This window comes from Lytechinus pictus, chromosome 3 (genome assembly GCF_037042905.1).
Source record: "Lytechinus pictus isolate F3 Inbred chromosome 3, Lp3.0, whole genome shotgun sequence".
Taxonomy (NCBI): Eukaryota; Metazoa; Echinodermata; class Echinoidea; order Temnopleuroida; family Toxopneustidae; genus Lytechinus; species Lytechinus pictus.
Genome location: NC_087247.1, coordinates 16,393,715 through 16,507,680, shown reverse-complemented (window position 1 = coordinate 16,507,680; position 113,966 = coordinate 16,393,715). Strand labels below are relative to the sequence as shown.

The window sequence follows — 113,966 nt, the reverse complement described above, 5'->3', positions numbered from 1 at the left end:
GCCCCCCCAAAAAAAAAGTCCCCAAAAAGAAAAAAAAGAAGGGAAAAAAGAGAGGAGAAAAGGAAAAGCGAAGGGAGGAAATGGAAGAATTGGAAGAAAAGTAGCTTTGTGGGGCTTTCTTTTTATTCTTTATTTTTTTCTCGAAAGAGAAACTCCTTCACTCTTGCTCTAAATTTATATATATGAATTTTGCTTCCGCACTGCGCGCGGTTAAATGACAAAATTGCAGTTCTCCTTTGTATCCCCTCACCCTTTCTCTAACCCTGTTTTTCCACCTCAGCTATATTTGTTTCTTGCCAGTTAAAGTTCAAATGTATACATTACAGGGCATGGAGTTTCAACTTTTTGCGCACTATTTTCCTTGTAATGAAGTTCAATAATCTTCGAAAATCAATTGAATTAGAGCCGATGGGGTATTAGAGATATCTGCATTAATTTTGATGAAACGTCCACCCTTTGAAATTTCAGAGCTTCATTGCTCAGGGCGGGGAGGAATATCTTCCTCCCGGCATATACCCTTCTTCTCCTCTGTTTTGCGAGTTAAAGATATAATTAATATAATAAAGATATAATCTTTCCAAGGGACGCATTTATTTAAACTTAGAGAACCCTTATCTCGGGACCCTTTTCTTTGAAAAAAAACTTGATAAAACGCTTTAGCTTCCGCGCTTCGTGCGGGGTAATTATTATTTCAATTTCCTCCATTTTATCCCTTTTTTGTGCGTTTACAATCACTTTTGAAAACAAGGTTCAAATCACAATATAGTCAACTGAATTGGAGCTAGGTACCAGAGACAAGAGAGACGGTTCCTTTTCATTTTGATTTATGAAACACCGAAAGCCTCCCTGCAGCCACCCCGTAATATATTATAAGGTCTTTGAGCCACACCCACACCTATAGGAGCGCGCTTCGCTTCGCTTCCCGCGCTCTGCAAGTGTTGTATTTGGTTGGCACGCTTCGCGTGCATTTACCGCCCCCTCTAAAATAAAATCCTGGCTACGCGGTTGCCCCCCTTTCCTCTTTCTCCCTTCTTGTTTTTTTCCTCTTGCCCCTTTTCTTCATTTTCCCGACGGCAGCGCAGATTTACCAACGATATCAAGAATAGTGGGGGGGGGGGGTGTCCCACCCCCAAATACAGCGACGGTCCTGTATATCCGTATAATTATGTGCCCCGCCTTGGAACAATCTTTCATAAATTTGGAGGTAATGGTTAAAACTAACATATACTATTTTGAAATTTTCATTTTTTTTTTCCGAAAACATTTCTGGTACCCATCAAGACATTATTTTCTCTACAGGTGAGATAATGTATAATTCTACAGTGCGTCTAACAAAAATTATACACTTTTGAAATAACTGCCCTCCCCCCAAAAAAATGTCACTTGGGGGGGGGGGGAGGCCATACGACACCAAAAAGTTGGAAAACTATTCAAGCATGAGTGAGCACTATACCCACCTAAAACAATTAGGCTGGGCAGGAATTAGACTTCCAATTTCTTTCAAGTTTTTGAGAGGCGAGTCCCTTGGAACTTGCAAAGTTGAGGGTGTTGTGATGATTAATTATCAATCATGATTGATTTTGGTAGTTTGAGCAAATTTCATGACTTAGATTGAAATTTAATACACGAGCGAACATGGATTGAAATTTTTAGTCCAGCAATTTAACTTTATCATTTGGATCTCAGCAGTGTGTTCATGGGACTCAGGAGAATATGGGTGAGGTAGCACTCGAGTGGGTGAAGTAGGTTGATAGGATAAGGCTCAACAAAACATTTAGCCTCTCTCCTACAGGTCTCCCCCCCCCCCCCTGTTGAGATCGAGACTGATTGCTATTACATGTACGCATGAAGTCCAGAGCGGACTGTCAATTCAATAATAAATTCTGAAAATTAGGTCATCAATCTTTACCTATCAATCATTTAATCAACAATTTATCAGTTATTCACTAGTCATCAGTTTTTTTCAATAGATTATCAATTTTAGCTTTTTAAATGAATTATTCCATAAATCATCATAATCAGCCAATTTCTTAGTAATCATTCAACGAAAAAAAAACCTGACTCATGAACCATTGGTAAGTTGGCAGTTCGGTTTTGAATACCATCCAGGAGAAAGAGAGAGGGGTATGGATGGGGGTGGAGTGGTGGGTAAATGACTCTAATTTGTAAAAGAACACACAAAAAAGAAGAATGCTCTTTTAATCAAGTCTTATCCCTTCTCGCCCCCTTGCATGTAACAGGTACCATCACATTACTCTGACTCTCACCTGCTCACGAACTGAGCTGCTAACAGGGGCGTCGATCCATTTTTCAGATTGGGGGGGCAAAATCATTAACGTTCCAAAGGCACTCGATCGTACAAAACACCCACCCACACACACACACACACACACACACACACACATATATATATATATATATATACATATATATTATATACACACACACACACATATATATATATATATATATATATATATATATATATATATATTATATACACACACACACACACATATATATATATATATATATATATATATACATAAATGTGTGAAGTTATACATGTACTACAGCTTTGGCAACTCTTTTATATTTAAATATTGTGTGAAAGAAATGGATGAAGAGAACAATGGTAGGCGTAGCTTAAATCAAGGTTCCCCAGAGCTATCTACCCTTTTTGGAAAAATTGGTGATGCCGAAAAAATGTCTCTGCCGGGAATCGAACCCGGGCCCCCAGCTTTGAACGCCGGTGCCTTAACCACTAGACCACAGAGACGGGTTAGTGGCTAGGGCGACCCCGATCCGATTGACCGTCAGATAGACAGATTTTCGACACCATACCAATTATAATTTCCTTTGTCGGGTGAAGGTGGGTTTTGAACAATGACAAGCCGCCATGCCTCAGCTGGATCAAAGCTATTGCTTTGATACAGTACATGTATGGGAGAAAGTATACAAATGTGTGAAGTTATACATGTACTACAGCTTTGGCAACTCTTTTATATTTAAATATTGTGTGAAAGAAATGGATGAAGAGAACAACGGTAGGCGTAGCTTAAATCAAGGTTCCCCAGAGCTATCTACCCTTTTTGGAAAAATTGGTGATGCCGAAAAAATGTATCTGCCGGGAATCGAACCCGGGCCCCCAGCTTTGAACGCCGGTGCCTTAACCACTAGACCACAGAGACGGGTTAGTGGCTAGGGCGACCCCGATCCGATTGACCGTCAGATAGACAGATTTTCGACACCATACCAATTATAATTTCCTTTGTCGGGTGAAGGTGGGTTTTGAACAATGACAAGCCGCCATGCCTCAGCTGGATCAAAGCTATTGCTTTGATACAGTACACGTATGGGAGAAAGTATACAAATGTGTGAAGTTATACATGTACTACAGCTTTGGCAACTCTTTTATATTTAAATATTGTGTGAAAGAAATGGATGAAGAGAACAATGGTAGGCGTAGCTTAAATCAAGGTTTATATATATATATATATATATATATATATATGACTCATGAGACACAGACACGTATCTCACTACACAGATAGTACGAGTGCCGAGAGTGAGCTCAAATTTCTTTATATTCTGAGCTGAAAACTTGATATTCTAAGCATTTTTGGTACCAATGATTAAGATTTGTATCTAAAAGAAGAATAGATGCGAGCGCGAAGCGCGAGCTGAAAATTTTGATATTTCGATCTGAAAAAATGAGTTTACTGGACGTTTTTGATAAAGAACAAGCTATATATCCAAGAAAAGATTATTGCAAATTGAAGCAGTTCTTTTGAGGCTTAGAACTGAAAACGGGACATTTACATTCACCAATTTAATCATGTAAAGTATGGGTTTTTGCTACAGAAATGATGCGAGCGCGAAGCGCGAGCTGAAATTTTTTATAGTCCAATCTGAAAAGCGGACATTTTGAGCACGATTTTAAATAAAGAACGAGTTGTGTATCTCAATCTCGCTTGCTGAACATTACAATCTTGTTTTTTTTTATGCATATCCGGAATTATTGGGGGGGGGGGCAAAATGATATGTTTGCCCCCCAATATTTTCATTGGTGGGGCGATCGCCCCCCTGCCCCCCCAGGATCGACGCCTCTGGCTGCTAAGATCCACATGATAGACTCAAAATGCTACACTAAAATTACAATTCCTGTACACTCATACCTTTAATTTCAAGTATGAAATTTGCTTGAGGACGTTCCATAGTTAAAATGAAATCCATGTCATTTTCACCAAATTTTGCAGAGAGTTACTTTGGTATATGCATTATGAAAATGCAAAAAATAATAAAGGTTCATGTGCTCATTTTTTTCTACGGCACTTCAAAGTCGCCGTATTTGAATGATGTGAAATGTTGCGCAATCAAGATAATTATGCCTCTCTTAGACCTCACGAATTCACCAAATGAGTTTTAAATCATATTTACTCTGTCCAGGGGCGTCGCTGGGCCTTTTCCAGTAGGGGGTGTGGAGGCCCTGATTACCGACAAATATCAGTACCGATTACCAGGCGCGGATCCAAGATTTCGTGGGGAGGGGGGCCCAAGTTTGACCTGATTTTTGGCGCCCATGTGTACTTTTCGAAAAATGGCGCCCCCTCCATTCCGGCCAGGCTAACTTAAATGTAACTTAAATGCCTTAAATGTATTTTGAATTATCTAATTACATAATCACATTAAAAAAAAAGGCAATTAAAGACCACTTTTTTAATGTGTTCTTGAAAAAAAAATCCATGAATGTATAATGTAATATCAATGGGAGCGCGAAGCGCGAGCGATTTTGGGGGGTCTGAATTTGGTTTAGCTTCTCACCAGAGTAGGCCCTAGCTACTAGAATATTGTGTGAACGGGAGCTGTAGTTTCCTTACTAGTTGTTTAGAATAGCCTTCAATAATATCAATGATAACCTCTTGGGAATAATGCAATCTCGAAGCAATCGACTCAATCTCCTTATCAGTGGCGAAGCTGTGATTTATTCAGCAGGGTTGCACGGGGCGGGGGGCTTGTTGAACTTTTGTAGAGGGCGCCAAGATAAAAAAATAAAAATAAAATGGGGGGGGGGGGTAGAAGTTAAAGAAATTCCGAAATTTTATTCTTAAAAACACATTGAGGTATCTCACAAGGCCTAAATAAATAATAATAACGCGAAGCGCGATATATTTGACATAATATTTGGAAAATAATATTATATTTCACCATAATCCCTTTCTTTTTTTCTCTTTTTTTTCTTGGTCGTGATTTTTTTTTTATAGGCGGGGGCAGAACGCCCATGTCCTAACAGTCATTTTCTAGCTTTACTTTAAAAACAACATTAATGTGCAATAATCTCATAAGCCCTATGCGAGATAAAAAAAATAATTAGATTTCATGTATTTTGACCTGAAAAATTGAACATTCTGGGCAATGTTTGTGAACCTGAACAAGATGCGTATGTAACTAAATAGTTACTACGAGCGCGAGCAGAAATTTTTAATGTGCGTTCTGGCCTGGTCGAAAAGGGACCTGTTAAGGAAGTTTTGCAGTTAGCCATTATGACGATACATATTTCAACGATTAAATAATGCGAGCGCGAAGCGCGAGCTGAACATTTTTTATATTCCAACCTAAAAAATTAGATTTAAAACCCCCAACGGGACACTCGATTCATGTTTTGTCACTCATGAAAAGTGATGGGTAGTTTTTGGTATCTTCCTACATTAATAATGCGAGCGCAAAGCGCGAGCAGAAAATTTTTGATATTCTGATCTGAAACTGGATAATTTTAGCACGTTTTTAATAAGATCAAGATGCGTATCACAATAAACATGCGTGCACGTGTTTTAGAGTTAGACAGAATCTGGGCATTCTGAATACATTTCATTTTTCATCATGAAAATCAATAATGCGAGCGCGGATCGCGAGGAGCTGATATTTTATTATCATTTTAAACCAGGATCGAGACATTTTAGGCCTAAGGACATTTTGTCATTAAATAAAAATGATGCCTATCTTCTATTCCTCTTCCTAAAACGTGTCGATATTTTTTTTCTGAAAAAGGGACAATTTAGTTATGAATTCATAAAAAAATTTATTTCATATTTATTAATCTAATAAGCCTAATGAGTGCGTGAAATTTGTTGACAGTGCATGAGGCCTGAAAAACTGGATATTTTATATTTTTTGTAATCATGAACAGCATTCATGGGTTGATACATTTATAGCAAATAATGCGAGCGCAAATCGCGATCCGAAATTTTTAAATGGGGGGAATTCAAATAGTTTGTTATAGAATATATAGGTACAGTGGCGTACCGTGGGTCACGGCATTGGGGGGGGGGGGGAGGGGCAACACCACAAATTTGATGTCACTTAGGGAGTGCGCTCAGTTGCCAGGTATGCTGACCTAATAGAGAAATTTTAAGGACATGTAATGCCATTAAACGGATAAGTATCTCACTGATTAAATAATGCGAGCGCGAAGCGCGAGCTAAAATTTTTTGATATTCAGACCTAAAAGGGACATTATAAGCAAATTTTTTGTAATCGTGATACGTACAAACAATGCGAGCGCGAAACGCGAGCTGAAATTTTTGTATATATTGACCCCAAACAGGGACATTTTAAGGACTATATTTTAGGTATCCATTAAGAGTATAAATATCTCAGCATAGTCATCTAATGATAGTGGCATCCTTTGTAGTCTTTTTGTAGCACTTTTTGTAGTCATTGTAATCATGGTTATCATACGCATCTCACTAATCAAATACTGCGAGCGCGAAGCGCGAGCTGAAAATTTATGAAATTCAGACCTGAAGAGGGGCATTCTACGGCTTGTTTGTAGGAATTCACTAAGTCCTTACGTATTTCACTTACCAAATGACGCGAGCGCGAAGCGCGAGCTAAAAAAATTTGATATTCAGATCAGAATAATTGACATTTTAAGGACTGATTTTAGGAATTCGTGAAGAGCAGACATCTCACCAATCAACTAATGCGAACGTTAGCACGGACAGGAAATGTTTTATATTAAGACCTTAAAATTGGGCAATCACTTTAAGTAGTCATGAAAAAGAAGCAAATGTCACTACATAAAACAATAACTCGAATTGCGAGGAAATATATTTGGTGTATATTGATTTGAAAACGGGAGGTTTTAGTACAACAGGATTATACATCTCGTTAAACAGTCTATGCGAGCACCAGGAACAATGAAGACATAGGCCCTGAGCAAACTGTTTCATAAAGTCATGAAAAAAATGCTTCTTATGTAACATAATTATGATATAATATAACATTATAATAAACAATAATTTTTGCTTTCCACATTACGTTTCTCTTCCTTTCTCCCTCTTTTTCTCCTTTTTCCCGTTATTATTATTATTATTATTTTTTTTTTTTTTGGGGGGGGGCAGCCGATGGGGGGGGGGGGGGGGGCACGTGCCCCCATGCCCCCATGCCCCCTGGTAGTTACGCCACTGTATATGTAAACAGAACTCACCAATCAAAATGCGAGCGCACAGCGCTAGCTCATAGGTCTTCATATTTGACAATCGAGACACCTGAAAAGGAATATTTTGAGAATCTTATATGAAATACACAAAAATAATAGGTAGGCCTACAACATTTTAAAGTTTCGCTTAATTTCACAAACCAGTTATATTCACATCCTTGTCGGTATGCAAATGAGGAGACTGATGACATCACTCACTCACTACTTCTTTTTGTATTTTAGTATATGAAATATGAAATATTCCATTTTTCTCCGTTGTCGTGTGAAACAACGATTAATTCCTCCCTGAACATGAGCAATTAGCATTGTTTAATACTAAATGGTTCAATCAAGTTGGTCCATATTGTAAAATCTGTAAAAAATGAAATATTGTATAATTCTAACAATAAAAAACAAAGGAATCAGTGAGTGAGGGACATCATCGACTGTCTCATTTGCATGTCACTGAGTTGTGCATATCACTGTTTTGTGAAAAATAAGCAAAATTTTAAAATGTCATGATTTTCTTATTTTACATCCGATTTTGATGAAATTTTCAGCATAATGCTTGTTTGATTTTTTTCTATTTATTCAAATCAACATTTTTTTGGGGGGTGGACTTGTCCTTTAAGAAATAAATGCGAGCGCGAAGCGCTAGCCGAAAACTTTTTTAATGATGAAATGAAAAGGACATTTTCAGTTGTTAGATTAGAATATGAAATATTTTTAGCTTGTGCTTCTCGTTCGCATAAAAAAAACTGTGAGGTCGGGATGCGTACATAATTAAACAGTGATGCGAGCGCGAAGCGCGAGCTCAATTTTTTTATATACTAACTTAAGAAGGACTCTTTTAAGGTATAATTCCTATTCTAAAAGTTTTTCCTTTTTCTCTTCGTCTTTTTTTTCTTTTTCTTTCCTTTTTTTTTCGCCACCATGGGGGGGGGGGGCAAAAACTATGCCCCCTGGATCGGCCTATGTATATTTGACTTGAAAAACACTAACATTTTAAGGACTTATGTACGTGTGATCGATGGAGAGGATACACACCTCACTAATCAAATATTGCGAGCGTGTAGCGCCAGCTGAATTTGATATTAACCCCTTTTCTGACCCTGAACAGGATACCTATCTCGCCAAACAAACTTCAAACTCGAGCACATTGATCTTTGTCTATTATCGTAAAAACGGGATATTTTAAATCAGCCGCATTAATTTAACCTTTTTAGGCAAGAAATACATTTCACTATAAACAGGCAATACGAGCAATGTTGCGCCCCCGGTCGAACATGAATTTGCATGGAGCCACCTAAGTTCAAGGTCAATTTGGCGCCCTCGGTTGAACATGAATTTGGCGTCATGTGAAATATCACTTTGCCCCCCCCCCTTCTGAAAAATGTATTTGTCGCCGTATGGTCAAACATCAAATTAGCGCTCCCCTATTTCGAACATCAATTTGGCGCCCCGCTAGTTTGGACATCAATTCGGCGCTCCCCTAGTTCGAACATCAATTTGGCGCCCCTCCCAGTTCAAACATCAATTTGGCGCCCCCATCTAGTTCGAAAATTAATTCGCCCCCTCCCCCTTGTTCAAACATCAATTCGGCGCCCCATAGTTCGAACGTCATTTCGGCGCCCCCCTCGTTCGAACATCAATTTGGCGCCCCAAGTTCGAATAGCAATTCGGCGCCCCCTAGTTCGAACATCAATTTGGCGCCCCTAGTTCAAACATTCAATCGGCGCCCCCCGATGTCGAACATAAATTTTGCGCCCCTACGTCGAACATCAATTCCGCGCAACCCCCCCCCCCTACGTCGAACATCAATTTGACCCCCAGTTCGAACATCATTTTGGCATCCCTTCGAACTCAATCGGGCTTCCCTACTTCGAATATAATTTCGCACCCCTAGCTCGAGTATCAATTTGGCGCCCCCCTAGTTTCAGTATCAGTTTGGCGCCCCCTAGCTCGAACATCGATCCCCCCCCCCCTAGTTCAAGTATCAATTTGGCGCCCCCGGTTCGTACATCATTTTAACATCCCTTCGAACATCATTTTGGCGCCCTCCTAGATCGAATATCAATTCGGCGTCATACATGTAGGTCCAACATCAATTTGGCGCCCCATAGTTCGAATATCATTTCGGCACCCCCCCCCCTCCTAGTTCGAGTATCAATTTGGCGTCCCCTAGTTCCAACATCAATTTGGCGCCCCCTAGTTTGAACATCAATTTGGCCCCCAGTTCGAACATCATTTTGACATTCATTCGAACATCATTTCGGCGCCCTTTAGGTTCGAACATCATTTTCTTTCCTCCTCTTCCTCTTTTTTTCTTCTCGTCCTTCCCCCTTTCTCTCTCTTTTTTCTTCTCTTCTTTCTTCCCTCTTCCTCTTTCTCCTTTTTTCTCCTTTTCCCCTCTTCCTCTCTCTTTTCCCCCATCTTCTCTCCCCTCTTTCTCTTTTTTCTCCCCCTCCCCCTCCCTTTTCTTCTCTTCCTTCCCCCTCTTCCTCTTTTTTTCTCTTGCTTTCCCCTCTTCTTCTCCTTTTTTTCTTCTTTTCTTTCCCCTCTTCTTTTTTCTTCTTTTCTATCCCTTCTCTTTTTTTCTCTTCTTTCCTCCCTCTTCCTCTCTCTCCTTTTTCTCCTTTTCTTTCCCCTCTTCCTCTTTTTTCTTCCCCCTCTCCCTCCCCCTCCCTTTTCTTCTCTTCCTCTTTTTTCTCCCTTTCTTTCCTCTTTTTCCTCTCTCTTTTTTTCTTCTCTTCCTTTCCCCTCTCTCTCTTTTTTTCTCCTTTTCCTTTCCCTCTCCTTTTCCTTCTCTTTCTTTCCCCTTTTCCTTCCCTTCCTTCCCCCCTCTTCCCTTTTTCTTCTTTTCTTTCCCCCTTTCCTCTCTCTTTTCCCCTCTTCTTTTCCCCTTTCTCTCTCTTCTCTTCTTTCCTCCTTCTTCCTCTCTCTTTTTTTCTCCTTTTCCTTTCCCCCTCTCCCTCTCCCCTTTCCTCTTTTCTTTCCCCCCTTTTCCTCTTCCCTTTTGCCCCCTCTTAATTTTTTTTCTTTTCTTTTCCCCTTTTTTTTTCTTTCTTTCCCTCTCTTCTTTTTTTTTAGCCGAAGGGGGGGGGGCCAAGGCCCCCTCGGCCCCCCCTATGGATCCGCGCCTGCCGATTACCGACGTCCCCGGCGACCATGAATCCTGTTCTTGTTCTTGTTCTCTTTAGTCACATTTTCTTTCGTCACACCAAGGAGCAGTTCCAGCTTTCATAAAGGCGGGGGGGGGGGGGCGAAAATATTTTCATCCTACGTCGCGGCAGCCAAATCTGTTTTTTTTTTAAGGGTTAGTCCTAAGTAAATTTTCATTCTTAGGAGCAAGATAAGGTATTTTATGTGACCTGGATATAAGTTACCATGCGAGCGCAAAGCGCGAGCTAATTTTTTTTATATTTTATATATTTAGACCTTAAAATTGAACATTGTGACCACTTTTGTTGTCGTAAAGTAGAGGGGTATTTAACTAAACGTCCATGTGAGCGCAAATTGCGAGCTGAAATTTTTAATATACTGGCCAGCAAAAGATTAGTTGAAGACTGTTCGCAGTGAACCGTGAAATAATAAAATTTTCACCTTTCCAAAAATGCGAGCGAGAAGCGCTAGCTGAAAAGTGTCATATTTTTACCTGAAAACTTGATTGTAACCATGAAGAGGATAATTACATTAATCAAATAATCGTCACGAGCGCGAAGCGCGAGCTGAAAATTGTGATTTCGACCAGAAAACTGGACATTCTATGCACTTTTTGTAAGATAATGGGTATATAATTAGACAATTCATGCTAGCACGAGCTAAAAATTTTAATTAAGTGTTCTGAAAAAGGACATGTTGATTAACTGTTTGCAGTGACTCACTAATATAATACATTTCTTACTAATCAAATATAGGGAGCGCAAAGCGCGAGCTGAAAAAAAAAAATATTTCGACCAGAAAATGAAGAGGATGGATATAATAACCAAACAATTGATGCGAGCGCGAAGCGCAAGCTAAATTTTTTTTTAATCCGACCAGAAAACTTGACATTCCAAACACTTTTTGCATGAATGGTATGCGTATATTACAATTCATGTGATCGTTATCCGATACCCTTAAATAACTGTTCTGGGAAAGGACATATTAATTAACTGTTTACAGTGACTCATTAATAGAATACATATCTCACTAATCAAATAGAGCGAGGGCGAACTAAAAATTTTGGATATTATAAATTGAAAACCAAACATTTTACACGTTTTTAAATTAAAACAAACTTAGTTTCTGCATTTGTAATTGAACAAACTGTGTATCTAAAAAAAAAAGAATATATAATGCGAGCGCGAAGCGCAAGCTCAAAATTTTGATTTCCGACCAGAAAACTGTACATTCTAAGCACTTTTTCACGAATTATATGCGTATAACAATTCATGCAAGCGCGATCTGATATTTTTAATTAACTGTTCTGAAAAAGGACATGTTTATTAACTGTTTGCAGTTTTGATACATTTTTTACTAATCAAATAGAGCAAGCGCGAAGCGCGAGCTGAATTTTTTTTGATATTTTAACTTGAAAACTAATAATTTTTACACGATTATACTTTTCAACAATATTAGTTCCTGCATCTGTAATTGAACAAGCTGTGTACCTTAAAAAAAATAATGCGACAGTGAAGCGCGAGTTGAAATTATCGGTATAGTACTGACCCGAAAGTAAAATTTTAAGCACTGACCAACATGAACAAAAATTGTGGAGAGAATATTGATCTCACCAGCGGCGTAACAGGGGTCGGTGGCCAGGGGGGGGGGGGGGCAAGAGCCAAAAATTTCCCGGTCATATCATCGTATGAACAGGCGTAATGGTGTAATGAGGCGACTATTTTGAGAAGGCCAGATATTGCGTATCGGGCAATTTTTTTTTTTTAAGTTGCGAGCGAGCTAAGCGAGCGAGCAAAAATTTTGACCTTTTTAATACAAAAGTCAAATTTTGTGATAGATTTTGACATGATATCCAGAGAATAATATATTTCACTCTTCTCTCTTTAGATTTTTTTTTTGTGGTCTGTACACCACTGCACTGTAAAAAAGAAGTGCTAATTTAGCACTTACAGTGCTTGTATAGTGACTGCACTACGAGTGCTGATTTTCTAGTTTAAATTTGAACTGGAAAATCAGCACTCGTAGTGCAGTCACTATACAAGCATTGTAAGTGCTAAATTAACACTTCAGTTTTTACAGTGTGTGAACAGGATTCTTTGCGGCAGTAGCGTGAAGAGTAAAATAAAAAATGAGGGGCGCAGTATAGCACATGTGCTAAAAAGCTGCTTTATATAAGTCCCGAGCGAGCGAAGCGAGCGAGAAAAAAATCACCTTTTCATGAGAATCTAACTTTGAGCTATTTTTTGACATAATTATTCAGTAAATAAAATCATATCCTACACTTTTCCTTTGCTTTTCTTTCCTCCTTTTTATTTGTTTGTTCTTGTCTGTAGAAATTTTTGGAGCCATGGCCCAACCCTTCCATACGCAGTGCTGTGTGGTTGGGGTCCGGGGCGGAACCCCCCGGAACTTCTCGATATCAAAGCCATTTAAACCTCGCAGATTGCCGCTATTTTAATCAAATCGCGGGCATATACAGAATATAGCTTATACACAACACATTTATTCAACCCAGTTGCGTAATGAACCAAATATTTTGAGGGGGCAAAACATAGCAATGTGGGAAAAATTTGTAAAAAGTCGCCAGCGTGCAAAGCGAGCTGGAAAAAAATTACCTAATGAAATTAAATTCTAATTATGTGATATATTTTTCCATTATATTCAGCAAATAACACATTTCATTGTTTCCATTCATTTCATTATACGTTGTCTCCTATAATTTCTTTTATTTCCTCTTGGGTGTGGAACCAAGCCCCCCCCCCCCCCCGGGCCTGTACGCCAGTGATTGAACGTAAAAATTAATGCAGGAAGGGTCCCTACAGGGGGGGGGGGCGTTATAGAGCCATTTGAAGGTTATAAATGAGAAGCCCCTACTGCGTGGGGTCTGGGGCAAAGCCCCGGTAGCTTATTTGCATAAAATTTAACAAGCTTATAGCACAATGTTGTATGCAGTCCATCTTTCTTCCCGCTCTTTAATTTCAATCATCGGCAGCCCGGTCGTTTTAATATTATTTTTTTCTTGTCCCTTTTCTTTGTTTTCCAATTTAGCTTTTGATTAATTACATTCTACCTTCGTTTCCCGCTATTGTTTGCCATTTTGTCATCTTATTTCCCACCGTGCTATTGCATTACATATGCCTATTTCGGAATGATTTGTTCTTTCTCAAATTTTCTTCTTTCGTACATTTTCCCACTTTCCTTCCTTTTCCATTAAAAAAAACAATGTTTTTTCTTCGTTTTCTTTTCACTTTTCCCTTTCCCTTTCCTTTTCCTCCTTTCCCTTTCCTTCCCCTTTCCCTTTCTTTCTTCCTCCTTTTTTCTTTTTCCCGTTTTTCTTTTATTTTCCCGGTGAAATCCGCCAGGGGGGGGCAGCTTGCTCCCCCCCCTGCCCCCCCCCCGCCTGTTACGCCACTGCTCACTGAATATATGATAAGAGTGCGAAGCGCAAGCTGACAATTTTTTAGACTAAGATTTTAAACCAGGCCATTTTTATCACTGTCGGTTAAGCGCGACCTGACATCTTTTGATATTTTTACTTTAAAAAATTAACATTTTGACTTAAAATTTAATAGCTTTACACCTTTTTTTTAATAAAAAGAACAAACTCAAGTGCGGCATTTGCAATTTAACAATCTGTGTATCTTAATGCGAGTGCGAAGCACGAGCGAAAATTTTCGATATTCTGAGGGAGAATTTAAGCACTGTCCAACATAAAGAAAAATTTGGAGAAGATATATGGATCTCACTATGTGAGCGCGAAGCGCCAGCTTAGCTTTTAATGTAGATTTAGACCCCAAAAACAAGACATTTGAAGCGACATAACCTTAAACAGAATGGATATTTTAACAAAAAATATATTACTATATGATGCCAACGCGAACAGTGAGCTGATTTTTTTTTCCGATGTGAAAAATGAATAAGCCAAATAAAAGACATTGGATATCCAATGAAACAATGCGAGCTGAAATTTTTATATTAAGACCTGACAATTGGACATTCTGAGAAGGATGAAAGATCAATATATAACTATGTAGGCCTATCTCAATAAACAGTTATTACGAGCGCAAAGCGCAAGATGATTTTTTTTATCCAGACTTTAAAAGGCAAGACTCTTTTTGTACTTCTTGTAATAATTAAAACGAAGGGTATCATGCTCAACAAATTTTGATATTCAGAATTGATCAAAACTGGACGTTGTGAAACGTTTTTCAGTAGGTCTAAAGAACAAACTTTGTATCTCAATATATAATGTGAGCGCATAGCGCTAGCTGATGTTCATATTGACCCTATAGGGAACCTTTTAAGTGCTGTCCAAGACGTAATAATAATGTGAAGATGATATGGATCTTACTAAATGAATGATGCGAAGTGCAAGGCAATTTTTTTTTGCGATTTAGGACTACAGCCGGGCAATTTTTATTCTTGTCGGTAAAAGCGCGCGTGACTTTTTAGACGATGTATACTACAAAATCTGGACCTCTAATCACTGTAGGTAGATGAAGCCCTGGGAACAGCCCTGGATGACCCAACATTTATATACATTCTAATCACTGTCGGTGCATGAGGCAGTTAGAAAATTCCAGCGTGAACAGACAGTTTATCATTTTTCTGAAAGGTGTCGATCTCACTAAATGAATAATGCAAGCGCGAAGCGCGAGCTGAAAATTTTGGATGATTTAAACCTAAAATCGGGACATATGATCATGCACTGTCGGCAGATGAAGCCTTTGGAACAGCCCTGGGTGACCCGGCATAATCACTCTCGGTACATGAGGCAGTTGGAAAATTCCAGCGTGACCCAACAGTTTTCTGACAGGTGTCGACCTCACTAAATGAATAATGCGAGCGCGAAGCGCGAGCTGAACATTTTTTTGCGATTTAGACCTACAACCGGGCAATTTTAATCACTGTCGGTACAAAGCGCGTGTTCACTTTTTAGGCGATTAAGACAAAAAATCGGTAAATTCTAATCACTGTCGGTAGGTGAAGCCGTTGGAACAGCCATAGGTGACCCGACAGTTTATCATTTTCCGACAGGCGTCGGTCCAACAGTCTTTCCTTTTTTATTTATTTTTTCTTCTCTCCTTTTTTCTTCCTTCTTTTTCTCTTCCTTCTTTTTCTCTTCCTTCTTTTTTTCTTCTTCTTTTTTACTTCCTTCTTTTTTCCCTCTCCCCTCATTTCTTTCATTTTTTCCCGACGCTCGCGCAGATTTACCGACGATATCCAGAGTAGGGGGGGGGGGGGTGTCTTACCCCCCCCCCCCCTTAGCGACGGCACTGACTCTGTCGATATCGCATCAAACTTTCAGGATATGTAACTCAGTGGGTACCAAAGTAGGAGAATATCTTTTAATTGGCAAAAATATATCTTGTTCAAGTCAGCAGCACCCTAATTTGACAAGAATGGTGCATAAACTTCCAAAAAACAAATCTTCAAAAGACGTGAATCTACTCGAAAATTAAAAAAAAAGTATAGTCTAAGCTGCACTTTATTAAAAATCCATGTCATTTTCATCAAATTCGGCAAAATTGTAGAGGAATGCATTGCAAAGGTGTAGGGAAGTTAAAAATAGGGTATCCATGTGCTCGTTTTTAAACCATCAGTGTCCAAAGTGTTGCGAGTTGGCTTTAAAATCGTCTAAAATGCGCCGAAAACATTATTATTATTATTTATTCAGCATTTCAAAATACATAAATCAAAGTACAATACAAGTTACATAAACAATAGGACATACGTGACATAATACAAAGGACTTGGAATAGAAATGAAGGGGCTGCCTGGGTTTGGAAAAGGTTAACTAAATTACCATGACCCACAGGTCTTCCTTCCCACACCCATTTACCTCCATCCAGGTCAGTATAAGAATATGAATAGAATCATATTTGATTTGATTTTGATTTATTTGATTTGATTTTGATTTATTTCATTCTTCATAAAAACACATATACTGTATAAAGTCAATACATATAAGTAAAAAACAATGATGAACATATAAATACATGATTATAGAAAAAATAACATAAGAGAACAAAGAAAACAATTTATGTCGAATGAGGGGTCAACAAAAAAGAGCAATTTGCCTTGTTGAGCGTTGACCCCAAAATAAATACATCATAGTAAGAAGGGGGGGGGGGGACAAAAAAGAAAAAGTTGTGGTAAACATACATGTATAATATCAAGTTACTGAGTACAAGTTTGATAAAAATAGTCGAAAGGAACGTTTAAAGCTATTAACAGAAAGTTGATTCTTAGGATGATTTGGAATAGTACTCCAAAGATGAGGACCTCTATAAAATACAGTATTCTTTGAAAAATTTGTTCTGACTTTAGGAAGATGGTATTTTACAGCATTGCGTGTATTATAATTACGTACATTACAATTAAGGACAAATTTAGATGCTATCAGAGTAGGTAAAAAGCCTTTAGACAACATAAACATAAATATGGCAACATTCAATTTATTAATGTCATATATGTTTAACAGATTCAGCTTAGAAAATATTGGCAAGGAGTGGGCATTATATGGTGAATTAGATAAAATTCGTACAGAATATGAGAGTATACAACTGAAACTGGTAACAGTTAATTTGGCGAAACAATAACCATGGATCCATCAGCAATAATCATTTCAATTGATTCATTGCAATTTAAATAATAAAAGAAAAGAAAAAAATAATAATGCAGTCATTTGACTTGATTATGTACAGTTTCGAATCTTAATTGATTACTTTATTATTGGAGGACACTCTGCAAGAGCTTGTCTATACGATTAGATAAGAAATGACGGTATACAGAAGAATTTGAAAAATAACTAAATTAATAAATTAAATACAAATCATCTATTGTAAATTGTAATCGACTTCACTTTGTATTCATTAAATTTAATTTTATTATGACCGATTGAACCTAAGAATAATACCAGATGACATAAGAAATATTCCCAATTATTATGAGTTAATATTATGGATTAGAATCATCAATAACATTTCAATTATAAAATTATGTGTACAATAATGTTCAGAATAATAAAAAATATTTACAATGTATAACAATTTATGAGTCAATAATATTCAGCATATCATATTTAAAAATGTACATTAGTAAAATTTCAGAGTAACGGCTACAGCAAGAACCGAATGTCATAGTCAATGATCAATAATTGTATAATAACTGCAATTGTTGCATTATATATAAATTCGACTTGTTAGCTTGTATCAGTACAGGAACAGTTAGAATTTCATGACGAAGAAGCGTGAGGAGCTTCATGATATTACCAGACAGTGGCGTAACTACGGGGGGGGGGCATGGGGGGCACGTGCCCCCAATCGGCTGGCCAAAAAAAAAGGGGGGAGGAGAAAAAAGGAGAGGCGTAGTAGAGGAAGAAGAAACTAGTGTATATTCTATTATATTAAGTTATATATAATATATTATTTTATAATATATATATCATATTACATAAATATCTTTTTCATAACTTTATGAAACATATTTTGCTGAGGGCCTATGATATTGTGTTCATCATTCCTGGTGCTCGCAATTTCTGTTTAATGAAATATATAATCCTGTTGTACTAAAACATCCCGTTTTCAAGTCAATATACACCATACACATGTATTTCCTCGCACTTCGAGTTATTGTTTTATGTAGTGACTTGCTTCTTTTTCATGCATACTTAAAGAGATTGCCCACTTTTAAAGTCTAAATAAAATGTATTCCCAGTTAGTTCTTGCGTTCGTGGATTGGTGAGATATGTTTGCTCTTCATGAATTCCTGAAAACAGTCCTTAAAATTTTCCCTTTACTGGTCTGAATACTCTATCAGAAATTTTCAGCTCGCGCTTCGCGCTCGCATCATTTAGTAAGTCTTAGTGATTTTTTACAAACAAGCCTGAGAATGCCCCTCTTCAGGTCTCATATTAACAAATTTCAGCTCGCGCTTCGCACTCGCAGTATTTGATTAGTGAAATTCATATCATGTTCATGATTACAATGAGTGCAAAAAGTGCTTCTTGTGTTTAGGTGTAATTCTTACAAAATCAGCAAGCGCTTGACGCACGCATTAGATGACTGGTGAGATATGTATGCTCTTCATTAATTCCTAAAAACTATAGTCCTTTTGCCACAGTTTGGGCTAATATATACAAAAATTTCAGCTCGCGCTTCGCACTCGCATTGTTAATTTAGTGAGACAGGTACATATCATGATTACAAAAAATTGCTTATCTCCCCTTTATTAGGTCTGATCGAATGTCAAAAATTTTCAGCTCGCGCTGAATCAGTGAGATACATATCTGTTTAATGACACAGTCCTTAAAATGTTTCTATTATAGGTCAGTATACCTGGCAATTGAGCGCGCTTAGCGCGCCCAGTAAGTGACTCAAAATTGTTGCTGTTGCCCCCCCCCCCAATGCCGTGACCCACGGTACGTCACTGTTACCAGATATAATTTCATCTTTGATGTGAGAAGGAAAACTCTCCCAAATAATAGGAAATCTGTGCACTGCCGTATCATGGAGACGTTCGGTTCTTGCTCTGAGGTGTTGAAATAATATTGTATGTTCACTCTTCCTTGGTCTTATAAAGTTATCCTTAACTGCCTCACACAACACGATATCATATAGGGTTTTTACAGCAAAAGAAATCATACGATATTGATTCCTTCTCGATTCTAAAGTGAACCATGAAATGTTTTGCAAACGCTCAGAATAAGGCATTTCTTGACGCCTCTGTTTTAAGATCACTCGAGTTAGTGCCCTCCTCTGAACTTGTTCCATGGCATCTACATGCTTTCTTGTGTATACATACCAAGCTGGAACTCCATATTCCAAGATGGGCAACACGAGAGATTTATACAAACACAGCAATGCTTGTTGGAACACACCCCTGCCTAACCTAGAAATCATACCAAGCATTCTGTTAGCCTTCTTGATGGTAATATCAACTTGATCATCCCATGTCAGATTTGAGTTAAGCGTTATTCCGAGATACTCGATAAAATTTACTTGATCAATTGGTTTGCCATTTACTGCGTAATTTGACTTTTCAATATTTTCTTACGGGGCGCAATTCTTAGTACTTTTGTCTTTTTAGCATTTAGCTGCATTTTATTTTACATGCAAAAGTCTGATAATACCGTGTAAAATGCGAATGGTTCCGCAGTTCTGCTCCCAACACTAAAAATCCATGTCATTTTCATCATACTCTCTATATTTGTAGAGGAATATATTCTAAAGACGTTGAAGTATTAAAAATATGCGGTCCATGTGCTTGTTTTTAAACTACGAGTGTCAAACATGCCAAAAGTGTTGCGAGTTGGCTTGAAACAGTCTGAAATGAGCCTAAAACGGGCAAAAGTCTGATAATACCGTCTAAAATGCGAATGGTTGCTTAGTGTTGCTCCCAAACATTGAAAACCCATGCCATTTTCATCATACTTTGCACATAGATACTTTAGCACCTGAATATTCAAAATATGCGAAAATTAACATGGGTCCATGTGCTTGATTTTGTTTGCTATAGAGCTTCAAAGTTCAACCAAATGGAATTCTTAAGAATTGCGCATTCAAAGGAATATGGCATTTTTAGATCTCACGAGATCACAATGAGTTTAAATCTCTGTTACTCAGTCAAAATCCATGAAAATTCATCGAATTTCGCAATATAAATAATCTACTTATATGGTTATTAATAAATTGTTTGCTCTTTTAAGTCGTACAGCAATCTCAGTTCTTGCGCGAAAGATAAAAAACTCAACCTGAAATTTCAATAACAAACTTGAGAAGTTTAAGAAATGCTGCTCTGTTTTATGCAAAACCCATGTCATTTCCACCAAACTTTGCAAAGTTGTAGAGTAAGGTATACCTAAGAGGTGCGAACATTAAAAATATGGGTTCGTGTGCTTATTTTCAAACTATCAGCACTTTAATTAGAGCAAATGTGCTTTTCAAAACATACCAAAACGCGCCAAAAGCTTTGTATCTTTGTGAGGAAAAAATCCAAACCACTCTACCATATTCAAACTAGTGGTCATATTCGTCATACTTTGCAACACTACAGAGTAAAGTATTTTGAAATTGTAGAGGGATTTTAAAAATGGTCCATGGACTTATTCCAGTTTATTAGTTTCATAAAATAACACATCGGATCTGCAGTTAATGCAGAGGATAATTAAGGAAAAAAAATCAGCTCATACCTACGGCTGCATTATGTTCACCCATTGTGACGTCAGCGCGCACTGCTGAGATCCACATGCAGAAAGTCAAAATGCTGCACTAAAAATTGCCACTCATGTTTACTCATGCATTAAATTTCAATTCGTGAAATTTGCTCAAACAACCAAAATTGATAACGATTGATCATTAATTTATCACGACACCATCAACTTTGAAATTTCCAAGGGATTCGCCTCTCGAAATCTGAAAGATATTGGAATGCTTATTCCTGCCCAGCCTAATTTTATTACCCTTCGTTTAAGTTGGTAGTGCTCACTCAAGCATAAATAGTTTCCCAACTTTTTGGTGTCATTTGAAAGTTGACTTTATTGGCTTTCCGCATATATAGGTCTTTTCCCCAAAATTGATTTTTGTTTGGTAGTCATTTCAAAAGTGTATTGACTTTTTGAGACGCACTGTATACAATAGGCCTACTTATATCCCTTTTCATGCCATCTCATCAAGAAATTCAGCTCAGGCTTTGCGCTCGCATGAATTATTAAAAATATATTAACCCATGCATCCTATTCATGATTACAAAAATGCTTAGAATGTCCAGTAATAAGGCCTGAAAAAAAAAAATTCGCACTCTATACGTATCAAATTAAATGAGATTTCCCATTAAGGCCAAATCGGGGGAACTTTTCTACTTGGTGTCCAAGCAATGATCGGCTGACGACCCACCGATTCCCGGGCGGTCTCCCACCGGCCTATTTTTAAGTAATTGCCCGGTCGATTTCTGAGCTGCCAGCAGCCGGGCACTGGCTCTACAGCGTTTGATCCAACGAGTCAAATTTTTGACCTTTTCGACGGCGACCGCTCGATTACGTCGGCACGCGGACTGCGACCCCGGGCACCGTGTATTTAGGGTGGGAGCGAAAAGTGAGCAGACGCGCCGCTAGAATTTTAACTCCGCGCTAATATCTTGAGCTAATTTTTTGGGGTTGTGACCAGAGCAAACTGATTGGGGATCAAGTTTGAAAGGGCCTTTACGAAAGTGACTGGTGCGTATTTTATGGACCTATTACAATTTGGGAGAGATTAAAGAGCGCCATCCAATGAACGTAGAGGACGTGCCTATGGGCCATGGACCTATATAGAGTATACATATATACATACCTATATACATGGACCTAATAGGTCCATGCTATGATGGAATAGAGGCGCCGATTAGGGACGCTGGAAGTTTGGGTTGAAGCAATTTTTTTTCCTTCTTATTTGAGTAAAGTTTTTTCCTTATTCCATTGAGACAGGTTTTTTTTCGCTCCTTAAAGATGATTTGTCAGTGGACCAAGGTTTTTTTTTTTTTTACTCTGATGGTGAGTCAATTTTTTTTTTTTTTTTTTTTTTTTTTTTTTTTTTTTTGGGGGGGGGGGGGATCTTCCAGCCCCCTACCTGGATATCTAAAGTGCGTCCCTTAGTGATACTGATGGCACGGTTCTAGAAAAGGTTCGGGGGCGAAGGGGATTATAATGCTTTCTCATGCTTTTCAAACATAATTTAATACCATTAATTATTCAATTTGTCAAAACTATTGGGGGAGCAAATCGATGTTTGTCCCTCCAATATTTTCATGGGGGCGTTCAGAATGATTTGACTGTATTCTCTACTCTATTGTTTAGACTTAGGCCTATGTGTTATTATACAAGGCATATCCTGAGGGCACTGATTACTTGAGATACTGGTGTTGATGTTCGAAACATGAGCCACTGGAAAAGGGAGAAGCTGATTCAATTTCAGAGAAAATGAAATTTCATTGATTTTTACCATGCGCTATGAAGAAAGAAAGTTCGCATATGACACCACAAATCAAATAACTTTTTAATCTTTTTCAATGGATTTATCTCAAACCTTCGGCAATATTTTCATTTTTTCTGCTATTTTCAGAAGAGACTTTTTGTCAGGGTGATCTTCCCCTTTAAGACTATAAGGCAGCGCCGTTTTTCTTTTTCCCCTTTTTTCTTTATTTCCTTCCTTTCTTCTTTCATTTCCATTCTTATTTTTCTTTGTTTTTTGTTCTTTCTCCCTTCTTTCCTGTCTTTTCCTTTCTCTTCCCTTCCTTCCATTTCCTGTCTTTTTAATTCCTTTCTTCATTTTTTTTCTTTTCCTTCCTTTCTCTCCCTCTCTCTTTCTACCTTCTTTTTCCCTCTTCTCCTTAATTACTGGGAGGGTTTTCAAGCAGCATGGTGACGAGGCCGTTTTAGCCTTGGACTCGCGTGTGTTTATCATTGCCCTTTGCTATTTTTCCATGGGGAGTGTGCAAGAGGGGGAGGGGAGGAGATATATGTAGTGATTGAGTTGCGGGGGGGGGGTGGGGAGTTGAACATATTTTCTTTATTTTAATCAAACATTATCCTGGACAAATAATTTGCTAAAGTGCATTAAATTTGTATTTTTGATTGCAAAGTCAAATACCCCATTCTATACACGAGACATAAAATCATAAAATACAGAGTTTCACAATTCTTCATGCATGCACATACAAGTTAAAGTTTATTTTGGCCTTTTCTTACATGATAAAATCAAAGAACATTTATATGACACACAGAATTTATTATACATGGACACATATACCAATAGTTTCTCTACTCAATCTATATCTGAAATATGATCCATTCCGTCTTTCCTAATGTATTATGCAACACATTTGTACAAATTTAATTGAAAAAAAAAACTGAAAATCAGAAAAATGTACATGTATGTCAGTATATATGTATATATATATATATAGTAAATAGTGGTAGTAAAATACGAGCTGTGATTGACTAGATTGGTACCACATGAACTCCCTTCAAAAAGTTATGTTGTACATAATGTACAATATAACTTTCGATTTTTGGAGGGTAAAACTCATGTTAAATGAATGGGGAGAATATCAATGAATGGCAATGCACACTTAGCCAGTCAGTCCTGCGCGTCTTACTAAGCGCATGCAATGCGTTGAGTCTTAATTTGTATAGTGACGTCACATTTTCCAGACTTTTGCAACTTTACATTATGGACGGTACAGTTTGTATGGTACGTGTGCAACGGTACATTCAGCCTCCCATTTGCTCACGTACAACTAGCTAAGTAGGCATTGTACAATTTACTATAATAAACAGTGAACATTCTATCATACAATATTACTGGACTATATGAAATCCAAATAAAAGATTATCCCTCGTGCAGGTCTATTTCACCTCAGCCTCGGTGAAATAAACCTGCACGCGGGATAATTTTATATTTGTTGTACATATAATCCAGTATATTGTACAATAGATTGTACACTATTTCTATAATATATATATATATATATATATATATAATTTACCAACTCTAATGGATAAAAAAAAAACACCATGCTGCATTTCATTCTGTATCTTAACTCTGAACTTACTTTAACTAAGCATTGTCACTTTGTGCACAGAATGATTTGTTTATCTTGCAAGCCAGACAAGATATCTTTGGTGGTAACCATCTTCAGATAGGATGAATAGAACCATAGCACTTACAATAGACACTTAGGAATTCCAATAATTTGAATGGCTGCAATGTAATACGAAATTATATCTACTGCTCCACCGCAAAAGTCCTGATATTGCTTTATTGACAATATAACAATACCAAGATCTAAAAATCAAGTTTTCGAGTCATTGAAATTCTCAAAATAGCAGTATGTCACAAATAAATATATAGTGACTAGTAAAAACTAGATGAAAATTTTGAAGTATGATTTGAGCTAAACTGAGGGATTAAATAGGCCTACATGTTGTGTTTTCAATATTTAATGTTGATTGCAGTTTCACATTAACAAAATGCAAATGCTGCCATTTACAGGAGCCAGAAACCATACTTGAAATACCACTAAATATGTCTTCGAGAGTTTCACATTAGAATGGACTTCAATGGCAGGATTTCAAAATGTTTCTTCTAAGCTATTTATGAGCTTATGTTAACAGTAAAATGTCTGTATCATTAAATTAGATATTTTAATTTGGTTTATCTATGTTCCAGTCTGCACAATGGTTTGTGAGGAAATGAGTCAATGTCCACCTCTAAAAGTCTCATTAGAACGCTTGATGATATCCCATACCTCTTTTAGCACTTTGTGCCATCATTATTAGGGGCATATGGTACACCACAATAAAATAGATCTTACGCTAAGCGAGTCTATAATCTAAGTTAACTATTTTCTCTCGCTTACTATCATTAATTGCTGTCAAGAAAGAAGCATACATACACAGTATACAAACATACATTATACATTTGTTTATATGATATATATATATATATATATATATATTAAAAATATATACATAATACAGGCCACTACATACAAATCTCTTAGAACTCTTAACTAGTTTGCAATTATTCTGTTGTCTTAGATGCATTATCAACACAAATTTAAATTTATTTTGTAAGTTCAATGTAACCTATATTCATGGCTGGTCTACCATGTTGGGGTTTGGTAATATTTCCTCCCCAATTCCAATTTTCATTTCAGCCAAGCGATCCTATCCAACCCTTACTTAAACAGAAGCATGGATTATATATTGAAGTCAATAGTAGAACACTGGATGAAGTTAAAATTTATGTTTATACATAGATTTATGTGTAAAAAAAAAACCTTATTAACCCTTTGAACCTGATCGGCCTTGCAAATACAGGCCTAGCAATGAACTCACAAATACCCGATAGACCGGAGCCATGTGACTGAAAAAAAAAAAGGAATCTAAATGTCAGGTGATCTTTTAACAAGAAATTTGACGTGTCCAAAGGATACAGATGCCCCCGCTTAACGCGATCAGAAATTCATTCAATATGATTGAACTTAATATCATGCAGAAACCAATATGCATAGGGGAAAAAGTGTCAAGCGTTGATCTCAGATGTAAATAATGCATTATAGCCATCGCGGCGAGATTACCAGTTGTAACAGGGCCCTTTGTTAGCGCAGTGATAGCGAAATGTTATGTTAACAGCGTTTCTGTGCGGCTGATACAGGTCTACAAGATGCTTAACAATTTCAGCCGGGCCGGATACCAGTGGGGGGGATGCCATTGGGGCTTAAATCATGGGACTTTACGAATGCGGTGGATATATGTAAATAATTCAGGGTTTGGGTCACTGCCACCCCAAATAATTTAGGGTTCAAAGGGTTAAAGTAAGTGCTTTAAATTGTTTTAATTTAATCTTATTGAAACTGTTCACTGTCTTGGAGTTTTTTCTAATACTTGAAAGGACTAAAATATTTGCTGATTCTAATCCACCTCAATAATATAATGAATGATATTGACAAGTATAAACTTGTAACTTAAGCACATTATCTGGCATTTTACAAATTGACAGTTTAGGAACAAAAAGTAACTCAACTTGACAATTACCAAGCTTTGTAATATGTGGCTCAGAACACAAAGCTAAGCATAGATCATGCAGATAATTCATAAAATTTCTGCACTCAAGGATCCATGCAGGAAATTGTAAATATCATCCATATGATTGATGTATAGCTTGTGTTATCATGCTATACAGCCCAATGACACAGATTTTAGTAATTGACTGTGCAGTTGATTTGATTGACTGCACTCAATCCTAATATCAATCCTAATATCAGCCACATGAACAATCTTAAACTTTGTGTTACACGCCCCTGGGTCATATAACACATTGTCATATCCTTCCAAACATGAACTATGCAATATTTTTTTTTAATAATTTGTGTACGAACAAGGAAAACTTAAATTCCATCTACAATCATTATCAAGTTCGATGAAGCCAATGATACAACCTCATTCAGCTGCTTTCATTAATACACTTTTGTTTTCTAATACATGTATTTAAAAAAAAATATTTTCTTTTCCTAAATATTCCATTTGTAATAGATTATAGATACTTTCTATCTTTTCAACCAATCAAACCTTTTCTCTCCTTTACTTACCTCTCACTCTCTCCATGAAAATATGTTGAAACTTGTCAACATTTTACAAAGCAGCATATTATTTGGTTGAAAGTGGTTTGCATTCATTTTAATCAACTTGTATTGTAATCACAATCTTAAAAAAAAAATCGACAATAAGCTACTTGAGTCAACTAATTTGTAAGTTTCATGCTTAATTATGACAGCAATATAAAAAATGATAAAATCAAATATATTCTAAGTTCCTTAGATTTGTCAAGGAAATCTAAAATAAACTATACACTAATATCAAGATGAAAAAAAAATGGAAATGGGGAGTGAAACCTTGGAACAAGTAAGCTTGAAAGAAAATTAAAGAATAAGATATATGAAAGTTTGGGAGGAAAAAAAAAAAAAAATATGGGCATGAGAATGTAGAGGATTCAAATGTAATTACATGATGTTACCCTATTCAAGTGTGGGGTGACACAATAGTTCATCCCGCTTCCCCACACTCAAACAATAGACTCAAACAATAGGCTCAGCTGCTTGAATTTACCCCCCTGGTTGAAAGTACCTCTTACTGGTCAGACAACCAACATGTGTGATGTCACAGATACATGCAAACTTTCCCCTTTAAGGGTTTGCCCACCCCCCCCCCCCAAAAAAGGAATAAACATGAATTCTTCACTGCACTGTTGAAAATTATACCTCTGTGCCGGACCAAAAATATATTACAGATGGATTCTAAACTTCCTTAAAACTTATGCCTCTGTTATTGTGAAACAAACTAAAGTATAACACATCTAACTTTTGAAATCCTCAAATATTTACCTTTGACCATGGGACACCATGTTCTCACATATTATTGATCCTTTACAGTTTTATAGTTATAGGGATAGAGATATATACCAGTGTGACCTCACAACCTTGACCATGAGACCCACAAATCTTTTCAGATCATTGTCCCTTAGATATGCCAAAAAATCTGTCTATTTTGGTCAGGAAATGCTCTGTTCAGACCTGCCAACCTCTGGGAATGAAAAATTGTATTCTGTGATAAAAAAACTTTATTTTTCCCCCAAAAGGTGTATTTTATAATAAAATGCGTAGCGCACTCGCTCATTGCGGCGCTCAAGCTGCATGCAAGCTAAAATGCGCACTGCTCTTGAGGATGGAAAAAAAAAACATTGAAACATGTGTATATCTCACCCAGGTTTTAACAAAATGATTGAAAAAAAAACAAGTTACCTGAAAATTACATTGATCTAATAACCATATTTGTGTAAGTTTTATGAAATAGAGACATATAGATATGATTTTTCTCAATAAATGACGATTTTGTTTTGGTTGCAAAACGTAATAAATACGCCAAAAACGAACTGGTTGGCAGGTCTGTCTGTTGAGACTTCGCAGTATCCCCTCCCTCCATAGATTGAATTATCCCATACGCACCGCAGTGGTGGTAATAGACATACCATGATACATGAATGTTACTGGCTGGCGCACGTATAGCTGCACATGACAACAAAGCAATTTATGCAATTCAAAAAGGGTCTCTAAAGAGCATCTAAAGCCATGTACAAATTTAGGAATGATGGGAATATGGAAGCCAAATGTGCATCTCAACTTCAACTGCATGTGCAAAAGTCAAAGTATGAAAGTTGGTGATGGCCATTATTTTTACTCTTAAAACACATTTTCAAGGTAAAAACTGATTTCTTCCTCAATTACACCCCGCCCCCCCCCCTTCCACCAGTATTCAATGAACCAAAACTCCTGTATAGTAAGAGTTACTGAATTTCATTTCATAACATACATTATTTGCCGTTATGTATTATGGAACATCAGGAAAATTTTTGCTTATATACTTTGGCCCTTCATATTCTACTACTGCGCTAGACTACAAATCAGACACATCCGAGAATGAATCAACAATGGTACACCAGGCTTCGTGATCTGACATGAGAGTTGGTAAATCATCTAACAAATATTCTAATACTCGTAAAATCATCCACACCTTTACAAATGTGACCAGCCACCCAAAAAAACCCAACAATAAGCCATCAGAGAAGGAAGCTGTAAAGAGCCAAAATAGTCATTTGGTCTTCAAAAATTAAAATATGGTCTTATCTGAAACTGTGATTATTCTTCTACATACTGTCAAAAATGTTTTCAAGTTGTACAGTTTAATAGAAAACAAGATTCAAGGCTTTCATGGACAGAAGTTTTAGTGGACTGCTTAGAAGTTTCAATGAGTTTGCACAGTGTGCGCATCTCATGAACACCACACTTCAATCATTGTTTTCTCCTTATTTATTTTTTTTGGAGCTCCCTATGAGTTACTTTTTCATTGAATAAAGTATTTGTGTAGGTTACTGTCAAGCAATTTTCACAAGTAATCATTTTAATGCTTAACCCTATATGACGCATGTCAACCATGACGTAAAAAGTTAATCGACCCTAAATGACCTTTGACCTTGGTCATGAGACCTGAAACCAAGGTAGGATGTTAAGTAATACCTGATTACCCTTATGTCCAAGTTTCATGGACTAGGTCCATATGCTTTCTAATTTATGATGTCATTTAAAAAACTTAACCTTCGGTTAAGATTTGATGTTGATGACACTGCTGCCACCGCCGGAAAAGCGGCGCCTATAATCTCGGTCTGCTATGCAGGCGAGACAAAAATGATACTTTTATGAATTTTTCCGGCATACAGAACTTGCATTGGATTTGAACATGAAATCATGTTTTTGAACAATTTTTTTTTTTTTTTTTTTGGGGGGGGGGAGTACGTGGGCAAAAACAGCCCCCCATGCTGTAGAGCTGTAGAGAAGGGTAAGATATGTTTTTCAAACTCAACTCAACGAAAATCTGAAAATTCTTTTTGGGGGACTAATTATTTGTTTTGGGGATGGCTGGTCATAAATGTCTTAGTGAAACATCCCTGTAGCTATACTAGTAGTAAGAATAGTGAGTATCAGCAGTGATACAGCTGCATGGATCATCCCTGTAGCTATACTAGTAGTAATAATAGTGAGTATCAGCAGTGATACAGCTGCATGGATCATCCCTGTAGCTATACGAGTAGTAATAATAGTGAGTATCAGCAGTGATACAGCTGCATGGATCATCCCTGTAGCTATACTAGTAGTAATAATAGTGAGTATCAGCAGTGATACAGCTGCATGGATCAGGGGCCAATTCAAAAAGCTCAATAATTGATTATAAAGTTGAAAGTATGATTAATTACACAATTGCTGGTAACCATCAGCCCTATGACTAGTTTTGAGTTTGGAGGTCCCAAAATACAATACAGGCAAAAATCTTCAAGGATGAAGCATTGATAACTCACAAGATTTGTCACAAGGTTTTTTTTTGTAAGTTCCTATACATGTAGCTCATGCTTATGTACTTGTACAATCAATTCAAATACAGTCTTTATACTTTCTTTGTTCTTAGATTTGGTTGGACGGGGGTGTGCGGCTGAAGGTTCAAAACCCATACCCATATTCACTGGTCATTTTGGCTGAATCGGTACCGATTATTAGGGATTTATTAAAATTTGACAAGCAAAAAAAAAAAAAAAAAAAAAAAAAAAAAAAAAAAAAAAAAAAAAAAAAGGTTATCACCAAAAATTGGAGAATATGGACCCATGTTTAAGGCCAGTATCTCAAAATTGGGGGCATGTTTAGGGATTTTCCAGCATAAAAACATACCCCAAATTTAGGGATTTCTTCAAAAAAAAAGCAACCCATTCCAGCGGCACATCCCTGTATGCCTTATTTCATGAGTACCCCCTCTCCCCCAGTTTATACCAATGTCTAGGTGGTATACATGTAAGTCTCCTGCATGCCAGCGCATGGACCACTTTTGACACAAAATCAACCTCATCACTTGTCCCATGCCACTGTTGACCCTTTTCCTTCTTTTTTTTAAAAATCAGAATTGGTATGGGTACAACAATTGATACAGAGAGCCTTAACATGTTCTTAGATCATCATAATCACATTAGCACTGCATTATGATATTTGCACATAAACTTACCTCTTCCTATCAGTTACTAAGGACTATTTAAAATATCATACTCAGAGTACTCCTGCCTGAAAATAAATACATCTGATAAATAGAGCAAAATTCACCAAGAAAAATGCTTAAAGTTCCATCAAAATCTGACAACAACAAAGTCATTGAATTTCTAAGTTTGGCAATATTTTGTATAAAGCTATGCACGGCATCATATGCCATGGGTGGGCTCATGTCATGTCCCCACTATACGTGTTCTTATCATATTACATGAAATCATAATTTCATATTTTTATATATAAGAATGATATGCTCGTCTCCCTTGTAACAAAATGAGCTGCAGCAATCATAGTAGTCAATCCATTTTTTTTTATTCCTGGAGGACAAAATTTGAATGAATATAATTTCATATATAATATATTCTAAAGAAAAGCGTGGGAATATGACATCATCAGCTTGCTCATTGCATATTCATCAAGACATGGAAAGAACGGTTTTGCCGAGATAATGCAAAACTTTAAATTGTCATGACTTGTACAATTTATGTAATTTTATGTGTTTATTTTTGGTAAGATTTTACTAGATCTGTTCAAATCATATCATTTTCAGCCTGGAGTACCCCTTTAATGTTGCATTTGGGTCTATATGTCTATTCTATTTCTTCCCTGAACAGTTGCGTAACTACTAGCTAATAACAAATAACCATGTATGTAAACAGAGTTGTAAATTGGCAAGAACTCCATAATACAGCTTCAATGAATCAAGTCATCTGTAATGAACTGCTACAGACGACTACTTATTCACATCAGTTACAAATGAGCTTGCTTGTACATCCATCACAATAAAAAAGAGAGAACAAATTAGTCTATGTACATATTTTACAGTAGTTTGCATGACCATCCGTCATATGTATGCCCTTTTTCTCTTCCGATGCCTGTCAGATTTGTGATTACCATTGAGAAATAGCAAATCAGAAGCAAAAATTTTCGTAGCTTGTAACAGTTAATATGACTGACAGTTGGCTGCATGAAAATACTCCTGAGAATGCAGTAGATTCCCAGTAAACAGTATTACCACAGCAAGCCAGAAAAGGATTCATGAAAAATGGTTACTATTAAATACTTTAATTGAATGACATATATTTGATTTTGGTTAAATCAAAGTACACCATGCCATCATCAATTAAAACAGGCTTTAACAGGCCAATTTTCCACTTGTGCATCAAGTATGAATGATTCTGTGGAGTCAACAAAGCCACTAACCAAAACAAGCCATTATCCCAACAACCTTTTCTCTTTTTGTTAATTCAGCTCATATTTCTTGGTTAATTACAGAATCACAAGTTTAAAGCTGCTAGTTACCTATTTGTTTGTTTTCCAATGCTGAGATCACTTGCATCACTGCCTCCTGACTTCTCGATTTCAACAGGATAAAATCTACTTGCGAGGGTGCCATTTACAATGAAATATACCCAATATGAGAGAGCATATCTTTGATATTTTCTTCACAGAAATTGTGGGTGCATACAAAAACTGCAAGGAACCTGGTAAAATCGTACATTAAACACGTTTCTAAAGTGCATGTCTGATAATGATTGTCTCGCATAACATCAGAACACAGCAAGATCTTTTGAATTAAAAAAAGAAAACGTTCCTTTCACGAATTGCAAAGCGTTGTAGTTGTTCCATTAGAATTCCATTATGATATTGAATATCTAACTGGAAGGCTCTCCTCAGTGCAATATCATACAATGATCAAGGTACATAACAAAGCAGGTTCACTCTACCAAGTATATTCTTGAATTCTATCATATATCCAGGCATACTTCAATACAAGTCCACACTCTCTCCTTGGTATACAGGTGGTATAGTATAAACAAGAAAATCAAAAAGCATAAGAACAAGGAAAAAGTAATATTGAGAAGATGACTTTCATTTCTCTGGTTTAAACTCTTGTGTCTTTCTGGTGTTGTCTAAAACCGAACGACAATCTGTTAGTCTTTCAAAGTTTTATATCTCTTATTCCACCTCCATTTCTTGTTGGATTCCTTCATTCCAATGTTTCTGAGTCTTTCACAAAGAGCTGTTTATATCCAAGATAGCACCTAGAATGGTAGAAGAGAGAGATTAAGACATACTAGAGCAGACTTTATCAGGGGGAACCATCTGAGTAAGAACTCTATCCAACCATTGCAGAGGTCCATTCAGATGAAGCTCAATCCAACATGGTGTTGAAGTGACTGTCTGACGGCGATACTCTGCTCCCCATCCTTTAACAAAGCTCATACGGATGGTGCACATCCTTGTTAACTCATACACTGCCTCAAATCCTCGGTTTACATTCTGAGAGAGCTGGGCTGCAAACTCCTGATTGTTGAAGATCTTCAAGTTGCATCCTGAAAAACGACACAAAACGTTGAATATCAGTACTGGTCTGATAGAATTCAATATTATATTGAAGTATGGGTGGCCTTCTAAATAATTGATTTCAAGGTTGCAGAGAGCAATAATAACTACATAATGTCGTGAAAATCACAAGCAACTATAATCATATCATAAATCAGCAAAGAAAGCTAGACATTGTTAAAGGGAGCCATGCATTTTGTAAGGTAAAGCTGAAAATACCAACAGGAATAAGCACAAAAGGGCATATGTTATCATACATGTACTTTAGAGGCAGACAAAAATGCTTGGTGATCATTTTGTGACGGACTGACGACATTTGGATCCCTAAGTCTCGCCTTCACCTCTGGTGGGTGAGACAACAAAAAAGAATCCTCAATGAACATAATAATACCCAGGAAGTTTAACCAAATACTTTCAATAATAGCATGTACCAATGTCTAATGTTGATAGGTTTTATTGTGAGAGATGATTCTTTGTAAAAGAGATTCTTTTCACAAAGAATATGGTCTACACAGTCTCTTCTCTTTTTATATGAACCAGAGTTTTAACCCTAAGATGACTGTTCCTACACCACCGTGCATAATTTTTTTTACTGTGCTGCTCATTGACTTTTTATTTTCCAAAGTCTTGTGCATCTTTTGAGACTAAATTTGTGACGCCAGGAAATGCGGTTAAAAAATATGATTTTGTGTAGCCAACACAAATTGTGTTTTCAACCAAACTTCAGAAATTATTATTATTTTTACTTTTGCTGGTTTTAATGGATTTACTTTATGCTGCTTATGACCCAAAAGGGTCCCAAACAAAGTTAATTGGAAAAGGTTAAATTTAGTAAACTAAAACAAATGGAGCGCCTCTGGCAGTCTCGCCTGCATTACGCATTTCAATAAAGCAGCAGTTCTGACTTTGATAACTACTATAAAATAAGTATTAAAAAACCCCAAAACATTCATATAACGATATAATACTATGTTCATTGACCCTAAATGATATTTGACCTTGATCATGTGACCTAAGACTTGTGATACTAGATTACCCCTTTGTCTATATTTCATAAACTATATCCATAAACTTTCAAAGTAATGATGGCAATTCAACAATCACCCCCAACATGGCCAAAGTTCAATGACCTTAAATAACTTTTGACCTTGGTCATGTGACCTAAAAACTCACACAAGATGTTCAGTGATACTTGATTACTCCAAGTATCAAGAACTAGATCCATAAACTTTAAAAGTTGTATCGGTAATTCAAAAAATACCCCCAACTTAGCCAAAGCTTTTATGAAAGTTATGAGATTTCAAAAAACTTAACCTTAGGTTAAGATTTTGATGTTGATTCCCCAACATGGTCTTAGTTCATAGACCCTAAATGACCTTTGACCTTGGTCATGTGACCTGAAACTCAGGCAGGATATTCAGTAATAAAGGTTAATACCTTATGTCAAAGTTTCATGAACTACGTCCATATACTTTCTAAGTTATGGTGTCACTTCAAAAATTTAACCTTCAGTAAAATTTGATGTTGACGCCACCACCGTCAGAAAAGCGGTGCCTATAGTCTCGCCGACCAGCTTTGCAGGCGAGACAAAAACAAAGAAAATACTGAAGTATTCACAAAACAATAAAATACAAAGGGAATTAATTGAGGTTTGGCAATTTCTTTTTTATATATTTGTAAGAAATGTAAAAATTATATAGATATCACCACAAATTACATTCAACTAGTTATATATAAGCCAAAACATATGAAAATACAAAATTAGGGCAAATTTCATACACTTATTAGCATATTAACTTAAAATATTTTGTGAAAATTTTACGAGTCTTGTAGTTTACAGCATGCTCTCCACGGCGGTTGCGCAATTGGGGAGGTGGGCTGACCCCCCCCCCCCACCCACCCCCACGTATAACCTGGTCTGGAATAGCCCAGTTAAAAAAGGGTTAAATAAAACAGGCCCCTGAATGAAAAAAAGAGTTCTCACCTGGTGGAATCTTACACACTGTAGCAGGATGCCATCCATATCTCTGATTACAGTTAGGACTTTGAACAAAGATACTGCTATCACTCAAACACTCTGCAAACACCTCTCCACCTATGTAGTACAACCGCACGCCTTTTCCTGGAGATAGAAAATCATTACCAATCATCAAATGGATGCACACAATATTATTGAATATGTTGAATAGTTTGCAGTGATTTCATATGTATACAAATTTCTTTAAAGACTAGTAAAGCCAGCCTAATTTACTTGTGGGATCAAACAGACTGTCTATCTCATGTGTTTGCCATATTAAAATTATTTGTAAGATAGCCCAACAAAACTCATGTCCATCTTAGTTGTATGCAGTATTTTACAGCCTTTGGATCTCCCATCATTTTGTCTGAAGAATATGGGATTCCAACTCAAACACAAGACCAAAATCCTTCTTGTAAAGGTGCCTTAAGTCTCTTGGGTACAGATTTATGAAACATCTCTGAAGATTACCAAGTTATCAATTCAATTCAAAGCTTGAAAACAAAATGTTTAACCCTAACTCTCCAGGGTTATTTGGATTCTTGTCGATGCGGGGGGGGGGGGGGGATGGGCAGAAAGCAAAGTTTCTTACTTATTTTTTCCATTACTCTTTCAAATTTCTTATGTATTTATTTATTACTTGTTTCAAAAAAATTTGTCAGTGACATTATTTTGGTCATAAAATAGCATCAAATTAAATGAATCTTGTCAATAAAAGCAAAATAGTCACTCATTTATCAATTTCAGCTGGAAATACATTTTGTTTTGACTTAGAACATATCACGTTTTTTGAACAATTTTGGTGTGACATGCACTTGCATGATACTGCATATTTTCATAACCTCGTAATAATAATAATAGCCAATTTTTATATAGCACTTTTCCCAGAACGGCTCAAAGCGCGTTACAGCATATTATTACCCCCGTCATTGGATTCACTTCAATCCCGCACAAAAAGTGCACAATTTCCACTCCCTGGGGAGCATTCCTTGCATTCATCGCAGCCTCATTATGGCAAATTCAAACATACAATATCTTTCGCATCCTACCGGGTACCCATTTAGCACCCGAGTCGAGAGCGGCAAAGTGTGGATTAACGCTATGAATGATGGAAAATTTTGTCTTGGTGCATTCCTTGATTTAAGTAAAGCCTTTGACACCATTGATCACAGTATACTCTTAATTAAACTTGAATATTATGGCATTTGTGGGATGGCTTTAAATTGGTTTAAAAGCTATCTAGAAAACCGGTCACAATTTGTGGTTATCAACGGTGTCAGCTCAGAATATAGAAATATTAAATTTGGAGTACCGCAAGGATTGGTTCTTGGTAAGTTGCTTTTCTTAATTTATACTAATGATGTTGTTAATTCTTCCAAAATGCTTGCATATTCTTTATATGCTGATGACACCTGTTTATTACTTTCTCATAAAAACTTGCAAAGTCTTATTTAGGAGGTAAATACTAAAATTTGTCATGTTTTTGCCTGGTTTTGTTGTACTAAGCTGTTAATGAATACAAGTAAAACAAAATATGTTTTATTTTTAGAACAAAGGGGAAGAGGGTCATTGATAATATAGATCCAATAATAGTTGGTGGTCGACAAATTGAATTCAGCTCAAATGTGCAATTTCTTGGTGTCACAGTTGATGAATATTTGTCATGGAATTATCACCTTAATAATGTATGTTCTGAAGTATCTAGTAATGTTGGTGTGATATCAAAAGTAAGATATTTCTTACCTCAACGAACATTGGTTTCTTTATTTAATGCTCTAATTGTGCCACATTTAATGTATTGCAATATTGCTTGGGGGCATACATATAGGACTCATGTACGTAAACTACAAGTTCTTCAAAAGAAAGTAATAAGATATGTTACAAATTCAAATTATCTGGCTCCAAGTTCCCCACTTTTTTTGAAGTTGAATATGTTACCATTTAATGAAATGGTCTTGTTGAATTGTGTTATTTTCATGTTTAAATACCAATCCCTGCATTGTTCTTTTTTACAAGAAACTTTTGTGGTTAATTCTAAGATTCATAATTATAACACACGTCAGAGACATCTTATTCACCAACCCTTTGCTAGAATTAATGCTACGTTGAAATCTTTCAGAACAAGAATGGAATATGTGTCCTGCTGATATAAGAAGTAGCAGTACCCTGTCTTGGTTTAATAAATTATGTCATAAATACCTACTTGATAAATTTAAGACCAGTTGTTAGTTGCACCGGGGGTGACATGTTTGGAGTGTGAATGTGTGCGTTTGTCTGTGTGAGTGTGCGTATGCTTGCGTGTGGGTAATGTTCCTGTTGTGATCTTTAAATACCTTGTACTTGTTTGACTTCGAGAGAAAAATATAAGTAAGGCATGTTTTGCATGTTCCAGTCGTGTAGGATGATCTAGTGTAGATAAGATTCTTACCAATGTGTCTGCGTGTTTGCTCAACTTGTGGATCTCTGTTGACATTAGAGAGAAGACCAAGACAGAATCTTTCTGAGCTTGATGGGTCGGTGAATCCATCGATGGTTAGTGATGGTTGTGATGCATGAAACGTCTCACCAACTCGCTGATTCATCTCGTAATAGGCAATAGAACACCAGAACGGAGGCTCGCAGTACGACACTGGCTGCAAATCTGTCAATAAAACAAAAATACAGTTTCATGACAGCACAAGTTACAATTGTAGAAAAATGGTTGTTATCTCATCGTTTTACATCTTTGGAAAATAAGATTGGGTTTTGTACGTCCAAAATCTTGTTTTCAATTTAAAGGAAGAATAAACCAACATCTCCACGTTCATTGGATAAAGTGTTAAATGGATGTAATATTTTTCTCATTCTACCAAATATTTTGGGATTTAGTCCAGGCTACGCCCCATAGAAGAGGGACCAATATGTTTTTTCTTTTTCATACATACAATGTTTTTTAATGGTTTCTTGTCAATTCAAGGGGGTGCTGATTTCAAATCTGAATGAAGCCAATTGCGTAACCTTGAGCATTTCCTGCAAATTTGGCAATATCCAATATGGCCACCAAAATATGCAAATTAGCCATAGAAATAAGGAAATTGCACACACAATAAATATTAAAAAGTCTGTAATTGTGATACATGAGCGAAATGTCTGAAAAACAAGTTGTCATTGAAAAAACTTAATCTTGGTTAAGATTTTGTTTTGATTCCCCCAACATGAACCGGATCTATAAACTTTCAAAGTTTTGATGGAAATCAACAAATACACCCAACATGGCCAAAGTTCATTTATCCTAAATGACCTTGGTCATGTGACCTAAAACTTCTGCAGGATGTTCAGTAATACTTGATTACCCTTATGTCCAAGTTTTATGAATTAGGTCCATATACTTTTTAAGTTATGATGACATTTAAAAAACTTAATCTGAGGTTAAGATTTGATGTTGGCGCCTAGTCTCGTTCTGCTATGCAGGTGAGACAATAAAAATGGAGACAAATGGGGGTCAGAAAATCAAAAGGTTGAATATCTTTATTTGTCCTGAGAATTGATTTTCAAGTCAGGGTAAATGCGATTAAAACAATTGACTTACCAAGGGATTCGGTGGACTGTGGAGCAGTGTTGTCTGTTGAGACACAAAAAAAAGACAAATCACTCATTAAATCAGATTTTTCTTAGACAATGAAAGATTTAAAGGTGAATATTTGAAACCTTAATGATAATTATGATGGTAACTATCAAAGATTTAATTTCTTGGCAATGTCACTACTTCAGTTTGGATTAAAAAAAACACTCTTTCAAGTTAAGATTATGGAATTTTCCTTTTAAAAATTTCATTGGCTGGAGGCGAACTTTTAAAGAGGAGAACATACATGTAAGTCATACTCTAATTTCAGTTGCATGTGATATCAGGGTAGAAAATTCTTATTTTTTTTACAGGTTATTTTTTCCATATTGGTGCAATTGCTTTATTTTGATGCCGTTTCATTCAATGCTAACTGTTTTTTGAGCAACAAGCAATTATGCTATAAGAGCACTTCTCATTAATCTACTGTATGTAGCAAAATAATTTTTTTTAAAACTGTTTGTGGTAGATCTTGGGGGTGATTTTAGGGGTGACTTGGGCAATCATGAGGGCAGAATTACCTATCGCCCTCATGTATTTTTTTCCACTGTGTGATAAACGCATCACTACATTTATCAGATTATGCTCAGAGAAAACACTACTGCACATTCACCTATTGGCATGATTTTAAGGCCACCGCACACCTTACGACTGTTCACGATCCTATTTTGGAACAATCGCATTTTGCTCATTTTCTGAAAATGTGAATGGAACATATTTTATTTGAGGTTAAATTTAATTTAAAAAAATACTAATATAACCATTTTGAAAGATTACAAGCCCTTATTTTGGAGTAAAAGCCAAATTAGTTTCAAATCGTAGCCAATTGTACTACTGCTATGATGTTATTATTACGACTAGATATTAAATTCGCTTTTACATGTATTCTAAGAAGGATGATAGCATAGTCACAGATTTGAACACAGGTATTCGTACGATGATTTAGAACATTACACAGTAAGATATTCCAAGTCTCAATATTAGCATCAAATTCTACTACATTTTATTCTGAAATCGGGTCGCAGACCAATCGTAAGGTGTGCGGTCGCCTTTAGTCAAACTTAACACCTAAAAAAAAAGCAGTGTTACAGATTTCAAAATGAAGGAATAAACTCACTGCTGTTTGTTGATGATGTATCCATATTCTGTTCACTAGTCTCGCCATCATCACTCATATAGCCTGGAGGTGGGGTTTCTAAACAATGCAAAGAAACATTTCATTCATCAAAACAAAATTATACAGACTTACATACATTGTCACTTCAAGGTAACAACACATTAATGGGTAGAGTCACTTCAAAGTCAATTGACCACAACAGAGACATAATTCATGATTCTATTGGGGGGGGGGCCTTCCTCTAACATTACATATTTATTTTTATTTATTTTAATATTCATTTGGTATTATTTATACTGGGTAACCCAATCAGTAGTCAAATACTGTTGTACTTGGGGGCCCTGTATAACATAAAACAAAACAAAATACAAGCATACATACAATACAAATGGAAAATACAAATCCTGAACATAAACAGATGGAAATTTCAAGTATAAATCTAATAACAGAAAATTGTGTATTAAATTGAGAAGAATAATTTAAACCAGAGCTACAAGTAGAAAGCGATAGGGGAAAGATAGATAGAAGGTAAGGATGAGTTGAGGTAAAAAGAACACGGCAGAGAGCTAGAGCGAGAAGGCACATCACCATTTACACTAGAATGCAATATTATAATATCTTTCAGTTCTTAACTGCATGGATCCAGGTTTAACATACCAGATCGACCGCGGTCAGGGACCAACCGAACTCTGGACCTACTTTCAAATCAAAACCCAAAAGGATTCAAGAAAGAAAGAAAAAAACAAAACAAACACCTAATGAATCCCAAACCCAGAAGGTCCCCGACCACAGCCGTCAGGAAGCAGTTCTGGTAGTTTGTAGTGAAACAAGGTAAGAAAAAGGAGAAAGATTGTCATGTACACTAGTCCAAAAATACAATTCTTGCTTATACAGTGCGTATCAAAAAAAAGTTTACACTTTGAAAAGCCCTGGGCATTGAAAAATATGCAACATGTGGATAATTTTTTTCACATATATTCTTGGGTTTGGGTCTCATCTATCCAATAAAAGTAAACAGAATGTTACACTTGAGTGAGCACTGTCCATTTTTGTAAAGCTCACAGAAATCTGTTTGCGCAGAAATGCTCATTTTCACTCTGAGTCAAGGGGAAAGGGCGAAATCAAGCTTACCCTCCGAAACATTTCTCATACATTTCCCTTGCACTTTTAGTCAATTAAAATAAAACGGATACATTCAAGCATTTTTTAACAATTTTGCCACCCAAATTGAAATTTCAACACTTAGTAAGCACAACCTTTACCCTTTTTTTTGCCAGCTGGATCTGAGGACATAACTGAATCTTAACAAAAGTTTATATCAGACATCTCTAGCATTTTTTCACTAACTTTTTATCATTTAAAGTGGGTTTACATTTCATATTTCATGTAATACTTGTTTCTCCACACTTTTCCCAAGCTTGACAATGATTAACTTAATGAAAATCAAGCCTAAGCCATTTCATGTAAATCACAGCTCATTGTAAAGCAAATGTCGTCACGATGGCCTCTCGTCACGATGGCCTCGGTTTGTGGGGGAGTGGGGTGGGGCACAATGCACTCTTCGAAGTGTTCTGGGCAAGGAAACAAGTTAAAAAGGTAAAAGATATCTTCAAATAAATTTTACTAGCTATATTCAATGTGTTCCTCATGATTAAGGTCTACTTTTATTCGCATAACTATTTCAAAGTTCTGCGCAAATCATTTTTCACCAACTTTTCAAAAGTAAGCTGTGCTCACTCAAGCGGAAATATTTTTCGACAGTTATATCGTCATTTGCTTAAATGGATCTTTACCAATGTCAAAATGTGGAAAATCTTCAGGATATTACGAATGTATAATTTTACACAATTTTTTCTAAGTGTAAACTTTTTTTTGATACGCACTGCATATTAAACTGGGTGTATCTATGCCTCCAATATGACGATGTAAAAGAAGATTTTGACATGGATTTTTTAAACTTCATTAGGAAGTTGATTCCACAGGCACTCCATGATGGGAGAAAGCTCTTTTACCAGCTTTGGTGCGTGCCTGTGGAACCATGATTCCACGGTTCAATGCATTTCTAGTATGATGGGAATGGACAGAACTAAATCTCGGGAACAAATACGAGAGGTAACCTGGGGCTTCGCCCTGCATAGAATTAAACATAGTTTTGCACATTTGAAATCGCCATCATTCTTCAAGTGGTACCCAATTTAATCTTGCAAACACTTCTGCAGTAGGTGTATTAAAGTCTACCTGCAAGACCAGTCGAGCCCTTCGTTTGTGCTGTTTTATCAAAGTGTCCTTTAAGTTTTGGTTACAGTTGGTCCAGGCGTTGCAACAGTATTCGAGATGCGGTAAAACTAATGAATTTGCCAATAGTTTAGCACTTGAACTGTCATGTACTTCCGTAATCTAGCAAAAAGTGCAAACCGTCTAGACGCAACTTTTTTTACTGGTTTCATTGACATGAGTTCGCCACGTGAGTTGTTCATCAAAATGTACTCCGAGATATTTAAAATTCGTCACTCTTTCAATTCTATGTTGTTCAATGACAAGGTTTAGATCACAATTCTTGAGTCTTTGTTGGGTTCCAAAAACCATGTATTGGGTTTTTGTTAAATTGAGTACCAAATGATTGTGCATTAACCAACGACTCACATTGTGTAGATCTTCATTCATGACGGAATCAATATCCTGACTATGTGTATCACTATATATGAGAGCTGCATCATCTGCGTACAACACGACATACAATCAAGGCTGACTCTTGGGCTTAACCCTATATAGCCTGGGCTATTTGAAATTGCATAGCCCCCCCCCCCCCAGATCTCAGTCATTGACCAAGTGATTATAACGAAATTTAGCATGCACATTACCCAGGACGTAATCTCCAAAATTAATCAAATTTATTTTTGAAAAATTAATCATGTTCATGCATGAAATCTGGATTTCACTGTATATAATATAAAATTTGTATACGGTACCTTTAAATATACCTCCTTCTTATCAAATGTATATTAATAAAATTATACCAAAATTTTTCTCATTTTCTTGTGTACTTTTTTCTTTTTTGTTGTTGTTGCTTCTTTGGTCTTTATTTCTTTACCGTAAATAGAAATTCTCTGTGACACTATTTCAGTCAAAAGCATGAAATCAATTGCTTTTTATCAGCAAAAGTAAAAGTAACAATGCATATGAATTTTGGCTACATCCAGAATTTGCATTGGATTTGTATATGAAACACATTTTTGGGGTAATTTTTGGATCTGGCATGAAATTACAAAATAGTGCATAACTTGGAACAACAAACCCCGGCATCGCAAATATATACCCCTTTCATAAACCTATCCTCCAATTAGCCGCCTAATAGTAATGCGGATAATTCAATAAAAATTGCGTTCACAAACTCCGAAAATTATCCGCATTATTTTTACGAGCGCCCGTCCTGAAAAAGGCGGATAATCGTCATGACAACTGGACACGCCCCCTCCGATGCGGTTGTGTTGGAAAAGGGTGACCTTGTGACCGCACCATGGCAATTATCCGCATTATTTGGAAATACGTTCATAAACTCAAAATCTTGTCCCGATGCTGCTATTATGCAGATAATTGCAGCATCAAAATAATGCGGATAACTCTGGTCCTCCTCCGATTTTACGACCAAATTATGCTGCTATTAGCCGCATAATTGGGTTTATGAAAGGGGTATTAGTCTTAAGAGTTGTGTGAGACTTGAAGGAAGAGTCATGAAACGTTACAGTGCTCAGGATCTCTGTGTTACAGACTTATTGCCAAAAATGTTGAGGGGGGCGGGGGCAAAACAGCCTCATCCTCCTCCCTAGTCTTGATAGGGTTAAAAGAATGACTTACCAATTGGAGCAGTTGTTGATACTATCCCTAGTATGTTAACAACTCATATATATTCCATTGCCAAAAGCATCTACTTCAAAGTAGTTTCTTTTATTTTAAGACTTCAATTACTTGCATGTGTCTTTATAATTCATGAGGATATAGTGAGCAAGAGATGAACACAGGCCAAGTTGAAAATGTCATAGTTAAGCTTTAGGCTTTCTTACGCCAGACAGGGATTATCATTCATCTATCTCGTTACAGAAGAACTTTAATAGGCAAAGAAGAGGATTTGTTAACACTATAAATGATACACATACAATGAAGAATCCAACAATTTTAACAATACAAAGGTACCTGTCTGAAACAAGGCATAAGCGATGTTTTGTCTCGCTCACTTGTGAAAATGACCAGAAATATTGCAATTTGCAAGGGCACGCAACAGAATTGTATCAAAAGTTCACTGTGAAATAACTGGGATGGAATAACATTTGTTGTAAGAGTCTTGCATGTAAACTTTGATGTTGACCTCAAAATGACCTTACCATGTGACTTCCGAACACAATTACATGCAGGTCTCCAAAGTACAGCTACAACCCAAGTTTGATTTGAAATTGATTTATGGAGAGTTATGTGTAATAAGAGTCTTGCCTGTAAACTTCAATGTTGACCTAAGGTGACCTTTGACCTTTCAATGTGACCTCCTACTGCAGCATAACATGCAGGTCCTCTAAGTAAGTCTTCCATCCAAGTTTTATTGAAAAAAGACTAACGGTTGCAGAGTTATGTGTCATAAGAGGGTCATTCCATGTCAATTCACCCATTGAGTTAACTGCACCGTCTCAGAATTCGTTCATTTTTGGTATATAGGGAGTTTGACACAGTTGTTTTCACGTTGTTTTCAAGAACGTGCGTGACCATTATCAGAGAAGGTCATGACTTCAGTAAAAACAAGTGGAGCGCCTCTGGCAGTCTAACCTGTATCACGCGTTTTCAATATAGCAGCAGTGCTGACTTTGAAAACTACTATAAAATAATTATTCACAAAAAACACAATTCATATGATAGAATACTATGTTCATTGACAATAAATGACATTTGACCTTGATCATGTGACCTAAGACTTGTCAGTGATACTTGATTACCCCTATATCCATATTTTATAAACTATATCTATAAACTTTGGAAGTTATGATGGTAATTCAACAAATACCCCCAACATGGCCAAAGTTCATTTACCTTTGACCTCTGTCATGTGACCTGAAACTCGCACAGGATGTTCAGTGATACTTGATTACTACATGTATATCCAAGTTTATTGAACTAGACCAATACACTTTCAGAGTTATAATGGTAATTCAACAAATACCCTCAACATGGCCAAAGTTCATTGACCTTAAATGACCTTTGACCTTGGTAATGTGACCTGAAACTCGCACAGGATGTTCAGTGATACTTGATTACTCTTATGTCCAAGTTTCATGAATCAGATCCATTAACTTTTAAAGTTATGATGGTAATTCAACAAATATCCCCAATTTGGCCAAAGTACATTGACCCTAAATGACTTTTGATCTTGATCATGTGACTCAAAACTCAGGCAGGATGTTCAGAAATACTTGATTAACTTTATGTCCAAGTTTCATGAACTAGGTCCATATACTTTTTAAGTTATGATGTCATTTCAAAAACTTAACCTTAGGTTAAGATTTGATGTTGACGCCGCCGTCGGAAAAGTGGCGCCTATAGTCTCGCTCTGCTATGCAGGCGAGACAAAAATTGTTATTTTGAGAGGCACTTCAAATAAAAAATATTTTTAACATCGTGGGCAGTGCCACAGGTGGGGGTTGGGGCATGGTGTGGGCAATGGATGAAATTTTTCAATAAGTAAAAGGTACCACATGCGTGTCTGTGTCAAAGAATGCTTCATGAATGAGTTGTTTATAGAACTAAATTGGACCTAAGACTGTGGGCTGATTCATTCATATGCAGGGTGTTGCACTTGGAGGGATGCATAATACAAGCATTGATTTAGGAAAGATTTTTCATTTGGGACAATACAGTGAAAGTTTTAATCTCATTTCATATAGCTTCTTTTGAAATAGAAATCAAAGAAGGGGCTTACTTTCATTTCTAAGGAACATATAATACTCCACCCTAGATGTTATTGAAACCCTTTTTGGGAGGTCTTCGTAATTAGGTCAACTATTGGCTTAGAAGACGATCTTCCAAACGAACAATCAAATGATTCAATTGTTTTTTCAGAAAATAATCGAATGGTAAAATTGAGATTCTTCTCAGGCCTACTGTATACAAACTATAGTGTCATAGAAATGAGCTCCTGAGGTTGTTTAGAATTAAATTGTGAATTGTGAATTTGATCGCTTGTCAGCTGATGTACATATTATATAGCTTGAATGTTTTTTTTTCAAAATAATTGTAATGACTTTGGCCTACTGTGAATATTGTATGATCAATGAATTAGTTTACTAACCTGAAGGAAGTGAGTGTGTATGACTTGAACTCTGTGTGTCCATACCAACCAGAAATGTTGCATTGTCAGGTACTGTGTTGTTAGAGAGTTCATCAAGAGGCGGTAGTCTTCTGGAGACATCTAGAGATAGATCTGTTTGTCTGGGTACCAGCACAGGAGGAAGCACTGTAACAAAGAACATGGTTAGACAACATTTTCAAGACATAATAGTTTGTCCCGCATAACAAAAATAACATTATTTAACCCTCACGCAATTTATGTTAGAATAATTCCATTTCATATAAAAACTAGAGATGCTCGACGGGTCGTGCGGCCCAGCACATGTATCCCCCAAACCCATCGCGTCATCCGTCATTGCGATATATAGAGCTCACACAGAAATTTGACAAATAAATACAATTATCATGGCGACAACGACTCTGCCCACATTTTGCCCGTGGGTACCAAACTTGATGACAATAATATGACGTAGCTTCGTGACTCTGCAGAACCTAAAGTATTGTCCAGTATCACCTGTTGGGGAATACAATTACAGAGTAATCTGGATATATTTTGTAAACCTAAAACTAAGACCCCCCACCAAAAATGATAGGCATCTTCGCTTCACTTTCTAATATTGCTTCTGTGTGCCAACTGTTCTGACAAACTGGAAAAAAAGCAGAAGTTACAGGTTTTACCAAATTTTCCACAAAAATATGGCTACCATGGCAACCATGTCTCCACCCACTCCAAAATCATTAGGCGGCTTTGCTTTACCATAATGGACCTTCATGACAAATTTGAAGATAATTGGAGAAGAAATGCAGCCAGTAGAGCACTCACAAAGAAATCTCTGCTATTTCCACAAAAACTCAATGTTACCATGGCAACGATGTCTCCGCCCACAATAGGCGGCTTTGCTTAATGGACCTTCATGCCACATTTGAAGATGATCGGAGAAGAAATGCAGCTGGTAGAGTGCTCACAAGGACATCTCTGCTATTTCCACAAAAACTTGTTACCATGGCAAAGATGTCTCCGCCCACACCAATATCAATAGATGGCTTTGCTTAACCATAATGGACCTTCATGCCACACTTGAAGATGATCGGAGAATAAATGCAGCTAGAAGAGCGCTCACAAGGACATCTCTGCTATTCCACAAAAACTCTTGTTACCATGGCAACGATGTCTCCGTCCACACCAAAATTGATAGGCTTCTTCGCTATACCATACTCAACCTTCATGCCAAATTTGAAGATGATCGGAGAAGAAATGCAGCTGATAGAGTGCTCACAAGGAAATCTCTGCGGAAGACGCGGCGCGATGAGGCCAAATCCATAGTATCCTCCGAACTCTGTTCGGGGGATACAATAATTCCTGATTGTACAGGAATAACCTAAAGGTGTTACTCTCAATGAACATATATAATTTTTCCTCATTTTCAAATCAACATTTATATAATATTGACTGGCCTTGAGAGGAACATGTTGCCTGCAACAGAATCATATTAGCACGAGTCTTTGGACGAGGGCAATATGGTTCTTTTAAGGGTGACATATTTGGTGTTTCCCGAAAGAAGAGCCAAGTCAATATTACTATTATTACCTAAGGCTGTACAATGTGTAATTCAAGCTTCTATTTGGAACAATTTATAAGCCTGTTTGCTTATCACTACTTTTGATTTCAGGTTATTCACGACCTAATAGAAATAATAGGCAAGTAATAAGCAATTGTGACATAATTGTTACCTTGCAGTCATGCATCATGCATGGCGCGCACATACACTCAACGCGTAGAAATCTTGCGCTTGGGTCACGTTTGTGTATGCACTGGCCGCGCCGCGCATTATCTACAATGTTGGTTGAACTTGCTTCATAAACTGGTTCCAGCCAGATTTCTGAAATACTGATATTAGTGATCGAAATCGGCTCCTACTGAGCAAGCGCACTAGCAGACATGGCCCATATCGCCCTCTATTTTGTACAGGATTCCTATGGGCAAAGCCCGGGGAGGGCAACATGGGAAATGTTTACCTCGTTGGTCTTTGATTGAAAGTAGCGATCTGGGGCCTGCATACTCTCGGTTTCAGGATTCAAGGAAGGAAAAAAAAAAAAGAATTGTTTTGTATCTGAGCTTGTTATGAGAATAATTTGTTTAATTCACAATTATGTGTGTACTGTGTGTCTGTATGAAGATGAAAGAAAAAAGTCCACACAACCTGGGAACAATGCAATTCATTTATTTTTCTCTGTCAATAATTTCATCTTTACAATGATAGTACAATTTATATATTCACTACATACAACATAAATCAATTTGCTCAATATAATAAAAGCAACAAGGTCTATGTACAATGTACAAAGTGAAACTCAGTGGTCGTGGCTGCAGAATTAATATTTTTGAAGTTTGTTTTATCCATTTTAATAATAATAATATAGGGTATTTATATTGCGCACATATCCACCTTGTTAGGTGCTCGAGGCGCTCCTATATTACCCGGCTAAGCTAGGCGTTCATAGCGCACACGGCTTTTTGAGGAATTACTTCCTACCGGTACCCATTTACCTCACCTGGGTTGAGTGCAGCACACTGTGGATCAGTTTCTTGCTAAAGGAAATTACGCCATGGCTGGGATTCGAACCCACGACCCTCTGTTTCAAAGTCTGAAGACTAATCCACTGGGCCACAACGCTCCATTTTAATGTTTTTCTTAATTTTTTCAGGCCACCAAAAATAATATATGATGGTTTGGTGGCCCAAACAGGCCACAAACAAAAAATGTTAATGTGGAGCCTTGACTTAACCCAATGTAAGTAAAGGTAAAGTTGATGTCCTTCATCGTGTCCGTGACATAACAATTGAAATATTGCTGTACTTGTTTAGGGGGTCAATTCAGGGATTACTTGTCAAGGCAAGGGTACCATTTGGTTTCGAATACTTATTAAGGGTAGGGTTTCACATACAAATACTTGTTAAGGGATGCATTTTCAGAATATGGAAAATACTTGTTTAGCGTGCTTTTCGAAACCCCATGGTCACGCCTGGTATCCACCTAACAGAGGGAGTGCACCCCCCCCCCCCCCCCGCACTGGGGTAAATGTGTAATTATACAGAGATTTTCAGTTTATTGTGTTTTACATATGGAGCATAATGTGAGGGATCAGGTTTTTTTTTAGATACAGTCCAATGACAGCTAGCGTCCAATCCATAAAGATGGCTCGAGGTACTGATGCTATATTTAGAGACCATAATTGTATACAGAAACAAAAATGAAATTTCCTGTTATCCAGCTAAGCATGAGCAGGTGTATTAGCAAAGGGTGGCAAAATTATCCTCTGCTTCCTCAACAGCTATCAATTTATGAATATTTCCCGAACTGTTTCTATACTCAACCCGAGGTCAATGTTTCCGCTTTGCATTTATCTGGCACCACTAACTATTTTGTTGGTTTCCCATGGCTGTGGCATCCAGTCTTGCCTTCCAATCAAGAAACCAAGGCAAGGCAAACATTTCGGTCAATTAAGACATGGACAAATGGCTGTGTCAACCTGTTATAATCTGCAATCACATTAGAAAAACACTTGACTCACTGAAGTTGCAACATAATCTGTTTTGACATTTTCTGGAAGGGGCAATGATAGTTTACAGTATCATACCCTGTTTAGATCTGTCTCTCTATAGTGTCACACTAGACAAACATCTGGAATGAACACGGCATGAAATTCCTTATCAAAACACAAGGTACACATGATGCGAGGGCCGTTTACATTAATCGGGAGATGCGTTGTGATTGTACCTATTCCAGTGAGGGGAAGACGCGCACTCAATCAATTCTGAAACATTTCTTTTTTTTTCATCTTTTCCAACAACTCCCATGTATTTTTCTGCTTTTATTTTAATCTTCTTTTTTTTCCTATAAATTTTTATGTATCTTATTGTTTTAATACTTTCATCTTTTATTACTTCTTACGTATATTTTGTTCTCTCGTCCCATTTTCTTCATTATGATTTCTTACATATTTCTATACTATGTTTATCTTCTTTCACTCTCTTTTCTATCAAATCTTATGTATTTCTATTTTTCAATTTTTCTCTTCTCTTTTCTTCAATCAATTATGTATTTCATGGAGATGAGTGTTCTATCATATTTCTTTCTATCAGTTCTTTTTTGTATTTCTTTGTTTTATTTTTTCTTTCATATTTTCTTCTACCAATTCTTATGTATTTCTATGTTTTGATTTACTTGCAACTTTTTCTATTAATTCTTAGATATTTCTTAATGTTTTTCTTTCATCATATTTCCTTCTATCAATTCTAATGTATTCTCTTGTTTTAATTCTTTCATCTATCAGTTCTCATGTATCATATTTTGTTCTCTCCTTCCATTTACTTTTTTCATTTTTTATGTATTTCTATGTGTTTTAATTCATCTTTCATTCTATTTTCTTTCAAATCTTATATATTTCTTTGTTTTTAATTTTTAATATTTTTCTACAGCCAGTTTTGTTTATTTTTATGTTTACAATTTCTTTTATCTTTTGAGCTATTAATTATGTATTTCTTTGTTCTGATTTTTCTTCTTTCTTTGTTCTATCAATTATTTTGTATTCTGTTTTAATTCTTTGTTTTCTACGAAATCTTATGTATTTCTTTGTTTTCTCCTTCCGTTTTCTTTTCTATAATTTATAATGTATTTCTTTGTTTCATTTCTTCTTAATCAATTTTTTTATGTTTTTCCTTGTCTAATGTATTTTGTTGTTTATAATTACCTCTTGATTTATCTTTAATTTCTTCTTCTCTTCTTTTGTTTTTTTCCTTTGGTCACTGTCAGTCAACGATGGAGACCATGTGCTCAGATAAAGGACTTCCATTTTCTATGCCGCGTTTACATACAGTCCAACAGTGGATCACGCCATGTACATAGCCCACTAACCCATTTGCTAAAACGTAGTGTGAAAACAAAGTTGGCTAAGCTTAACCCTGGGAAATTGGTGGGGCTAAGACCCCCCCCCCCCTTTAGCCCCCCTATACCCTTTTTTACACATGCTAGAATTTCCTTAACCCCGTACTACAGTGCGTATCAATAAAAACGGGACAGTTTTGAAAAGTTAATCAAAATTTGATTTCAAATTATGATGTCTATATTTTGTTGTTCATAGATGCTCTGAAGTCTTATCTTTCAAATACAAGTTTAAAAAATAAGATTTATTCATGCTTGAGCGAACACAGAAAATTTTTGTTGGGGGTTAAAAAAAAAATACTTGCGCCAAAATTGCAGAAAATGAGAAATATAATCAAGACTTGGTAATGAGCAGACTCCTCTAAACGTTTTCATTATTTTTTCCCATTATTTTCGAATGCTTTCAATATAAGCTTTGTTGCACACAGTGAAAGGATTTGAATGAATATTTACATGCTCTCCCATTAATACATGTAATGCAAATCCCGTAACTTGGGTTGACAAAAAATAATAATATGAAGGAATATACTCAATGCTGATATAAGGTGGTTCGTGAACCACTAGTCTCGCCTGATTTTGCAATCAATTAAATATGCAATAAATCTTTTGACCCCGCGATGACCTTTGAAATAATCATCCTCGTGAACACACATGTGATATTACCCAAGGATCATTTGAACCAAGTGTGCTCATAATTGATGCAGAAATAAAGAAATGAGAGCAAGTTAAACAAAAACTTAAAAAAAAAGGATTGACATGTTTGAACTTTTGACCCCTAAATCAAGGCTTGACATTAGCGGTGGCCCGGGGCCACCAGAAATTCACCTCGGGCAACCATTATTGAAAAAATGTTAAGTTTTGGTGGCCCGAATGGGGCAACCAATAATTTTCAAAGCAGCCCAATTTTTCTCCCGATTTTGCATGCATTTATCAACTTTCTACAGTTCAAATTGCAAGCCAATTCGTAATGCGCCCTTTTTGTTAATCTACACACAAATACACACACACAAAGATTGCATAGTCATGAAGGAAAGGAACATGACAAAGCAGTGGAGAATATCCAGCTGGCCGCGCCGGCCGTTTGGCATTAGCTTTGCATGCATGAAACCAATGCAGCTAGCAGGCTATTCAGATTCAGGGAGCTGCGATACGAAATGTCGCTAAGAAATCTTCCACAGAACTTTGAAAATCTACTTCAAAGTCACATTTTACACCAATGAAATGCCCTTCCACAGTCCATATTACTAAAATCTGGTGTAATCTGATTATTTGCAAGCATTAAAAAGAGGAATTATGACCTCTCTTTTGACTCAAAAAGACAGATTTCCAAATACATTAATGCACATAAAACACATAGGTAAGTACATCACAGTCCCACGTGTGCATTTGTATGTATGTTGATACTTGGTTTCTTTCGAAGCTGTGTCTTTTCTAGCCAAAAATAAACAGACAGTTTCTTCCTTTCTTGTTTATAAATGACTTCTTAAACCACTCTTGGCGAAGTAAATACTTTTGGAAGGCATTTCATTGATACGAAATGTGAATTTTTCTAGCATTTTGGCAAATATGGGGAAGGACTTTTCTCACACTGTTTTTTCCAGATATAACTTTTGCCGTTTTTTTTTTCCTTTTTTTTTATATTGGTTAAACCAATTATACCCCTTCCCATTGAATATGCCTGATTAAAGAATATGTTTCTACTGAAAAATAATAATAATTTACCCCATTTTTATTAATTTTGTTTTATTAATTTTTCTTTCATTTTCTTTTTTTCTCTTAATTTTTTCTTTCCTTTTTTTTTCTTTTTTTTCTGTTCTTTGTTTTTTCTTTCTTTATTTTCTTTCTTTTGTTTTATTTCACTTATTTATTTTATTATTTTTGTTTTCTTTTTTTAATATACTATTCTAAAAATTATTTTTGTTTGTTTCCCCCTTTTATGCATTGTTCTAATTTTGCAGCATATTTTTCTGTGATTTTCTCCTGCTATAATATGCTGGAAAAGAGAAAATAAACTGGATTTGGGACCTGCACAATCTCGGTTTTAGGATTAAAAAAGGAAGAAAGGAAAAATCGTTGTTTTGTACATCTATCTGAGTTTGCTATGCACTATTTATTTACTTTACCATTATGAGTGTGTGTCTATACAGAGATTTAAAAATAGTCCACACAACCTGGGAACAATACAATTCTTTTATTCTCTTTCAATCATTTCATATTTACAATGATAGAACGATTTATATATTACCACAAATCAATTAGCAAAGTAAAATAACAGCAAACAAGATTTACATACAAGATGTACAAAGTGAAAGTAACTTAGTGGTAGTGGCTGCAGAATTAATATTTCAAAAGTTTGTTTTATTCATTTTTAATTAATGTTTTTCTTTATATTTTTCGGGCCACCAAACTTTAATATCGGGCCACCAAAAAAAATTAATTGAAGGTTTTGGTGGCCCGAACAGGCCACCACCAAAAAAAGTTAATGTGGAGCCTTGCCTAAATGACCTTTGACCCCATCATCCTCATGGACACACACATATGTGACAGGATCTGGCAAAACCCTTAACTTTGACCTAAAAATGAAATATGAGATTTTGATGCAATGTGATTCTCCTGATGTGCAAAGATCACTTCCCGAAGAATGGTTGTGTCCTCACCTACGCTTAGACCAGTATAACAAGGCAAAACGGTCTTGAAAAACCACATCGCAAGGTGGTTTTCATCACACGTTTAAATTAACTGCTTTCCACTAAACTGGTTTAAGAAGATGAGAATGGGTCATACAGGACTTTAGATTCTCAACTAAATCAAATCACACATGTCAAAGGTGGAGGTTACTGTGCCAACTATGAATTCAAGCTCATGTCAACTCCAATAATTACTGATATCCTTCTCCCCTTCATTATGAAAAGCAGTATCCATACACTGTACTTGCCAATCTAATTAAAGCTAGAGGATGTTTTTCTTCTGCAGATCTTCCTTTCTCAAGAACTCTTGCATAGCAGATGTATTTTTAGTGAGGATACAATATCTCAGCAATAATTACTGATCTTTTTATTTTCTTTTTGTAAATGATTGGTTAGTATAGAGAGGAAGGGCACTTGTTCCAGGGTTGATGAAATGCTAGCGGTAATGAAGTAATTATATGCAATGATGACAGCTTCCTTCTCACAAGGATCACTTGTATCATGATTTGCTGAATGAACAAGGTGATGACAGAATATATTTCAAACAAACCAAGTAGGCCTACATGCATTTTCTTCACTTGTTTTTAGCACCAAAAATAGGCCGATGTACATTTGGTGCAGTGGAAATTTCATCAGTTTATTTTTAAATAAGGATAGATACTGTTGGTCTGTTCAGACTTAAAACGATTTTCCTAAAACTTGAGAAAGAAATATAGTGTATCGTTCTAACATCCTGAACTATTTACATAAATTTTTTTTTTGCTTGATGACAATAGTAGTCTTTGTTCTTTAAAAATCGTTCCCAGGCCCTTTGAGATTAAACAGGATTGAATTACACAGTACTCTCACTTGTAGATTTAAGATGATTTACCTGGAGTCTCGACTCGTGCATAGTGGTAAGGGTTGACACAGACTTCATCTTTTTTTAGATGAAAGGCATATTCACAACGTTCAACAGCTTTGAGCTCATGGTGACTTTGAAGATCAGGCCAACGCCATAGTCTACAGTATATCACATGGGGAAGTCCCTTCCTATGAGACACTTGCAAACGTCCATCAAGTGATCTATACAGAAAATCAACAATCAGAAAAAGTTGAAATTAAAACAGATATCAACATGAAAACTTATCTATTCATAGTATTTGACAGAGGTTAATGTTTCATTTACACTTATTCTCCATATAGCAACTACCCCTGAAATCTGACTTAACAAATAGATGAAATATCAAGTTCAATCCTTTATTACAAATCAATTAACCATCAATTTTAAGTTTACCATCCTTGTAATTACCATGGCAATATAGTTGAAAAGTTACAATCAAGGGTGAATTTTTACATCAGGGTCTAGTTTCAAAAAGACTTATTATCTGGACCTTACATTTATTATTTTAAGAATCAACTGATATTAGAGTCACTGGGTTCTTTATTAATTCTCACTGAGGAGGGCCGGGCCACACAAGTTTGGAAGTACACGGGCCAGTAAATGCAAAACAGTATGAATTCACAGTCCCAGAATTTAATAACAAAAGTGATCATTGACGTAGAGCCAAAAACATTTAGGGCAAAACATGGCATATGTATTATAAAGCAAACTTCCAAAAAACGATATTGAGTGAGGAAAGCAAGCGAGTGAATTATTACTTTTTTTTAATAAAATAGAAATATACATGTAATTCTGTGAAAGAATTTGACATAATATTCAAGAATAATTTCCTCTCCTTCATTTTCCCTGTTTTTCTTTGTAGTGGAACTCTGGGGGTCCCCAAGCCTTCTCCACCCATTCCTTTGCAAGTGATAAGACAGTTATATTTCATTTTCAGAAAAAGACCTAATATCATGGATTTAAAGATCCAAAATAAACGTAATGTCTATGACTCAGGCCTAACGTTACTTTGCTGAAAATAAACTTTTAAATGTGTGTTCTTTACTGTACACGATTCTCAATTATTGTTATTTTGTATGACCTTTAAAAATAATAGTACCATAAAAAAAAAATGAAAAAACAAAGAAAATGATAAAAAAAATTTTGTAGAGGCCTGCTTACAGTCAAATAATTTCACAATTATATTCCGATTTTACTCCAGAATTTCCGTCTAGATCTCTACACCTTTTGAAATTGTTGATTAATTTTGCGAGTGCGTGTGAAGTTTACCATTGTTTCTTGTATGTCTTGCCACAAAAGCACATGGCATCATAAATAATACCCAGGATTGTTTGATCAGAGTCTTCCAAAATTGGATGTGGTCCAAAACAAATTTAATTTGACTGTTTTTTTTTTATCATTTTCAGGTATTCATTGAAAATATGATTTTCATAAGTAATAATTTTTGGTTGATTTTATTCATATCTTTATCTTATTCAGATCCGTTTTTTTTTTAAAGAAATTTTTATTCTTTTTTGCCTACCCATTAAATAATGAACGCACCCATCCTGGTCGTGCACGAGAAATTTTTGTTTTTTAGTCATTCACAGTGAATACTTTTCTATTTTGTTGTACATGTGCTTATCATTTGATATTAGCTTGGAATCATGGAAAAAATTAATCATTTTTTTTCGGGGGCTCCATTTTCAATTTTTTGTAAAATTTTTGGGGCTCCATTTCTACCTTTCGGGGGCTCCTTTTTGCATTTCGGGGGCTCTTTTCAAATGCTACTTTTTTGTGTTTTGAGGAATACCTGTTCACTTATTAATGAATTATTACTTTATTGTTTAATATTGTATGATTTTTTAAGTTATTTTTTTCATGCTTAGAATCTTGGATGTGGGTGTGTGTGACTGTGAGTTGAACTTGGAAATAAATGAATTCAATATCTAATTTCTACTCCGTCTATTCCAGCACAATAACCTGTACTCGGCCATGTAATAAAGGCCCACATACCCTTACTTTTCCTGAAGTTCTTTGAAAACGCAGACCTCCACAAAAATTGCATTTCTCTATGGGGGAGTCTAAATTCGGTGAGAATGTATTCATTAAGAACTTAAATATACATGACAATAAAGAAATCATCAAACTTTAATGGCAGTTTTGAATATTATACCCGAAATGTAAACACTTGTCTGAAACGGAAAATGACCATCATTGAGGCCTTTACTGGGTGAATTGTCCTGCAGAGCTCTGGCAGAGAGACAGAGCTCAGACTGGCTAGCTAGTACAAGCGCCAATGCGTGCGTGAGTCTCCCGCCGGCCTTGTAAAATAGATGGAGCTTTGTTTGATGATTTATTGTCTGATATTTACCTCATCCCCTAGGAAAATAAAACAAATGATTTTTAAGTTATAATTAACAAATGAGGTAAGTTATTTTGGATGTTAATAGGCCGTTTTGAAAAGCAAAGCTGAATGACAACTCACCAATGCTAGGTTACTAGACTCTGGGAGGATTTATCTCCTGTGTAATTCAAATTATTTTATCACAGAATTATGATATAACTAGGGGATCAATGTGCATTAGAAATTGCACATGGTGGTAGTCATAATGGACCCCTATACATGCAACTGTTTCCCGACCGTTGCGTTGATTTTTTGTTCATACCATGTGTACGGAAAAACGTGGTACAGAAAAAAAGACGCAAGTTCGGAATTTGAAACTGTGCTCCTCGCTATTTTCAAGGCTTATTCATGATTTTGAGTGCGGATTTTGGATGATTTTTAAATGGTAAGCGGAGCTCGAGCATATGGCGCTCGTGGGCCGCTGAGTTGTTATCGCTCGGCAATAATTTCGGGGCGACATTAAGATTTTATGTCACCCCCGAAAGCATGATTTTGGGTGATTTTGAGGGCGACTTTTGGCATTTCCAGGGCGAATTTGCCCGCCGCCCCCGTGTATTTTTTTCGCTGCTAGAAATGAAAGCAGAAATCTTTTTGTGGAAAGGAGAGTGAAGGGGGGGGCAGTGGTCATGGGCAATGAAAGGAAAATGATGGGATGTGTGTGGGGGGGATTGTCAAAAAGAAGTCAAATGTTCGGAGCGAATGAAACAAATGGATGGATGGGTCTACCACTGATGTAACGGTGGCTACATAATCTTTCTTTATGGCGATCGGGAAATCCACCTTAGGTCGGGAGGGGTACATGATTCAATAGATTTCAATTGAAGTACACATTCAACATAATGACAATACTTTATGAAACATAATTCTGATCATTGTATAAATACATAAGTGGAATTGAACAATTCATCCAAAGATATTCCTTTTAAGTAGGAATAATATATGGCAGTTAAAGTTGATTTGTTTGAATGTTTTGGAGGATGTATTTTGTTTGTTCATACATAAGTTGACATTGAATATTATATGACACCTAGATAGATCCTTGTGATTTGATTGGTTGTTTGATATCGTTCATTCAGTCCATGTAATGACGTTATCAACCGTGCAATTTTGGATCCATACGATTTTGTCCATTGCACGCGCACATCGAGACTGCAGCTGCAGGCACCAGCAGTGCGCATGTTCTGACGTAACAATCAACAGACCGAATTTGCACTGCATGAGCATGTTTTGCATCGAAATTCATAAATTTCATATGAAAAAAAAATCATTTTTTGGTGTCATATAAACCAAATAATGAATGTTTTTTCATTCGTGCAATGGACAGAATACTTCATTCGGTGAAAGATGAAGTAATGATCCATTCAACTCGGCTACGCCTCGTTGAATGGATCATTTCATCTTTCACCTCATGAAGTACCGTATTCTGTCCATTGCACTCATAAACATTCATTATTTGTATATTATTTGAATATCGCTGGATAAATAATATATTGTTCAATTTCACTTTACATAGTTTATTTCGGAATTATGCTTCATAAAGTGTAAGCTTTTACAACAATGCCGGCCTAATTACTGAGTGGACATTTCTGAATTGAGTTGGAATGTGAACCAGAACGCCCCAAACCGATGGGCCATGGTAAAATTACAAAAAAATCCATGGAAGAGCCAATCATTGCATTTGAAAATTCCCCAAGTTCCTGCCCTTGCTGGGTGTGTGCCACATGCATGACCTGTTCACCTGTTGTTTGAGTGCCAATCAACTGATTTCGTACCCTCAAATTTTCTCAATTTTGATTACACTGAATGGGGGAGGTAGGGGCTATAAAATTAAAATCTTTCGGACTCACCCCCTGCTTTTTTCATTTTAAATAATCTGTTCGTGAACTTCTCTAACTTTAAAACTGGACTTCTATTGAAATTTATTAAATCACGTACCTCTCGCCACCCGTGGTGCAAAGAAAACATTTTCAAAATCACCAAAATTACATGACAACTAGAAGAATGACTAAAAACATTTATCATGCTAGTTCATTATTTCATGGGTGAGTAAAGAATACAAGATTATTTCTCAAGATTATTTGTAATGGAGACGCAATTATCGAGCTAGTTCGTAGGATTTATCTCTAGATTGCTATCCGAAGGCAACTTGGGATTATTTGCAAAATAGCATGCTTTTTTTACGAATTATGCCGCTAATTCGCAGGTGCAGACGCACTTGGGATTATTTATTCACGGCGTCAGACCATAATGCATCGATGCCTCGCTCGAGCAGGAATTGCTCTTCTTGCGATGGTGGAGAGAAGCATTACATAGACATAAACGGTGGTGCATTCAGCAGCAATCTAAGCTCTTTGGTATATATTATTCATAGCTACCGCGCTCACCAGAATGCCTTTCTTGGATCCAGCAAATGAGTAATACAGAGATTTTTTTCCTTGGGGCAATTTTCTATCAAATTTACTATACCCTCTGCATAGTTAAAGGTCAAGTCCACCTCAGGAATTCATTAAGAATAATTTAATGATTTCAAGTTTATAAAGAGTACTTCAAGTACTTGACTCCTACATGTAAATCTAATTCATACCGGTGATACTACTTCAAGTACTTGACTCCTACATGTAAATCTAATTCATACCGGTGATACTACTTAAAGTACTTGACTCCTACATGTAAATCTAATTCATACCGGTGATACTACTTCAAGTACTTAACTCCTACATGTAAATCTAATTCATACCGGTGATACTACTTCAAGTACTTAACTCCTACATGCAAATCTAATTCATACCGGTGATAGTACTTCAAGTACTTCACTCCTACATGTAAATCTAATTCATACTGGTGATACTACTTCAAGTACTTGACTCCTACATGTAAATCTAATTCATACTGGTGATACTACTTCAAGTACTTAACTCCTACATGTAAATCTAATTCATACCGGTGATAGTACTTCAAGTACTTAACTCCTACATGTAAATCAAATTCATACCGGTGATACTACTTCAAGTACTTAACTCCTACATGTAAATCAAATTCATACTGGTGATAGTACTTCAAGTACTTAACTCCTACATGTAAATCAAATTCATACTGGTGATAGTACTTCAAGTACTTAACTCCTACATGTAAATCTAATTCATACTGGTGATACTACTTCAAGTACTTGAGTCCTACATGTAAATCTAATTCATACCGGTGATACTACTTCAAGTACTTAACTCCTACATGTAAATCTAATTCATACTGGTGATACTACTTCAAGTACTTGACTCCTACATGTAAATCTAATTCATACTGGTGATACTACTTCAAGTACTTAACTCCTACATGTAAATCTAATTCATACCGGTGATACTACTTCAAGTACTTGAGTCCTACATGTAAATCTAATTCATACTGGTGATACTACTTCAAGTACTTAACTCCTACATGTAAATCAAATTCATACTGGTGATAGTACTTCAAGTACTTAACTCCTACATGTAAATCTAATTCATACCGGTGATAGTACTTCAAGTACTTAACTCCTACATGTAAATCAAATTCATACCAGTGATAGTACTTCAAGTACTTAACTCCTACATGTAAATCTAATTCATACCGGTGATACTACTTCAAGTACTTAACTCCTACATGTAAATCTAATTCATACCGGTGATACTACTTCAAGTACTTGACTCCTACATGTAAATCTAATTCATACCGGTGATAGTACTTCAAGTACTTAACTCATACATGTAAATCAAATTCATACCGGTGATACTACTTCAAGTACTTAACTCCTACATGTAAATCAAATTCATACCAGTGATACTACTTCAAGTACTTAACTCCTACATGTAAATCTAATTCATACCGGTGATAGTACTTCAAGTACTTAACTCCTACATGTAAATCAAATTCATACCAGTGATACTACTTCAAGTACTTAACTCCTACATGTAAATCTAATTCATACCGGTGATAGTACTTCAAGTACTTAACTCATACATGTAAATCAAATTCATACCGGTGATACTACTTCAAGTACTTAACTCCTACATGTAAATCTAATTCATACCGGTGATAGTACTTCAAGTACTTAACTCCTACATGTAAATCAAATTCATACCAGTGATACTACTTCAAGTACTTAACTCCTACATGTAAATCAAATTCATACCAGTGATACTACTTCAAGTACTTAACTCCTACATGTAAATCTAATTCATACCGGTGATAGTACTTCAAGTACTTAACTCCTACATGTAAATCAAATTCATACCGGTGATACTACTTCAAGTACTTGTCTCCTACATGTAAATCAAATTCATACTGGTGATACTACTTCAAGTACTTGACTCCTACATGTAAATCAAATTCATACCAGTGATACTACTTCAAGTACTTAACTCCTACATGTAAATCAAATTCATACCGGTGATACTACTTCAAGTACTTAACTCCTACATGTAAATCTAATTCATACCGGTGATACTACTTCAAGTACTTAACTCCTACATGTAAATCAAATTCATACTGGTGATAGTACTTCAAGTACTTAACTCCTACATGTAAATCAAATTCATTACGGTGATACTACTTCAAGTACTTAACTCCTACATGTAAATCAAGTTCATACCAGTGATACTACTTCAAGTACTTAACTCCTACATGTAAATCAAATTCATACCGGTGATACTACTTCACTCCTACATGTAAATCAAATTCATACCGGTGATACTACTTCAAGTACTTAACTCCTACATGTAAATCAAATTCATACCGGTGATAATTATTCAAGTACTTAACTCCTACATGTAAATCTAGCCCATAATGCAACATTTGGAAACTCATTCCTTTCTTAATTTCATTATTTTCCATACCAATAATTACAGTAATAATAGAGATTTTAGCTTCATAATTTGTTTACTTTATTTCACACCATACAACTACACTTGTTTACTTGATGCAAATCATGTGTGCTCCTAAATGAACACGAGAACTGTAATTGGGGTGTAGCGCTGTGCCTGAACAAAGATGTGTTTTCTGGTTCTTATTTCATTTTTATATTTTTATTTACGCAAACTGTTGTAACACTCTATTTACAATACAATATTCAACTTTTTATACAGGTCTGCAAAAGGCACAAGCTCAAAATACACATACTTGTACCAATACTAGGCCTGAATCAAACCACGCGGTCCACCAATGCCCGCCTGAGGCAGTCGGTCACATTTGCATTTTCTTCCAGACTGATGGACCGCTATAATATAAAAACGTAAGAAATTCATTGTCAACAAAGACTGAGATTATCATCCACTCTCAGGCCTTCATTTCTTTATCTAAATCTATATATCAAAACTTTCACATGATACATTTCCAAACCTAAGATCAGCCAAGTAGAGCTATGAAAATAATGGAACTGAGCAGGATTTCTCAATTTTCTTGCTTGAATTTATCGGCCCGAAATGTAATCTCCATGAATGGGTGCAGCCATTTGTACTATTTGCGATCGATATTGCAGCAATTCTGCAACAGAGAAACTAAAGTACAAACAATGCAAACGGAACAAAATGGCGGCGCCCATGCACCTGGATTATTACTTTACGGGCCAATAAATTTCATGCAAGAGAATTCCTGCTCAGTACTATATTTTCATAGCTCTACTCGGTTGATTAGAGGTCTGGAAAAATAGTTTCATGTAAAAGTTTTGATGCATAGATCTAGAAAGGAAATAAAGGCTTTAAAAGTGGTAGATATTCAGTCTTTGGCAACACAGAATTTCTAATGACTGTATTTTACTTTACTTTGGCAATCCACCATCTCCACTTAATAAGTCCTGAAGGTCGTTTCATAAAGCTGTTCGTAAGTTAAGAGCGACTTTAAAAACGACTGGTGAACCTTTCTTACGCGCTAAACCATCGCCAATGAATATACCATTTGCCACTAGAAAGGATCACCAGTCGTTCTTAAAGTCGCTCTTAACTTATTATCAGCTTTATGAAACACCCACCTGGGCAGTCAGGACCAACAAATACCATGAAATATATACATCAACTCATTGCTATAAATATGTGCTTGTAAGTGTAAGGCATATGGTGTACATGTGCTCTTGGGAAGAGGAGTGCTGGATAATTTGAGCAGAGTTGAACTGTGTATAAGAAAAGTTAAATGTAATGACCGATATATAACTGCATAAAAAAGCTCAATCTATCAATTTCCAGGCAATATTGAAATACAAGTACAATGCCAAGGTCAATACATAATAAGCAGGGGTGATAAGCAACACATATTGAGGGCTAAGTCAAAACTTTTAAAGATGAATGCCAGTTGTGATAAGGATTTCAAAATGAATTCGTGCAGGTGTCTGCCTTCATTTAATATGTGACAAAGGATTGGGAAAGTGATTTGATTTGAGCAAATGTCTAGTTTATGAAATGTGGATGTAGGGGTAAATCAAGTATTTTTCCAAGCAATAAAAATACACTGTCCCACATGTGCTTATCTGTGTTGCCGATCTACAGTGTAATAGCTTTTCAGCTTTGATTCCATGATTTAAAAAAGTACTGTTCATGTAACTGTACCGGATCTAGATCCACAATGATAAAGTGACAATTAATCTGGGTTTGACAGGCTTTAAATTAAACCTACATGGTTTAAGGTAGACATGTTCATGGGTTGGCAGCATAGCACGGTCATAATCTTACAGCTTTTGTCTTTGCCTATATGAGTCTGGTGCTGTTATACGAAACGTCAGGAATATGTCTGATGTGGAAGACTATGCCACATTGGCTGGAAAGCATCCATCACCTTTACACTTCAATATTGGGCGAGTTGTTATTTTCTTTTTACCAACAAAAAAATCCTGGTCGGTGAACAGTCTTCAGCATCTGACATATCTCTTACGTTTAACATTACAGCAGAGATAATAAGCTGCAGTGTTCGCCTTGGTTATAGGCTAGGGTTAGCACTACCTAAGCCCTAGTGACATATAAACATATAAACAGAGATTCTCAAGGATCTCCATGCCATTCCCAATGCAAGCGTGATCGTGCTAGGTCCAGGTGAATTAGCCCTGGATTGAGCAACGACGACTATATAGACAGTATTACCACACATGGATCTACTTAGACCATGCCGGCAGAGCACGGCGGCGTCTCCGAAGACCATCAGGGTGTCAGCACGGACCAGCACAGCAGCTACACGGACCAACACAACAGCTAAAGGAACCAACAGGCAGCTATATCAACAATTAGGCCAGCTACACAGACCAACTGAGCAGTTGCATGAACAATCGCGGATTGTACCGGTGTGTTGGCTCAGTTGGTAGAGCGTCCGTCTCACAACTGCGAGGTCGGGAGTTCAAACCCTGAACGCATCAGACTAAAAGACGTAAAGATGGGAGTTGCTGCTACCCTGTTTGGTGTTCAACGTTTGAGGGATATAGCCTCGTCGATCTGACGCTGCACAGTGGCTGCCAGGACCACAATCAAATGGGCAACATGAATTTTCGGAATATTTCTATTTCAAACAATAAAAAATATGGATTTCCATTTTTTTTCATTAAATCAAAATTAAAATTTACACCCTAATCGAGGGATGACGCCAGATGTTTTTGACCTCCCCCAAAATTGCAGTGTTGGCCTCCCGGACATTCATGGTCTTCCATGTACCACCAAGGATCTGATCTAGGGTAGTCCGGTGTAACCGAGGCATCAGCCCATTTCGAGATGTGATACAGTAAGTACAACAGTCTTTCAATCAGAGGGACGTGGGTTCAAATCCCAGCCATGGCGTGTTTTCCTTCAGCAAAAAATTTACCCACATTGTGCTGCAAGCGACCAAGTATACCAAGTATCAAAGCGCAGTAGGGTATATGCAATTATAGTACATGTAGCTGCGCTATATAAATGGACCACATTATTATCATTTTTCATTATTAGAATACATAAACATGTATGTTTATGTTTATGAGCATGTAAATTGCAAACAATAAAAATTATATAAGGACACAAAAAGTTGACTTGAATAAAAGGAGAAAAATCAAACAAGTATAACACTGAAAATTTCATCACAATCAGATGTGAAATAAGTTATGGCATTTTAAAGTTTTTATTTTCACAAAACACTTATATTCATATTCTGGTCGGTATGCAAATGAGGGAACTGACTATTTCTTTTGTATTTCATTTATGAAGAATTTTCTCCTAATTGTCATGTGACAAAAATTTTTTTATCTGAACATGTGGAAAATTCGCACAGGATGTTCAGTTTTATGAACTAGACCAATAAACTTACAAAGTTATGATGGTAATTCAACAAATAACCCCAACTTGGCCAAAGTTCATTGACCTTACATGACCTTTGACCTTGATCATGTGACCTGAAACTCGCACAGGATTTTCATTGATACTTGATTACTCTTATGTCCAAGTTTCATGAATCAGATCCATAAACAATCAAAGTCATGATGGTAATTCAACAGATACACCCATTATGGCCAAAGTTCATTGACCTTTGACCTTGGTCATGTGACCTGAAATTCGCACAGGATGTTCATTAATACTTGATTACTCTTATGTCCAAGTTTCATGAATCACATCCATAAACGTTCAAAGTTATGATGGTAATTCAACAGATACCCTCAATTTGGCCAAAATTCATTGACCCTAAATGACCTTTGACCTTGGTCATGTGACTCGAAAATCAGACAGGATGTTCAGTAATACTTGATCAACCTTATGGCCAAGTTTCATGAACTAGGTCCACATCCTTTCTAAGTCATGCTGTCATTTCAAAAACTTAACCTTTAGTTAAGATTTGGTGTTGACGCCGCCCCGTCGGAAAAGCGCCGCCTATTGTCTCGCTCTGCTATGCAGGTGAGACAAAAAGCATGTCGAAAATTCTTATTTGAGAGCTTGCAAAATGTCTTACATTAATCTTTTGTTTACTTTCTAGTTTATTATTGTAAATATATTTGTATTATTCTCTTTTTTGTATGTTTGTTTTTATCATCAATATTTTTGCTTCAATGTTTGATCATTTTATATCGTATCTTATATTATTTTTGTTTTGTTCATATGTTTTTTTTATCATCAATATTTTTCTATAATGTTTTATATATCTTCCTTTGTTTTTTATGTTCTTATATTAATTTCATCAAGGGGCCCCTTTCACAAGCTCTGCTTCTATGGGGTCCCAAACCTTTAATGTTATATTCTCTTTGCCAACCTTTGTACTAAATATTTGTATTATATCACTTGATTGGTTTGAATAAACTTATCTCACTTATATGACTCTTTCACTGAGTAAATAATAATCCACTTTTATATAGCGCTTAATACATCGGAGCGACGTCTCTAAGTACTTTACAGATATATCATTACCCTGGTCATTGGATCCTTGCATGCCCGCATAAGTATGCACTTTCTCCACTCCCTGGGCAGTATTCCAACAAGAGTTCAAAGACTCAATTGCTAGGCATACTACATAGGCTTTCACATCCTACCGGGAACCCATTTAACACCTGGGTGGAGAGTGGCAAAGTGTGGACTGGCGCCTTGCCAAAGGACGCTAGGCCATGGTGGGATTCAAACACACGACCCTCTGATTGCAAGGCAAGAGTCAGAACCGCTTCACCACGACGCTTCCACAAATTCTATTGGCAGATGTCAGATTTCATTTTATTGTATTTTATCCTGTCCAAAACTACCTGTAAAATTTCATCGGAGACAAAATATTTTTATGGATATTATAAAGAAAAAAAAAACTTTTCATTTTTTAAGTAAAGCTTGACATCGAATGAATAATGTCAGATTCCAAGATGGCTGCTCATTAGAAAAAATGAATTTCCAGTGACTTTTTGATAATTTTTTCTTTATTTTCATTAACTGTCGCAAAATAATGAAATATTGACAGGTAATCAAATCTAACCACATTTTCATGGCATGATGTAAGTAGAACGATCCACAGACCAAACCATGCGACTTTTATTTTTCCCCTAATGCTCACATTAGGTTGTTTCAGACCGCCTCAAAGTTCGTCAGTTCCAGGTATTTTCTGATCGGGAAATTTACCCGATCAGAAAATACCAGGTAATATTGGCAATGTGAAAGCATATTACGCGTAATATCCCCGAAAGAAAATACCCACTAAATAGTAGGTACTTGGCAAAATTACGAGAACTTTCGCGGGGATTTTTCCAAGGTCGCAGGTATTTTGGCGATGTGAAAGCAATTTACGGAACTTTTAGCCCAGCGTGTAGTTGGGCGCGGGCGCCGTGGGTGGCTGCTGAGCTAGTGGTTTTGAATCTCGTGCCTTGCCTGCTTATCAGACCATACTGCGCATGCTCCTAACTTCAGGAATTTATCCCGAAGAGTATGTTTTGGGGCGGTGTGAATGCAGGAATAATTAATGGGTATTTTTTAGCCTAAAAAGTTCTCATAATTTAACGGGTGATTCTTATGATCGAGGCGGTTTGAAACCACCTATTGGTGTCACATCTGGACTTGAAAATGCAATGCTTCTGTCTGTTTGGACGGAAATATTACATACATTTAGTTTCACTTCATTTTCCATTTAAATTAAAAATATTTGTGAAATATACATTCATAATTCATTTCAAAGTAGTATGAAACAATTAAGGAAAATATATGGTCAGTTATAAGGTGTTTATGCCACTTTTCTAAACAGTTCAAACGTTTACCATAACTTGTAAACATTTTGTTGTGTATGTTTACAGATGCTTAAACATCAGTTAAACATTTTAACTCAGGCCTAAGCTAATTTACATAATGCAGGCTTGCTTGGAATAATATTAGTTTCATTACCATATGCTTTTCCTGGTGTCGCTAACACAGGAACCAACATGTGGGACCACACTATTAAAAGACAGACATGTTTCAGTAATTATTCTGAACTTCATTGTCATTATCCTGTAGTTTATGGGTTTTTATAAATTAGGGTCCATAGTGTGACAACAAGGTTATAAATTCAAATTCATGCCATGATGCTCAAACTAAGATCACAGTGAGAACAAATCAAGTTTAACAAAAAAGAAAATACAATCATATCATGTGTTTCTGTGTATCTTAAGGTTATATCCATTTGTATTGGAGCTCACACACAAAAAATGGCAATGTAACAGACACCAAATTTTCAATTCTCAACGATTCTATATATCTAGACATTTTTAACATTCTATCACAATTTTAAAAGTCACCTTCGGATCCACGTTTTAAATACAAGATAAATGAGGAAAAAAATCAATATTTCAAAAGAAGCTTGATTTTATAACAAGTCCCTACAATACAAAAACTTCATCCAATATCTCTGACCAGCTACTTTGCCAAGCTGTAAGTCTGAAGGCAAAGTGGATTCTACACGATTAACATGTAAAAAGACCCTAGCTTGATCCTAACCTATTTGGTAACAGAAAATTCCTCTCAACTAATCATTATTTGATCAAAAACTTCACTTGCTATTCCAAAATGCTGACAAACCCAAAACCACATCTCTGGGAATTGTAAGTGATTTTAGTATTAGGCCTTTGATAGGGTAGACCACACGATAGCAATAAGGAAGATAAAAGCGACAGGAAGAGACAATGATAAGTTGAATTTATCGGCCCAAAACATTAGAATCCCTGTGCATGGGCGCAGCCACTTTGTTCAGTTTGTGATCGGGATCGATCAATATCATGATCGGGATCGATCAATATCATGATCGGGATCGATCAATATCATGACAATTCTGCAGTAGAGTATAAACTGAAAGTGCATACATTTAATGACAACAAAATGGATGCGCCCATGAAAATATGGTTATAACGTTTCGGGCCAATAATTTCAAGCAAGAACATTTCGAAATCCTGAGAGGTACTAATATTTTTATAGCTCTTTTTGGTTGATATAAGGTTTGGAAATGTAGTATCATGCGAAAGTTTTGATATATAAATCTAGAGTATAAGGAAATAAAGGCCTGAAAGTTGTTAACATTCATAGTCTTTGCTGACCTGCCCACACTGAATTTGTGTAATCCTTTATTTTGGTAGTCCACCTGTCTCCCCAGGGAAAATCCTGGGTGGTCACCGGTCAAGAAAAAAAAATCACCAGGGAAGACGCCGGCCTAAAAGCAATTACATTCATTTCAATTCAGAACACAAGAAAACATCAAATAACTTTACTTTGAACTTGATTTATTCAAGCGAATCAATCAAAATATAGTACAGTAAATTATCCATCAAAGGAAATAGACATTTCCTTTGCTGAGCAAAAGAACTCTGTCTTGAATAGACAGCCTATTTTACAACCACAGAACAATGATTCACACAACATCTTACTCAAATTCCAAAAAAACACAAGTCTCCATACCTTCTAGCAAATTTAAGAGTAAATTAGATAACAAGGGGGATCAGAGTTCGTTTTCTTCAAGTTTGTTTCCCAGCAATACTTCCTTGCAAACCAACAAAGAGCCATGCAGACAAGGGTCTTGGCTTACAGTATCATGCAAACATGTAGGCCAGGTTTAATATCTAGTCTCCATGTTCCTGAGGTACTTCTAGAAAACATCTACAAGTAACTGTACAGTGCATCCCACAGAAACAAAACAGACAATTATAGTTCATTTATCAGAACTTAATCACAACTATAAGTTTAGAATCTCGTCTTTTGCCTAGTATAACTCGTATGATAATATATACATTCATGGATGAGTGAATAAAAAACAATTTTAAGAAATGATACCAAAAAGTCACTTGGCGGGTGGTATCTGAATTTCAAAAAGAAAATCTATGTCTAAAAAGTTTTAAAAATCTGCTCTTTAATTTGATACCTCAATCACAGAAAATGGTCAAGAAATTTCATTGTTCTGTTTCAGTAAAATAATGCTTGTCTTTCCATAATTTCATTTAAAAAACAAACAAATGTTTTCACAGATTCCCTACCATAGCAATTGCACGGTTAACAAAAGACCTTACGCACGGCTGATCGTCAACGAAACAGTGTTGAAAAACTCTGATAGCTAGCCTGTAAAACGTCTTCATCTTATAAACATAAAGGGATTCAGGCATTATTTCACACAGACTTTGACATTTCTTGACCATTTATGTGATTGAGATATCAAATTAAAGTTTTTGATTTCCTTATGGAAATTCATATACAGCCCACCAATCCATTTTTTGGGGTCTCCTTTCTTCAAATTGTTTTGACTGACTCGGATTCATTTGAGTTTATGAAAGATTCTAAGCTTTACAATTCAGGGTCATTGTCTATTGTATTTGTGATAAGTTATGATAAATGAACGATAATTTATCAGTTACATTTTTTGTGGGACCCACTGTATATTGTTCATAGTACACCTAGTAAAATAAGTAAGTCCATTGAGATATCAAATTAAGGAGCAGATATTGAAGTTTTTTATATGTACAATCAGAGGTTTCCTAAAAAGCAAGTGAACAATGTTTTTTTTCAGTGTATTTCATTCATTCCTTTCAATGCAAAAGTTCTTTTTCTAAATAGAGAATGTATAGCGAATTTTCTGTGAGGGGGGGGGGGTCTAACATCAAGTGCATTGGTTGCAGCATGCATGACCAGTGCAAATACATGCAAAATTAAATGTAAAATTAAAAAAAAATCATTTAAATGTGAAAACGTAAACAGTAATCACAGTGCGACAAAAAAAAAACAATCAAAAATACAAAATCAATAACAGAAGGAGCACATTAAACATTCAAAAAACAATGCGAGAACAATGCTTTTTTTTCTGAGGTTGCCCCCAAACTAAGATACAGTGACAGATAAGATGCCCTGAATTGAACTTACGCAGCTTTGGGATGGGGGTGTGGTATAAATTGTGCTCCACTCGTCACAAATGAAGATCTGAAAGCATGAGAATCAAGTCGAGAAAGAAAAAGAACATGAAGGTAATGCAAAATACACCAGCACACACCCCGATCTGTCATTGAGTCTGTTCTCTAGACTACAGTCCAGCTATAAGATTGACAACATATAACAGGATGAACAGCAGTCATGCACAATGGCACAAATTGAATCAGTATTTTCACTAAAAATCATATCTAAATCAGATAAAATTAGAAACTAAATTGTCATAAAAGCAAACATCTAATACCAAAATAAACCTGTATCACATGTTACTTTAAAATCATCTGGGAAATATACTGTATGAAATATGAAAATGAAAATAGAAATAACCAAGTGTCATGACATCTAGGGCCATCTGTTGATCACCCCTACATGAACAGTGTATGTACAGTGTATGAATGAACATACATGTACTGGAGATTATAAAAATGCATTTTACAAAGATATCAGTCAGCATCACCCCCCCCCCCACTCTAACACAAAAGTGAACTACTTGTACATGAACACGTAGACATTACTTTTTTAAGGGCGTGTTTATGCTACCACTTTTCAGGCCAGAATCAGCATTTTCATACGTGATTAGTCCAATGCATGGTTGCGCCAATGCTTACGTTCATTTAAATGACGTTTCAGAATGCCGAACGTAAACTTACAAAAAGGTGCATTTCTAAACGTTGTTTGACCAGAATCAGGGTTTTTAGGGAAGTATAAACAGAACCACAAATAAAGAGGCATTTTCTGTGATTTATGAATTTCGCATAAATAATCATAATTTTCTACTCCAAATATACAAATTCTGTGTAGAAGTTTGGTGAACCTCATGAAGCTCTACCAGATGGAAGAAAAAAATCAAAATCGGTCAACAAATAAAGAAGAAGCATTTTATGTAAATTTTTAAAAATATGCATAAATTAGCATAAAAATTGTTCTAGTCAAAATTTCAAAATTCTGTGCAGAAGTTTGGTGAACCTCATGACTCTACCAGATGGAAGCAAAAAATTCAAAATTGGTCAACACATAAAGAAGCATTTTTGTGAATTTTGAAAAATGCACATAAATTAGCATATTTAATGAGTTTCAAAATTCTGTGTAGAAGTTTTGAATCCCCCACCTATTGCTATCATATAAAGCAAACAGAATTGAAATCGGACTTGAAATGGCAAAAAAAAAGCATTTTGAAATTGTGGACGGACGACGGACGCCACGCCACGGCATAAGCTCATCAGGCCCTTCGGGCCGGATGAGCTAAAAAATGGAACATGAGTTATGAAGAGGAGACGTCGTTGAGCCAGAAGCCCTGCAGTAGCTAAACCAAATTGATGTCTTATTTATTTTCTTCATGTATATCAGGGGTGATATTTACTCTTGAGAAAAAAAGACACTTAAGCGAGGGAGCGTAGCGACCAAGCCCGAGGGAGCGAAGCGACAGGGGGGAGGATGTGGGAGGGGGTATCCCCCCTCCCACGGTAGGGACTTTTTGCATTTTGGGACTTTAAGTGGTGCAATTTTGTGCATACCTGGAGGGGAAAATTTGGGCTTCTAGATCTAGAGTCTATAACAAAAAAATCACAGGATCTAGATCTATAACAAAAAATCACAAGTCCAACAGAGATTCACTGTAGATCTATCCAATTTGGCGAAATAATAATCCAAAAGAAAACTAGTGCTGAAGAAATCCAGAACAAAAAGTCCATCAATGTGGTGAATTCCATCACAAGGCGTGCAACAGTCATGACAATTTGCGTGATCCTCTTTTGTAAGTCATGTAGTGTACGTGAATACGAAGACGATGCTAAAAAAAATAACTCGTGAAGGTCGAAGCTCAGCTAGCTCAGTCGTCGTAAACAAGAGAACAATTTATTTGCATGTCAATATCCATGACCAAGATCACAAATAAAGTTTGATGCCTGCAACTGCCTAAATTCCCCTTGAAAGAAAACTCACAAGGTTACCAATCGACGATATTCGTATCGCAACCCCCGATCGAACATTTGCACACACACGTTCCAAGATGCTAGCTGCGTTATACGCGCCCGCGGCAGCCCGGGTAGCGCGGGCATGCATGCAGCTAGCTCAGGGGTACGGTCGGAATCACTGTGGTGCTGAAATTACCAATTATTAGAGCCACGCGGTGCAATATATATGGTAGCGCTAAAAATACCAAATCAGAAAAAAAATCTGGAAAAATCTTGGATTTTCAAAATTTGGCAAAAATGAAGCAAAAAATCGTACGCCTTGCTGGAAAAAACAAATCGGAAATTCTATTTAAATCGGAGGAATATCACCCCTGGTATATACTTTATTTTGTCTCACTATTAGGCCAAGTAAAAAAAGAAAGTAGTTGATCGTCCGGGTTTTTTTAAAGCAGTGATGAGGGAGGTCCTTACTATTTGCTATCTTACTATTTTTTTTAAAAACAAGAAGGCATTTTCTCGGCCCGTTTTTTGACATCAGTGATGAGGGAGGTCCTTACTATTTACTATTTTTTTTGCTATTTTTTATTCAAATGATTGTCAGGCCATGTCAAGCTCGAATTATGTGATCGATGCATGCTCAATATTAATAATTTATGAGTAGAAATATATATATATATATATATATATGCATATACAATTGATTGGAAATCTATGGAAAATGTATATTGCAATAAAAATCTATTGATGTATTACTGATGTATACCGGTACTGTATTGTTGTAAAACAAAATGTTCATGTCAAGTGAATGATTTAAACATTATTCCATATTAATATATATGTAAGGGTAAAAAATGCATTGGGGGGGGGGTTATTTTCATTACCATGGAGCCATGTTCAGTTTTCCAGAGTCAATCTCTTTTTTAGCTCTGGGACTGGGCATGGTTTCGCGTTGCAGTTTCCAGCTGCCTGTATGTTCGTTTACATAATGTTTAATACTGTTCAATTTTTATTCATTTTTTTAATTGATATCAAATGTTAAATGATTATAGAATTAATTAATTATTCACATAATGTTTATTATTTCAATATTTGTAACTGTTAGTGTTAGATCTATAACTAATTTTTACAATTGTCCATCAAATCGAATAGCCCAAGGAAGAATGACGTTTATCAAATTTGAACAGAATTGGCACTTACTGGAATCCCATTAATGATTTTCAATCTTGAATTATTTTTTTGAATATTCAATGCATTGCCTGCTGACGTTAGAAAACTCGCCAGAAAATTAAATTCATTTCACAAATTCACATGTCGCGCCAGCACAGTCAATCACATCATCCCATGCCCAGCACACATGCATTCACCCAACACAAAGCACAGTCAATCATCGTAACACACATCGAAGTACAGGCGCTATCACTCACCAAAATACCCGCTAAAATACAAATTACGTCATTAAAATTGATTTATCTGCGCCATATTTCCAAAGCACGCGACGGATTAGTTCAGATTCATGAAGCGGGGTCCGCGAAAATGCACTAAAAATGAAGAAATCCGTGATCTTTTCCGAGTTTGCAAACTTTATTTTCTTGCTAGTTTATGATGGTATCTTCTAAATTCTAATAAAAAACCAAATCAGAATTTTTTTTCTTTCTTGCAGTTACGGCGATATCGGACTTTGCAATTGTTTTTTAAGTTGCGAGAGAGATCCCAGAGCAGATGGGAGCAAATTGCTTGCCAATCTTGTAAAAAAAATTCGCTATTCAGAAGCCATAAAAATAGTAAATATCAAGAAAATTGATGCTGCTATCAAAAAGGGAATCGGGCGCGGACGAGAAACATCACAATTTTTTTTTTTTTTTTTTTTTTTTTTTTTTTTTTTTTTTTAGTCAATTTTTTGAAAATAGTAAATAGTAAAAATTTTCATGCGGCGGCCAAAATAGATGCGCGCGAGGACGATCAACTACTTTCTTTTTTTACTTGGCCTTATCCTCTCCATGGTAGAAATTATATGGCTATGTCAAGTAGCTCCATACAATTACTAAAAGATCAGAAACGGTTTGAGGTTAAAATAATAGTCAACCATAACAACACTCGGAAAAAAAAACTTTCAAAAAAGGGTGCCCAATTCGAACGCGCTTTCCTGCTCAATAAAAATTACGATGCAAAGCCAGTTGCAGATTGCGATTTCACCTCTGAAAATGAAGCATAAACAGCAATCCCATAACCACGTTTGTGATAAACGTTCTGAAACGACGTTTGAAACACTGATTCTGGCTCCACAATGGAAGCATAACGACACCCTAACAATTATCTTCGCTGCTCTTTCACAGATAAAGTAATCAAACATAGACAGTACATAATCTGTCTCAGCTGTTATCATATCTTACATGTAAACTCACATAATTTATTACATATTAATAACAAAAATATTAAACTTATCAGACTCTGCATGTATGTAGCTGTGCTAAAATACAGTCAATTAATTAAAACTATTGCAGTCAGTCAGTCAAATGATCATTCAACATTACATCATTATCAACAGTCAGATCGGGCCATATCATTGATAATGTCTGCAGTGGATAGCCAAAAATTTCAAGGTAAATTTTTCCAAGTGTTGAGAACAATAGTTGAAGTTATTAATATTTTTAGCTGATGTTTTTCTGTAAATTGCTTTTAACAGAAAGAGACTAAGACCCCATTCTCATTACAGTCCCAAAACTAGTTTAGTGGAAACCAGTTTAGTAGAAACTAGTTTAATGTATACCGGTAATGGGAATCCTAGAAGCTGTCTCAGAAGTGATCTGACAAACAAGTTTGGAAAACCACTCACGATGTGCTTTACAAAAACTTTGCCTTGTTAAACTAGTTTAAGCATAAGTGGGGACACTACCGGTCTTTGGGAAGCTTTCTTCGCTTACATGTATGTTTTGCACCCTACTCCACAGTGTGTAGAATGCCTACACTGTGGTTCAAATCTCATGTTTAACATGTGATCCCACTGAGAGCGCTCCCATAGCAACAAGACCGCTTCCATGAAAGTGGTTCTGAAAAACAGTTCAGGAGATGGTGATGAGGATGCTAGCAAAGACACCGTTCTCACTACCGTCCTAATACTAGTTTACTGAACCTTCTGAAGTTACACCGACAGGGCAGTAGACTGCAAATCGCCAGCATGATGCTCTAATGTGGATCAGAATGCTGCTCTGAAACTATCAACACACACTTTATTCTTTATATTTGAATCCAATAAGTTCCAAGCTCTGATTGTTCTTGGAAAGAGTCTATTTCTGTCTGGGCAAAGGGTACTTCTATGCGGGTACCACTACTGTTCCTCGTCTCCCTTGTTGAAATCAAGTTCACATACTGGAAACTAGTTTAGTGGAAACTACTTTAATGTGTAATGCAGGGATGCCACTAGGTGTCCTCCAAAAATACTGAAACTTATCGCGGGCAGGGAGTGTCCAAGATCAGTGAATTGGGGCATTGGCGGCGGACACGGGTAAAAAATTGGACAAGCAAGCAAGCATTTAAAAAAAATATATATATATATTATTATTATTATTTTTTTTTTTTTTTTTTGGGGGGGGGGGATCCCCACCTCAAATTTAGGGGGGGGGGCCAAGAGGCTTCTTATCTTGTTGTGATCGATGACTTTGAAGTCAAGATTTGAAAAAAACTGACGGTAGTTGTGAGTTTCTAAAGTAACAGAACGCTAGACTAAAAGCTTCAGTCTCTGTATTTTGGTTGTTCCGCTGAACCGTGTTGGCTCCACTCACCAACACATAGACTGAAGAGTTGTTGGCCCGTGCATAGAGACAATCAGCTAACCCAGTCCCAGGGAGCTCCGGCCCGCTTTGCGGGCCGGAGCTCCCTGGGTTACGTACCGTATCAGCTGCAGCTGTAAGGTTAGATCGAACATTCAGCGGAAACCCGATTTTCGGATCGTTTTTGGTACATAAAATGTCACATTATGATAAAATAATCACATCCAAATTCACGAGAAGATACATAAAATTCAGAAACATTGTACCTTAGACCGCAGTTACCGATAATTCCTTTCAAATTATGATAAAAACTTAGTCATCCTTGATCCTTTCGTTGGTCATCGTAAGTTGCCATCTTGGATGACGTCATCATCTTTACAGACGTATTTACCAGTCGCTATTATATCGCGATTCGTGCCGCTGCTTTGCGTTTGTCTATGTGCGTGCGTTTGGAACTTGTCGCTCGCATTGATTGGCCAGGATATCGAGGATTCCAATCAGAAAGCCTTGATAAAAGCATAACTCAATGAACGTAGTGGGCAGTGCACGCGTTTATAAATTGTGTACTGTATAAAAGCAAATATCTCGGGGAAATATCTTTCACTCGGTCGATCGACATGCATCGCAATCGAGAGAGAGCTAGGGGGGAGGAAAAGGGAGGATTTTCCGACTTTTTTTTAGTACACAGAAAACAGGAAAAGTCGGAAATACGGAAATAAGACGGACAACAGGGAAAAAGACGGAATTCCGTATAAATACGGAAAAGTGGCGTCCCTGGTAATGAGAATGGTTGAAGCGGTCTTGGAAGCAATTTCCAAACCGGTTCAGAAATCCACCTCACGATGTAGTTTTTAAGATCGCTTTGCCTCGTTAAACTGGTTTCAGCGTGAGGACACAACCGTTCTTCGGGAAGCAGTCTTCGCACATTTTTAGCACGCTACTCTACACGACAGGTGTAGAATGCCTATGCTGCGGCTTCCAATTTCGCGCGAAACGTATCACCCCACTGAGAGCGCTTCCATAGCAACAAGATCGCTTTACGTGAAGTGATTTTGAAAACCACTTTCGTGTGATCAAGTGGGAACGCTAGCAAAGCGATCTTCCAAACTGGTTTTCTGAATCGGCTTCCAGTAAACTAGTTTTAGAAAGCGTAATGAGAACGGCCTCCTATAAATTGGTTTCCTAAACTGGTTCAAGAGAATCCAGTTCAAGTATACTGAGAACGGGGTCTAATGCAGCTAAATGAGAAGTCTTTCCATTCATGCTGTAATATAGAAATGAGTTCTCTAGTGACCTTGCCCTAAACAAAATGAAAGTTAAAGCATGTCTATGTCTGCATTTTCCCTTATCTTTCTTACATGTACACATACTTTGTATATTTACTTTTACAATCTAAAACTACAAATATAGGCTCAGTTATTTTGTCTGGAGTAGATAAAATGCATTTTGGGAAAAGAAAAATTTATATCTGTCAAATCAGCAATGATAATAAAAAAAAAAACTTACAGGAGAAATATATAGATTATGAATATAGCCTTATATATCAATGGAAAGGTAATGATGTGGAGATTATCATTAGGTCATTTTGAAATAACGAACATAATACATAAGGTGGAAATCGCCAATTAAAAAGGATTAAAATAATATGCCTCGCATCAGTCTCTGAATTGACTCGAATTTGATGACGTGTGTGTACGAGAGATGCGATTGGCTCTCCCACGTCAAGCTCCCCTTGCGTGCAAAACCTGTTGCAAGGGTGCTTTTTCTCCACTGTCACTGAATACTTCGATCACAAAATGAAAGAAAACCCAGAAGTTTATCTACATTTGGATTTTTAAATTGATGATTTTGAAGATGAAGAAATTGATGAAGTTTCTAGCTCTACTGAACAACAAAGTTACATGGATGAAGGTGAATTAGGGGAATTACGCCAACGATGATGAGTCTGAAAATTAAACTTGCATGCCGATTCGCTACCAACCTGTGCAGCTGCACAGGTTTACAATCGCATGCAAGCTACGCATGTTGCAGATGACCTTTTACATCTAATTTCAATTTACCTCAACTTTTGGCTACAACAAAGGTTTTATCGTAATTAAAAATTGTACTAGGTGTTAGTATATTTTGATATAGAAAAATAATTCCCCAAGTTTCGTAATTTTGTCAAAATAATGAGATAGAAATTTGATCTAACAGAACGAGTTGACAATCTATCCCAGCCACGTGAAGTTCATCGTCGGTGCATATCCTCTGCTGCTATTCATAAGTTGATTTGCCTTCAGAAATTTTCACTTGTTTGTAAGTTCAGATATATCATTATTTTCCTTCTCATTAAGAGTAAATTTTGTTGATAGAGGGAAGAGACTCTGTCCTGATGTGGTCATGCTCGATTTCATTTTCATGGATTTGGCCCGCGCGCAGTGCAGCTAGCAGCTGCATGAGATGTAGCGAATCGACACGCAAGTTTAATTGTCAGACTCATCATCATCGGCATAATTCCCCCATCCACGTCACTTTGTCTTTCAGTAGAGCTAGAAACTTCATCATCAATCTCTTCATCTTCAAAATCATCAATTTGAAAATCCAAATCTAGGTAAACTTCTGGGTGTTTCTTCCATTACGTATCCTCGCAACAGGTTTTGCATGCAAGTGGAGCTTGACGTGGGAGAGCCAATCACGTCTCTCGTACACACATACACGTCATCAAAATCCCCAATATCCCAGACTTAATTCTGCGTGTTCGAAGCATTTAGAGAGAGAACTCTAAATTACTAAAATATCAATTACTAGTAACTGATTTTTATCGGTCTCCATGATAAATGATGTATACTACGTGTTCTCATTTTCTCATTCAATTTGAGATCTAATGGTTAAATGGTTAAAGGGGAATCCAGCCTTGGCCATAAAATGTTGTGTTGGGAAGGAGAAAAATAAATTAAACAGAATGGTGAAAGTTTGAAAGAAATCGGACAAGCAATAAGAAAGTTATAACTGCTTTAAAATTGAGATCACTAATACTATGTAGATTTCAAATTGGCAACTGGGTAAGTAAATTATGACAAGGGGCAAGGACAACTTTCCCATAGGCCATGTACTTTATTATCAGGGATTTGTGGTTTCCTCCTAAGTACCCATTCCCCTGGGGCAGTAATCTAAACGTAACCCAAGTAGTATATTTTTTAATGTCCTCATGAAAGAAAAATATAATTTTAAATAAAACTTTGGGGGAAAATGACATTTTAGCCATAATATGTATTGGAGTACATGGAAGGGTGGTCCTTGCCTTACATCACTATTTTATGACATCCTATATGGGCCAATTTGAAGTCTCCATGGGTATAGTGATTACCAATATTTACAATTTTTGAAAATTCACAACTTTCTTGTTTGTCCAATATTGTTCAAACTTTCACCTATCAACTTGTCTGATTTTTCTTTTCCTTATAAAAACAAGTTTTTATATGGGTTGGATTCCCCTGTAATAAAACAGATACACGTTTATGATTTTAACAGTCGTTTTGAGGCGTTCATGTTTTGACTCAGCCCTACAATGTACTTGTATACAAGAAATGAATAAGTGAATGACATCACTTTGACTTGGTTCTTACTTTTGCTAAAACAGAACACATTATATAACAATTTTTTGTTGCTGTTCCACTAGAATTGAACTCAAGGAAATCATTATTCATGCAAAATTAACTTGTTATTATTTATGTATGTAGCTCTATCACAAGCTGCATATTGTTTTAATTATTAGTTAGTTTAGATATTTAGCTTACAAATCATAAAACTTTATAATGGCGAGCCATCTCATATCCATGTTGTACTAACACAAAATGTGTGATCAACACCACAATCTCATTTATCTTATATTTATAACTTTTGGAAAAGCCAGTAGCCACAGGAGAATTGTATCAACACCCTCGACAGGCTGTATTTTTTCTTCCCAATATCAAGCCAGAGCGGAAACCATGTCACAAACATTTCCTTCCTACATGTATAAGAGTCACAGCAGCTTGGATGGTTTCATTACAATTTGCCCAGTAAAGTGATACACCAGGGGACTGTTGAAGATTTATGTCTGACTTACTTGAGCATTCAAATAGCAAATAGGCATGTGTCCAAAATACAGACAGTGTACCATATTTTACAGGTGGTGAAGTTGAGGAGTGTTTCTCACCAACTGTGAAATGTCACACCATTGCATGAAAAGGAATATATGCTATTAGCAGGGTTGGGCTCAATTACTTTCTTCAATTACGGTACAATTACGTAATTGAAGAAATTTTCATTTACAAATGCTTTTCAATAAAATTACATTTTCCAATTACAATTACCAATTACTTTTGTTAATTGCAATTTCAATTACTTTAGAAAGTCATAAATGAAATCAATTTGTATTTTGTATGTACCAGCACCACCTATTTCAACATAATTCTAAGTTACAGAGAAAATGACAAGATGAAGTTTCATATTAAAGAGCATATATTCTGCCTATTACTCTTTGATGCTGAAGCAGTTGACATGAAAAAGTCATAAAATTTATTCATAAACCATAAATTAAAGGAGAAATATATTGATTGGGAATATGGCCTTATTATATATCAGTGGAAAGGTAATGATGTGGAGATTATCACTTGGTCATTCAAAAATAACGAAAATAATACATAAGGCGGAAATCGCCAATTAAAAAGAGCTAAAATGCCTCTCTGAAATATGCCTCGCATCGGTCTCTGAATTGACTTGAATTTGATGACGTGCATGAGTGTACGAGAGATGTGATTGGCTCTCCCACGTCAGGCTCCACTTGCATGCAAAACCTGTTGCGAGGGTACGTTTTCTCCACACTGTCACTGAATACTTTGATCACAAAATGAAAGAAAATCCAGAAGTTTATCTAGATTTGGATTTTCAAATTGATGATTTTGAAGATGAAAAGAATGATGATGAAGTTTCTAGCTCTAGTGAACAACAGAGTGACGTGGATGGAGGTAAATTAGGGGAATTACGCCGGTGATGATGAGTCGGACAATTGCATGCCGATTCGCTACCAACTCATGCAGCTGCTAGCTGCACCGCGGGTTAAATCCATGAAAATGGATATATTCACTTGTTTGTAAGTACACTTATATCATTATTTTCCTTCTTTAGAGTAAATTTTGTTGATAGAGGGAAGAGACTCTGTCCCGGGACTATGTCTGGATGTGGTCATGCTGGAATTCATTTTCATGGATTTGACCCGCGGTGCAGCTAGCAGCTGCATGAGTTGGTAGCGAATCGGCATGCAAGTTGAATTGTCCGACTCATCATCACCGGCATAATTCCCCTAATTTACCTCCATTCACGTCACTTTGTTGTTCACTAGAGCTAGAAACTTCATCATCATTCTCTTCATCTTCAAAATCATCAATTTGAAAATCCAAATCTAGATAAACTTCTGTGTTTTCTTTCATTTCGTGATCGAAGTATTCAGTGACAGTGTGGAGAAAACGTAGCCTCGCAACAGGTTTTACATGCAAGTGGAGCTTGATGTGGGAGAGCCAATCACATCTCTTGTACACTCATGCACGTCATCAAAAATCCCCAATTTTGCGGACGTAATTCTGCGTGTTTGAGGCATTCAGAGAGAGAACCTTAAACTATCAATTAACTGAGTTTCATCGGTCTCCATGATAAATGATTTACACCATCGTGTTCTTCTTATTTTCTCCTTTAATTTGATATATAATTCTCAATTTTCAGGATCTGCAATATATTTCTACTTTAAGTTAATTGTTAAGTAATTGAATGTAATTAAAAGTAATTGACAGTAATTGAAATCAATAACAATTACAAATACTTTCCCTTTTAAAGTTCTAAATACAATTACAATTAATAAATTTTTTTAAATAATTACAAAATCGATCAATTACCTTGTAATTGAGCCCAACCATGGCTTAGTTAGTGATTATGTGTGCTGTACATGTACATGTAGAATATGGTAATCAGGTACTACATTCCCCCTATAACAAGTGGAATGTCTCTGGCAGTCTTGCCTGCATTACGCGATTAAATGAGCAGCAGTGCTGACTTTGAAAACAACAACTATAGAATAATAATTATTCTAAAAAACACCGTTCATATCATAAAATACTATGTTCATTAACCCTAAATGACCTTCAAACTTGATCATGTGGCCCGAGACTTGTGCAAGACAATTAGTGATAATTAATTACCTTTGAACCACATGTAGATGATAAGATCCATAAACTTTTAAGATATGGCACTTTGACAAATACCCTCAACATGGCAACAGGTCATTGACCTTAAATAACCTTTGACCTTGGTCATGTGACCTGAAACCCAAGCAGGATGTTCAATGATACCTGATCACTCTTATGTCCACGTTTCATGAACTAGATACATTATCTTTCAAAGTTACGATGGCAATTCAACAAATACCCCTAACATGACCATAGTTCATTGACCCCAAATGACCTTGGTCATGTAACCTGAAATTCAGGCAGGATGTTTAGTGATACACCATTACCCTTCTGTCCAAGTGTCATGAGCTAGATCGATATACTTTTCAAGTTAAGACAATTTTTATGTTGATTCCCCTAACATGGTGTAAGTTCATAGACTCTAAATGACCTTTGAACTTGGTAATGTGACCTGAACCTCAGGCAGGACACTACTACATGATTACCTAATGTCCATTAGGTCCATATAGGTTATGATGACATTTCAAAAACTTTACCTTGGTTAAGATTTCAATGTTGACAACGCCGCTGCCACCAATAGTCTCGCTCTGCTGTTCCCGGTCGAGTCAAAAATTAGCAAAAGTTTAGCAGTGATTCAAGCATGCATCTGTAGCATCAGCGAGCATTTAGCCAGTAAAACGGTACCCTTTGGATGACAACATACATGTTGCTAATTCAACCTCTCATTTGCTGGCGTAATTTTGGCGTTATAATACCAAAGCACACATGTATAACAAGAAAAAGTTGTTCAGGATACATCCTATCAACATGATCAATGTCATGGGATGTCTTAAAAGAGAAAGGAATGAAATCAAGATCTTATGTGTAATAATAATAATAATCTGCTTTTATATAGTGGTTAATACATCGGAACGACGCCTCTAAGCGCTTTACAGATTATTACCTCCGTCATTAGATCCTGGCATGCCCACATACAATGTATACACTTTCTCCACTCCCTGGGGAGCATTCCAACAAGATTTCAAAGACTCAATTGCTAGGCATACTACATCGGCTTTCGCATCGTACCGGGTACCCATTTTAAACCTGGGTAGAAAGTTAAAAAGTGTGGACTGACGCCTTGCCAGAGGATGCTAGGCAATGATGGATTCGAGCACACGACCCTCTGATTAAAAGGCGAGTCAGAACCGCTATACCACGATGCTTCCACATGTATTAACTGTTTATTTGATCAAATTTTATCCAGAAATCACTGAAATAAAATTAAATAAAAAAATTTGCCTATCTTTAGTTCAAATAGCAGCAGAAACGCAAACACAATAGCCTATATTTTCAAAAGGTTTCAATTGTGCCATGGCACACGTACTAAATCATGGATTATGCAGATTTCTTGTATTACCACACTTCATTCAAGCATGAATTTAGCGCACTTAAAGCTAGACCAAAAGCTTCAGTCTCTGTATTTTGGTTGTTCCGCTGAACTACATTGTACGTTGGCTCAACTCACCAATACATAGACTGAAGAGTTGTTGGCCCGTACGTAAAGACAACGTATTAGCAGTAACGTTAGATCTAACATTCGGCGGAAACCCGATTTTCAGATCGTTTTTTGTACATAAAATGTCACATTATAAAAAAGAAATTACATCCAACTTTACAAGAAAATATATAAAATTTGGAAATATCTTACCTTAGACTGCAGTTACATACTAATTCCTTTCAAATGATGATCAAAACATAGTTATCCTCGATCCTATATTGGTCATGGTAAGTTGCCATCTTGGATGACGTCATCATCCTTACAGACGTCTTTACCAGTCGCCATATATCGTGATTTGTGCCGCTGCGTTGCGCTTGTCTATGTGCGTGCGTTTGGAGCCGTTCAGAACTTGTCGCTTGCATTGATTGACCAGGATATCGAAAATTCTAATCATAAAGCCTTACCTTACCTTACCTTACAGCAAATACTGGAAGAATGCTGAATTAGCAGTCGAGCTTCCAGGTCTATCTTCTTGTCAGCTTCCTTCATGCTTCAATAAGTTTAAGGAGGCATTGGGGCAAGTTGGTGAAAAATTGACTTCCCATATCTAATTAAGAGTAGTGGGAATCATAATGCTTATCTTTCCAGTGTCGGTCTAGCCTGATTTTGAAGGTGTCTACTGTGGGAGCTTCAACTACCTCAGCTGGGAGAGAGTTCCAATCATTGACTACTCGGTGACTAAAAGCTTGCTTTCTCACATTTGTTCTGCATCTTGGCTTTACAAGTTTGAACCTATGACCTCTTGTAGTACTGTCAGCTAGTTGAAAAAAGTGGTCTGGGTTAAGCCTGTCGACTTCATGAGTGATCTTGTACACTTGAATCATGTCACCTCTCTTTCTTCTGTATTCCAAGGATGGTAAGTTCAGGTGTTTAAGCCTTTCCTTGTATGGAAGATGTTTCATCCTGGAGATTACTTTTGTTGCTCTCTTCTGAACTCTCTCGACAGCCTTCGCATCAGCAATGTACTGTGGTGACCAGATGACAGTTCCATATTCCAGGAGTGGCCGCACTAACCCTTTAAATAGTTTGGGGATAGTGGTCGAATCAAGACACTGTAAAGTACGTCTGATGCTGATCAGTACCGTTTGCCTTATTGACAGCATTTGACACTTGCTTGTGGAATTTTAGATCGTCGTCAATGATGATCCCTAAATCCTTTTCTTCTCTAACTGCATTCAGTGCTGTACTCCCGATGTTGTAGTGCTCTCTTTGGTCACCTGATCCAAGATGCAAAACACTGCACTTGTCAGTGTTGAATTGAAGTTGCCACTTTGAGGACCAGTCCATCAGTGAGTGCAAACTTGCTTGGAAAAGTTCACATTGATTTGGAGAGGAGACGGAAGAAAAGGCCTTACCCTTAGTGTCATCCTTCATAAAAGCCTAACTCAACAAACGTAGAGGGCAGCAACACACAGCTGCCAGTTTTCCTCTCCGGCAATAAATTTTCAAAAATAAGGAATAAATCATCGGTAACGTTTATTTTCGATATTTTCTTGGGTATATGCGTAGTATTAAAAGAAAGATTAGAGTCTAACGAAAATAGTGTGCCATCGTTCAAGATAATATGTCATTTAGACCTAAAAAAAAATAAAAATCTAGACAAAACACTATAGCCTAGGCCCGAATTGGGCGACCAGGTATACACATGCGGGCTCACAGTCACTAACGTAACACACACACTACCGTCTGTGAATGGGGATGATACTATTGACAGTAAAATGTCAGAAATTGTTAAATAAATCCCCAGAAACAATGGTTATTCCTGTCTAGGAAGCCCCTGACCCTGTCTACACTCACCAATGACAGTAAATGTCAGAAATTGTTAATTAATCCCCAGAAATGCAGTTATTCGTAGTAACTAAACAGTTATACATGTACCTCGGTCACATTTGCTCTACGGCGAGTCCAAAACAGCCGTTTTATTCATTTTTATTCAAACCACCTATCAATCATGTGATGTATTGTAGGCCTAGGCCCTATATTTATTTAGCTGGTACAAAAAATGTCAAAACGGCCGTTTTCGACTCGCCCTACGGCGGCTGTAGAGCAAATGTGACCGAATTTAAGTTCATCTTCGTGATAGGCTGCAGAGCCCTTTGAAGATTACAGCAGATGATGATGATGAGGTTATTGGATCTAACGTTAGACTAACGACCCGTTGGCGTTAGCCTCATTACTCCATTAGGTACCCTTTCTGAACTTTTTTGTAAGAGTGAATTCCCCCTTTTTTTAAATAGATCCCTTCTCACCTAGGTATGGTAATGCATTTAGTTTGGCTGTTCTGCGTCGTAACAGCTCTCTCAAGTTCCTCAAGGCATCCCGACTTCTTCAGCTTTTTTACTAAACTTTTCACAGCCTTCTCCGACCATTTGTCCTCCGAATTGTCCTTCTTCCATCCAAGCAACCTCTTCACGATTGGTGGCGTGAATGGCATGCTCAACGTGTTCATTTTGCTTTATTCTGGAGATTTTATCAGAGCAAAGTTGCCTGTAATGAGACGAAGTGCTAAATAATTAATTTTAGCCGTCACACGTCACTTGACACAGAAATGAAGATCTCTTGTCACATTCAGTTGACAAATTACATACATTGCAGGACCAGATGCCGTGATGAAGCAGCAATAACAACATTAATTATATGGCATGGTACGGTGCGGTGGAACGGGCGCTCGCGCGCTCACGTACGGTACCGTACCGTACGTACCGTACGTACCGGTTTATCGGGACGTCGACAGCTAGCTAGCTCCAGCGAGCTCTCGATCTGGCCGGCCTGGCCTGGCGGCGCGGCGGGCTGTAATTCTGGAGCAGTTGCCAAATTATTGCCGCTGCATGCATATTACATGCAATGCATGGACAGCCCTATAACGCTTCATATTTTGTTGTTCTTCCATTATAATGGATTTCAAAAAATAGTTCTTTAATGGATTAGGTTTTGCATGAGGTCTAGCATATAGATGTTTGTAATTATTATTCCATATAGCATTATTTTAAATTGCTTAACACTGCTCTCTTTAATGTTAGATAACTTCAATAGATATAAAATAATAACAAGATGATATTATTCCGCCTTGTCAGACTGCTAGCCATAGAGATGTATACTATACATATCTCTATGCTGCTAGCTCTGTCTGATCAGTCGAGCTCATATATATATAAGCGCTAGGCCGCGCCGAAGTACATTCAGCTCTTATGGTCGAACTAGGTTGATAATTGCATGTTCACTCACTTCGATAAAGGGGATGTTCACCCGACAAAAAATATATTGTAAAACTAGCAGAAAAATAAACAGATTTGGTGAAGGTTTGACGGGAGGTTTGAGGAAAATCCATCAATTCAATGGATTTTCCTCAACCCCTTCACCTATAACCTTTCAATTGAAAGATTAAAAAAGTCACTTTTGAATTTGTCAGTGTTTTGACTTTTGACCGTACGCGAGTATCTTCGCCATACAGGGGCGGATCCAGCTTTCGCCAATAGGGGGGGGGGGGGGGGGGGCCGAAAAATATTTTCATCAACATTTTTCTCGATTGGCCGCTATAATCTGATTTTTTTTTTTGGGGGGGGGGGTTCAGGGGGTAGTCCTAACTAGAGACTGAAGTTTAAAGTATATGTTAATTTTTATTGTTATTAACAAGATAAGGTATCTCATGTGGTCTTAATGTATAATGCGAGCGCGAAGCGCGAGTACAAATTCTTTGATATTTTATGTCCTTAGACCTGAAGATTCTGAGGAGATTTTATAATCATGAAAATAATAAGTATCCAACTAAACAATGCGAGCGCGAAGCGCGAGCCGAAATTTTATCATAGTAACGTGAAAAGGGACTCAATTAGGACTGTTTTTAGTGATTAATGAAGAGGATACAAGTATCACCAATTAAATAATGAGAGTGCGAAGCGCGAGCTCAAAATTTTTGATATTCCGACCTGAAAACTGGACAGTCTAAGCGCGTTTTTATTTAAATACAGAAACAGCTGTGTGTCTCAAACAATTAAATGCGAGCGCGAAGCACAAGCTCAATTTTTTTATATACTGATATGATAAAGGAGCATTTTGACAAATTTTGGTAAGAATTTCCAAAGAGGATAGGTAACTCACAAATCAAACAATGCGAGCGCGCAGCGCGAGCTGAAAATTCTGATATAAACAATTTGTGTAAAACAAACAAAATAATTAAAGCTTGATGTGCGAGCTAAAATATTGTGTGCAAATTGATTTCAGATCTGGATATATAAGTGTCATTTAATCCTCTTGATTGGGATTCATTGGCACAGGCAATGCGAGCGCGAAGCGCGAGCGAAATTTGTATATAAAGTTCTTTTTCCAATTCTTCCCCTCACCCTTTTCTTGTTTCCTTTCGGGGTCGGGCCGGCCGTTACGAGGTTGTAAATTACACATCCTGGGTATGATACCTCTTTCCTACATTTCTTTAGTGTTTTTCCTATAGTACACTTTTTCTGCAGGTTGTCAAAAAATAGGGGGGCCGGGGCCGGCTCGGCCCCCTCCTGGATCCGCGCCTGCCATATATAGCCATGATAGAGCTAGCAAAGCTATATTGGGCCATAAAACGTTTGTGCTGAGGTCGGCAAAAAAGTCGAGCGATGCATTGGCCCAACATCATTTATTTCCGGCATTTATCGACGTTGGACTGATGTCTGACCCGCCAACTCGTTCAGTTTTGAAACATTGAACCAACATCAAATTGTAACATTGGCCCAACATCAATTTAAAACGTTGGGCCAATGTAAGATAATAATGTTTGGTAATGTATTATTATAACATTGGCAACATCATTCATTGACGTTAGGCTAGCTAATGTTAAAATGTCCACCCCGGTGACCCCGCCAACGGTCAATTTTAAAACATTGAACCAACATCAAATTAAACGGATATGTATCTCACTGATCAAATAATGCGAGCGCGAAGCGTGAGCTGAAAATGTTTGATATTCAGAGCTAAAAGAGACATATCAAATTTACAATAAAAATACTGATACGTACCTAGTTGTCACGCTAAACAATGCGAGCGCGAAGCGCGAGCTGAAATTTTGTCAGATACATTGACCCCAAACCGTTTTATGGACTATATTCTAGGAATCCAATAAGAGTATATACAGTACATATATATCTCACCATAGTCATCTAATGTGAGTGCCAAGTGCTAGCTGATTTTGTTAGAATTACATCTAAACACATGAAGCGAAGCTCGTAGTCATTGTGATAATGAATAACATACACATACCACTAATCAAATATTGCGAGCGCGAAGCGCTAGCTGAAAATTTAGGAAATTCAGACCTGAAGAGGGGCATTCTATCAGGGGCCGTGGAACGGTTTTCAAAGTGGGGGGGGGGGTTTAGCCAAAAGTGGGGGGCTGACCATGCAAAAAATCACACAATCTTATGGTCATTTTTAGGTTTTTCTACACAGTTTTGGAAAAGAGTGGGGGGCTGAAGCCCCCCTCTCCCGCTTCCGCGGCCCCTGTCTATAAGGCTTGTTTGTAGGAATTCACTAAGACCATACGTACTTCACTAACCAAATGATGCGAGCGCGAAGCCCGAGCTAAAAAAAAATGTTGATATTCAGATCAGAAAAGGGGACATTTCAAGGACTGAATTTAGGAATTCATGGAGAGCATGCAGACATAATCTCACCAATCCACTGATGCCAACGTAAGCACGGACAGGAAATGTTTTATATTAAGACCTTAAAATGGGGCAATCACTTTAAGTAGTCATGAAGAGGAAGCATATGTCACTACATAAAACAATAATAACTCGAAGTGCGAGGAAACAATATTTTGTGTATATTGATTTGAAAACGGGAGGTTTTAGTACAACAGGATTATATATCTCGTTAATCGGACAATGTGAGCACCGGGAACAATGAAGACATAATCCCTAAGCAAATTATGTTTCATAAAATTATGAAAAAAAATTCTTATGCAATATAACATAACATTATAATGAACAATAATTTCTTCTTTCACACTACGTTTCTCTTCCTTTCTCTCACTTTCTCCTTTTCCACGTTTTTTTTTTTTTTTTTTTTTTTTTTTTGGGGGGGGGGGTCAGCCGATTGGGGGGGGGGGCACGTCAAGTGTTTAGGAATGTATCTAACAAGTGATAAAAAAGAGTCTGAACGACTGAACTGGTTTATGAAACTTCAAATGGTAAAGTTTTGATTCTTAAAGGTCAAGTACGTTCACCCCATAAAAATGTTGATTTGAATCGATAGAGAAAAATCAAACAAGCATAATATTAAAAACCTCATCAAAATCGGATGTAAAATAAGAAAGTTATGGCATTTAAAGTTTCGTTTATTTTACACAAAACAGTTATATGCACAACTCAGTAACATGCAAATGAGAGAGTCGATGATGTCCATCACTCACTATTTCTTTTGTTTTTTAGTGTTTGAATTATACAATATTTCACTTTTTACCAATTTGATATTTAGGACTGGAACAAAACTCGATTTCACATGACAAGGGGGAGAAAATCAGAATAATTTCATATTAATACAAAAGAAATAGTGAGTGGGTGACGTCATCAGTCCCCTCATTCGCGTATCAACAAGGATGTGGATATAACTGTTTTGAGAAATTAAGCGAAAACTTTAAAATGTCATAACTTTCTGATTTTACATCCGATTTTGATGAAATTTTCAGTGTTTTGCTTGTTTTAACTGAAGTAACTTATGTGGAAACATTGCTTGTCATTGGCTAAGCTGAGCCTGGTTACCATGGTAGTTACCAAGAAAACGACCCCTGGTACCGGGGGGGGGGGGGGCAAGTTTCCTGTTATTATTGTTGTCGTTGTTGTTGTTGATGGTGCTTTTACTATTAATACCAATCAAATCATTTAAATTAACACTCCACTCAGCTGCTTGGAATGACGCATGCTTTATGCTCGGCCTTGGCCTTAAGGCCTACTTTTTCAAAGCCTTTGCCTTGAACATTCAAGCCTTGGCCTTGAGAGGGCCTTGGCCTTGAGGATTTTGAGCCTAGAAATTTCAAGGCATGCATTTTTAAGGCATTTTCAAGGCTTATCAAGGCATTTTGTATTATGTACTGACATTTCTTTTTATATAAGTAATTATATATTTTGTTTTGTATATGTAATGACACTAATCATGATAATGGTCCAGTCAGCAGTATAGCAGTAGCAGCAGCAGCAGCAGTAAGTGTACTAGCAGTGCCATTGTAACTATATCACAATTATCACGAATTATCATCACATGCATAATGTATATAACAAAGAAAACAGCAGTGATGAAAAATCATGACTAATGATGATAATGACCATTGGCGGCGGAAGCCAAAAATTTTAGGGGGGACCACAAAATTTTTTTGACAAGCCAAAAAGAAAAAAAAAAGGTTATCAACAAAAATTTTTAGGGGGGACGCAAGAAAAAAAAAGTGACAAGCAAAAAAAAAAAAAAAAAAAAAAAAAAAAGTTATCAACAAAAAATTTAGGGGGGACACATCCCCCCGTCTCCCCCGCTTCCGCCGCCAATAATGACAATATTAATAATAATGATGGTAATAATGACTATGATAAAGATTATAGTGATTTGATGACAGGAATAATTCTGACAGATCTGACTGCAATTTTGACAACAATTTTCATACTTAAAAAAAATAGCTAACTCTATAAAGAATAATAACAAGATTGTTTTCTACTTCCATTTGGATTCTCCTTGTATTATTTTCTTTGGCCAACAAGAATGTTTGAAGTCTTAAGTATATTCTGAAAAGATTTGGTAAACTTGAACACAATCTTGAAATGTTGTCATATCCAAATGTAAATGGCATGATGAGCCAAAAATTTTGAGGGGCCAAGCATGGCATAGAGAGCAAAATTTCTGCCCAAAATTTTTGAAAGCGATTGAATCGAGCGAGCGAGCAAAATTTGTCACCCTCTTACTACAAGAAAAGCTAATTTTGTGATAGATTGTAACAATATGTTCAGAAAATAATACCATATTTACTCCTTTTCCTTTCCTTTCCTTTTTTGGTTGCCTTTTCTAAATTTATTCTTGGTGGTGGAACTTGTGCTCTCTCTCAGCTCCCCCCTTTTTTTTTTTTGGGGGGGGGGGGTTCTGATATTTTTTAAACAGGAAACAGAAAGAGGAATGGGAAGAGAGAGAGAGGGGAGAAGGGGGAGAAACGTGTGATCGCGTAAGAAAGATGAGGATGACACATTTGGCTGGTTAGGCAGAATATACTGCAAAATAGATAGGCAGTACATCTTTTCTAAATTGTATATATTTTATTTTGGGTCTAGTGTCTCAGATTGACAAAACAAAGAAAAAAATGTTTACTTCTTTTTAATCATAAATTATGGTTCACAGTGAATTTCATTTCACTACAGTTTCAAGGAAATAAACAATGTATTTGTTTTTGTATCATTATAGAGAACTCTATTTTACTGTTTCAAGAAATAATTAATACCCCTTTCATATTGCGCTTTTCACCGGCGAACTTCACCGGCGAAGCCCGGCGGCGAAGTTCGCCAGCGAAGGGGAAAGTGTCCAGTATGAAAGGTACACAGGAGAACTTCACCGGTGAAGTTCGCCGGCGAACTTCTCCAGAACTTCTGGAGAACTTCGCCGGCGAAACTGTTTCACCGGCGAAGTACGCCGGTGAAAAGGCCAGTATGAAAGCAAACCGGAGAACTTCTCCTCTTTAATGACGTCAGAGCTAGGTCAATTTTTTTCTCTCCCGAAGTCCCCTGTATATATACCGAGATTTCGCGCGCGATATAGTTGCAAGCTCAGCTGAATGCTATGGCCAAGTAGATACCCTCGAACATAATTTTTTTTTTACTAACAATATTTATTAAAAAGCACTTTTTACATGTATAAAATGCGCTAAAATATAAAAACAAAGTGATATTGTTTGTTTTTCTCGTAATACTTCCAAAATATGTTGTAATTAATTTTTTTACACCTTTTTGTAATAGATAAGAAGTAATGTTTACAAATTTCTTTCGTTTGTTCTGCACGTGCCGGGCACTGACTAAATCAAGGGATACTGACACTGTTTACTAGATCTAGCCGTCATCTTGACAACTTTATTAAAGGTCAAGTCCACCTCAGAAAAATGTTGATTTGAATCAATAGAGAAAAATCAGACAAGCGCAATGCTGAAAATTTCATCAAAATCGGAAGTAAAATAAGAAAGTTATGACATTTCAAACTTTCGCTTATTTTTAACAAAATAGTTATATGAACGAGCCAGTTACATCCAAATGAGAGAGTCAATGATGTCACTCACTCACTATTTCTTTTGTTTTTTATTGTTTGAATTATACAATATTTCAATTTTTACGAATTTGACGATTAGGACCTCCTTGCCTGAAGCACAAAATGTTAAAATAATGGAATTCCAAGTGTTCAGGGATGAATGAAACTTCATTTCACATGAAAATGACGAGAAAATCAAAATATTTCATATTTCATATAATAAAAGACAAAAGAAATAGTGAGTGAGTGATGTCATCAGTTCCCTCATTTGCATACCGACCGAGATGTGCATATAACTGTTTTGTGAAATGAAGCGAAACTTTAAAATGTCATAACTTTCTTATTTTACATCCGATTTTGATGAAACTTTCAATGTTATGCTTGTTGAATTTTTCTCTTTTTATTCAAATCAAGTTTTTGTTGGGGTGGACTTGTCCTTTAACAAATAGATCTCCACAATTAAAGGAAATAAATAATCGTGGTGCCACGGAAATGCCGAATGAGGCCAATCGCCCGTTGACTTTCGCCGGAGAAGAAATGTCAGTGCGAAATGAAGAGGGCAGTATGAAAGGGATTTACTCTCCCCCAACCAAAAGGGTATTGGGTGCATCCCGTTTATTTTGTATTGAATATACTTTTCTATTCCGGTTTTTGAGGTAAAATAAGTGTAGAAGATACAAGAAATGAGAATTGAAATTTAAAAGTGGTTGTAAGCAGGAAAAACCATGAAAACTGACAAGAGTCCTAAAAATGACTAATTTTCAGGTCAGCATTTGAAAATGTCAACTTGCGCTTTTTGCTCTCTTGCCCCCCCCCCCCCCAAAAAAAAAAATAAAAAAAAAGAAATACATCTTTTATAGTAAAACATAATACAGTTTAGCAAATTTTGGATCGTGCTCAATTATTGTTTTGTACGGTACTTATCCAGTTTTCCAGTTTTCCTTGTCCAGTTTTCAGGTTGGAATATCACAAATTTTTCAACTCGCGCTTTGCGCTCGCATTATTTGATTGGTGGTTATGTAGGCCCATATCCTATTTAGGAGTCACTGAATGCAGTCCTTAACAGATTCCTTTTCTGGTCAGTATATTGAAATTTTAGCTCAGAATATTCAATTTTCATGTCTTATTACACGAAATGTCCAGAAGTTTGAGCTCGTGATTTGCGCTGGTAACATCACGCAAGTAAAACTCCTTTAACAGTGATTAGCGCCATGGTTGACAAAAAATCGAGTTTTACAACTTCAGAATTTATTTTTTTCAAAAACCGCTTGCTTGCTACACTTTCTTGCGGTGATGTAAAGCCCAAATCAAAATATTTATCTTATCAATTAGAAATCACTAAGAAAAGGCCTCAAATTAATTTCTACAAAACACACAACTACTTCACGCAGTTGATAATCTAATTTTGAAAATATTCGTTTGCACCAAAATGCCCATTTTGACATACAAGTGCTCTTTTTGGCTTTGACCCCCCCCCCCCACAAAAATATGTTCTGCCGCCCCTGTCCCAGGGAGTGGAGAAAAACATACGTTGAGAATGCCAGGATCAGATGACCGTGGTAATGAAAATTATTGCAATGTAAATCGCCCAGAAATAATAATCTATTAGATATACAAAGGTAACTCTATTATTATGTCTAAATTTATAATGATTTTTTTTTGTTTTACATGTACAAGGGTCAACATTTTTGATCGCTCACTACATTTTGCCCTGCATGTGTAATGTATGCCACCTAAGCATTGTTGGCTCATTGTTCCATATATCGAAAGTTTGAAATGCCTTGTCTTGGCCTTGGGTATTGAAGCCTTAGCCTTGGCCTTGGAGGTTTGAGCCTTGAAAATTATTGTAACAGACAACTTATGTATTTTCTGTAAAACAATAGAATCCTTTGTTCATGTTGTTTTAGAGTGCACAAGCGTAAAACCTTTCTGGAAACGTATTGTGGATTTGATTAACTTATTGAATGTTTAAAGAAAAAATTATATTAAACGAAAAATTATCAATAGTTGGTTTTGATTTCACACATGAAAAAGCAACAGCTTTAAATAGAGTCATTGCGTATGCTCAATATGCTATCTAATTGATGTATATGATTATAATTATTTTCAAGGTAAACCATAACACTTATTCTTTATGGCATGTGTTTAAATATGAAATTATTTTAGACGATATCTCGGATGTTGTCTCAAACAGCGGCGTAGCTACGGGGGGCCTGGGGGCACGTGCCCCCCGGGATTTGGTGTGCCCCCCAGGTGCCCCCCTGAAAAAATTGGCGGAGCAAAAAAAAAAAAAAAAAAGGAGAAAAAAGACAAAAAAAAAGGAAAAGAAGGAGAAAGACAGAAGGAAAAAAAAGAAGAGGAAAATAAGAGGAGGAAGACGAGTGAAAAAATAATGTGAGGGGAAGACTTGTAAAAAAACCCAAATCTTTCATGTTACTATATAAAATTTTCGCTTGCGCTTCGCGCCAGAATTGCCTGTTCGATGAGATTCATATCTCGCTCAATAGGCTGATATGGAGCTTAAAATACCAAGTTTTGAAGTCAATATACAAAACATATTTCAGCTCAAAAATCGAGCTTTCATAATTTTTTTTTTATAATCAAAAAATAAAAAAAAATTTTTTTTTAATAATTATAAAAAAAATTTAAAAAAAGCACCCCCAGTAACAATAGATAATCCTCTGTGGATAGGTCCATGGATGACATAATGTCCTTATAGAATGTCCCGGTCCTATGTCAAATCTCAAAGTAATAATAATGAAACATATCCGCTCTTTTTAAACTTTGATCCATATCCACCTCACAATTTCCCCCCACAAAGTGCCTAAAATACAAAGCTTAAATTGACCACTTTTTCAGATCGTATTATCATATACTTTGAGCTCGCGCTTTGCGCTCGCTTAATTGATTTTCATGATAAGAAAGGTATTTAGAATACCAAAATTCTAGGTCGAAATCTGAAACACGCGTTTAGTCAGATACGCAGCTTGTTCTCTATTTAAATCATTATCCAGTTTCACATCACAATATCAAAAATTGTCTGCTCGCGCTTTCCACTCGCATTATCAACGTAGGAAAATTTCCAATTACTCATCCTTTTCATAATTTAGAGTGTCCAGAATTTTTCCGCTCGCATCAATTGTTTAGTTATATACTTATCCTTTTCACGATTACAAAAAGTGCTTAGAATTTCCATTCTTCAGGTAAAAATGTCAAAATTTTCAGCTCGCGCTTCGCGCTCGCACTATTTGATAGTTAAAATATGTAACGTCTGCATGGCTAACAAGCAGCCGTTAACAGATCTTTTTTTTGATCAGATCAAAACGTATATTAAAAATAAATAACAAATTTTCTGCCAGCGCTTTGCGCTCGCATTATTAATGTAGGAAGATTTCCAATTACTCATCCTTTTTACAAAATATGAATAGAGTGTCCCATTTTTAGGTTTAAATCTCGAATTTTTCAGCTCGCGCTTCGTGCTCGCATCAATATATACTTATCCTTTTCAATTCTTCAAGTAAAAATGTCAAAATTTTCAGCTCGCGCTTCGCGCTCGCATTATTTGATAGTTGAAATATGTAACGTCTTCATGGCTCACAAAGCTGCCTTTAACTGATCTTTCTTTATCAGATCAGAACGTATATTAAACACTTCTGCTCGCGCTTCGCGCTCGCAGCAATTATTTAGTTGGATACACATCTCGTTTAGGATCGCAAACATTGCCAAAATGTTTACATTTTAAGACAAAATACATAAAATAAACAAAAATCTCGCGCTTCGCGCTCACACTTTTTAAAATAAAGCTCATTATGTTATATATATATAAGCTTAGAAGTGATAGGACTATATCCCTTCAAAGAAACAAACAAAAATTAACTTCGAGCGGCCGATCGGGGAAAATGTGGCTGAAAAAAAATTCCGCCCCCCCCCCCTATTGGCAAAGGCTGGATCCGCCCATGCTCTTTATCAATTCTATAACCAAACAAGCTCCACTCTTCATTACATTTTATTTTAAAAATTTTTTGAATGCGTATTCATATTAACAAAGTGCTTTAAATTTCCAGTTTTCAAGCCTTAAAAACAACAACTTTCACGCTGTCATTACGCATATTATAAGAAAATAATATTTTCATGAATTCCTAATAACTATATTGGGTCTTTTCAGTATGGAATATCGACAAGCTTAGGAATGATAGGAAGATAGTCATCATTTACATATGATGACAAAATGTCCTTAGAATGTAGGCCTACCGGTCCTTTGTTAAAATAATAACAAACGAAAAATATCAGCTCGCTCTTCGCGCTTGCATCATTCATCAAGTGTGATCCAAATCCACTTCACAATTTTCCTACACAGTGCTTGAAATAGTGTTTATATTGACCTTTTTCAGATCGGTATATCAAATGTTTTCAGCTCGTGCTTGCATTATTGATCTGCATGTAAACAAATGTATTCAGAATGCCCAGATTCTAAGTCTAATTCTAAAACATGCTCGACAGCCTGCATGTAATTAGTTAAAATATCCAGTTTCAGATCAGAGTATAAATATTTGTCTGCTCACGCTTCACGATCGCATTATTAATGATACCCAATAAACCATGCTATTCATGATTTACAAAATATGAATAGAGTGTCCCGCTTTTAGGTCTAAAATCTCAATTTTCTTCCTCTCGCACTTCGCACTCACATAAATTATTTAGTTACATACCTATCCCATTTGTGATTACAAAAACTGCTTAGAATGACAATTTTTTAGGTCGGAATGTCACAAACATTTAGCCTGCGCTTCACTTTTCCATTATTGAAATGTGTACCATCTTCGTGCTTGGCGTTCGCAGTAATATCTAGTTAAAAAGTACCGCATCTTGTTCAAGATCACAAATTACCCCAAATTACATTGCCCAGAATATTAAAATTTTCAGGACAAAATACATGGAAGTTAAAAAAAAAAAATCGCTCGCGCTTTGCGCTCGCACTTTTTATATAGGGCTTATGGCATTATTTCATATTTATATTGTAAGAATAAAGCTATAAGAAGTGACTGATCGGGGAAAATATAGATGAAGATAATTTCGGGCCCCACCCCCTATCGACGAAAGTCGGATCCGCCCTTGTGACCGGCATACACACACAGAAAAAATGTATCCCCTCCTGAAAAAGCAAGGACCCCCCAGTGCCCCCAGGAAAAAAATACAAGGCCGGTCGGTAATACCATCACTCACTATACGAAATCCTTTATATGTGATATTGAAGACTTTATTTTTTTGTTTTCTTGTCAAATTTTTTGGCGGACGATTTGCCCCCCCCCCCTTGTGGAAAATCCTAGGTACGCCACTGCCGCCAATAGGGGGGCCCGGGCCCCCCCCCTGGATCAGCCTATGTTAACATCCAGTGTCTTTGAGACCAGTGGCGTAGCTAGGATTTTTTTCCTGGGGGCACTGGGGGGTCCTTGCTTTTTCAGGAGGGGATACATTTTTTCTGTGTGTGTATGCCGGTCACAACCCTGATAGCAGACACGGTCGTAATGACGTCATTAACTGATCGTAAAGTGGTAATACTCGTCATGTCGTCGTATTTATGACGTTTTTGCGACGTCATTTTGACGACTTAGAATGACAACTTTCTTTTGCATTTTTATTTGACCAGATTATGACGTGATTACGACGTCATTTACTGACCAATTTACGACAAGTAAATTTGCTTTCTTATATGACCAGATTATGACGTGATTACGACCTCATTTACTGACCAACTTTACGACAAGTAAATTTGCTTTCTTATATGACCAGATTATGACGTGATTACGACGTCATTTATTGACCAATCTGCGACAAATAAATTTGCATTTTTATATGACCACATTATGACGTGATTATGACATCATTTATTTACCAAACAACGACAAAGAAATTTGCGTTTTCATACGACCACATTATGACGTGATTATGACATCAATTATTTACCAAACAACGACAAAGAAATTTGCGTTTTCATATGACCACATTATGACGTGATTATGACATCAATTATTTACCAATCAACGACGAGGAAATTTACAAGTTTAATTTCAAAGCCACATACTATTGCCATTTTTTCAACCTTGCCATGTTAGCAAGGCTATTTCTACTTAGATAAGGAAAAGTAAAACTAAAAAAAATAGTACAGAATTTTTTTTTTTAGGTAAAGTATATCATTCTTCAAAGAAAAAAAGCTTCAAAAGCAGTGGCAAAAATAATCATTTCTTAACTAGTTGCCAACCAAACCAGAATTTTTTTTTTTTTTAGGTAAAGTATATCATTCTTCAAAGAAAAAAAGCTTCAAAAGCAGTGGCAAAAATAATCATTTCTTAACTAGTTGCCAACCAAACCAAACAAGAGGAAGCTTTATATGTCAAAGAAGTTTTTATCTATTACAAAACTTTTTTTTCGTAATTGGTGTCATGCCCCGGTGTCATGCAAACCCCCTAACTAGCTAGCTCACCCCCCCCCCCCCCCCCCCTATAAAAAATTCATGATAAGCAGAATTAATTCGCCGGGCGTCGGGCCTGCGCATGCGCGCTGCACTGCATGCAACTGGCAGGTCGCAATTACTGGTATTTGAAAAAGGTATGCATGCGCCCGATTTTCGCCGTTACATGTTGCAGCCTAATTTTGGATCGAGAATTATGTGCGACGAAGATGGCCGTTAATACTAGTTCTACTACTTTAAGAACACGGGTCAGATTTGGACAATGACTTCGAAGGCATTCGCAGTAGACCAAACAGTAAGTTAGATAACCATTTTCTAAGATTTTCTTTTCGGAGCGCGGCTTGCAGCTACGTACCGTAGCTAGCTTGCCTTTGGCTTTAGATCTCGTGCACTGTCACTGACACTGCCCGGCCGGGGTGGCTGCGCCGAGCGCCGGCATGCTGTATAGGACAGGCTGCGCTGGTGGGCTCAGGGCCCAACCAAGTCTGCACACTTTAAGGTAAATGCCAGTTGTGGTAACGATATCAAAATGAGTTCGTACAGAATCCAATGAAATGACCACCATAGGCACCAAAGTGTCTGTCTATATTTATCAGGGGCCGTGGAGCTGGGGGGCCCCACTTTTTTCCAAAACCGTGTAAAAAAACGCAAAAATTACCATACGATTGTGATTTTCTGCATGGTCAGCCCCCCCACTTTGAAAACTGTTCCGCGGCCCCTGTTTATAAATAATATATGTGCCAAAGGATTCTGGAAGAAATTGTGTAATTGCTGAGAAATCAGCAAAAAAAGCACAGGATTCGGGTCAAGCGTCGGGCCGACATTCAGAGCAATAATTAATACACTGTCCCATGTGTTCTTATCTGTGTTGGTGATCTTCAGTGTGAACATTTTTCAGCGTAGATTTCAAAATTTCACAAAGTTCAGTTTATGTAACTGTACCAGATCTACATGTATGGTAAGACTACCACATATCGACCACCTCTTTTGAAACCGACCACCTTGCGCGCGTTAAAATTATTGCGTATTACAAACGATACGCGCGGGAGAGTAGGCGCAGTGTCCATAGAAACGGTATGAATCGATTTTACGAGAAAAAAAAGAAGCAACAAAAAGTAAAAAAATTAGTAGAATTAGGCCTAATCAAAATTGTAATTGTATTGACCAAACCCAAACCCCGCTGAAAAACCAAGAAATCCGATAGGAAACGGCTTTAGAACAAATACCCGTCGTCAATCGTCGAATCATGTGCCGGAGCATGCAGTGGAAGTAGTGAGACGATCATTTAGCATGTTGACATCATAGAACTGATTTGGAAGAGTAAAAATATTTCACCACCGGGACAAGAATCGGCCGTAAACTTAGTGTATCGTGGGTGGTCGGTTTCAAAAGACGGGTGCAAATGAGCAAGTGTAAAATCGTCGTATTCGTTGTTCGTCGATATATATGCGGATTGAATCGGAGTCGCCGAGCGAAACATGGGAATCTGATCTGCTCAATTTTCTGCACAAATGAGACGAAAACTGGGTAAAATTGATGAATATTTTCGCAGATACGATGCTTAGAAGATTAGGTGGTCGATAAGGGGTACTTCCAACCATACATGTAGATCCTCGATGATATTTGACAGTTTAATCTCCCGGGGTATTTTGATTCTTGTCATTCCCGGGGGGGGGGGGGGGCATTATTGCCCCCCCCCCCCTTATATAAGATCTCAGCCGCGGATTGCCCGATCACAACAAAAATTTGCATGATGGTAGATAATGACGTAATCTACGTAGTTGCATTGGTAAATTTCACTGTATTCGTTTATTTTTATTTTATATGAATTAATTATGCTAATTTATTCATGAAATCATACTTTTTGCTCTGAATAAAGCTCCTAGAATGCTATTTTTTAGGTGAAAATATTCTTTATAGGCAGCATTCCTATTGTATTTTCGATGGAAATCGTTCCAGACTTAATTATAATCATTAACAAGGTAAAATTAATTAAGTTTAATCAGTAAAAGTAGAAATAATGATAAATTTATGAATTTTGGCTAAATACACAATTTGCACTGGATTTGTACATGAAATCATGTTTATGAGCAATTTTTAGTCTGATTTCCCCTTAATAATGTTGCGTAATGTCGTAACTGCGTACCCGGGCGTCACAAATTTGGTCTCAAAATTTGCGTGAGACTTGAAAGTAAAAAGTCAGTGAGCAACGCGATCAAAAATTTTGCGCGACAGCGTAGTGATGAAATTTGTTGAGGGGGGGGGGTTAAATTGACCCCCCCCCCCAGTTTAATAAGGGATAAGGCTGTCACATGAAATGCCCTATATTCATTATTTTTCTACCAAAAGCACCATTTTGAGTAAGATTTTTAATGAATAGATCTGTTTGACATTTCAGGAGAAAGAGAGAGACACAAAACCACCTGTCTCGGTGTCACACATGAGGAGTTGAGGAGGAGATGAAGTCGGTGAATATGACCTGGCCTGGGGGAGTTTCCAGAAGAAGGCCCAGAATCGCCGGATGCCAGGAGTGGAGATCCTTCGTTGCTGCCCTACATGCTAGGAGGCATCGGGCAGTAGGTAAGTAAGAAGGCTATTTCAGATGTAAAGCTTATTTTTTGTTGGGGATCATTGGGAATCTCTATTATCAGAATCACGCAGATTTGGATGTGTACAAACTCGGGCCAACTTATAATCTGTCAATGGTCCTGACTGTACTTCGAGGACTCTGTGATATTTTTATCATTTTTTCATTGTATTTTCATTCACGGAGCCTAGACAAGTCTCGGTTGCCTGTAGAACTTGTACACTAAGATGGATTTCCCTAGAGAATCCACCTTTCCCACAATAATTTTGGGGCAAACATTTAATTTGTCCAATTTGTAAGCTTTTGTACTCTAAATGCATACAAAGGCTTAAAAAATGTTAATCATAGGAAGGTGAAAATTTTGAAGGATCACTTTCTTACAATTCCCTCGCTAATAACGCAATGACATGAACTTTAACTCAAGTGACGTACGTATGCAAGAAATACAGAATTGGTGCACATGCATAGCTGATTGATTGTGCTAGTACTGGTACTAGATTCCAGGCTGACGTAGTGGATCGGTTTGGACGTTCTAATTTCAATGACAAGTTTAGATGGTAAATTGGCGCTAATAAAATTTTGCATTGGTCAATCTCGCGATGCCAGAAAACTAATTCCACCGCAAAATTTGTCGGATTTTTTTGCAAAATATATATTTAATTGATCCTTGACCTGAATTTAAGCCAAATCAGGCATAGGGAATGGCTGTATTTCGGCCTCGAAGTTCGAATTCTCAGTCCTGACAGTCCTGGTTACCCCATAACCATTTAAAACACATGAAAAAGGCATGAATTAAAATCGTAATTATAAAAAAATAATATGTTTTTTATGTGTCAAATAAATTGATTCTAAAATTTCCTTCCTTATACAGAGATGGTTAAAGGTCTTGAGGGCATCATGCCCCCCCCCCCCCCAGCTTGACTTTAAATGTTAATATTTGAAGTATAAATTATGTAACAAACCCACATCGTTTTTTAATCATTTAAAATAAATTGAAAATTAATATTGAAACCATCTAGTCTTTAATGAAGATTAATAAATAGTTTATGTAGAAAAGGTTTTTATGTTTCTCCTCTTCTGTTATTTTTGCAGATGCTGTAATTTGAAACGGAAGGTGTCCTGCCAATAAATTTTCATCCTACCTGAACTGCCTTGCCTGCCTGCACCCAGTCATCTGTTCCTGAGCATTTTCTATTTTTCATTATCGTTCGTTTCGGCCTGTATTGAATTGAATTACACATTGATTGGTGGAGCTGCTAAGTTGGCATTACAGGGCCACACCGGGGTATGATCCTTGGGGTTGAACATCATGACTGCTAGTTGGTCGGCGAAGGTGATGCGATCGATCAATGTCGCATGGAGTAAGATCGATACCAATCTGCTTTGCTACATTTCGAACAATCTCATACGGATACGGATATTATTGCGACAGGAGTACTGCTCGATGTGGTCAAGCCTATTTGACAAAGCATTATGGTGTTAGTCATCTTATCAGAAACCGATTTTTCAAAATCACGGAGTTGCTTCAATTTGGTATCGATAGATATTTCAAGAACGTTCCATTGCCACGGCCACCGCTCTTTGAACGACTGTATCAATATGATCTAGGTATGCTGGGCTTTGTTTAGATCCAGTTAATGATTAAGCAGAGGATTGTGTACATGCGTTAGCCGAGTGCAAGCGGCCTCTTGATCTGGTGGATATCTTAGACATGTTAGAGATTACGTAATGATGTAATTGAAAAGTGGGATGGGCTGTGCATCTGCCAACTCACCAGTCAACCAATTAGAGACGGCCTTCCAAAGTGACACAGCACGAAAATATCAATACGGGACTGGTCTAGTCAACACATCGATCCTAAAAAAACCATGGAGACCGCAGACGCAAAATGACTTCCATACATAAAGATATGATGCACAATTTCCAGTGGGTTCAAAACACTGAACACATGCTATGCTGATACACAGACTATCATAAGAACTTTATCAAGCATAGGAAATCTGGTATGAAATCTCTCAGCTCACATAAAAAGCCTACGTAGCTACATGTAGGGAAGAAAATGCATAATTGCTGAGAAATGAGCAAAATAAGCATGTAATTCTATCAAATGTCAGGTATTTTTTAATCGATTATAATACACTGTCCCACAAACGCTTTTCTGTGTTTATAGCGATCATCAGAATTATCGATTTAAGTTTAAAAATTCATGACTTTACAAAGATACAAGTTTACATTAATGTACCAGATGTAGATTATGTACAATATATTGACAATTAACTTTGATTTTATAGATTTCCTCAAGACATAATTGTTTGCTGCAACTACTGTCTTTTCCTTCTAAGTGATATTGTAATACAACAGTTCCACAAACTAATTTCATCAGACTTATTAATGTATGATTCTTTCACCCAAATGCAAGCTTCCATAAATCCTGAAAACTTTGCAACTCAGCAACTCAGGTATTTTTTTTTTACATACAGTATATTTTTTCCTACATTACATAGTTGCCTTAAGTTAATAACCCACCTCTAGTAGTAACTATCTTAAAATGAGTTCGAACAGAATCCAACAGAATTACCAGCAAAGTGTATGTATATATAAAAGATGTGTGCCAAATAGCTCGGGAAGAAAATGTGTAATTGCTGAGAAATTAGCAAAATAAGCATGTAATTCTATCAAATGTCGGGTATTTTTCGAATCAATCATAATACACTGTCCTGTCCCACATATGCTTTTCTGTGTTAGTGATCATCAGAATGATTGATTTTACATGTAAGTTCAAAATTCATGGTTTTACAAAGATACAAGTTTACATTAATTTACCAGGGCCCCGTCTTACAAAGAGTTATGGTTGATCCGATCAATCGCAACTATGAACGGTCAGCAACGTTAACATCTATTAAGCATGTTTGTTCAAAATATTTTCTAGCTATGATGTATGTCCATGCCTTCATTGTTTTCTCAAAATTCGCTGCACTTCTCTTTGCATATAAAGGACATTGTGCGAACTTCTCTTAGAAAAAAATTATGACACTGATGGATTTCCATAGAGTTATGATTGATCGGATCAATCTTAACTCTTTGTAAGACGGGGCCCAGATCTAGATTATGTACAATATTTTGACAATTAACCTTAATTTAAAAGACTTTCCGAAGAAATAATTGTTTGCTGCAACTACTGTCTTTTACCCCTAAGTGATAGTGTAATACAACCCAAACTTTTCATAAGAATTAATGTACATGTATGATTCTTTCACCCAAATGCAAGCTTCCATAAATCCTGAAATTATTCCAACTCAGGTATTATTTTTTTTACATACAGTATATTTTTACCTACATTAAATAGTTGTCTAAAGTTGAAGGTATATTTAATTACAATTTCAACGAAAAAGCTTTATTCTTGGAGATCATTATGCCTCTGTTGTGTATTAATGTGTATTTATACAATTGTATGTATTGGTATACCAAACATTGTAATTTCATTCCTTTGACCCTAATACTGCATTTTCATAGAAAAGTGTTTTTTTTTTTCAATCTATTTAGAGTTTTCAACTTTTTGTTTTCCTTTTTTTTTTGCTGGTAATATCATGTTATGCAACTTTTATTTATTAATAGAATATTTGCCACGATTTCGTAATTGAAATGCGTACATGTATTTGATTTCGTTTTCCATTTTTGTATATATTCTTTTTCGGGGGGGGGGGGAGTCATGTTCTTGAGACTGAGACAAGTTATGCAAGGCCCTGGCATAGAGGATCATTATATTGTTACTGGGAATGCTGGACATTGTCAGACCACCTCAGTATTCCCCAAATATAGATAATCTTCAATGACAAGGTCTTTGAAGTGATGTGTGTATGTACATTGCATGTAGAATTTAATGTTTAGGTCATTATCACGTCAGAATACGTTAAGATATCATAGTTGACTCCAAAAGACGTCATATTCATTTCAATATGCGACGTCTTTTACTAGTCAGCAATATGTTGCAAAGTCGTCATTCAGACGTCGTAGTTGACTTATAAAGACGTCATAATTACATCAATATGACGTCTGAATCTGGTCAGGAATACGTTGCAAAGTTGTCATTAAGACGTCGCAGATGACTTTTAAAGACGTCATAATTACATCAATATGACGTCTAAAACCGGTCAGGAACACGTTGCACGGATGTCATTAAGACGTCGTGGTTGACTCTCGAAGACGTCATAATCACGTCAATACACGACGTCAATCTGACCCCTGATACTGGTCAGGAAAACGTTGTAAAAACGTTGCAAAGACGTCATTAAGACGTCATAGTCACTTTTGGAGACGTCATAATGACGTCAATATACGACGTCATAATGACGTTATTCGCGGGTGCAAGATCCCGTCTTTAAGACGTCATGTTACGACGTCAATATGACGTGAGACTCGTCGTAAAAATGACGTAAATATAACGTCATTTTTACCAGTTTCTGCTATCAGGGAAAATAGCAAAAAAAAAAAAAAAGTCTTCAAGCTCGTCAGGGGGGGGGGGGGGGATAAAAAAGGTCTTCAAGCTCGTCAGGGGGGCAAAAAAGGTTTTCAAGCTCGTCAGGGGGGCAGGGATACGTCCTTTGCATGGGTTGTGACTCGTCAGGGGGGGCAGACTGCCCCCTGCCCCCCCCCCCCCCCCAAGGTATATACGCTAGTGGTATTTATACGGTACCAAACTAGACCACCAACCGTACCGCCGACAAATTTCTTTACATTTGCTTTTGCCAACAACAGTCACGTCACTGCGCTGCGGCTGCACGCACACAGGTCCCACGTCATCAAGTCTGAATAGTTGAAGTTGAACAGCTCAAAGTTGGATTTCCAGGCGGTATTATTACTGACCTACAGCTGCCTTGAGACTGCGGCAAAATAATTGACTGTTCTCGGGAATGACCAGGGCAGCAGCTACTCGCATAACAATCATGGCGGACCATCAAAGTGGAGCTGGATTACGGCGAACTGACGCCGGGTTGGATGGGCGTGGAGAAGCAGATAAAGCACCGCCCAATCGCACCAAAACTTACACGACTATATTTTTGGTAGTGTGTGCATATTGGTAAGAAATAACGTTAGTAATTACGGCCAGGGTTATGGGGGTAGCCCACTCAAGGGTTCATTACATGCCGTCGCGCACAGAAAAATCAAGCAATAGAAGTTGTGTGTTGTGTCTTTTCTTGGGGTAGAAGCCTTTTTGTCCAGAACTTGCTCAACTTTTGCGACAAACCCTGTCGACATAGGGTTGTACACATCCTCGTTTAATACTGGTTGTCTCGTGACACGGCAATGTCGTTAGGCTGTTTGGCCTGTATTCAAGGCGTTCTATCCGTTATGATTTTATATTGAAGCAAATTACATCAGGTATAGGCAGGCCCCTATCAACAGTAGAGGCGCACGGCCAATATTGGAGACTGTCTCCAATGTGGGAGATTATCTCCAATATCAGAGACTTTTGTAAAGAATTTTGGTATCCAATTTCAGAGACAGTCTCCAGTTTTGGAGACCAATTTCCTTTGTTTACATTTGCTGCAAAAGGATTACCTTGGCGGCAAAATAAAAATGTGATAAGCAGATTCCTCATGAAAAATTACCCCTTTTCGCCGTCTACTTTAAAATAAAAATTCACCGTCTACTTTTGTTTTGATAAGGATTTTTGTTGTCAATCACACACAAAACAAATGGGCTTCTGACCTCAGTGAGACAAAATTTTGGGTGGAAAAAATCATGCTTTTGTTGGTGTTGTTTCTTTTGTCCTTTTGCAAAGCAAGTCTCCAATGTGGGAGATTGTCTCCCCTATTGGAGAGAGTCTCCCATATTGGCCGTGCGCCTCTACTGATCAAGTCAAAATCGATACAGGGATCGAGAGGGGGGTGGAGCCAAAAATTTCCCAGTCACATGGTATGAAAATGATATTTTTTATGATTGTCCACGATCATTAGGGCAAACCCCTGTGTGGCAGTAGCGCGATGAGTAAAAAAAAAAAAAAATAAAAGTAAGAAAGAGGGCCAATGTAGGCCTACATGGGGCGTGGAAATCAAGTTGCTTTATATGTTCTAAGCGAGTGAAGCAAGCGAGAAAAAACCTTTTCGTGCAAATCTAAATTTGAGATAGATATCTTACCTTACACTTTTCCTATTCTTTTCATTAATTCCCTTCATTTCTTTTTTATCTTGGTTGTAGAACATTTGGGGGCCATGCACTGGGCCTAACCCTTCCATCGTGTACCCCCAGTGCTATATCAGCAGGTGGGTCTCGATACCTCTGGATATTTAGCAATTAGACCTAATTATAGAAAAACATTTTGTTAAGGTTAATTGTTTTGACACCCCCCCCCCCAAAAAAGGAAAAACACTAAACTAAGTTATACACCCCCCTTTTCTCATTTCTCTTTTTCTTTTCTCTTTTCCCTCCTTATTTTTTTTTTGGGGGGAGGGACCTTTTCGAGGGGCACCGCCCCTAGCTACGCGCCTACCAGATAAAGAGGCGAGCGGGCAAAACTTTTGTCACTTTTATTACAAATATCAATTTTGCGATAGATTTTGACATAACATTTGGGATGATTCTCGCATGCATATTTCTTTCCTTTTGCTTTTTTATGGCCTTTTATTTCTCTTCCCTTTCCCTTTCTCTCTCTCTTTCTTTCTTTCTGTCTTTCTTTTCCTTCCTTCATTCCTTTTCTCTTATCCCGGTTTTTTTCCGTTGAAATCCACTGGAGATCAAGGGCCAGCCTGCATGCCACCGGCGGTTTACGCCTCTGCCGTTGATGTAAGCTATATATATACGCATGATCTTAATCTTCATTATGATTCAAACTCTGAGAGGTGCATCCAAGATTTTCCAAAGTAGGGGGGGGGGCCGGGGTGAATTTTCTCAAGTAAAATTTGACAACTCCCAAAAAAGGTTCTTACTAAAAAAAAAAATGGTCATTTTGTCTCGTGTAAAGTTTGACAAGTAATGAAAAAAGGTCACTCAAAATGAAAGCCATTTTGTCCGCGTAATATTTAGCAAGCCCCCCCCCCACAAAAAAAATAAAATAAGAAAAGGGAAAGTCATTTTGTCCACGTGATATTTGGCAACCCCCCCCCAAAAAAAAAAAAATAAAAAGGTTTTAACTATAGTAATGATCAAAGGTAATTTTGTCTCGCGTAAAATTTGACAAGCCCCCCCCCCCCCCGAAAAAAAAATTAAAAAAGGTTCTAACTATAATAAGGATCGAAGGTCATTTTGTCTCGCATAAAATTTGACAAATAAAAAAAGGTAAAAAAATAATAATAATACCAAATAGAGGTATATTTACCCAGGGTAACCACTTCAGTTCTGAAAACTGTTCTCCCAGCGGGCCCTGCTATTATTACCCGGGCTTTAGCTGGGCTAAAAATGAAGGTCATTTTGTCCCACGTAAAATTTGGCAAGCCCTTCCCCCCCAAAAAAAAAAAAACGGAAAATGGTTTTTAACTAAAAGTGATCGAAGGTCATTTTGTCTCGCGTAAAATTTGACAATTTTTTAAAAAAAAGTTGTCACTAAAAAGGAAGGTAGGCCTAATTTTTTCCACCGTTATATTTGGCAAGCCCCCAACCGCCACCCCCATAAAAAGTTTGTCCCTAAAAGTGATGTATAGAAAGTCATATTGTTAATTTGTTCCCAGTAAAATTTGACAAGCAAAAAAAAAAGGCCAAAAAGAGAAAAGAATATGAACGAAATATCCCCATTACAAATAATGCTGTGATTCTCATAAGGGAGGGGGGGGGGGAGAAACTAGTATTAACAACATATTTAACTCCAAAATGTTTACTATAAATCTCAAAAGGGGGAACGGGCAGAAATGCTCACCCCCAACCAACAGGGGGGGGCCCGATCCGCCACTGATTCCAATCAATTATGAATTTTCTCTGCAATACTGATGCTTTGAAATCAAGATACTGAAGATTGATACGCTTAACATAAATTATGAACGTCTGACAAAAGGATAACCAACCAATCACCTGACTGATCAGCTGACCAGTACGCATATCACTTCGGAGTTGATCACTCGTCGCAGCTGTGTGGAACGCTCACCGAAAATCAACAAAAAGGGCCTGAAATGTAAGTTTAACAATAATCCATTTTAATTTCAACTATTTTTAGAACTTATTAAATGTTTTCCGACCAAATGAAAGTTATATCACATAACTCCAACTTGTATTAAGGCGTACATTTACCAAAGTCTTGGGTGGAAATCAGAACAGCATTGTCCAACCCATAATTTGGGTAATGTCGCCTATGAGGTCCATACATGTTAATGTTTGGACCTCATTGGTACTAGGAGTGGTTACAGCCCCGGTATGCCAATGCAGTACACAACACACACTTTAAAAAATAATTAAAATATCACTTTTGTGACCAAAAATACTAATTTCCATACAGTTGCAATTTATTTTTCATTAGTAATTTGGGAATATTTTTTGTACTCACCAGAGTGCTCGAAAACTTGAATTTTGGGCATATTTTTGTGTTCACCCTCTATTTAGTGGAAAGTATATGGCAAGACAATTGTCTTTTTTCAATCTCTATTTTTAATGAAGAAAAAATAATTTAAAGAATCAAATTTACTTAAGAGCCAAGTTATATGCACAGAAAAATCAAGCCATAGTCATAGAAGTCTTGTCTTGTGGCCACCAGAAGTGGGATCGCAGCACGCGCAACCCACTAGTTAGAAATCCACTGCCAAACGCTGTTCATGGTGCGAGGTTAGTATACTAATACTAACCTCGCAATACATGTGAGTGAGTTATATGATGAATAGCTGTTATGGAAACAGTGTAAAAAAATTGAGCATTTGTCCCAAAGAAAAAGAGAAAATAAGCCAAACAGTCAGACCGCAGCTCGCGCGATAATGAGCATATTCACGGAAATTTATTCAGCGGCCCTCTAGCGGTCTCCGAAGGAAAACGTGCGATCAATTTGGCTTGATTTTCCCACTGAATTGGAGGGGCTGAAGTTATAGCTCTGTACTGGTCGCTAACTTCAGTTTACGTCGAAACGAATTGTGGTAAGTTATTCTCAAGACCTTCATCTACAGTTTGGTATATAATTTTCCATATTTCGACATTTTCAACCTACCATTTTTACCTCTTTAATTGATGCTTATTTTAGTAATATTTTAACTGTGATTTTGTAGTCGGAATTTCACTTTTGGTTCCTGACTTTGCTACATAACCAAATTGTTTCGATCAGGATTTTTTAGAAAGAAGAAAAGTCACTGTTCAAAATATGTCAGAACCAACTTGACGCAAACTCACCTTATATTTTTATTTTAGAGAAAATGATACCCTAAAAATCGAGAAATTTACGTTTTACCCGGAAGTAACCTTCTCGTTCACTCCACGATGGCGCGAAATAACGCCAAAATTACGTTCGTCGCGGGTTGGTAGAATTTCGCCTTTGGTCCCATACGTTGAAACTTCTGTAATGATGGCAGATGGCTCGCATTATATGTGTCTGTGGACGGTGGACTTGTTTTTTTTAAATTAAGACTTAATATAAACGAAGCTTAATAAGTAGATCCCTTCTAAAGTTTTATTCAATGATTATCAGGTTTCCGAATTCCATCAAGTTTTTATTATAGATTGAGATATTTCTTGATTTATGTTGAAAATTGTTAACCTTTTTTCTTAATTAGTCGAAGTTGAGCCCCATGATGATTTTTGCCCCAGCCCAGCCCAGGCTGCGGTTAAGAATTAAATGATGATTAGCTCAGACAGTCTACTCTAGAGACTATAAACAGTTTAAAGTCAAACTAAAAAGTCTGGTACTACTGTATTTATAAACCATTTTGTTCAAATAAAAAAATTGTGGCTGTCACAGACAGTACTTAGTCTTAGACTTAACTTAGTTAGTCTCTTAATTGACATACATGTAACATAATTCATACTTTGAATGGTTATTTAGTAATTTAGACTATTTCTCTCTTTTTTTTGTCTCTTCTACACACAGATCTGCATACTTGCTGACTCTGGTCTCTGCTTGCTACTTCATTCTGGGAGAGTCCATCATGTACTATAATGGTCAGACTATGATTTCGACAAAGCCCTTATTTCGTTTGCAAATTTTGGACTGATACAACAGAAAATTTATCTTTATCGATATTGGAAACAAAAAAATTAGAGCACAGTTTTGGGGAGGACTAAGAATACTGACTTGGACAGGAATACAGCTTGACAAAAATAAAAATTCACAATTCAAAACCAAAGAACATTTTTAATGTTACTATATAGTGCATTGCAAGAAACTTTCTACTCAATCACACATTCCAAAATTAAGGGTAAGTCCTTTGATCAAACACAAACATGTAGTTGATTTGCAATTGAAATTGAACATAAGTTTCTTGCAATGCCCCATAATCATATTTTGTTCTCAAGCAACTCTGTTACATGTTATCTAATGTGCTGAAGGTTAAGTGCCATGTATGTTCACAATTTTTTTTTTCGAAGGTATAATATATTTGTCCTTTTAAACGGTATTTGAATGTGGTTACGCCTTGTTTTTGTTTTCCACAGTAATTATTGCATATATGAACAGAAGTGAAATATTTGTTGTGAAGCACTGTATGAATGTTGTGTGATCATGGAGCTATGGTGTGATGGTATTATAATTAATTCATCATTTTTGTTATAAGACTGTAAACCTGGTGGATGTGAGGGAGTGGCCTGGATGAAAGGAAAGTGAGCATGTGTCCAATTACGGATTTGCATATGTTTAGACAATTTTGTTCGTGGATAAATATTAATGTGCATTCCCTATTCCAAGCAAAGAGTAAAGGAGAAGTCCACCCCACCAAAAAATTAATTTGAATTTAAAGAAAAATAAAGTATTGCAGAAAATTTCATAAAAACTATGATTCAAAATTTAAAAAATTACTATTTTGACATTGAGAAATTTGCCTAATTTTATAAAACAATTATATGCTCATCTTGGTCAATGTGCAAATTACAGAACCGATTATGTCACAAGCACTCTAAATTCTTGTGTATTTTTTTGTTTGATACATGTACATGACATGTATATTTTATTTTAATTTTCATTAACAAATTTTGAGAGGGATTTTAATTCCTCCATTAACATTCGTAGTTTCCATAAATGTAACCTATTGTGATTCGAGGAAGATTTTTTAGATCAAATTTGCTAAAATTTATGTAATAAAAATGCAACAAAAATTTAAAAAGTAATGTGATGTAAGTGACATAATC

At 36.7% G+C, this 113,966-nt stretch overlaps 1 protein-coding gene and 1 long non-coding RNA gene across 2 annotated transcripts; one reads left to right on the top strand and one right to left on the bottom strand.

Annotated features, from left to right (window-relative positions):
• Positions 1–30,576: 30,576 nt before the first annotated feature.
• Positions 30,577–86,867, bottom strand: LOC129255841 (mothers against decapentaplegic homolog 3-like). The gene is made up of 8 exons (XM_064097954.1): positions 86,668–86,867; positions 54,730–54,923; positions 46,230–46,394; positions 39,902–39,979; positions 38,752–38,784; positions 37,612–37,824; positions 35,151–35,288; positions 30,577–33,156 (listed from the first exon to the last, which is right to left on the bottom strand). The coding sequence occupies exons 1-8, from the start codon at positions 86,865–86,867 to the stop codon at positions 32,888–32,890; spliced, it is 1,290 nt and encodes a 429-aa protein (XP_063954024.1). The 3' UTR covers positions 30,577–32,887.
• Positions 86,868–100,266: 13,399 nt separating this feature from the next.
• LOC129270863 (uncharacterized) lies at positions 100,267–106,365 on the top strand. The gene is made up of 3 exons (XR_010292964.1): positions 100,267–100,430; positions 102,534–102,715; positions 103,815–106,365. It is a non-coding gene; the product is annotated as an uncharacterized LOC129270863 (long non-coding RNA).
• The last annotated feature ends 7,601 nt before the right edge of the window (positions 106,366–113,966 follow it).

Bases quoted from the DNA above. Each gene is read 5' to 3' on its own strand.
- LOC129255841 (XM_064097954.1), bottom strand. From the start codon at position 86,867: ATGAACACGTTGAGCATGCCATTCACGCCACCAATCGTGAAGAGGTTG. The intron at 39,980-46,229 runs GTTAGTAAACTA...TGCATTGTTTAG, and splicing joins TACACACTCACTTCCTTCAG to AAACCCCACCTCCAGGCTAT. The intron at 35,289-37,611 runs GTAAGAATCTTA...TTCTATCTCCAG, and splicing joins GCAAACACGCAGACACATTG to GAAAAGGCGTGCGGTTGTAC.